Source organism: Vanellus vanellus, assembly GCF_965231255.1.
Source record: "Vanellus vanellus genome assembly, chromosome: 7".
NCBI classification, from domain to species: domain Eukaryota; kingdom Metazoa; phylum Chordata; class Aves; order Charadriiformes; family Charadriidae; genus Vanellus; species Vanellus vanellus.
The window spans coordinates 22711036-22840813 of record NC_138912.1 but is presented as its reverse complement, the minus strand read 5'-3'; the positions used below and the strand labels follow the sequence as shown (position 1 = coordinate 22840813).

Sequence of the window (129778 nt, the reverse complement as noted above, 5' to 3'; positions counted from 1 at the left end):
TGTGTGTAAGAACTAGTGCATTATCTTGAGAATAAAGGGATGCAGGATTGTCCTGTGTCCTGGTCCTACACCTGGATCCTTCAGTGCAGAGTGCTCCAACCTGCCCACATGTGATCTGCACACAGCTGTGCACCGCTCTGGCAAAGTGCTGCTGGATCAGGCAGTCCAAGCAAACCAGGTTTCCCTGCTGCTGCTGAGCTGGGGGCGTTGGTGCCGCACTGTCATATCAGCAGGATTTTCTGTGCAGCCAGGGCGGTGCTGGGCTGTCTGAGGGCTGACTAACGCAGTGCCGTAGTGTGTGCGAGTGAACTCTCTTTCTCCCCAGGCAGCACGGGGCCGTACTGTATTGTTTTTCTCTCCAGACAATGCAGTGCTGGATTGTAAGTAAAAATGCAAAGCACATTGCAATGTTTGCTCTTTATTAATGCACTAAGATGCATTCGGGTGAAGCAGAAGGCTCCTGGCTGGCTCGGTTTGAAGCTCCGTGACAGGCTTCCATAAATAACACCTTAGCAGGGTCCAATTCACCAAATCGGACTGGGTGGGAGCCTGAGCTGCGCAGCCAACACTGGAGAGGACAGGAAGGCAGGGAGAGGGCTCCAGCCCCTTCCCTGAGAGGGCAGGCAAGCTTGGCTGACCTGAATGGAGCTGTGCTGTGCGCAATGGCCAAGCCAGCACCCAAAACCCCCTTTCCTGAGCAGGGAGTGGATGGACAGAGTAGCAATGACAAACTCCTGTGAATTTCCAAATGGCTGGCAGATACTACAGGGGCTTTAGCAGCTGCTGGAGCGGGGCAGAAGGGAAGGAGAAAGCGCTGGCAACTAACCTGCTCGTTCTGCAAACCTTCACTCATTGCTTAGGTGGTTTTTGCAACCTCTCCGTGCCAGGTGAGTATTTGACTGCCTGTTTTATAGCTGAGGAACTCAAGCTAAAAACTGCATGTACCATGGCGGCAGCAGAGGCTGGGGTGATATGTTTTAGCTTCCAAGTCCCATGGATAGGCCTCTGGAACATGCTCTTTCTTGTTCCACTTTTGGGGAATAAATGTGGCTGCTTATTAAATTTCCAACGTTGAAGACTTCCTACATGTTATCAGGTAAAGCTCATCTGAAGCCCGTCCCCTGGCCACCAGCTGTCAGAGGTGGGAGATAATGGCAGTTTCAGTCTAAGATACATTGATTCTTGATCAGGCAATATTTGGGCAGCAATTCCTGTAGAGAAAGGATATGGTGACCACCATTTCCAGAGTGTCCCATCCCATAACACCCTCCCTGGAGGCTGTGCCCTCAAGACAGGGACATGATGATATCTGGCCATCTTTTAGGGTGGCATTGGAGTCAGCCTCAGATTTAGGTTTGGCTGGCCAGGGAAGAATCCAGTTGCACGTTCCCTTGGGCCTTTGTCTGAGAACTTCCCTTCTTCAGCCACGCTGCAACAGGTGAAGTTGTGGTTAGGACAGTGAATTAATACTTTTTGACTCTTTCACCTTTCTGTCACCTCCAGTTTGATTTGTGTTTCCCCTACAGAGTGTAAGATTTTGGGGTAGCTGCTGCTTTGACCACTCTAACACCTGCCACTACAAATCCCCAGGCTGACCTGGCTGCAGATGCTAGTGCTGTAAAACTGTTGGGTAACTGCAAGGACCTTTCTGCCCTCTGCCCCAAGTTCAATGGGCAGAGGCTTAAACAAGCTGAGCAACCCTTGAAAACTACTGCCATTAAAAGTACACTGCATTGACACTGGGGCATAAAAAAGCGACTGAGAAAGTTGGAGCAGCACCAAGAATTCATTGTGCTAGGTGCTGTATGGTTACAAAGCTGTGATTGCTCTTGCTGCAAAGAGTTGGCCAGTAAACTGGCTTCAAAGAACAGTTTAACTGAACTGTGGTCTCTGGCTGACAGGCTAGCTGGGTTGGATGAACTGAGGCTGTAGCAGATGGCTCGCAGCCCAACTTTAGCAAAGCACCAGTTGTGTTCAGGTTTGAGGAAAAGTTACCAGGCGAGCAGGACTGTGGAGGACAGAAAAGCTGAAAGCTGCGTGTGCCCCCCTGGGTGCTGTTGTGTGTACTCTCGTAACAGCTGTGTGCCAGCAGCGCCATCCATAAACAGCTGTGTTCCGTCTATTTGAATTTTCGGGCCTGCCCACTCAGTGCCTGCTTTGGGGGAGTTGTGCCAGCAATGGGAACATCAAAACTGTGACCCAGGGGGGCGGCCAGGAGGAAACAAGCTGCCTACTGGGCACCAGCTCCCAACTAGCCCCAGAGAAGAGGCTGGGAGAGGCTGCAGGAGCAAGCTGGGAGCCACTTGCAAAGCACGGAGGAGAGGCACTGCCACAGCCGCTGCTTCCCCTGGCCAACAAGAGGTGGCCGGTCCATGCCCTGCTTCACAGGCCCCACGTCTCTTGCAGCCCTTGGCTCGCTGTCCTTCTCCTCCAGGAAGGCGCAGGCACTCGACTGAAGAGCCCTCGTGCGGTCACCTACCCTGCCCAGGTGTCCGGGCTGGCTGGCTCGGAGCCGCACCCCCCAGACAGCATCCACCCCCCCGCCAGGCCGAGCGACCAGGCCCCGGGGGCGGCGGCCGAGCGGGCCCAACACACCCTGGGGCGCGGCGAAGACTGGCTGCCCGACCCGGCCCACAATGCCTTGCGAGGGCAGCCCTTCCTCTGCTTTCCGCTCAACCACCCTTGCTGCGCCCTCTCAGGCGAGGCCACGCCCCGCCACCGCAGGACTCCTTTGCGATTGGCCAGCCGTTCTGCTAGTTCTACCCTCTCTCCTCTCATTGGCTTACTTCCACCTGTCACTGGAGATTCCGCCTCCTCCGGTTTCAGACCGCGATCCCATTGGGCATCTTAGGCAGCTGCTTGCCGCATCGTGCGCGGGTTGGCTCTGCGGGCTGTCCGTCGGTGCAGTAACCAGGCAGCGGGTTGCGGTGCGCCTGTTTCCACGTCAGTGAGAGCGGTGCGGAGCCGGTTTCGCTTGCCCGTGCCCGGCAGGACCCCGCGCTCGGCGGCCTCGCCGGGACTGCCACCGCCGGCACCGGGAGGGAGGGAGGGAGGGTTGGGCGGACAGAGGGAGGGCCGACCCCTCCCGCTCGCGGCGCCGCCCGCCTGACCGATATGTGAAGCGGCCGCCGCAGCCGCGGGGAGCAGGCGCCGCCATTTTGGATGCGGGGGTCAGTGCCGGGCGGCGAGTACCTGTCGCGATACTGTCGCGACGCGGGGGCGGGCGGGTGGGAGGCTGCAGTGGGGGAACCGTGCGGTGCCGGCGGGGGGCGTGGACGGAGCGGAGGCAGCCCCGGGGGCGGGCAGGGGGGTCAGGCCGCGGGGGAGGGGGCCAGCGGGCCGCTGCGGGGGGTGTGGGGGTGTGTGTGGGGGTGTGTGTGTGTGTAGTCGCCCTCTCCGCCCCCGGGGGGGTGATGTGACACGCGTGACGTCCCGCCCGGAGCGCCCCGGGGGGCAGGGGGCGGCCGGGCCGGACAGGGGTGCGGGGGTGCCCGGCTCTGGGCAACGACCGGTTGCGGGCTGGAGGCGTAACTGGGCCCGAGGGGGACCGGGGCGGGGAGGCGCCCGGTGCGCACCGCACCTGCACCGGCATCCGCGTACCGGGCGTGAAGTTGGCTTGCTTCAAAATGGGTGGAACCAGAGAGTTTTCCCAGCGCGTAGCCGGTTCCCTGGCTGTTGCAGGAGGAAGGCTCCGTGCTGTCTTGGGGTGTAGGTTATGGGTTCAGCTAGTACCATGTTTCTTCGTTTCCACAGTATGAAGTAATTGGAAGAAAATCCCTTCTCTCCATATTTACTCTGTAGTTTTGACAGATAAATGCGAGTTGCCTTCTCTTCCCGATTGCCAGGCGCTATCTCGCTGTCGCAACTAAGTGTGGAGACTTGCGGAGAAGCCTCTCCCACCTTCCCTTCTGATGTGCCACCACTGTCATGTTTACCGCTCCTTGTCTTTTAAAGGGCGTTCTTAACTGCCCAGAATTTTGGCATCACTGGGCTGCACAGTTCCTTGCCATAATTATAAATGAGAACTTTTCTATTACTTTTGTCGAGGCATTAGGAGCTAGCCTTTGGAGAAACATCCCGAGTTCTCTGAACTTTTACTGCCTGTGATGTTTATTGCAGAGTAGTTGTCACATGAAAGACCCAAGCAAGTTAAATTTCCTGCTAGAGATTCACATACCTTCTGTGTGTGGTTTAGAAGGAAGGAAAGGAGCTTTTCATTGTCAGCTGGGCATCTGGGTTACCTGGCTAGCTCTGAATTAGGCAGGAATTTTTTGTAATCCATGAACTGAACGGTGTTGTGTGTGGTTTTTCTGGTGGCAGTGTATTGTGTCAGGACTCAAGTGGCCAAATCTAGGTCAGAGACTATATAGATTATTCATGCGTTATCATAAACAGTGCAAAGTTTGGTCAATGGAAGCTTACTTTGAAATACTACCTTGCATGTGTAGTGATTATGTTGTTTTTTATTATCGCTATTTTTTGGAGTGGTTTCACTGGGTTTGAGTCATTTACCATAGCTGAAGGGTAAAATTAGTGATAGGAAGAAGTTACTTGTTGGAATTCTGCCAGACTTTGTCACTTCTGAGGCTAACTCTTGCTTGTTTCCAGAAGAGTTGCACGTATTTCCCTGCTGAGGAGGGAGTGTTTCCTAAAATTGTACCTGAGACTGTTATGGTAATACCCAGGAAAAATTTGGGTTCCTATGCACTGGAATGGTTTGGGGAAGTGTTTCAAGGTTGAGCAGTGGAGTGTTCAGTGCACATGTGAGACAACATCTGCAGATGTAAGTCTTGTCAGTGTTTTTATATGAAAATTTCACATCTCATACTATTTCAGGAGTCTCAGAATAGTGATAATTACTGTCCATAGGACATTGCTGAAGGCTTTGAGAAGCATATGAGTGTTAGATTGTTGTTCTTTTATGACATGCTCAGGCAACTACTTTTTTTCCACTCATAGTGTTCCTAACCTTGCTAGCAGTGAGTCTGTGAATGCTAACAGCTTCCCTGTTTCTCCTGGTGGGCTGGGGAGCTGTGTTGCCTTGGTTTGGAGCTGTCATTTTCACTGCTGCCTGTCAAAGTTCTGCACAAGAGTGAAATCTGAGGACTCGTCTGCAGATTTAAGCAAATGTATGAATCCGTCATGAGAAAGAAACAGGATTTTATGTAGGACTAACTGAAGAGCGAAGGAGCTAAAAAGCATTTGAAATTTAATAGGTACCTTCCCTGTTTTTTCTGCATAACTCAAGACCACAGAACTTAATCCATTTGCTTCTGTAATGAGTCTACTATCTTGTGTTTGATGAAAGATTGCTTTCAGGAAAGGCATCCAGTCTTGATCTGAAGACATCAAGATGTGTCAGAACCATGGCTTTACTAGGGAGGTTGTTTCAACTTTTTTAATGATTCTTCAGTATTAGGAATTCTGTTAACCTGTTCAGCTAACAGTTATGCAATATCCCACTCTTCAGACCAGACTCTGCCTTTGTAACATTAAGCCTGAATTCATGTTAACAATTTTCTTGTATATTGAACAAACATTTAGTGGTTTTGCTTGACTTAACCTACATGGTCTCTTAAACCCAACTGATGGTTCAGTGCTGGTCTGGTAAATCTTGTAACTTTCTCTCTGCAGCTTCAGAGCATTAATTTAAATCTTAAAACTACTTTCGACATAGTATATCTATACTGAGCTCTCAAGTGTGAGCAGTTGTTGCTTGTGAGGAAGATATAGTTGAAGGAATGCGTACTGAAATTATCCGATAGTTTAAAAGGGGTAGGCTTTGGGAAGTGCGGAGTTTAGAGAAGCTATTTCCATTGCTTGAAGTAAACTTTTAAATTTTTACAGGGATGGATGGTGGGTTTAGCATACAAGGTGCATATCTCTGAAAATAGTTGTCTAGCTTTCTCCCCCACCCCCCCAACCCGTAATTATTTTCTATTTGCTTCCCCAGCACACAGTCACAAAGGTCCTTCACGTGAATGAATATAGTTGGCTATGGTTTATTTTGGCATGTGTGTGTGCTATTGCTTGGTTAACTGTAACCTTAAATATAAAGCAGGATTTTTCCCTATCTTTACCCCGTGTTTGTGGTGAAATGGGCTGTATGTGTGATGTTCAGAGATCTGAGAGTAAATTTGTGTCTCCAGCATGTTTCAATTGCATTGGACCAGTAAGATTTTTGGCATCTGTAAGTTGAATTTTTGTACTTTTGAATAAAGCTACATTTAATGGAATCTGCAGTGAGGAAAGGAGTGTGTCATCAAGTCTTCCCAAATAGTTAGCAATGAAAGGATATAATTGCAAAAAAATCCCTTAAGTTTTGCAGAATTTTAATATGTCAGGAGAGCCCTGCCAAGCAACATGGATTTTTTGCACCCTTGCTTGAAAGGATCAGCACATTCAGTTTCCCAGCAGGTTAAAAGGAGGTGTGTGTTGGAGGTTTGTACCTGTCTTCATATTTTGCTCCTTGGAGATAGCACCAGGTTTGGGAACAGTTGAGCACTGTAAGTCTGCTACATTCAGGAAGCTTTTCAACAAGCTTTTCTGTCTTGATTCTTTTAGGTTAAAATTAGAAGAGAAGAAATAGGAGTGGTACAAGCAGATTCAGTAGTATGCAGAATAGCATTAAGCTTTGGCATCGCTCAATAGTTCTGCCAGTACTTAAGTATCTGTGTATGTGCAAAGCATGCGATACTTAAGTCTGGTATTTCTTTACATGCTTTTCCAAATCAGGTTGGGGACCCCTTTGTTTCCATGTCAGTTTGCTAAACACCTGGAATGGCACTACTAAGTTTATGTGGTCAATATTGGTTTGTTAAAAGTGAAGACAGGGAAAACTCAAGGTTTGACAAATTTGAATGTACAAAGTATTTCCCCAAAAGTACTTCTGTGGACCAGACTTTTGATCCCTGAAGCTGCTGGTGTGGAAATATGGAAAATGTTTGAATTACTGAGAGAAGAAATAAATAAGTCAGGAATTCTACATGGTGGAGAAAATCTCCCATTAATACCTTGTACTAAAACAAAGCATATAAAAGTAGAAATAATTGTGATCAAGGGTATTTTTGTGCAATATTTTAATGCAGCCATATAAATAATATATGGAATAAGTTACTATTGAGGATGGGAACATTTCAAGCATTAGACACATGAGTAGGAAGAAGATCTGTGGTTCTGTTATATAGCTGTGGAGGGAGGATATAAACCTTTGTTCTTCAGGGCACAAGCAAACTAATTGCTAAAACTATTTGTTTATTTTTCTGAATCGTCCAGTAGTGAATGAGATAAACTATTGATCTGGTCTGTTATGGCAGTTCCTGTATTTTAAAATACTTTTGTCTTTGCCCCTAATTTATTGTGTAACACTTAGGAATACCATTATTTATCATTAATCTAATGAAGTAAGAAACAGTTTTGCCATAAGATTATTCATCCTGTTGCACACACATAAAAACCAGAAACAATAAATCTGATGCTCTCCCTTGATAAGGTATCTTTTTATAATATTTTGCTTTCTTTCCATTATTTACAGAGTCCTGGAGCAAATTAGTGTCTTTCACTCAGAGGATATTTGTATATTTGAAGTGTTGTTGATAATTCAAGCATGTTAATTAATGTGACACCTGACAGATCCAGAATGTATGTTCTGAAATTTCTGTGGTGGTGTTTCTCAGGTCTGGAGTAATACACCAAAACTGTTTCCTTCCAGCTTTGGCTTTGCTACATGGGCAAAATTCCTTCTCATATTCTCCGTGTTTCTTTATCCCCCCGCCCTCCCTCCCCAGTTGATCCTTTAAATGAGCTGGTCTGATTTGAAGTGTAATAATCAATGTTTCATCTGTTTTCAGTATTTTGCTTCCCTATGGATGGCCTGTTGTGATTTCAAGCTGGATTCCTCATTTTCCATTCATATCTTCTGAAAAAAGTCTCATTACTTGGCTACCATTTCACTACATCCTTCGCATTTGTAGACATGGTATCATCTGACTCTGGCCTCTTTATAAGTCCTGTTTATTCTTCATGAACAGTCATGTCTGTTCATTCTCCTTCATTCTTATTTCTTTATGCTTGACTATATCTGGACTACAGCTAGTGTAGAGAGAGCAAGCCTAGAGTAATCTACTCTTTGTTTCTTTTTCTCAGACCATTACAAATATTTCTTGCTTGTAAAAAATTTTTTCCTCTCTTCTGGCTCTCTCTCTGGGTGCGTCAGTTTAAGTTTTTCCCTGTAAGATCCCAGGCTACATGAGAGTAAATGTCTGCCTTTAGCGTTCTCACTTTTTCTCCCCATGTTCCATCCAGTTTTGTCTCTAGTTTTGCTCATTTCTTTGTGAGGTCTTACCCATTGACTTTTTTACTTGCCCACTTTCTTGAAAGCTTTTTTCATGAAGCAACTGTGAAATCAACATCTGTTACAAATTACTTTATTTTGTCAAAGTTTAAATTCCCAAAGAGTTTTGCTCTGGCCAGCTTATTCAAGCCACTGATGCTTATTTAAGAGAGTACAAGATTGGCTTTGTGTTCTGTGTAGAGCTATGGGACTTTGCATAAGTGCTGGAGATACGTGTGTTATTGCATTGTCATGGATGTCTGTCCTGGTACCCTAACACTTTATCTTTCTGTGAACTTACATAGACTGGAAAAAAACGAGGAATGTGCCTTGGCAAAGTTGTCTCTTGCTTCACAGATGCCCTGTTGTAACTAACGGTCTGCTCTCATGGTCTTGAAAATACACTTCCACTCTGTGGAAAAACGTCTTCTTTTTGTCTTCCTTTTGACAAAATGACTGTAGTTGTCTGCATGCACAAACCAAAGATCTGAAAGAGTTTCTTGCATCTCTGCAGGCCTCCTGCATAACTAAGGCCAACTAGATCTTTTATCTGAGGAAGAGAATGATCCTGAGGGGCTGGAGATTAATTTGAATTACCTTTATTTTTCAGGATTGTCAGGATGGTGGATAAGAACATTTACATTGTACAAGGTGAAATCAATGCGGTGGTGGGAGCCATAAAGCGTAATGCCCGATGGAGCACTCACACACATCTGGTAAGTTACCTTGAATTGTTGCTACCTGTTCATGCTATGGCAGAAACCATCTGATTTTAGAAAAGTACCTCTTTTTTTTTTTTTTTTTTTTTTTTTTTCACTCATTATAGTACTTTTGTGAGTAAAGTTGGAGTAACTTTCTACATTGTTTCATGCTGAGCAGTTTTGGCTTCTTGTGCATCAGCAACTGCAAGAGGTACAAAGCTGGAAATCTTTTACCTGTGTACCCTGTAAACAAACAACACCACCCCCCCCCCCATTGTATTCCGTATGGGAATCATCTCATTTAGACTTTTATTGCCTGGCATGTCAGGGATTTTGAATATATGGTGATATTTTATTTAGCACAATGTTTTTATATATCTTTTGTGCCTTCTTAGAGAATACAGTCTTCATTGTGAAAGCCATGAAATAAAAATTGGTGAAGTCATTATATATAGGGTATTTTTTAATTTTTCCTATGGCATAGTATCTTTTTTGAGCTTTGTTTTCTGACTGCTAGCTATATTCCTGACTGAAACCTGTTCATAGTTTCAAACCTGTTTTGTTAAAAGCAATTAATACAGTGTCTCCAAGTCTAACGATGGATTGGTCAGTTTATGGCTTCCGCAGTGTAAATGTATGCATGTGGCGTACTGTATCTGTGGTGCACTTCAGAATGTCACACGAATAGCAGATGGCTGTCATCCAGCACAACCGATTTCAGTTTGTCAAAGGGCAGGGCCCTTTTTCTTTCTAACGGGCATTTCTTCATTAGTGCTCACTGCTACCCAGTAGGAGGTGTGGCTGCGGGTGTACACCGCTTGGAGAAACTGCTGCTCCTCCTTATTTTAATATCCTAAAGATAGACTAAGGCTAAAGGATGCAGCTAGTCATATAAATTTCGCGCTGTGATTCTTTCTTCAAGTTATTTTAATGGCACCAAATGTCATTGTATTTCTGTTCCCATTACAATCTGCATAGATTAACATTATAGCAAATCCAGATGAGCCATTTCAATATGGTATGAGGTAGATTTGCTCTGAAATTTATTGAACAGCAGAAGGCTAATCAGAAATACTTCTAAGGACAATAAAACCAAACCAGAATGCTCAGTCTTGAACCTATGCTTTGACATTTGAGCTGTAGGACATTGGGGAGCACCAGCAGGAAAATAGAAATGCTTATCTTGATTTTCATGGAGTAAACACACTGACAGCGATAAACTCAACCCACAGTACTTCTGTGAATATGAAGGTGAGGTCTTTACAGACCCATTATTAAGATTTGCCTTGGGGAATATGTTTTGCCTCATTAATGACTTCCTTCCTATACATAACCTATAGGATGAAGAAAGGGATCCCCTGCTGCATAGCTTTAGCCTCTTAAAAGAAGTGCTGAATAATATAACAGGTAAGCTTATACGGAAATCAGCAGGTACGTGTACCTACTAGGCTATATGCAAATAAATGTACAGGTGTACTTGTTTGTCTCATTTACTATCCGGAGGTCATATATTGAATAACAAGAAAAGAGCAAATATGTATATACTTCTAGACAAATAATGCCAACATAAACTAGTACACAAATAGCACTGCTTGCCACTATCTGGAGAGAGGTATATATATGTGTGTGTGTGTGTGTATATATATTTGTGTGTATACACACATTTTTTTTTAATATAAATATGCATGTTTCTTCAATGTACTGAAGCTTGTAGTAATATATGAAATCTGGTGTATTAGTATGCATAGTCTTTCTGTGCTCTGTTTATGCTTTCTGATCTGTGAATGATGGGAAAAATCTGCTTAGAAAGTAGCCTCCCATTATCTGTTTTCTCCTTACATTCTTTGGTTTGTTGGTTTTCATCTTTTGTTATCAGTAATAAGTGAAGCACAGACTTCACTTTCCATTTTGAATCTTGAAGTGAAAGGCTTACTTTGTGACCAGTTGCACTGAAAGGAACTAGAAATGTATATTGATCACAGACGTAGAACACAAGGCTGTGATGTGTATTCTGACTAGGATTTTTCTCCCAACCTGTCTGTCTCCCTTTCCCGCCACGTTTTCTCTATTTATAGTTTCAGGAGTGATTGTTTAAGTGTAACCTAAGTCTGGAAGTGAGGTTAATACTGAGCTGCATGTGGCATTCTACTGGTTCTTCCCAGGATTTGTCTTACTGATTGTAACATTTGAAAGTGAGCTTTATTTCTGGTCCCTTTATTATAGTGAGTGGTCAGAACTGCACTCAACTTAAGTTTGAGATGGACTTCCTGCATTTCTAATTTCAAAGTGTGCCCATTCTTGTGTTAGCGCTGAGCCTGGAAACCCATAGAAAGTATTTTCCCTAGAAGTACAGTAGTGCTGCTTCCACGAAACGTGCTGAGGACACGTGCCAGTTCTAAGCCCTTATTCCTTCGTCTTTTGTGGCTGCAAGTGTAATGCTTTACTTTCATTTGCCAGTTGAACTTCCCTTGGTTGTGAGCAGGACTCTTCTGTCAGTTCATGACATCTTGGGGAACTCCTGCACAGCTTGCGTTTCTGGATAGTATCTTTGTTCTAGATGTTATGCTTGTACCCAGACTACATGACAGTCTGGATTTGTGTTTTTTTTTTGTTTGGGTTTTTTTTTTTTTTGTAAGCTCACTCGCCTTCTGTAGGATATGCATACAGTCACCAAAAGTGTTTTGGGAGGAAATTCTCCTTCTCTCCCTTCTATGAGATAAAATTTTCTTTAAAATGAGACTCCTGAAGTTCTTTGCCATTATTGCAAATACCTCTTTTCATCAACAAGATCGGGGAATGTCAGGATGCTCAAATAAATGAATAAATGTCAGGGACTGGCCATTGATCTAGAGTAGCTAGATACAACATGCTGTTGACTTGTTGGGGAAAAAATGCAAGCCTACTGTCTGCTTGTGTTAGAGAAAGCAAAGTTTAATGTACTGAGAGATTCAGAGACTCCCTGTGAGTATTAGTCATCATGTAACAGTTGCTCAAATATGGTGATGGTAGCCTGTTGGTTTGACTACATGGGGTTCTTTTAAACAGGTAATATCAGCTTCAATGACTGCTATTTACAAACTAGTATCTTGAGATGGGACATCATTGCTATGATCCATTTCTTTTCAGTTCTAGACAACGACTGGTTTCCAAGCAATACTTTGAATGATACAGAGTCTCCTGCCTCATCTTCCAGGCAAGAAGAAGTCCAAGCTTAGGTTTTTTTGTGGGTGTTTTTTTTTTTTTCTGCCTAGACCTTCCTTTCATGTCTCTTTCATTAGCTCATGGAAACGCATTGCTTTTATATTTAAATTTATTCAAGCTGTAATCTTTGACATTTGAGTTAGCTTTTAGTACAATTTTGCATTTATAGTAATATATATTATGTATTTTCTCAATCCCCCAAGAACCCATTTTAATCTGTTCCGGATGCAAATTTCAGGCTGCCTTGTCCCATCTCCCCTCTTGCTCTCGCCCTCCCTTCCCCTCCCCCATGGAGCATGTTTGATCAGGTGTGGCAGGAATATCCACTGTCAAGCTGCGCCCTTTATATTAGTCAATATTATCCTTCCTTCCCTCCCACTCCCTTCATTCTCCTCTGGGCTTTACCAGTTGATTTATAATTTTGGAATTCTCATCGGAGTCTGTAATACAGTTTGTTCATTATTTAACCAAAACCTGTTTAATGAGCAAAGAGAGGCAATGTAAATGTTAGGCATGTTGCAGTGGAGTACCTTTTGTTCTCCTCTGAGCGAGTGGGTATTAACTCTGTCATGACTGTGATGCTGAAATACCCTGGTCGAGGGTATAAAGATGCACCGTATGCCTCCAGCAGCTAAAGATTCCTATTTCAAAGTATAGTTCCTCAAGAGTAACTAAATTACATAATGTGGTTTATTTGGTTACCAAAGTAGTAAATGCTTGCTTGCAACTAAGTAGTGGTGTCCCATCCCATTGTAATATCTAAATGTGCTCTTGAACGAAGCATCTAGAGAAGGTGCTGTCGCTCAGCACAAACAATCCCATGATTATGGTAAGAGTAACTTCACTTTTACAGTTCAGCATACCCAGCTAAGGGCCTTGGACCTGAATTATGTGGAATGATGTTGCTCTTTAAAATTCAGACAGAGAAACTTAATTTCTGTGGCAATTTTATGTAGATTTATAAAAGCAGTTTAATAATTTGAAAATGAACAGCATGTCTGTTCTGATCCACTATTATTTGGTTTGTTTTATGCCATTTTTATACTTTTATGGGCTGCAGATATTTTAATTATTATTGATAGTAGTTGCCTGAAAACCAGAAAGGAAAAATAGAGGTTCTGTTGTCTTGGGTGATGCATAAGTTACTCCAAGATAAATTTAATAGCTGAACGCTTGTTATACTAAGATAAGCACCGTAAGCTTAAGTTTGATGTGGTGTATCATATTTCCAATGCTCAGAAAAAGCAAAAATCTGTGTCCTGAGTTACGACCATATAGAAGGCGTGACTATCAAGCTTTGTCCACACATGCAAAATTGAAATACAGCTACATCTTCAAAGGTTATTTTAAAACTGATGGAAGTCTTAGTATTGATACAAGTTTGGATCTAGCGTCACTGTTACAACTTCCATTTGACTGCTTTTTAAAGTAAGCTGAGTATCTAGAAAATGTGTCTGGATGTTGAAATATTTGTTCATTTTGTCAGTTTTGTTATGGATTTAGGTCAACAAAAGGAAGTTTCTTTTTGACATCCAGTGATAACTGAGCATCTTCTTTTTCGTGAGTGTTTCCAACTTAGGATGCTCTTCATCTCACTAGGGAGAGGTTGTATAACCACAAAGGGTTGGAAATACGAATTAATTATAAGCCTGCTTTTCCATGATCTGATGAGGCTTGGGTTTCCTTACATCTTGCTGTGGCTGTTAAACTTCAAACCATTTCAGCATGATGTAGAGGTAAGAGCAAGTACTTCTGTAGTCATTCTCCTCATTGTAGAATTTGTGCTTTGCTCTGACTAGGGGGATGAGTCAGTAACCAGGATTTTCATGACTGAAGTACTGCGTACTGGTGTGTAGGATGGCTTTAGGACAGAAAATTACTGAATACAACTGCCTTGTACAAGTCAACACTGCAGTGGGAGAAGCAGGTGTTTGTGGAAAGTGTGTGCATCCAGAGTCTATTTAAATAAGGTTTAAACTAGGTAAACACACCTGTGAAGAGGTGCTTGTGTGCATTTTAGGTCCATGAGTGCCAGACTGGAAGGTTTGAGTCCTTTTATCCTCTGGTGGTTCAGAGTTAGTGCATTTAAACAGAAGCTGCAAAGTAAGCTGTTAGAAGCACTCTGATTTCATGCACATTCATGACATTTTAAATGAATGCTTGTACAGTGGGTTCAGAAGAATCTTTTCATGGCTTATTTCAGACAAGAAGCTGCTGCAAATCTCCATCTTTAGAGGGTTGGCTGGGGCATTAAGAGCTGGCTAAAGGTCAAATGACTGTAACCGTAAGAGAACCTTTGCCCAGTGTACTGACTTAATATACTTGTTACTGTAGCCATCAGTTTTCTGGTATGTAGATTTGATTGCACACTCATTTTCTCATGTCTGAGCTCTGGAAACTCAGTTTTTAGGGAAGGCCTGACATTTGCAGAAAACAATACAGGAATTTTATCCTGGTTTGGGATTAATGTCTGAACTTTTTCTGAAAGATCTAGTTTTAAGAAGTGGTAAATCAGTAGTAAATATAAATGCGTGGCCTGTTCTCAATGCTATTGCAGTGCTGTTGAATAGAATCTGAGATATTCGTTGTGATCTACTCAAGTTAAGAAATTGGAAAAAATATTTTTTTTTTAAACAAGTGTAGGAATTAGGTTATATGGATGTGTGATACGTATAGTGCTACAACTCTTGTTATTTTGCACTTTGCAGATAAGAGCAATGCCATATTTTATTGATTATTTATATCTTCGATTTCCGCAGGAAGTGCTTGGACTTACTAGTAAATAACAAATACTGATAAATTATAAGCTGTGGTGCTTCTCCCTTTGTTTGCATTGAAGAATTGCGATGTTATCTAGAGCAGACATTTAAAAATATCACCTAAGCTTTCTTCTGTTGCATAGCAGCTTTATGTAAAAGATCTAGAAGACTCACTGGTCTCCTAGATTATGTCTGTTCCTGTGATAACTTTTATAATAATTAACTTTTTTGTGTTAAATAGCAGGTATCCATACATGTTAACTTGGTATTTTGGAAAACCAAGCAACTCAGACTAACATTTTATAAAACTTTTAAGAATAATGGAAGGCGTGTAAGAAAGGTTAGGGAATTGATAGAGTAAGGTTTCTTCCATAACTTTAACTCAGCCTCGCTCTTAATTAGTGGGTGGCAATACAATTTGAGTCCACACCGAATGACCTGACACAGTGTACAGAAGTTGTAGTTAATTTCTCTTAATATTTTCTGTCACCTTACTGTAAGAAATACGACGATTAAGGTGACAACCTTAGTTTGATGCTTGCTTTGCAGGCTGAATCCAGACTTGATTTTTGTGAATTGTGTTCAGACAGTGTAGTAAAAGTTGTCATTTTAAAAGCAAGTTCCTAGTCTTCATGAATGCAGGCATCCTTCCAAGTGCACAGAAAATGTAAACCAATGCAGTATTTTTGCTTTGAAGCTGCAGGTAGTTCTAAATACTCTCTTTGAGAGAGGTTAATCATCTTTTTAATCTTATTGTAGTAACAAATGACTGTCTTATGGCTGAGGGCTTTGAACTTCCCTCGGATAATAGGTTTCTACTGATATTTTTTGCATAGATTATTTTGATGTTATTGGAGAAATAATAAACTGGACTTTTCCCAGGTGGTTGCTAATTTTGTGCTTTCTAAGTGATTTTTCCAGACCTGGGATGTGAATTTCTCAAGCCCAAAACTAACAGCAAAATTGTCATAATTTCACTTAATATTTAGTTTATTTTTTGTGTAAAGCAAGAAAGAGGAGGAATGTGGTTGATGAAGAATAACTGTTAGTATTTGTGAAGCTTATAGATGCACCATAACCTTTTCCAAGGCTTTCCTGTTGTGTGGGGGACAGTGTGAGAGGAGTCAGGTATGGATGGGGTCACTCTGAACTATAATGATTCTGTGGAATTGTTCACTGAGCCCTTCAACGTAGCGTACTGAAAGAAATTGGCACTCCTGAGAAGTGGAAGCTTGTAATTGAGAGTTTATATATCTAAGACTGAACAAGCAGAAAAGGCTAAACTGTGGTTCTGTGGCATCCTTAATTTGATAACTTTTTAGCTCTTGTGTTCATCTTCTATTTTGCGTTTCTGAGTAGTAAGAAACTTAGTAAATTCAAAAGAAGTGGAGTGACTCTGGGAATATCTCAAGCAAAAAAAACAGTAAGATGGTCTTCACACAAGGTATTTCTGTATTTCTCTTCAAGTCGGGACGTTTGAACTGTCCCTTCTGCAGTGTACCACCACCCTTGCAATACCAGCTAAGCATCCTTTTAATACAACTCTTTAGCTGCAATTTAAGACTAGAGCTTGGAGCTTAACAGTCTTCCATCTGTGTATGGCTGATGACTGGCAGGTACAGGCAGGAGGTGGTGCTGTTGGAAGGAATTGTTTCCTGACCCCTAATCCTTAAGGACCCAAGGATTTAGATGGACAAGCGCTCCTGGCTGTTGCTTGGCAGAGTTCCCACAGTGGACTTGTTCTGTAACACCAGCCTTCTGTTACCACTGCAGGGCTGGGCTCTGAAGAGCTGCCACATGTGCACGGTGTGCAACTGACTCTCTCTTGTTCCACGCTTGTTGAGCAATTACTTTCCCACTTGTTGGGCACTCCATTATTTCCTTCAGTTACTGCTTCTGTGTGAAGTGGAGCCACAAAGGAAATGGCCTAATGTACATACATTAGAGGGCAATAAATTGCAGTTTGATTTGGTAGAAAGGCAGTACCAGATGCTCTACTGAAGTTAAGGTTCCTCTTAAGTAATTCATGGATGCTTTATTCCAGGTTTTTTTTTATGATGATGTCTTTGTTTTGGTCAAGATTTGTTAAAAGGAATTGTGGCCAATTAAGTGACATTAAGGTTATTTGCCATTATAGTAAAAGCCCTCTGGAAGTGGGAGTGTACGTGAAATTGCTGAATTCAAGTAGAAGTTTATTAAATATATAGCTCTTCTATCACCTTTCCTTCTTTTAACTGTCTTCTTGCTAAATTGCTGCCATCTAACCTGTTGAAAACAGTCTCTCAAAGGTGATTTATGTCAAAGAAGCAATAACTTGTCTCAGAAAGTGCAGGTGCATATTTATACAGTTGCGTAATATGTAACAGGACTGCCAAGAGGCATTGGTCATACGTACACGACAAGCATACTGAAGCATTCCTCACCTCAAAGAGTTTGTAGCTTAAGAGGGTGGAAGCAGAGAGAAGTCATTAAGTACACAAAGTTGTTGAACACTTGAGGGTTTTTCTTAATGACTGCCTCCATTTGTCCATCAAACATGCTGTCATTGGCTGGTTCCTAATATGGTTTATAGCAAGACGCAAGTTTGAAGGAGAGGTTTGAAAGAAGATTCAATTGGGCAAAATGTCCATTTTTCAGGAATAGCGCAGGAATATGTGTGATAAAGTGCTGCTTCTCTTGATAAAACTAGTGAGGAAGAAAAAAGCCAGCAAGAAGAGAGGTAGAATGGAAAGGATTTAAAGGTAAGCATAAAAGTAGCAGAGTAATGGAGAACGTTGTTATTAAAATAACAAGTTGATTGGTTAGGGAACAGTAATAGTGAGGGATGTGCAGTTGGTGGCTTGCCTGTTTGGGGTAAACTTGCAAGAGCTTTTTCTTTTTAGGGTAACTGTACGTATCTGTTCTGCTGTATGAGTGTTGTGGAATAGATTATTGCTGAAGAGGTTTGGGTTTTTTTTGCAAATAGGCAAAAAAAATTCTTCCAATGTTTTACAAAACTCCTCATTGTAAGTTCCTAAAATGTTTCAGATGGATAGTCAAGATCTTGCTTCTGTAATTTGCCTTTAGAAAATTATACAAGAGAGCAAATCTGTCCAGGAAGGAGCTATAAAACTTACAGATGCATGCAGTCCTATGAAAACTCCTGTCATCTTTTAGATGAAATGATTTTAACTTGCTTTGCAGCACCTCTAAAAGCTACAAAGAAAAGAAAGTTTGGTATATATTGCCTATAATACAGTGGCTTAAAGGTAGGATCTGAGGTCTTGTGATATGATCAATTCCGAGGTGAAAGAGATGGAAATGGCATGTCATGGATGAGTTTAAAGTGCGTTCATTCCAGTGTTAGTGGTCTCAACAGATACTTTCTGTGAATTCTTTAATTGAGTGAGGAAGGCTAAATTGTGAGTTATACATATGTAAGTCTTCTAGGGACAGTGAATCAGTACATGTCATCACAAAACTGCAGGAAATAAAACCCGTCTTGAGAAGGAATGTTTATCAACTAGTCCTAGTTATTGCAGAAAATTGATAGGTGTACATTAGTATTGTATGCTGTACTGTATTTATGTGACTTGGAAATGCTCTTGAAAGCGTTAAAGCAACCTGCTCTTGCTTAGAGCTCCTAATTATATTTGGACATTTCTCCTTTAGTTTAAGGGCATGGATAGACATACATCCCTCATCACTTGAACGTCATGAAAGTAATGTCTCGATGCTCTTTGCATGGTGTAATTGTGAAGTTAAAACTTGTCAGTTCAAACTACTTTTGTAATCAAGTACGTTGTGAAAGAAAGAGAAGGTGTATAGTTACGGACAGTTGAGGAACAGGACAAGATGTTATGACAAAAAAAAAACCAAAACAACAAAACAATGTGAGATGGGTAGAAATGTAAAAGTAAAACATGTTAGGTGAGAGCTTGCACATGTCTGCAACAGAACTGAAGTTTGGGGTGATACTGGCTTTAGCTATCCTGTTAAAATGAATAGAAACTGTTTCCATGACAGCTTATGCTAATGTCTTTTGCACTGTAATCACAACTATAGGGGTAATACTTAAGGGGTGCACTTGATTAATGCTTGTTAACTGAATATGTTAAATTCTTTAGTTATGGTGGTACTTTGTTTGTTTGATCCTCTAGCTATACCCTAATATAAGCACTTCCGAAGTTCTGATTTCGAGTTCTGTCCTTGTAGCGGTAAGCTGCAACTTATTCCCTGCCGTATTGAAGCAGTAAGTTCTAAACAGAGCAATCTTTCAGAAAGCGTATGCTGCCATGGCTTGGGGCAGGAGTCTGAATGCTTGCACGACTAAATAATTCTCGACGTGTGCACCACTTAAATGAGATGAGAGACTTCAAAACAATGCTGTTCACTTTTGGTCATGATTAACTTAATTCTGGGAGGAAGTTTTTTATTAAAATGTGTCTTTGTGCCCCATTACTTTTCAGGAAATTGTCATTTTTCTTGATGCAATGACGAAGTCTGCCAAGTGGCTGTTAATTAGATTCCATTAACCTCTTCATTAACTGCTTAAATAATTTAGGTGGCAAATTATAAATATAAGGTATTGTTGACATAAATCAAGATGCGGTTATCTTGATCGTGGCATGTTGAAGGAGGACGGTCTATTAGATCTGGGTATAGCCTAGGGGAGGGGCTTTCTTCTAGAAATAAAACAAGTGGCACTGGTAAAACATGGTTGCTCATGTAAGCATCTTTAGTAACTGCACTTAGGAACTTGGATGTTCTTCAAAGCTGGATTAGACAGTTTATAGTGTCCCATAATAGTTCTGTAATAACGAAGATGGCTGTCATGGCAGCATGGGAGGAGACATCATTAGCTGGTTTTCACTTCAGTCTGAGGTTTTCACATTTGTTGTTCAGCAATATTATGGTTTTCTATACATACTCAGCTCTTAGTTAAAACATATGGGTTTTCGGTGTCTGAAGTGCAAATATATTCAGTCAGACTTAAGATCTAACAAGCACTGTCAAGTTTTACTTCTGTGTTTCCCCTCTCGTAAATGCATTCTGGCTCAGTATGAAATTAGCACTTGAGATATGAAGTGATGAGGCTGGTACAGGGAGTGGGGAGAACACAGTCCTGGGAATATTTGCTTTGGTGGCATTGTTGATGATGAACGCTAAGGTGTAGGAAATACGTTTGCTCAAATATTTACCAGTCTGTTAAAATATGGTAAACAGGAAGAGACTTTTCCAGTTGAAACAGGAGTTCTGTGATACTGTAGGAAAACTAGATTTTTCGGTTTGGCAAAGAGGTAAGTTCTAAACAAACTTTTCTGAAAGTGCGTGTCGTCTTTGCATGATGCAGGAGTCTCAACACTTTCATCATGAAGGCTTCTGCTTCATTAAGAATGTAAGGAAAGAAATATCCATGTTTGGTAAATAAAAAAGTAACATTTTCTTGTGGAAAAGGCTTTGCTGAGAATGTTGGAAACATAGGAGAAGAAATGCAAAGATTCAGACATTGTAGAAAGCAATAGAGCAGCTCTAACAGAGTAGCTGAATGATAGTTCAATAATTGAAAAAAATTAAAATGTTTTCTTCAGAGAAAAAGAAATTGCTGAAGAAATATATTATTAAATAATGGGAGGGGGGAGACCCATCATAGGCATACTGGAATGCTTAATTTAATGGTTTGGTAATTGACTATTAAAGCTTTGTGTCAGAGGCAACATCAACTTAAATTTTGCAAACCGTTTTCTCCCTTTCACTTTTACTAACAATCCGTTAACAATCTGAAAGTAAAGTTCTTCTCATTCAGCTGCCTTTAAGTTGTACAGTTTCTTTTTGGATGGCAGTTCTTAATGCTATTGAGTTTCGCAATCCGTACTGGTACTTCTTCACATGCGCAAGACCCATGTGCTGCAGCGGAAGGTCACACACTCCCTTTCACTCTGCAGGAACAGCAGGTGATGGTACCAGCTGTTCACATCCCCGTATTAGATGCCTGAATTTGAGCAGCTGTATGAGGCTGCTAATAAACTCTAACATGTAATGCAGTTCATATTTTGCCCACATTTCACTTGATCCTACTCAGCACTGGCCAGTATTTTTTTAACGTCTTTCAATGCCACCCATAAGGTGCTCTTTTCCTTTCTTGTGCTGGTCTCCACTCCTCTCCTATGATGTGCCAGCCGAATGCTTGAAAAGTGTTCCAGTGTTACAGATTTGGAAAGGAAAGAGTACCAGAAAACGTGCAAATGTTCAGGATTTAAGGAAGCAGGAATAATCTCTCTAGCAAAAATGTTTTAAAATTTTAAAGCTTTAATGCTTTAGCAAAAATAATCTATACTGATCTAAAAGTTGTACTTGTCCTTAAGCAATACTAGTTTTGGAAACAAACCTAGGTGTTTTTTCATTTGTTTGTTTTAGCAGAATGGGTCAGAAGTGCTTTCGTTCTGAGGAACCTCTACTTGCATTCAGCTAGCTGAAGAGGCCTTGTTATGTGGATCTGCTATTAAAAGAAGGCTGCAGTGGTTTTTAATTCCACCTCGAGTAATAAAAATGGCCTGGCCATGAGTTTTGATATATCCACAGTTGATTTCAACTTGTGCTTTTTATTTAAAAAGCTTATTTGTGACCTGTTAGGACCCTCTGTTAAGCCAGTTAAATAAACGGTGGAAAGGTTGAAACTGCCTGTCTGCGCTTCCCAGAAAAGGGGAGGAGGGAGCCAAAGGAAGGATATTTACAGTTTTAAACCCTTTCAGCTCCCCTGTTCACCTCTTCCTCTTGCATCGCTGATGTAGCTCCCATCTCCTTCTCTGGAAGACTCATAGTACCTAGAACTGAGAAATACCTTGGTCCCACTGACTGGCCACCAATATGATGCCACAGTGTTCTTGCTAACAAGACCCTGAGAGGTGACTTTGACATTTTGTGTTTTGTTGTTTGTTCCCCCCCCATTGCTGTAGTCTTGAAAAATGCACTTTGGAATCGAAGCCATATTGAGTAGGGGCTGTGAAGAGCATAAGAACATCTTTTAAAAATGTGGAGATGGAGGTGGGGAAGAGAGTTTATTTGGTCCTTTGCTCAAAGGATCTCAGGGAACTTAAAACTTCAGCAAGAGCCAAGATAATTATCAGCAGTCAGGGGTTAAGTATTTTATAAAATTATGAAAATAAAAGAACCTAGCTGTGCAGTTAGCATTGGAGGAGACAGCATGAGATCAGAAGTATGTGGTAGAATATAGGAAGAATATAACTGTTAAAATAGTAAAGTGGCTTAGCTCAGAAGAAATAAAGCTAGCTTTTCATTAGATCCTATTCTTATTGCTCGACGACTCAACTCATTTTAACTGGTCAGCGTTTTTAAATTGAACTATCAGAAATCTAGAACTGATTTTCCTTGCTTGATCTGTGTTGGTTTTCTACAGCAAAGATGGCACTTTTTTTTTTTTTTTCCTGGATGAGGAATTTGCTCTCCTGTGGCAGATTAGAGCTGTAAGCTTCTAGTTTAGCATCTAGCCTTTTTTCAGACAGCCTTGCAATTTCTTTCTAGACACCCAGTATTAATTGGTTGAAACAGCCAGTTATTTTTAACTGCATGCTTCAGATTTTTATTTTTTTTTTACTGTTCAGGTGTCTCTGTCAGCCGTAATGAAAGCAGTTGAAGTAAATAGCTGTATCAAATTAAGTACCTCTTGTCCCCACAACTGCTTCCAAAATAAACCGAGAATAATGCTTTACAGATTTTGTCTCCTTTAACTCTAAAGGCAAGCAAGAGAGGAAGCATGGATTAACATGTAGTGATTTCTAGGAGCTGTTCTCTACTCAGATTCCTCTGTGCTTGGGCTGACTGACAGGGACATGTGGCTCAAGTGCATCTGGAAATATATCACTGGCAAAATTTGGTCGGGTAAATATAGCAGGAATGGGTTGTCAGGGCAGGAGACAGATTGTTCTGGGAAAGGAAGTGTAGTCTGTCTGTCGTCTGAATAACAATTTCCTATATTTCTGAGACTTACCTTTTTCTTGCAGTGCAGCTATGGTACCAGCAGGATTTGACATATTTGCTATGTGTGTTGTCATATGTTCTTACGGTGGGAATATTACCAGAAATGGTAAAATTGAGAGGAGTAGGTATAGAGAATTGATATCGAGCTATCCTATGGTGTTTAAATAGTAGTGGCACACACTTTGTTCTAGTTTAAGCTCTTTTTGAAAATAGGCAGGGACATCAAACGTGAAAAGTAACTCCTAGAGTTTCAAGACATGGTAATACAGAAGAACCCTGACTTTTGCTTTGGTGCAAAATTTTTTCTAGACCACATGGTTCCAGGGAAAAAAAAAAGACCAAAAAAACTCAAACAAAAAAAACCCTTGAAAACAGGCTGAATACCCATATTCTAAAATTCTTTTCTTTTGCTGGTAGCTGATATGTAGAAGATGAGCAGGGGTAGAAAAAGCCAATTACAAGGCTTTCCTCCAGCAAAAGCTGATTGCCACAGGGCTTCTTGAACCATTGTGATATTGATTCAAGTCTCAACAAAAATTGTATCATTTGTGGAGAAAACTGAAATAACAGTGTTAGAGTGGCCTACAGAAGTCTATGTAAGCATAGGAGAGTGTAGGCTGTATTTTATACAGAAAGGCACAGTCATGAGCAAGGACAATTAAAATCTTAACAGATGCAAGCAGTAGAAAATGGGTTAGTAAATTACAGACTTTCTGAAGTTTATCAAGGGAAGTTGGAGGTGACTATGCATTGGATGGGGGGAAAAAAAACCCAAACCCTAGTTAAACATCAGTAATAGCTGGCTACGCTTTATCCTTCTCCGTAAAGCATTGAATAGCTTCATCTATACCATTTGCAGCATATACTTAGTGGGCTGTTTTTTTCAACTGCTTGCTCAAGAATATATGGAAGATGGAACCCCTGACAATTTCATGCCCAGTAGCTGCCTGCGGTTAGTTACTGACTCTGCAGCTTATCCTGAGCAGTTACGCGCTGGTTTGCACCGTAGAGAGCTCTTGGTCTGCTGCCCTGTGCTGTGGCCGTGGCTGTGGCGGGGTTAGGGACCAACAGGTGCACAGCATACCGCACGAATGTGGAGGCACAGAATTTGTGGCCAAGGGCATTGGGGGTAAATAACTGTAGTTGTAAAAAGTGTCAGGTGAATGCTAACATTTTCACTGAGCAATGAGTCTGTTCTATCTGCCCCAGAAACTTCCATAAAATAAGCTTCAATTTTTATCCTCAGACGTCTAAAGAGCTAAACTGATGTTGGAATTTTCTTTGTTGTATAGGAAAAAATCAGTAGTTTGCTGGAGGATGCAACTGATTCAGACTAGAAGCTGTCCAAAAACTTTCCGTGGTTAGAGCAGTAGAATAAGATACGGTATTCTGTGTCTTTTGAGTAAAACCTGCACGACTAAGTAGAGAAAACTGGTTTGTCAATGTACAGTGTTTTTCAAAAATATTTGTAAGCCCTCAGGTTTACTTCATTGTTTCTTCTCATTGCACCAGGTCCAAGTACTGTGTTGCTTATCATGACTTATGTGGCAATAAAATGTCACTGTTTCTCATTCACAGAGCCAACTCAAGACTTGTTACTCCATTTACTAGCTGTGTTACATAGCACCCTGACTTGCCTAGGCCTTCTGCAATGTAAACCTCAGCAGAAGGAACAGTTGTTAAAAAAAAAAAAAAAAAAAAAGTCCGTGCTCATCTTTTTGTTGTACTATTGCATGCATGCATGCCTCTCATCCCAGGTGTTCCAGCTTCCAGCAATTGAGATTTGAATTCTGCCCCTTAGAAGTCTCTGTTTCTCTTCAGTCTTCCCAGACACTGTTCTTCCAAGCCCTTTTAATCTAGTTCTTTATTCCATTTTATTTTTTCTTTGCTTTGCTCACCCTGGAATAAAACTGAAAGGACTGAACTTCATGTTGCAGGTGAAATTTTGTGTCATAGGCAACCTGTGTTGTCTGATCATCTGGTACTGGTAAACTGTTGTTTGTTTTTCTGTGCATCAACTGTCAGTATGTATGGCAACAAACGACTCTTTAGTCAGGTATATAGCAACAGAAATTAAATCAAGCATAAAATATATTCAGAATATATTATCTTTGCTTACGTGTCTACCAGCATTTAACAAAAGGATGTTGTTCCTTTCCCCGCCATTTGTATTTTGTTTTAAAATGGCAGAGTTCTGCTATGAACTAAAGGCAAGAAGCTGAGATTGTCCGCAGTGCATTAAAAGTGTATTAAAAGAATCAGAATGATATTAAAAAGAATTGCAGTTACTTACATTTGAAAGAAATCTAGAAGGACCAAAGCACAAGAAGATTATTTGTAAAGGGCTTTGAAATTGTAAAGTATTATGTGCAGTGGAATATGGAGTAGTATTGGGAGGCATACAAGAGGGTGTTAGTTTGAATAAGCATAAGAAATGGAGTATCAGTGTATTAGCAGAGTTTAAATTTCACACAAACACTTAATGTTTCTGAACCTGAAGAGGTGTGCGCAGAAAGCCCAAGTATTTGTAGTCTATGAAAAGTAATCCATTTTCCTCAACTTGTTAATGAGCGAGATGTCTGAATGTCTTTAAAGCAGAAGAAATTGTACAGATTTCTATTACTTATTTTTAGTCATTACATACTGCTTGCATGGAGTGCTTTGCAACATTGTAAGGGAACCAAATGTGGATTAGAAATTGAAGCAGGAAGAATAATAGTAATTTGTGCAAGATGAAATTGGAAGGAAGGTAGAGAGAAAACAATGTGGTAATAAGTGAAAACCAGAAAAATGCTTAGAGACTGCAATACTGGAACAATTATAGAGTTTTTGGAGCTGCTGCTGCGAGGAAAGTGACTAGAATCGTTAAAACTCTTCTACAGGAGCTTTTTCTGCAGGGATTTCTTCTGGGACTGCTGTTCCACAGTAAGAATGGCTTTGCTGTGAATGTTGTCTGCAGGATGATTTATTCAGGATGGCTGTAGAATTATGTGTAACTCTGATCTAGCTGTGTTGATGGGTGTTGTCATGTAAATAGGAAGCATTTAATCTCTGTAAGTATAACTATTTTGCATTCTACAAGTCAGTTGTAACTGTCTAGGTAATACTGAAAGCTTATGGTATTTAAGCCTTATTTACTGGCAGTAAATGCTGAATTGTTAACCTGTTCTTCTAATCTCAGCTGTTTAATCGTATGAAGAAGATAGTTGTTTCATTTGAAACCTTTAAACTGTTTTAGCTACTAATTCTGGGGTAAGAACACATATAGTAAGATGATGAAAGGAGCAAACAAGGGCATGTAGGTATATAGAATCTAAGTGGGAGCATAGTTACTTTGTTCTTGACCTCCTCTTGAACACTTTTGAGGTGGTAGGCTGTATGGGAATGGAGATCATCATTGCATTTGTGAGATACCTTATTGTCTGGTATTTTCTGAGCTGAAATTCCACTTAATGAAAATTATCTGACGTATTAGCTTCATTTAATCTTTCAGTCTGAGCCCAAAAACTTGAACTGCACAGAACTTCATTAGCTACAGCAGGTTATTGTAAAATATTTATGCTGCAACCTTATTTTTGTATTTGAGAGAAGAAACACTTATGCTTAGAGATAGAAACAGCAATGAAAGCAAGGCAAAACTTGGGACCATGACATAGAGCTTTCAAGTGTACCCTATGCATGCATAACTGAAGTTTTTATCTGCAGAAGCTGCCTGAGTTTCTTGTAGTCCACAAACAGCACTTAGGGCAAATGTAAATGCCACAGAAACTGCTTTGCGAAAAGAGCATGCTTTTCCAATTTTTTTTTTAGCTTTGTCTTCCATGACTCATGTTCCCTTTTTCTCTTTTGCTGTTGCTTTGTTTATGCTTTTTTTTTTTCCCTCCTGTCTTTTCCCATGTAAGCCCATTAAGACTCTAATCTTTCTGTGTCAAACTTACAAATAATGTAACTTTTCAATAGGAAAACCCCTGTTTTTTTCAATAGGAGAACCCTGTCTGACATAGTTTTTCTCGCTTCCTGTTCTTTATGTCCCTTTGCACAGTCAGCACTGAATTTTTGTTGGGCTTAATATAAAGGGGCTTACAAAGGCAGGTGCTTCTGGATTTGAATTTATGAGTCTTCCAGACATGGAGTGTCATACGTGCTCCTCCCCCCCCCCCCCCCCCCCCCCCCCCCCCCCCGAGTACTTCTGCAATGCTCTGTAGTCTGTAATAGGTTGAGTTGTAACATTCATTAAACCATTCCTCGCATTCCCTGCTTTGAAAGCTTATCAGGACTGCTTTGATTTAGTTATCTGGAACAAAAAAAGCCGTTTGTGAAGGTTGGAATGGAGCTCTGGAGCAATAATATATCAGAGATCAGATTCAGGTCCCAGTTGTATTATTCCTAGGGATTTATTTGCCTGTGTACACACAGGAGCAGAGTGGTGTGTATGGAAGGCTTGCAGGAATGCAAATTGGACACATTTTGTTGGGACCTGTAGGGGATTTTCACTGCTTCATAATTTTTCAAAGGTTTGTTATACATCAGGCAGCCACTGCCTCTTCTTTAAACCTTTAAATCCCCCCCTCTTTTTCCTGTTCTAAAGGTCAGATTTTTTGACAACTGTGTGCAGGAACAAGATTTGTTAAATCCCTTCATTTTTATTCATACAAATATCGGTGTTTAGTGAGCAAGTGTCACCCCAGGATTCAGAGACACATAAAGCTCAGTACAAGCCTTCTGAACCTTAAATTCACTTCAGAGATGCATCTCTTCGGGGCTGAACCTGCCATCTGAATATTAACCCTTGGCACTGCACAGGGAATGCATGGTAGAACTTGCATCTCTTTGTGTCATTGAGTGGGCTGGCTTCACACGGTGGCTAGTGTCCTCATAGCGGCTGAGCTGCTGGAGAGCTGTCTTATCTGGAGATACCACATTTACTCGTCTAGCACTAGTCCTTTCTGGTGACACAGCAAAGTACTTCATTTTGAGCCTTTCCTGTTCTGATCCAGTCAATGAAGTAAAGGAGTCCCCAGTGTTAAATCCTCTTGAAGCTATTTTTAGTTTGGTTTTATACAGTTATATGCAACTCAGCTTTGAAAAAGCTACGTGATGTGCTGCTGATCTTTGGGATGTGAATGAAGACTAGGTATCCCCTTTTTTTAGGGATGACTGGCAGTGATTTGCTCCCTGGAGAGCTAGTCATAGGCATCATTCACTACTGAGCCTAGCTGTGAAGTCCTCATCCTTGTCTGCCTTCAATGTGGGTGAAGGGAAAAGGTTTAGGAGAGGGAAGTTCCTTTTCTTACCCAGAATAGCTTCTGTTGGCTAAGGCAGTTGACAGATGAGATCTGGCAAGTCATGCTGTGGTCTTTTATACAACGTTGTAAACCATTCCTTTGAGCAAAATGTTATGCTGGCAGGGTGGAGTTTTTGTTGGGTAATTATCCATAGCAAAGATTTGTGTCAACATAGGGATAATGGTCAGGGGTTGTGCCTTTTGTCATCTGCTGGACTTCATACTGAGGTGGCTGTGGAGTGGCCATATGTTTCCTTTGTTTAAGTCTGCTCTAGGGGTTGATAATTTTGGAGGGAGGTGGAGCAGACAGCTGCAAAGGCTGGGCTGGGCAGAATCTTGGCTGCTTATTTCATCACAGCAGGATTCTCCAGAGCTAATCTATCTGCTCCTCAAGCTTACCTGTGCTGTTTATGTCTGTCAGTACATCTGTGTTAGTTATGAATAAGAACCTGTTCTCTAACCATTGTCACTGTGTTTATATAAATATATGATATGGATTGTTAGATGTGCAGAAGTCATTCTACTTACGTTGCATGTTTTGTGTAGATTTATGTATAAAGCAGTTTTGTTAACTTTTGTCATGCTAAATTTTGCCAGTATAATATACATCCTCAGACAGTGCAGCTATGCGGTTTATTCAGAACCTGGATCTTACAGTTCCTTTCTGTCACAGCTGGCAACACTGTGTGCATAACTTCAAGGATGCTTCTGTGGGCTTTTTGTGTATTGATGCAAAAGTGTGGGGTGGGGAAGAGGGTTGTCAGAGCCGGTTTCATGGCTTTGCACATTTACTGGATTTAACACAGCTGAGATACCATAAATGGTTAGACTGTGGTTTGGTGTTCGGGAAAATAAAGGAAAATGTTAAATGTTTTAGCACAGATCACTGTCAGCTTGCTTTAATATTAATGTCTTTAATTTTATTTTTTTAGCTATTCCAAAGACATTCCTCTGGAGATGCTCTGCAGCTAGCCAAGAGTTTATGCACTGCCTTAGATGTAAATTGGCTAAATAGGTACAGACTTAGCTGGTTGCTTCTTGCAAAGTTCTCAGCCTCATGATGAGAGCGGTGAACAGTAGTTTTAGAGCCCAAGGGACTGACCTCTGAGGCTGTGCCTGCTCGCTCCTGTTTAGAAAAAGGTCTTGATTCTGGCTGGCCTCAATGCTAAAATACTATTTTGTTCTTGAGCTTGGTATTCTGAAGCAGAAAGGTGATGGTCCAAAGTATTTTAGTATGCTGTCTGCTAGCCAAGTAAGGTCCGCTTAAAGGCTGGCTAATGAAGAACTATTTTGGCAACCACTTACAATAACGTGTTAACTCATCGCCTCTCCTGTGCAAATGGCTTTTGGCTACTAAATGAAAAAATGCTGTGAGCAAGGATGACTTGAGCTTGACACCGGCAAAAGGAAGCCTGCTTTTCACTGTGCTTAGTGACTGTGCCGCTGTGTTTATTCCCCTGCTTCTTAGAGTGGGTAAAGCCTGTGTTGGGCTCCATATTGTCCAGGATGAGAAGGGTTGGGTATGGGGGCTGAAGAAAAGGACATAGTCTGCTTTCTCAAAATAACAAGACAGCTAACACCACCTTGGAAAAAGACCTGCCTTGTGGAGGAAGTGTGTTCAACAGCATTGCTAGAATAGCTGAGTGAACTGTAATGGAATCTGTTGAAGATTAACCTTGGTGCTTTATAGACGAGCCAGACCTTCAGAAGGGTTTGACCCGAGTAGCAATTTTAAACATAAGGTCGTGGTTAATCAGTCAGAAAAAGAGGGAAGGGAAGAGTAAAGTGCATAAAACTTGTCCTTCTTGGTGACTGCGTTAAGAGACTTTGGTATCTCTTTTTTTCATTTTTTCTTTTCAATGATCAATTTAAATATGTTCCACCCAACTTTCTGGAGCCTCGGAAAACTGGTAGGGAAAGGCATTTGGCGAGCATTAAGGTAACAGCTTAATGCTCATACCTTAAAAAGGCATGAATAAAATTAAAACAAAACAAGAGATATTTGTCTTTTGTGTAGATAACCTGGCCAGCAGTGTCTTGATTGTGCTGATAATACAGGCCAGATGTGACTTGAAATATGCCATGAGAGAGAGATTTCTCCATGGATAGTGAGCTGTCTGGAGGCATAAAGAATTAATCTGTTAATTTGTTAGGAAGTGGGATGCAATTTATTTCCATAACTATTTAATTTATCTCTCTTGAGTAACTTTTGCCTGTTGTCTTTGTTGGAAAATATTTGGGATGACAACCCCACCCACAGGCCCTTAAAAGACCAATGGGAGGGTTTCCTTGGTGTTTGAGTAGCGATGGAGGCCGATGACAGCTGCTTGACCCGACTCATCTCCAGCTTCATCCTGGTCACTTCTCTTACCTGTTTGGAGGTGATTTACATCTATTGAAGGTGTTTGAAGGACATCTTGTCATTTTCTCTTCCTTTGGGAAATTTCAATCACATTGATGGATCCCGTCTATTGTTAGTAATACATGTCTGTAAAGAAGAATGTAGTGTGCAGTCACTGTATAAATTGCTGCTTAAAGGATGTTCTAGGATACACAGACTGGTAAATGACCAGGTGTAGAAAGGGTAGTAGTCAATTTTCTTTTAAGCCACCCATGTAACACTGAAGGTCACATTTTTAAAGGTTTGGGGCTTGGTGTGGGTGGTTTTTGCATTTTGGTTGTTTGGTTGGTTTTGTTTGGTTTTTTGTTTGATTGTTTTTTAGTATCTGAAAACTTGATTTCTATACATAAATCAAATTATTGGATTGATAGCGTAATTCCTGCTGCTGCTCCTCAAGTTACCAGAAACAGAGACAAACGTGCGGTTCTTGTGCCTGTGTGGGATTTGAAGTGACTTGTGGCTGAGAGTGGAGCGGTAGTCTTTTGGGATGAAACGTTGTTATCTGTGTAACCTGGACTGGAAGGAGCAAAAGATTGCAAGTTTCCCTGTGACTCGGGGCAAATTGTAGTGATTAATAGAAGTCATTACAATGACCTGCCTTGAAAAGGCTGGTTAGGAGCTGTAAATCTGGCCAGTTAATGGCACTTTTAACAGGGAATGACAAGTTTGGCTTATGCCTGGTGTGAAAGAGGGTGCAACTGTTGTCCTCCTTCAACAGCTTTCAACAATATGCAGTGTGGATGGAGGGTCCCAGACAAATGTAATTAATCAGGTTTGGGGTCTCTGAAGTGTTGACAGAACTATTGTGTAGGATACAAAACCAGCTTCTGAACTGCAGCCGCTGTATTGCTGGGTTAACTTTAACCAGTAGGGTTTGCAAGAGGCTGAATGGCAATTGCTTGGCAATTGCTCTGCTGCATGGGTTTTTGGTGGTACTATACGTCAGAATGGTAGTAATTCTGATTGGGGCTGATGAAGCAGTGGTGAAACAGGATCTCTGTTCTTCTGTAGCACATTTTAACCTTAGCATGTATACTGTTGGCTGCTTCCCTGTATTAGAAAGGAGATGTGGCTGTTTGCTCTGTTGTATTAACAGAGCAGTACATCCCCTGCTTCTTGATGGCACTTGTATTTCATCTGTTGTTGGTTATGGCAAAAATTTCTTGGGTAACCAAATCTGGCTGAATCATTCTTTGTCCTTGGTCATGTTGAGAGTCATCTCTCAATTTTTAGTTTAATCCCTTGGTTTTAGAATGGTTGGTGGTATCTGTTTGAGCAGTCAGTATTTGGGATAGCAAGCATGGACTTTATGAGGCAGATTACTTGGTGACAGTTTTTTTTTTTTTTTTTTACTTGGATATGATGAAGTTAGACTTGGTGGTAAGGAGAAGCATTCAACTGGCTACCTGGAGAATTGCCTTTTTTACAGAAGAGGGGCAGTTTCGTCTTTAAAATTTGGCATTTAAATTTTTGAAGCTTGTGTACGAGCCACCTTGGAGAGAGGGCTCATGCACAAAGAGAAATTTTAAACAGAAGGCTAGGATTTAGTGGGTTTCTTCTGTGACAAGAAATTGAGTACGTCCTCTGTGAATGTGAGGGTATCGATTATAGAATGGGTTTCTGAGAATTTGTCAGTAAGCTTTACACTGAAATTGATTAAAAATGGAGATGTAAGGATTTTGTCTTGAGCTGACCTGAGTTTTAATAGAAGATTACTTTTTCAGACTTAGGAATAGGGAATCTAGCTAGCATAGGCACAAATGGCAAAAGTAGCTTTTAATAAAGAAGTTGTCCGTTAGTGACCTGAAACTTCTTCAGCCCAAGGTGTGGGCAGTTACAGCAGTGGAGGTAACCATCGCTCTTCCTGTGCAGCTGACTTCTGTGCAGAAATTTCAAGTTGCTGTAAAAGACTTTGGATATACCCACCACCAAGACATTTAGGTGAATTGATATTTGGATGAATGGGAACTGGAAGTCTGTCTCTTAAATTTCACATTTGAGAAAATTAGGCTGAAGACACCAACGTGTAATGCATTGAGAGAGACAAAGTTGAAAAATACAGTAATATTGTATACCTGGTTGTAACTCAGATTTAGTTCTGAGATTTTTGTGAACAGTAAAAATTTCATAATATTGCAATATAGCAAATTGTCCTGCTCTTAACTCTGCCTCTAATTAACCTTTTCTAACCCAGGAAATTATCATAGTATACAAAAGTTGATTAAACTAACCTTCAGGAATTGCCAATAATGCAGTCATGTGATGTGGTGAATGGAATGTGGCAAATAGCTGATGGGTTGCTGTGAGGGGCATTGGATATGGGCCCTGTGCCTCCAAAAATTAGACAGCCCTATTAAAACAGTCATGCGTTAAATAACACATCACCAGGTCCCTTTGTGTTTCTTTATTCTCATCAGGTGTCGGAAACCATTAGGATCAAAGTTTTCCTTTTCAGTTAGATAATAGGCATTATGAAGTGGAGGAGAGAGAGGAGAGGCTGAGGCCAGCAGTCCTGGTACTGATTAAGGGTACCTTCCTAATTTAATTTTTTTTTGCTAGGCAGAATCAGTGGTTTGCCTATGTGCAGCCAGTGGGCAATAAAATTAAGTTTTCATTCTAGTCTTGTGGTGTTGATAAGTTGTTTTCTAGCACTGAACGTGTATTGGTAGGCAGACTAAATAAATGAAGGGCAAAGTGCGAGATGAAGGACAATATGTAAAAGTAAAGATGAGTGTGTACTTTTGCCCCTAAATTAGAATTCTACAGGTGTTGTTTTTTCCACTCTTCCTTGAGTTTTTAAAGATTATTGGTAAATTAGATGTTCAAATGCAAGTCATGCAGAGGTTACAGCAATAATGTGTTTATTTATGCATGAAAATACCCAGTTTTCTGTTATCTTTGCACTATTGTTGTATTGTGTGCAAGTAATTCCCCCCACCCCGAACCCCTTCTGTAAGCAATCACTTTAGTTCCTGGTAAAAATTTATCTATACTTTAAATGTTAATTTGTTTTAAGGGAGAAGGTGAATTTAAAGCACAGCAGCTTTTCTGCATAATACCATGTATAGATTACCTTTCTCCTGTTTATCGTAGTCCGTTTTGAATGTTAGTATTGAATAATAATGTGTAAACAAAATCCTAATGAATGTCTCATTCTTATTCATTAGGTTGTATCCCTTCCTCTCCCTTAGAGAAGAGATGATGGAGTAGGTATTGGTGGGTCATCAAATTGTACACTAAAGCTTTCCTCCGATATCCACTGTGTTTGTGAAGAGGACTGAATGCTTCCTCTTCTTGAATATGTAGGGGGATTTAACTAGTACTGGGAAATGGATATTCTTCTACTTCTTCCCCATACATCCAAGCAGTTCTGCTTCTGAATCCCAAAGTATTATTGCTCTGACATTTAGGACTAGTTATTGCTCATACAATGGTTCAGCTGCAGATTTTCCTAGGCTAATGGGAGCAGAGAAATCATGGAGCAATTTGATAGTCCCTATTTTTTATTATTGGAGGATGTACTTGGATAAAAGTAATGTACATGGAGTGGATAGGGGATTATTTTTTTTTTTTTGCTAGCTTTTTTGTTTGAAGTAATTACTTAAACTGTGAGGCAGTTGTTTTCCTTATGAAAACAGTTATTCCTCCAGGAATAGAACTCCTCTGTGAGTTGACCAAGTCTTTGCCAGGGCACTGTGAAATATCATGGATATTCTTGGAGGGAGGGACTATACAGTAAAAGAGTTCATCTGCTGGGAAAAAGTATTAATGTGCTACTCAAGTTATGGAGTCACGATCAGTCTCCAATATAGTGGTGTCCATTTGTTCTCAAAGTGTTGATCGACACTGTATATACATCGACAGTCTGCAAAGCCCCAGTTCCTGGTTCGCAATGGATGCAGAACAGTATTCAACAGTGATTGCAATGAAAATAGTTCACAGGCATCTGGTGGCTAATTGAACTCCATTCATTAAATTGAAGTGTGAGCTGCTGCTTTAATGTATTTATTTTAATAATATTATTTGTACTTTGGTAGTTCTCAGAAGCTCCAAGTTCAGTTAGGCCAGTTGTTGTTAAGCATTGAGCATGCATAAATGTTTCAGTTAAAAGTGGCACAGAGCAGGAGAGAGGAAGCATTCCTGCCACTTTACAGATGGGGGATTGAAGCACAGAATTAACCCTCCCGGGTTCCTTAGGAACTCTGTTGTACGCAGCCTGAGGAGTTATATCTGTGTTCCTTGTGGATCTAATGTGGTGTCAGACTGCAAAGCTAGTTTTTTATACGTGGCATGTTGAAGTAAATTGAAATGAGAAGGGTTTTCCTTACTGGCAATTTTTGCTTTTCACTTTCGTTATATATTTTAACTTAGCCAAATAGAGTGCTAAGAATAGGAGATTAAAATGAAATTCAGACATACGTGCTTCTCCACTCTCCTCTTTCCCTGAGATTGTAATTTGCTTCTTGTAGAGAAACGAATTGGGAGACAGTCGTGGGCAGTGGAATTTAGTAACTTTTTTGGAATATTGCTAGAAAGTCTTTAATAATCTTCTTACTCCCAGTGGCATCAACTCTTCATGGCAGTGTGGGTTTGCAGTCAGTCACTTCTATCCTAAAATATTTGTGTTGTAAAGGACAGTTATTATTCTGTATTGTGTTGTGGTGGACTGTACCAAATTTTTCTGAACCTTGTGGACTGTTGAGCATGACTTGTTGGTACAGCTCTGTGAATGCACAGTGCTAGAGAAGCGTGTCTCTAAGGACTAGAGCTCCTAAGCAGATAGGTAGAGAAGTGACAGTTCTTTCATAGACTTTCTCTACCTTTGAAGCGGAGATGTGAATGGTGGAAATCTCTTTATTATTAGCAGGTTTGGGGCACCATTTTTTTTTAGTCATTGGGCATGTTGATCGAAGAAGCAAATGAAGTAGTTCTCATGGCTGGAAGATGAAGACTGGACTTTGCAACAGCTGTGGCTTCTGAAGTCATTTCCTGCTGTCAGGCTAGTGCTCTGTATTAGAAGATGACAGCAGTGGGCAAACTTGACTCATGAGCTAAAAAAATCTAAGGTCATCCTGGCATAGGCTTTTTGCACTTGTGGTGGGAAGAGAAGTTTTGTGGAGCTTTGACATTATTACCGATAAACTTAGTACTGGAATGGCTGGACCTGTTTTACTGGGGGCATGTTACTGGTTTTGAAGTGATTGGTGTGAACTAGAAATAGCATGGTATAATACTTCTTCATCTGCGTTTGCTCAGTTCTGCCTTGGGGCTGTGGACTCACTGAGGGAACAGTGTCTTGACAAGATGGCTGAGTCTTCTTCCCACTAGATGAGCACGTGAGATGACTTGTATGGAGCCCTACCTGGCAAAGACAAAACCAACACACAGCACAAGATGCTGGAAGCGTCTACAATTCTAAATGACTTTTCATTCATTGATTCATATGCAGCCAAAGTCAGGGAAGAGGTGGCTAAAAAAACCCAAACAGATGGACATGCAAGATGTCCATTTCAGAACCTCCGAAAACACAGGTATAAATGGTAATTCTCTCTCAGATACTCAGTAGCCTCTATAAAGTGATTAATACCATTTTGCTTCTGCTATCATTTTTCAGTTGATGTATTGCACTTGGTGTAAAAATTAAAGCGTGTTTGGCAAGAGACTAGTCTTATTTCAAGAATGACTCCTGGCTTAATCTCTGGATAAATCCCGAGACTTTGTAGTGGGAATTCAGGCTCAAGGTAGTCATTTTTCCCCTTGGTTTTTTACTTCCTCTGTGAGTCTGCAGAGGACTCTTGATCCTTGGACTGGTTCTTCAGCATTTTCGACCTTAATCACTTACAGAAGTGGAGGTCGGAGGTGTTTTTTGCAGTTATTGCTGTTCTCACTGGCCTGTTCTTACCAAGTGTTTGCAGAGATGATAGCAGCTTTGTCATAAACAGTAAACTTGTCTTCCACTAGCGCAGGCGTGCATTTGTTAAGCTTCGGAGACTGATGCGTAGCTTGGACTCTAATCATATCTGGTTGTCAAGAGAAGGCTCTATCTGATTTCTGCGCCTGATCAGTCACTGACTGATATGACAGCCCATGTGTCTGAAGTGTTGGGCAGCAGGTAAGTGCTGACACTTTGATTGGACAGGCCGCAGTTTGGGGATTGACAGCAATGTCTGCAATGACGTTGGAAGAGCAGCCAAGAATTTACTTTCAGTGGACAAATGGGATTAGTTACTATGTTTAGCTGACATTAAGCTATAAATTATCTGAAAGGTGGAAAGAGATTCCGCTCAGAGTTCATGTACAATTTCCATTTACTAATCTGGTTGCACTGGGTCTGAATGTTTACAAGGGTCTTCTGTACCGTGTTGTGTATGTTTTTGATGGATGTTCTTAGTACTTAATTTGTTACACCATCCAAAGAACCCAGTTAGAATTAGGGCCTGGTCATCCCAGGTGCTGTGAAAAGCCATAAATTCTTGCCCTGACGACCTTGCATTGTATTACCCTTATTTTGAAAGTATTCAGGTATTTGCTTAAAGTTAGGCTGATGGGTATTTGTGTTGATGGAATTTCTGTTTAATGCTAATTTAATGTTTACTGGGTGTTTCATCTAATTCTTCTGTCTCTGGGGTATTTGCACCCACACGTTTATTACAGTAATTCTTAGGGGTTTTTTTTTTCAGAAGTGGAAAGCAGTCTGCCTTGTTCAACTCTCTGTTGAGAAGACGGGTGGCCATTGGCACCGTGTAAGCCTCTGAGGTGTTAGATACCTGCTTGTAAGAAGTTCTCAGCACCGAGTCACTCTTTATATGTTTTTGCAATACTAGCCTCAAAAGTCATCAGCTTGAGTTTTAGGGTTTTTTTATTCGTAATATTCAGCCTCCTTCCTTAGCAGAAGTCGTCGACTATTCTTTTAAGATAAAAGTATGTAAAACAAGTATAGCAGAGCTAACATCTTCTAGGTGTTACAAGAGTTGGCCTTCAGGGAGATGTTGATCACAACCCCTAAATGACAACTTTCTTTTTCAAGTCATAAATAGACTTTTAATTCACCTTTATGCAATTCACAATTGTAGGTTTTGTGTTTTTCTTGTCTAATAGGTTATATTTAATTCATTTAAGTGACCTCAGTCAGTAAAGTTTGCTGGTATTGCTTTTAAAATTTTGTTTATTTGTCCATAACTAGTTCTGACAGAAAGTAGAGGGAAGATATTCCAGTCTGTGAAAAATGGGCAGTAAATATAAAATAACTGTTAGCTTTACTAAAAAAGGTGTTTCATTAATTCATTTCTACTTTATTGCTGTTTGTAGCAGGAAGCTGTCTAGTGGTTTGGTGCATTAAAATGTCATACAAATTTTGCTCTAAGCTGTTGTGTATGGGTAATTTGTCAATTGTCTAGTAATTGTGCAGCCACGATTCCTGTTTGAAGTGAACCTTAGGAGAAGGAATTCAATGTACTGCTCTACAAACTTTGCTGGCTGGCCTTTTTAGTTGCAAAGGTTTTGCAGTTGAAAAGGGAAGAGTTTCGATGATCGCTGTCTTACAGCTGCCAACTACTTTGCACACACGATGTTTTTGGAGTGGCTGGACAGCTGATTTTCTCTTACAGTGTTTTCTTTTGTCGCAACTTTTTCTCTATTGCACTTTTTCTTATTATTTGTCATCTAGATTTAATTTTGTGTGTGCATTATGAAGAATGCCCCTTGGTTTGAGTGAGGATCCTTGAGATGTCTCATGGAGCAGCTGAGTAGGAAAGGAAGGAAAAGAGGTTGGTTGTGCTTACAGTGCACAGGTGGCAATTTCTCACTGTATGATTTTTGATGTATCTGTATTTATAATGCTGGTGAAAATTTATTTTGGGAAAAGTCCATTATTGAGCTAACTTAAAAATTGGCATGTTTCAGGGTGCAACAATTATAATTCTGGTGTTGGCGTAGCAAATTTTATAGCGATTTTTTTGATACATTGTCTGACTAGTGTGGTATTCAAAGTACTACGAATTGTTGAGAAAGACTGGAATTTTTCATTCAGTTCTTTTCAGTTACTGGTTTCCTAAACCTTTAGTTATTTAGACAGACTTGAAATTAGAAATGACTAGCATGTGTATTCCCTTTATATTTTTTCCTGTGCAGAACCTAGTGATTCCATCTACAGAGAGGTAAAATCTCAGATCCCAGAGCCTGGGTTTACACATCTCCATGGGTTTAAAGAAGTGTTTACTTTCAAGCCTCAAGTGAAGGTTGCCCTAAATAGAAGAGTGGAAGGCTAGACTAATTGTTCACACTCCAGAGTTACTTGTATGCATTTATTAGCTGTATTAAGGGTTTTCAACACTTTGACTTGGTGACTTTCTGATTTCTTGAAGCTGACTTCCTTTTCCATGTGAAATCCTTTGAACTGCAGTTATTTTTCTTAGTTCCACATGTAACTTCCCATCTGTCATAACGGGTGCTAACAATATACTGCAGTCCATTAGTTGTTTGAGTTTTGTGTGTATGTTCCTTTCCAAGGAAAGCGGACATTACCAGTTGGTAATGTCTTCTGTTTCTTTTGAGAGAAATTGATATTGCTAAATTGATTTTGCAAAAACAGGAGTGAGAACCCTTCTCTGTGAGGTAGTGTTTCAGCAGGGAGGTTAACCAGACTTCATTATTTTATGTCTTTTTTTTTTTTTTTTTTTTTGAGCTCTAGCACTTGAGCATAAGAGTAATCATTTATGCAAATGCAGTCATTTCATGTATGACCACTTAAAAGGACTCTGAAATTTAGACAATTGCAGGTATGAGGCAAGTATTTTTTCACTGAGTCAGCTTTTCTTTGCAAACCTTTTTCACTTAAACTAACAGCCTTGTGGATATTAGCTCAAAGCAGTAGATGAGACTTACTGTGTAAGTGATAAATCAATGTTTCCTGTTTTCACTCTACTTAGGGATCACTTGGTTATTAAAAGAAAAAAAGTGGGTGAGGGCTTCTTCGTGCACTTCCAGTTTCACCCACTACCTCGTGCTGGCAGTAAATAGCCTGCAAAAAAATGTCATTTGCTGGGGGATTGTTTTTCTGTTTATTGGAGGTGACATGAGCAGTGGGGCAGCGGCAAAGAGGCCGTGTTGCCATTGCTAAATATACATCCCTGACAGTCTGATAATAGGTTCCAGGAAGTTCAGTGGAAAATTAAAACAAAGCAACATTTATAGCTGATTGAACTTGAAAAGCAGTTTTCATGTTGAATGGCAAATATGTGGACTTCAGCATTCCAGGAGACTGATGCAGCTCCACTGGATGGGCCTGACCTTGTGTGCAGAATGGACTGTGGACACAGCAGCAGGCAGAATGGCTTCATCTATAGAGGACTTCATGGGGAGGAAAAATTTGCTATCGTGCACAGAAATAGTTCTCACATACGCCTATATTTATACAGTGTCCACAGGTCTGAATAGCATCTTTCGTATGAGGGTTTTGCAGCCTGTTAGCACTACAAGAATGTCTGGTACTGGGACTGTCTTTATCCCTGCCAAAGTGCTAAAAATACCCTGCCATCTACCCCTCTTCTGAAGCTGTAAGCAGAGTTTGCTTTTATTGGTTTTGTAAAATAACGTGAAAGTTGCAGATTGTGTTGTGGGCAGTTGTAGGGGAGTTTGAGTGCAGTGGGCTCTGCTTTCAATGTCTTGCTTTCTGCATTTGAAAGAAATCCCCCTCAAACCATAAAAACCTAGAAAACAAACAATTTAGAAGGTGTTTATTGTGTAATAGTATTTTGTTATTTTTTGTTTATGAAGACCAAACACTTCTAGAAACTTAGTAGGTAGAAGAAAACTAGTTTCTTGCTCACAGCATTGCGTCAGCTGAGTTACCAAAGTTACAGCTTTCGCAGCTCAAAAAGCAAACTGCAATCTGGATGGCTGTATTTCACCGAAGCAGATCTTCTAAAAGTAGGTTTGATGAAGACTGCCTTGTTTGAGAGAACCCAGAAATAGAATTTTTAAGTGAGCTACTACAGCCTTTGAGTATGTATTTTAGATTGGACTAGAGTAAATGTGAAAAGACAACTAATGACTCCCATTTGGTCACAAGAGTATAAGGTTTACTACTTTGTTTCTTTTGGCTGGTTCTCTGCCTTAGAGTCTGCACATTCAGTATTAAGGGCGTGCATAGATGAAAACATGTTGAGTGCTCTGGCTTCTTGCAGCCTTGAAGTTTGGCAGATGTTACTTTTCTATCAGACTAACCATAATACTGTTTGAGGATAGCTTAATATGAACTTAAAACCTTCAAACCTGGGGGTAGGTATTTCATATTTCTCAGACTTTTTAGTTTTGTTTTGTTTTAATAATAATTTTGAATCATGAGATTGAGAGGTCAGTTTTGCGAGCTTTTAAGTATCCAACTCAATATACATCAGCTTTTAAATCAACCATTCTAGAGTTAAAAAAGGTTGAACATTTATGTGGCTGTATTGGGTATCTGGTTACTTGTCCTGAAAAATATATTCAAGAATCTGCCCGTGTCTGAATGCATTTGGTATGTAAAATGTTCCATCCATTCCAAAATAGCATGGCCCACTACACAAAGGCCTTCCTCAAGTGTCTGAAATGGTTTTAGCCACATGGCCCATAGCATACTTTTACCTTTTAGAAGGTGCATTGAGACTGGAGTTCTTTGATCGCTGAGGGCTAATGGAGTATAAAACCTGTGCACATTGCATCTTGTTGAATCTTGACTTTTCATCCTTTGTCCTTTCCTTAAAAACAAACAAAAAACTCCTGAAACCAAACAAGACAAATACGTGTAAGAGTGTGAGCTGTGCAGTTCCTTGCTGCCAGATATTTCTCATGTGGAAGAACAGCACATTTTTTACAAATAGAAAAAATGTGGACTCCATCTCTGTTCCATGCTGTTTCTGGAGGGGTTGGACAGTGCGCTTAATGGATCCCTTCCCATCTGCTCAGCCGCATGTGATGCAGTTCCACTTTAAGTCCGTTTGCTGGCATTTAGTTTATAAACTTGGATAAACTGACACCATTCCTGCACATCACTTACATGTTAGTGTAACACAAGTTCAAGACTTTTTACGCTGTCGTATTTAATTCAGTGGTCCTTTCCTGTTCTGTTTCTTGTGAGCCACTTGCTTCCAAGAAGGTGTACCATATTCAGCTCTGCACCATATCCACACTGAGTTTTTGAGGCTGATGCTGTGCCTGGAGCACCTGCTGAGCTGTTAATAGCTTGTGGCAGGCCTACACTCCAGTTTAACCTGATCTCTGATGTTTTTTTGAGGGTCTAGAGTTTTTCAGTGAAAGCAGGGAATATTGCTGACTCAACTCCCCCTTTTCCATCTACTGTTTTTTTCCAGCTAGTCTCCAGGATGCAGCTGTTTGACTGACTTGTGTGGTTTCTGTGGCACTCTGAATTAACTGTGAGTGGTAAAAAGCTACTCCCCTTCCAGCACTCAACCACATCTAAATCTGCAGTAGACCAAGACCGACTTCTGGAATTTTTGTGCTAATCATTATTGTGCATCAATGAAAGTGAGGCCAAGACCCTTACTTTTGGGATCTTTGTCGGTGCTATGATGAAATGCAGCATTCTGTCAGAAAATCAGTTTGTTTAGTTGTATCAGTCCATTTTGATGTTTTAGTTGAACATGAGCACTGTAGAAGGGGCTTTCTCTCCATTTTTAAGAACTCCTCCTGCTTGTAATGATCGTTCTTGCCAAGAATAAGGCAGGTCAAATCTGTTGGCGTCTGACATCCTTTTCAACCTCTGCAGTGAGTTACCCTTTCAGATTCCCCTGCTGCTCTCATCCTCTCTGAACACAGCTCATTTTAGCTGCTAGTTCCACAAACGCATTTAAAATGAGTAATTTATTATGAGTAATGAGGTGTGTGCTTTTATGTGAAAGAAAACAAATCGGCCGCTGTGCAAGCCTTTCAAATTCCTGAGTGTGCTTGGAGGTGTGGGTTACAGGAGAAGCAGATAGCGAGTGAAAACAACTCTATGCCGAGCTCAGCTGCTCAAAGTATTTGCGGTGTTGTGTGTTTATTTATGAGCCTGTCTTTGCTGGGGATTCGCTGCCTTGTATCCTGGTAAAGAAGACGCACAGGCAGAATGAGGAAGCCCTCATTAATCTTCGTGCTCTTGTTTAGAATTTCTTGCACTGCCTGCTGCGGCTCCTGTTGGAGCGGGGACTGGCCTCTCGCAGTGAATTGAAATGGCTAAGATTAATATTAATCCCTTTAATACTGCAGCTCATGATATAGTCATTAGGTGACTTGGAACTAATCCTGCCCACCTAACTAGTGTGATTTATTAAATACACATGGAGGATTTAGTGTGAATACAGCTTGGTGGAATAGGCATCAAATAAATACCGCTGTGTATCTGTGTTAATGCTGGCAGATTGGGACACAATTGCAGGACAGGCTCGGAAGAACCAGGAGTGCAAGGGATACTTACGGTACGGTTCAATGGAGTTTACCTTTTTTAGATTAGTAGTAATGATTTTTCTAGCTAGACACAGCATGTGCCAAGAGGTAACTGCAACCTAAATGAGGCTTAAAAAATAGAATTAAGAGATTGGGCAGAGCACGGATAGGTCTATACGCTGCACTCGACAGCCGAAATTGCTCGGCTTCCTTGCTGTACTGTGAGGAGACAGCAGATCCTCTTAGTTGTCTGCTCTGATCCTCCCAATGCGGTGTACCAATTAACATCCCATCTGCAAACATTCAAGCTACAGAATAGGAAGACAGTTAATTGGTACTAAGCTAATGAGCATTAACCTGCTATTTTAAAATAACAATGGCTCCTATTACAACAGTTTGGGAAAATAGCTGGCTTTTTTCCTTATGTGCACGATAGAGGTCTCTGCGGAATTGTTTTTGGTGGGTTATTTATTGCTTTTGATTAAGAAATGGTTGTTTAAAGAAACTGAGCAGAAAACAGTGGTCTGGGCAAGGGTTGTCCTTGTATGGAGCTCTGAAGTGGTAACTTCCTGACCTCAGCCCTGGTGACGTGCCCATTTTGACATGGTAGGGAAGAGAGGTCAAAGGTAAAGATGATCAATTTCTAGATGCAGAAGGTAGAGGATTGTGAGAGTTTAGGAAATGATCTAAGTTCAAGCTGATAGGTGCCTGTTAAAGCTGACAGTCCGCAAGATGCTGCATTGGGAGCAGTACAGGTTTCCTAGAAGAAACCTTAGCGTGAGCTGAAGAGGCCATGCAAAAGCTGGCAAGGAAAGATTAAGATCAGTATGCATCGCCTTTAAAAGGTCTTTATGCCTATTGTTTGCTTTTTGCATTTTAAATGTTTTTAACTAAAAACATGAAACGTGAAGCTTTTCTCGAGACTGCTTCTTTTGAGATGCTTTCAGTAGCTCACTCACGAAGAAAGGATGGAAATACAGACCCAACACGGCTGGACCAGTAGCATTTAACAGGGCGGGCAGTAAACTGGGTTGTGGCCAGACTAATCCTTCCTGTAATGTGGTGCAAAGGGGCAGATTTATTAAACCAGAGCTGTAGGCTGTCAAGGCAGAGCCAGGTGTGAGGGACAGAGCTTGCTGAGCTATACCTGACACAAATTCAGAAATTATTTATTAGTAGATTTTATTTTTCACTTAAATTTTCATAAGGAGAAGCAGAGTCCTGTATCTAAAGAGTACTTGAACTGAAGAGGGATTCTCTCTGTGGAAGGTGGGCTTGCAGTTTGTCCTACTGACGTCTTTAATATTAATAAGAACAGAAAGTTGCATTTCAAGCTGAAATGCTTACCTGTGCAGAGGTTTGGAAGATGGCTGTTTAGTATCACACTAATGTTTAACAGACTAGTTTTTCTGTGCAATGGGAAAGATATTATTAACCACTTGCTAACTCTGGGCTAGTCTGTTGCTCAAAGTATCAGTTTGATACTTTGGTCACGTTAACCATAAGTTCTTTCAACAAGATTTTTTTTTTTTCCCTTCTTGCTGCTCCGAAGACTTATTAACCATACTTTTTCTAACCAGCTATTCTGCTTCCACAACTTGTTTTAATTTCTGTGCCTGACATTTCTTCCCAAGGTCACAGACTTCTGGGTTTGGACTGAATCTTCTTTGAGACTTAATCTAATTCTCGCTGTACTAAGATCTGTGTTGTCAGGACGTTAGCCTTTAAAAGGGATGTATGAGACCTCATGGTATTTTTCTTACCTTTTGTCACTTGGGGTCAGAGCATGAAGTTGTCTGGCACTTTAAGTGGGATCTGTTTTGTTTTGAACCGTGTTATAGAAAGCCAGAAATGCTTAATTATGATGGCAGAAAATCATTTTTCAGTGGGATGAGTTAAAATGTCTGGCTTGTTTCAAAGAGGGGATAGGACTCTGCTTGCCTGTTCAGTTGTCTTTATCAGTCAATGTGGGAATACAGCTGTGACTTCTCATAAGAGATGCAAGGTCATGCACTAGTTCTTCAGAGACCATATACAATTTCTGATAGAATAAATCTGGTTGTAGCTAAGGAAATTCAAAGTATGCTAAATATGAACGTTGCTGAAATGAATGTACATTTATTTACATTATGTACATGTATTTCTTGTACATTTGGGGTTTGTTGTTGTATATTGTCAATGGTTCTGAAATAAGATTGCCTGATACAAAATTAGAAGATTGTCAAAATAATTGCTGTTCTGTTAATGATTTATCAAATCAATTTATGTTGTTTTATTTTATCTAGATTTTGGATTTTACTCAGTAATAGTAATAGATCCCTGACATTCCTGTGTTTTGCTCTCCGACTTTGAGGTACCTTGTCCCCAGCCTCACTCCAAGCCCTGTCCCTAGCACAGCTACAGCTCTTAAGTGGCTAACAGGACAGTGCAAAAGATTTGTTTGGAAGACAGTGAAATTCCAGGATGTATAGGAAGATCCACATATCCTCTGAAGTCTTGTGTCTTCTGGATTGCTGAGTTGATTGTTACTCTGAAAACATACTAAAAAGTTAAGAAACTGCTAGGACTTATTCCAGGAAATTAAAATGTTAATGTAGAGCAGAGCAAGATATATAATTGTTGCTTCTAAAAAGGCTAATAATAAGGAGGCAGGGATGTTTTTTAAGGATTTTTTGTTAGCTTACCTGGTGGCTGTTCATACGTTAATCAGATTATTTCTGAGATGCTTGCTTAACTCAGGAAAAAGATATTTTAAATAGGCTGCTGTTGTGATTTTTGTTAGTCTGTGAAAAGTGCTTTGGTTTGTCCTAGTTGCTTGCCATCCAAATAGTGCACATTTGTATATGCTGATGTTTGTTCAGGGGTTGTAGGAGCTATTTAGAATACAGTGAAACAAGTATTTTTTTGTGAAATGCAGCATTGCCTGTGCAGTGGGTGACAGCATGGCTTAGGAACTGATGATCGCCTATTAGTACAGTTAGGGCATCCAGCTCTGGAGCCCCCAACATAAGAAGGACATGGACCTGTTGGAGCACGTCCAGAGGAGGGCCACGAAGATGATCAGAGGGCTGGAGCACCTCTCCTATGAAGGCAGGCTGAGAGAGTTGGGGTTGTTCAGCCTGGGGAAGAGAAGACTACAGGGAGACCTTATAGTGGCCTTCTGTATCTGAAGGGGGCCTACAAGAAGGCTGGAGAGGGACTTTTTACAAGGGCATATAGTGACAGGATGAGGGGTAATGGCTTCAAACTGGAAGAGGGTAGATTTAGACGAGATATTAAGGAGAAATTTATCACTATGAGGGTGGTGAGGCACTGGAACAAATTGCCCAGGGAAGCTGTGGAAGCTCCATCCCTGGAAGTGTTCAAGACCGCGTTGGATGGGGCTTTGAGCAACCTGGTCTAGTGGGAGGTGTCCCTGCCCGTGGCAGGGGGGTTGGAACTAGATGATCTTTAAGGTCCCTTCCAACTCTAACTATTCTATGATTCTGTGTAACTCTCAACTGAATTCTGTTAAGAGTGACATCGTACATTAAGTTGTATAGTAACAAGTAAAATGTGATATTTCTTAAATGCTCCATACCAATTACTTTCTAAAGTAAGTAAATGCCTTTAAATTCAGCTAGTAAACAATGTATAGCATTTCAAATAAAAGGATTTAGAATTGAGCAAAGTCTAAAAATACAGTTTTTATTTTGTTTTAATAGTCTGCAAAACTTGGCTTCTTTATAAGCAAGGCAGTTGCTCACATTTTCAAGAACTGGAAAATATAAGGGACTGCTGCTCACAGAATCACGGAATTTTCAGAGTTGGAAGGGACCTCTAGAGATCATCTAGTCCAACTCCCCTGCTAAAGCAGGATTGCCCAGAGCACATTACTCAGGACTGCATCCAGGCGGGTCTGAAAATCTCCAGGGAAGGGGACTCCACAACCTCCCTGGGCAGCCTGTGCCAGTGCTCTGTCACCCTCACCGTAAAGAAGTGTTTCCGTGTATTTGAACGGAACTTCCTGTGTTCTAACTTGTGCCCATTGCCCCTCATCCTGTCACTTGGAACCATTGAAAAGTGCCTGGCTCCATCCTCCTTCAACCCACCCTTTAGATACTTGTATGTCATAATAAGGTCTCCCCTCAGCCTTCTCCTCTCCAGGCTAAAGAGTCCCAGCTCTCTCAGCCTTTCCTCATTAGGGAGATGCTCCAATCCCTTAATCATCTTAGTTGCCCTTCGTGGGACTCGCTCCAGCAGCTCCCTGTCCCTCTTGAACTGGGGAGCCCAAAACTGACACAGTATTCCAGTTGTGGCCTCACCAGTGCAGAGTAGAGGGGGAGAATGACCTCCCTCGACCTACTGGCCACACTCTTCCCTATGCAGCCCAGGATTCCATTGGCCTTTTTAGCAACAAGGCCACATTGCTGGGCCATGGATAATTTACTGTCTACCAGGACCCCCAGATCCTTTTCCTCCGAGCTACTTCCCAGCAGGTCCGCCCCTAACCTATACTGGTGCCTAGCATTCTTCCTCCCCAGGTGCAGGACCTTGCACTTGCTTTTGTTGAACCTCATTAGGTTCTTCTCTGCCCAGCTCTCCAGCCTGTCCAGACCTGGCTTCTCTGCCCAGCTCTCCAGCCTGTCCAGGTCAATCATAATAACTCATATAAATCATAATAAATCATAAATAACTCACAAGGTTATGGTTATTGAAGGAGGAAAATGTTAAAGGTAGTACAAAAGCTAATTTCAAAGTTAAGATAACTTCCATCTTCTCTTTTCTAAGAGTTACCTTTAGTACCTGAAACTCCTGAAATTAAAAAAAAAACACAGCCCAAACCAAGCACACTTTAGGAGCTTTCCCAGATGGTATAGTTAATAAACACTGACCTCTTGAATTATAGGTCAGTTTCTAATCTCTTCTCAAGTCTGTCATGTTAGGCAGCCACACCAATCATCATTCATGCATATAAGTGCAAGAATAAAGACTGCGGAGTCTGATACACTATTAAGTAATTTGCCCCCTCCCCCTCGCATATCACATGCGATACCTCAAAAAGAACAGCTGAATAAGCTCTCCAGTCTGTTTCTGATTTTAATGGCCTCAAGCACTGGAAGCCTTGAGTAAAACCTTTAAGTCATGAGATCTTTGATAATTAATTTTAGAGTTATTTAAAATAGTTTGAGCTTTGCATCATTGAGGTTTCATTTTTTCGAGTGGGCCTCTGTAAATCTAAGGGATAGAAATACATAGCAGAAAATTAAGCCCCTGGTAATCACAGGATTCTCTTTGGAGCTGAGCCCGTATGAAACATTTTCAGTAGCATGGCTGTCAAGGTAGAATCGTAAGAATTGCAGAATGGCTGAGGTTGGAAGGGACCTCTGGAGGTCACCTGATCCAACTCCCCTGCTTAAGCAGGACCACTCAGAGTTGGACGCTCAGGACCACGTCCAGGCAGCTTTTTAATATCTCCAGGGATGGGGACTGCACAACAGTGTACTTTGAATTACTGGAAGTTACCCATCCACACTCTGGAATCTAAACTTCTTCCACTGTGTCCTGTTTATGATCAAGTTTGTGATTGGCACTTAGTGGTCTTTTAAGGGTTTTGTTTTTCATGGCGTGTGGAAACAATTTTTAGGTTTGTTTTTAAGAAATCTTTTTATCAGTTTCTTAACCAATATCTAACAACATCCAATACAGAACAATGCCAGATTTTAGGTGGCCCTTTGCTCTGAGACAAAGAGGAATGTCTCATTAGGGTCTGTAGCTAACTACAGTTCTGTAATCTTTGAAATTCAAAGATTAAGTGCAAGTATATATTGCTTGTGTGAGCACTGTGGTAGATAGTTGGGACAGGAAGTACAAGTCACTGTCAGTATATTAAAAGAATATAAATTAACAGCTGATTGCAATTCAGCTTAAAAAAAAATAAACTCACAAAGTACTTTTACTTTCATGTGACATGACTTAGGGATGAATCATGTTTGTTTTACTTGGAGTCTTGGTTAGTTTCATTGGAAGAGGACACTGGGGAAAGAGGGCTGTTGGTTTTGGTTTTTTGTTTGTTTCAGGTAGGGTTGTTTGTTTTTTTTAAAGTTGGTGTGTCCATTAATGAAGAGAATTTGGAGTGTGAAAGTAGGTTCTTAAGGTCAGCTGGAAAGTCTGTTATGTAGCCATGATGAGAGCAAGCAATTAATACCTTGCTTCAAGGGTCCTTTATAACCTTTTAAGTTAGTTTATGTAGTGAAATAGATAGTGAAAACTGAAGCAGTGATTTACTCTAATCTGTTTACCCTGCATTTCCTGGTTCCTGTCAAGGAGGTGTGGCTAGAAAATGGTCCTTATGTACTTAAAAAGAACTTTGTAGGTATCTGGGAACTACAGGCAATAAAACAGGTAAAGACTGGTATAGTTAATCAAGGTCGTCTCGCCTGCCTTCTTTTTAAACATGGACACATAATAATCCCCTTTTGAAAAGGGCAAAGCAGAAGTTCTCTGTCCCTACCTGGCACAGTTTTGAGCATCCTGGAGACTACAGTAATCATATGTCTACTTCTACTTTAGATATTTTGTCTGCCAGCTTTCTGCTTCTCTCGGTGTAGTTTGGTGAAAAATGCTTTAGGAGGAGGAAGTGTTATTGCATATTTTTTTCTACTGTTATTTACTGATTATCTAGGGAAGGTAAGTATAAATGCTAGCCTCTCTGTGCCTGTCTTTTGGCATTGATAACCCCTCTTGAGAGCTCTCCTTTCAGTGGAGACAAATATTGCTGCTTTTTTTTTTTTTTTCCTTTGTTAAAAGCTTTCCTGCCATTCTGTTACAGAACAGTCTTTGGTTAGAGTAAAAACCCCGATTACAGGTACAAATATTGTTGGTTTTGTCCGTGCAGTCTGCCAGACTTTCTCCAGAAATGGAAGTGTTCCCTACAATGCTGATCTGGCTCTCCAATAGAATACTTCTCAATTTCCTAGTCTCCATACCAATGTGGATGAAAACAGTATGCCATTTCCCCCCTGTCTTTCTTCATGAAAAAGCGGAACAGATCATAGCCTATCATTTCTGAAGCTTAAGAAGTGATTTTCTAACTGTAGTGTGCTTAACCAATTAAAAGTTTTGTGAGAATCACCCACATAATGAAACACATTCTTTCCCCTGTTGACTCCAGAGGATCACAGTCTGCTTTGCTTGTTCCTTTTGCAGCCCACTGCTTTCCAACACTTTTTGTTGCACAGCCCCACAGCTGCAGTCTTCTAAAAATATGTAGGTTTATTTAGTCTGAAAAAGGCTGAGGGGACCCAATTGTAGTCTTCCACTGCCTAAAGGAAGATCACAGAAAAGACAGAGCCACTTCTTTGCGGAGGGGCCAAGAGACCCATAGTCACGAATCAGGAGAAATTCCAGTTGAGCACAGGGGGAAATTCTTTATAGAGAGATTTAAATACTGGGATGTGGGAAGAGAAAGTGGAATCTCCATCTGTGGAGACTTTTAAAGTTTGACTGAGCAAGGTCTTGAGCAACCTGATGCAACTCCAGAGCAGTCCTTTGCATGAGCAGGAGGTTGGAGTAGTGGAGTACAGGTTCTCTGCTGGTTGATCTTGGTAATTCTTAATCTCCACTGTGTAGTTATCTCTGACCAGCTAAGTGCTGCCTGTTTGTTTAAAACATAATTGGTTGATCTGTAGAATCCATGTGCATGTGCACACGCACAAACTCTTCCCTGTCCACTCTGTACAATTCTTCTTTTCATGTACTTGGATGGGACAGATGGCTTCAGTGTCAGCTCAGGTGACTTCTGTGCTGACACCTCCAGTCTGAAACAGCAGAATCAACTCTGCCAGATCACGGGCTTGGCTTTCCAATATGTTCCAAAAAATGTGGGAACAGGGAAGCGAAGGACTACTTCCTTCCATTTTTTTTTTTTATTCCCTGACCTCCCCCCCGCCCCCCGGCACCTCATCTCTGCTTGAAATGTGAAGTGAATCTGAAGGATTCTGCTGTTCCCTAGAGCATGTCACTATCCAGTTGAAGGAACCAAGCAGGTGAAGCTAATATATAAGGAGCATTTCTTTTTCTCCAACTCTCTTAAATGCACACAGTTGTGGATGTTTGTACTCAACAGAACCAGTGTGAAATTTAGTCACAGCCACAGCATGTGTTCCAATTTTCCAGGGAAACTTTCTCCCAGCTGTGGGTTAACCCTTTCTCCACTCCTCTTTCTGCCTCTCCAGCGTTTGGGGAGATTTCAGTGAACAGTTTCTGTGACCAAGGAAGCCTGGAGAGCTGGAAGAAGAATTAGATCTCAGTGGTCTGTTGGGGAAGGGAATAAGATTAAGTAAGGTTGGGTGTTGTTGGGATGCAGGTAGGAGATGTTTTTTTAGTTTCTTTAAAACAACTGGGACACTTGTATAACAAGTTTGCAAAAATACAATCCCTGTACCCCTCCATTTTTCCCCTATGCTAGTGACAAATGTAAACTGAAGTTAAACTGCTTCCAGTAGTCTGTAGGTGCAGCTTACCTTTTGTGAGTCCTGCCATACTGTTGCAAAGGTTCTTACCCCAGTAAAGTTGCATTCATCTTAGGAGTTTTGCCATTCTAACTCTTAGGCTTAAATTTCATTCTTAAGGGAGATGGTACAGATGCTTTTTTTGTTTGGGTGTGGGGTTTTTTTTTGGAAGCGTATTGTAGTGCTAAGAGTGAGGGGTTTCTTTCCTGTTTGTGGAAGGAATCTGCTTGTAGGTGTATTCTTGTTTAAGTTTTGCAATCATTTGTTGTTAAGAAACCTGTCATAATAAGGAATAAATGTGCTTGGCTATTTCTCTGCATGAGAAAAGCATGTCTTGAATTATATTTTTGAGTTATCAGTGTGTCTTTGTGTAAAAGAAGGAAGCTTCCCATCAGTGTGATGGTATAAAATGAACCTGCTGCCTTTCCTCTCAAGAGGGAATGTATTTTATATTACTAGATTTAAAATTGTAATTTTAAAATCCTAATGTGGTAAACAACCCTAGTCTATAATGTCTAGTAACAAAGTTCTTCCGAATGACACAACAGTGTTGAGTCATATTTTACACCATTCTTTGAAAGAGCGTTGTCACAAACGTGGAAGATAATGCATACTCAGCACTGCCCATAGTAATCGCCATGAGGCAGAGGGTGAATAAGATACTCAGTGGTGGAGGGGACACGGTACTTTGTAGCACACTGTCTTCAGCTGCTCTTTCCCTTTGGCTATATTAAGTTATGTTGTGGCTTCCTTTGCCTGCTGCAGCTCTTTTCACTCATTTCTCTATTTGGATTCTTTTTGTACTGTGATTCAGTCCTTCACAGAGCAGGAAAATGACATCTTCAGACTGCCTGCTGCCAGATCGCAGCGGTTTCAATTGGAAACTTAAAAGCTGAAGCAGGTGCTGGAAACTCTATTCTCCCTTTGGTCTGATTCATTGAATGCCAGCCTTCAGCTGAGGAATGGGGAGGGGAGGAGAATTGATTTTGTGACTAAAATCTTGGACTGATTAACATTTGCAGTGCTTCAAACAGTAGTGTGAAGGCTCCATAAATTAATTCTGAACTTAGTGGAGCTTGAGGTGGCTGCAGTGTGACTGGGGAAATTGTTCTAGATGTGAAGTTGGGACTCAGGAGCAAGGTGCTGTTTGTTTGATGACCTTAACGTCTGCAGCAGATGCTGTATCTTTTTAAGAGAAGATAGGAGCAACATGCTCTATTTCTGCTAGTTTTCTGGAAGTCCCCAAATTTGGTAAACTGGGTGGTTTTGTTTTGGTGGGTGGGTTTTTTTGGGTTGGTTTTTTTTTTTTTTGGTTTTTCAGTTCAGTCACAGCACAAGTCAGAATTGGAATAATTTAGGTAGAAAGAGACCTCTGGAGGTCATCTGCTCCAATCCCCTGCTGAAAGCAGGATGAGCTTGGAAGTGAGGTTGCATTTAGGATTACAGCCAGCTAAATTCTGTATGGGGATGGCGCTCCAACAACTTCTCTGGGCAAACTGTTCTGGTGCTTGATGACGCTTCTTCAGAAAATGTTTTTCACAATATCTAATTGGCATTTCCCTTGTTGCAGCTTGTGTCCACTGCATCTCATACTCTTCTGCATTCTTCCACTGCTTTATTCCTATAAGAAGAGACTCTTTTCCTAAAAGTGTAAGGTAATATGAGAATGAAGAGACATTGTGGCATGTTTAGACTAGATTAGAGACTTTTTCATGTGCTATTTGGGAGAAAAGGCACAATGAGTGGTGCTGCTGTGGGCTTTTTCAAGGGCTAGCGTTGATTCAAATATGGCCTTGTAAGCTCTGCGCTTTCTTGACCTGTAGCGTGTAACAAGAGGAACAGTTGTGGTATATCAGCAAACACTGAGTCTTGAGTAAGATTATCAGTTGAATTTGGATTTTTGGTTCCAAACCATGATCTAGAAATTGCAGTAGTCTTTGAGTGCAGGGCGTTTACTTCTCTGGTTTATCCCTCAGCATTGGCAGGTGGAAGCAGAGCTAGGAGGAGAAAACCCCACAGCTGATTAAGGGGTGTCTGAGGAATGATTTTTGTAATGATGAATGGGCATGAGAGATTAAAGTATTTTGAAAGGTTTATCTTCAGACAGTGCTTAGTTGTTAGCCTTAGCTTTTTGGAAACCTAATGAGACATTACAAACGAAAACCTTTTTGTAGAAGCCTTATATTCTCATGTCTCAATAGTCTGGACTATATTACGTGTAGGTGTTTTCAGAGTAGATACTAGCTCATGCCTCATTACCACTTGTTATAGGAGAGCAGTGAAAGAGTTAAAAGTGAGACATCAGTTGGATTTTTTTTTTTAGCCACCCTTAACAGGAATAACTTTTGCTTCTGGTCATCACTGATCCTCTTGTCTGTTGCTTTTTTTTTTCTTTTTTTTTTTTTGTTAAAAACATTCTTTTTAATTCAGTGTGATAAAACATCCGTTATTTGTAAGTTGATTGAGCATAAAGTATTTCATTATAAAATGGTCATCCATCACTGGAGGCTGGGGGCTGCAAAAAACATTAACTGTGCACTTTTGGCTGGAATGCAGCTTCTCCAGAATAATGCAGCTTCTGTGTAAAGTATGTAGCATAAAAAAATTGACTGTTGAGGAAAACAGGTGCTCGCCTTGCTCTCCCAGAGCTTTGGGATTTCATCCCAAGATTTTGGAAGGGCCCTCGAAATCCTGCTACCTAGAGTCACTTTCTGGTTTTAAGCACTGGCCTCAAAGCTGAACAAACTGTGTCAAGTGGTTTCATTCTGACAAGGCTGTGAGAATTTACTAGCTGTTTAACTGCTGCTTTTTAGGAAGTGATGTATGTTTTCTTCCCCTCGTTCATTAGCTCCTCTGAAAGTTAGGTTGTCTTTTTTTTATAAAGTTCTTTAACACTGACACCCCAAAAATGAGTGCCAAGTTGTTTCTAGATGTGACTCCAGTATGTCCCTGTGAATTTCCTTGATACTTCACAAACTGAAGTACTGTGTAATAGATTATAAATATAATTTTGGTCTTAACTTGTGTTATACAGTGCTTGTCATATTTCCCTAACTTAAATATGAACTTGAAAAATAGTTTCCTTCACCAAGAGTCTTAGTTAATGCTTGGTTTTGAGGAAACATGGGATGATGGGGCAGGAAGCCTTTATTGGATTGCTATTACTGTAAGATGCTTTTTTAAGATTATTTCCAGGTAATCTAATGGCACAACACTTAAAAAGGCCAAATGTATCTCCTTTTCATATGAGGAATTGAAGCAGAGATGAAGTGACTTGCCCAAGAGCATGAAGGGGAGACGAGTGGCAGAGGCTGAGAGTAGCCTGATTTACTTACCTGTGATCAAGGACCTTGCTACTGTCTGATAAACTGCTCAGTTTATTTGCATTTGCGCTTATATCCTGTCAGAGCAAATTCTGTAGGTCTAGGCTTGAAAATCTAAAGGAAATTCTTCTGTCTCTGCCTTTTTACCAAGTCTTGGGAACAAACAGTGTTGAAGTATAATGGTTCCGCCCCAGAGGTCATGGTAGCAGAAATGCTGGGGGTGAGAGGTTAAAGCAGAGTTGTGTCCACTGACCTGTTCAGTGTGCGTTGTGTGTTTCAGTTGGAGAGCCGGGCTGCATTGTGCCCTAAGGGAAGGAGAGGGATTGAAGAAGCCTACATAAGTGTGTGAACCGGGGTCTGGCTTGAACAAACAGCCCTGTTTATCTGTGTGAGTTGAAGTTTTGTGCTGTGCTGTCGCTTTCAGATCGCTCTTGCTGGACAGCATGCAGTCTGTGATGGCCTTTATAAAGTTAGGACAGGATCACTCAGTTGAGCTTCAGAAGCACTCTAGTGGTTTATTCTGTTGTGGGCATGTACTAGATCAAAACATTAGCAACAGACTAAAATAGGTCTATTTGGCACTTTCTTAGAGACTCGAACCAGTATTCTCTTTCTAAGACATAGTACTAGTGGCCTGTGTACCAAGGAGTTACTCGTACCCCTTATACCAGAGTGCTGCTCAGGATACTGGTTATGTGTCATCAGTTAAATGAACGCTTCGGAGAAGCTGATGCAACAGGGAGCAGGACCGTGGGGTTGCTAATGTCAAGCCATACTGTACCTGAATATTTATTTGGTGTTTGCAGTCTTCCAAGGAGAGAGATGAGCTGTCAGTGTACACATGGTCTCTTTTTGCCCTGACAAACTTTGTCCAAATTGGGAATGTTAAGGATGTGAGCAGAAAAAATTTGTCCGGGATTGCCACTGATCATTGGCCAAAGGTGTTGCAGAGGGAGCTTTGACTCAGTCTGGTGCTTCAGAGTATCTTGTTGCCTCATGGAAATACACACCTGTACTTGTGTATGTTCTGACATAGTAGAGTAAGTAGGATTTATAGCATTGTTTAGACCCCTGGATGTAAATCAAGTCAAAATCTTGGAAAAGTTTATAGAACTGGGTACAGCACAATATGAAATCCAAAAATCTTAAAATTCTTTAATTTCTGTCACATCAGCTTCTTCAGACAGTGCCAGTGGAACAAAATCAATAGTATTTAACTGTATAAGCTGTAAGAAAGTGTTCTTGGCAAGTCTTCTTGATCAAAACAATCCTAGCTTTGGTTTAAGAATGCCAATTGTGGACCTCACCAACAAAGATCATCACTTGCCAGGCAAAAAGCTAGTTCAGGTGGAACCCCAAATGACACCGAAGTCTTGCTGCTTGGAAGAGGAATCATTCCGAACTACCTGTACATTTTTTTCTGCTGAAGGCATATATTTTCTGTTTAACTGAGTATATAGATCCTCTGAGTCAGGAGGAGCAGGCAGAATAGGAATAAAAAAAAAAAAAACCAAAACAAACCACTTTTGCACCTCTCACCTATTGATAAACTTTGTTCTTTGGAATGGTGCTTTGACCCTAGTAATTAATGGAGTTTGTTAATGGAGGCTGAATTACTATCTTCGTACTCAGACATAGTGAAGTATAAAGCTTAGGCTCCCAAATGGTCGGGAAAGTGACTGCTTATATATTCCTCTGTCCAGGCAGTGATGAGGGCAACTAACTTTTTATGAGTGTGTGGAATCCCTTCATTTCTTCACATAGATTTTTAGGTCATTTTGATTCTTCATAGACATTTGATTGTTTTATGGCTGGTGCATGATTCCAGGCCATGGAAAAAAAAAAAAAAAAAGTATTTAATGGGGTTGGGGACTGATGTAAGATGGTTTCCATGATGCCCATCTTAACATATATTCTATTTGGTGGTCACTGAAGTTGAATTGCATTCACAGATCTCTTCAGTTGCAAAAACTGGAAATGAGCGTTAACTCTCAGGCTTCTGCTTCCCTTCATGTACCATCAGCACCTTGTTATCAGTAGATCACTCTAGCACATAGCAATATACAGAAATTAATTTCTTTCCCTTGTCCGTTCTCGAGAACATAATATTGTCTTGTTTTCATCATTCTAGGAATCAAGCTGCCTTTTAATAGAGGCAGTCTGAATTTCTGTTTGTGTGTATGTACACAGATTACTGATTGCTTCAATTATTGCGGGGAGGGGGGGGGAGTTGCTTAATGTTTTTACTGTTGCAGTGTCTTAAGGCAACAATTGGATTGACTGCCATCAGGCCAGTACTTTCTCCCTTTTACTTCTATTCTCTTTCTACTCCTGTAGGTTTGAAAGTAATATTCCCATGTTGTTTCGCACCCTGTTCACACTGAGGCTTCCATTTTGCATCTGTGGTAACTTGGTGTGTTGGTTCTTGAGCTCTGGGCAATTGTGTTTTGCCATTAGCACTTGGGAATTTTACTTTCTGGTAACAGCATGGCGAAGCACAATGTCTCCTACATTCGTTCATGTTGGATAGAAGAATTTGTGTAGATCATAACAGCAAGGTACATTAATCCTTTCAAAGATTTTTGTCATTAAAAGATTCTCTTTCCTCTTGGGCCATCAGGCTTTTCTTCATTTCATTCTTGGGATTTTGTTGTCTCACTGATGCTTTTTAGAGTCTCTGGCAACACAAGAAATGTCTTGGCTTATTTGGGATTTGTTGTTCTTCAATTTCCTTTTAATTTTTCCCCTTGGCACTCATGGGCTTCCCTTGAGGAAGGGGTAAACAGAACGGGGTAACATCCAGACAGCTAATTGATGATAAAACTGTAATCTTTTTCTCTAGCCTCTTAGAAATAGTGAAGCTTTCCTTTTCACAACATGGTGAATTTGCAATGAGAGCGCTATTCATAGCGTGGTAGACACACAAAGCTGTGGAGAATTACTGTGCTTTAAAATACCAGGGAAGAAGTTTTAATTTCTCCTGGGCTTTCAAATTGCCTGCTTAGTTTGGGCCTGGTACCGTGCAAGACGTATAAAATACTATAGTGAAGCAAGTCCAGTGACTGAATAGAGTGCTGTAGAGTGTCACAACCTAATTGCTCTTCCTTCGACATGTGCCAATTTCTTTTAGAGAGGAAAAAGAGTGCTTAAACTTGACATACATCAAACTTGTGCTGTCAGGAAGATGGACGGATCAGTCCATCCTCTGGACTTGGCAGTGTGCAATGCAATTCCCTATAGGTTTCATTTAGCCTAGTCGGCCTTGTTAGAGTGGCCATGCTCTCTTTCTCGTATTAGGAGGGAACCTTGGGAAACCTGGCCCTAATTCACAACAGCAGCAAGATCAATAACTATCAGCGTTTGGTCAAGGGCAGATGAATTTGTCATGGGATGACTGCTTTTTGCTTCGGTTTAGTTTGGTTTAGTAATTTCATTTAGAGTTGAATGTCATTGGATCAGAGGGGTGCCCTGGGTTCTGAAGTTCAGAGCTGGTGCAGGTTCATCACAAGAACTGGCTGTTGTCACGTGTGTGGTGATTTTCTGTAAGAAATCTTTTGAAACAATTTCACCTGGTTCTAAACAGAGACAAAAGGTGAAGTTTACTTGCATTTCACTCACAGTGTTGTTATGGGATGTTTTGGTGGGGGGTTTTTTGTTTGCTTTTCAGAGAATAGATGTTAAACTTCCAGTTACCTGTGAAACTCACTGCGATTTAGCTTACTGAAGGACTTTTTCCTCGTAGATGTATGGGAAGGTTGATTTCCCTGGAAATTTTTCAGAGCTTCGTGTGAAGTAACTTCCACCCATGGGGAAAAAAATCCTTTCAGGAAGGGACAGGATCTCAAATCAGTTTTTGTAGAGCTACTGAGCAGATCAGTTTTCTGGAGTGGGATTAAGTGCCATTACAATTGGCACTAACAGTCTAGAGTTTTCATCTGTCTGAAAAAGCCACAAAAGTAGTTGTATATTCCAGAACCTATCAGAAGCTCAGGTCAGCTGTATTCCCCCATCTCCTTTCCCTGAGAGTAATCAGCCTCTGTGTAACGGAGATCAACATTTATTTAAGTAATTCTGAATTTGCATATGTGGCTTTACAAACCATGGGTCTTGATCTAATCTTTCTCTGGAGTGTGCTAGTGTAATCAGGTGTTTGCTCTAGTGCTCATCCTCCAGTATGACATAGGAGGAAGGGTTTCTAGAAAACAAGGATGGATTAGCATAGAAATTACACTTAAAGGTAGATGGCTATTACTGTTCACACTGGCAATAAACACACTGATGGGAGACCAATTTGGAAACAGTAGGCTTTTACTATGTAGAGTAAATTTATTTTGTAAATTTTTCTTTCATTTTGTAATTGTAAATTGTCTTTCATCAGAATAGTCATGGTTCTTTTCGGAGGTATTCAGGGCACAGGGTAGGAAGAAATACTCTAGGATTCATAGCAAGGTCTTCTCCTGGTGACCTCCGACCTTGCTATGCCAAATTACCCCTCAGTTCACTTCAAGAGTTATTCTTGTTTTGAAGCAGCGCCTTTTGAATATAACGTCTGACTAATATGTGTCAACCATAACTCAGAAAAAAGTTTGTCAAGATGTAATTATTCCCATCTCTGCTGTCTCCTCAGTGCTAAAAATTAAGGGCAGAATTAAACAATTTTAACTTTTGAAATAAGCTGCTATCCCAACAACTTAATTTGTTTCTACATTCAGCAATCCGTATGACTGGCGTTAAAAATGCAAGAAGTGAGTAGTTGTGTCTGTACTTTAAGTCCATCTGGATAGAAACCATGAAAGCTTGCACTTTGTGTAGCTTCATACTGCCTGTTGATGGCATTTGTTTTCCTCGTGAATGAAGTGAGTATCTTCTACTTCTCATAATACCACTCCCTCTGGAAGAGAATACTACAGCTGGGTGAAAAGCACTTGGAATAACAGTGGAGACCCAGCTGGAGTTTTCAGTGTAATTTTGTCTGAAGATACTCTAGCAGGTACCTGCTTATGAAAAAATGCTGAGGGATTTTTAATGGGCAGTCAGAACAGCTGAATTCGAAGCATGGCATCAGATGAAACCACTGATGGCTAATACTGGGGGGACTGTCAGTGCTTATGCTTTGCTGGTAGATGTAAATAATTCCTATAGGAGACAGTATTTCAGTTGAGTATACACCATCCTGACCAGAGGATATCAGGAGTCAAATGCTCAGTATGCATTTTGTCATCCTTCCCAAAAATAAAAATCTCAGTTCTGAGGGGCGTTTGAGATCTTGGCGCTATAGAACAATCATTTGTTAAAGTCATGTTTAATGAAAGGGAGATAAACACATGAAGCTGGAGTGTGACAAATGAAAGCATTTGTGCTATTGTAATGAAATTAGGCAAACAGAACAGGCTTGACAGCTCTGGGTTCCCCCTGTCAAACTGCATTTGTAATTCTAGCCTTGCATTCATGTGTGGCTGTGAATGGCACTGGTTCCCTCTTGATATGGTGGGCCTGGGCCCCTGAATGACCACTTTAATTCACAGGGAATTAGCTTTGAAGAGTTTATTTCACAGGCATACTGAAAAGGGTAGCAGTCAGTTCTCGCTTCTCCTTCATTGGCTTGAATACCCCTAATTTGGGGCCTCTGATTACTTCCATCCTATGTAAAGCTTTTGGTAACAGTACAGTGAAGTGTTGATTTCAGAGGTACACGAAGCTTGCTGCCACACATCCCCACAGTGAGCTTGTATGCTGTGTTGTGCAATCCCAGCAGCCTTTTAAAATAGCTTGCAGTATTTATGCGTTCTGGAAGCTAGGATGTAGGCTCCTGGCTCCTCAGCTTCTCCCTGGCTGTCAGAATCCAGTTCTCTGTATCTATTAAGAGCTTAGATTGGGATAAGACAATGATATTTTGAGGAACCTGTAGGGAATGTCGGGTGGCTACTCTTTCTGGTGACCTTTTATTTATCAAGTGTAGTGGACATTGCCATCATTATTTTCAGGAAGTAGGACTAGAGATTTCTCTGATCACATTAGCTGCCAAGTCAGACTCCATAAGTAGCAATCTGTTCTCATTTCAGGTAAAAAAATCTCTAGAAATGTGCTACGCATTGCACTGTGTGGCAAGGGCTGGCCTAGACCTTGCAAGAAAAACAAGACCAAAACAACAAAAAACCCTTTAGGGGAGAGATGGCAGAGATTCTTTTCACTTGAAACCAGGACTCTGCAGAGGGGAACATACATTCAGGAGTGAATGAATGCGGATCATCTAGCTTAGCTTTTGTACACTTGTTACCCTACATTAATTGGCTATGAGTGAACCGGAGTTAAATGTTGGACTAAACTTCAGACCTACAAGAAGTCAGGGCATGTCTTTCATTGCAGGTGCAGGGAGGTATGTGTTCCAGTCAGTCTGGAGAATTTGTTTTTGGAGTGGTGAAACGCGCCTCCTCCGCTCATCAGCTGTAGAGCTGCTGAAATTGTAGTTTTGCCAAGGGACCTAGAACCGCTATGCATATACTGTTCTGTGGCTGTTAGCTAACTGACTCTACGTAAAACTAATTCAATTTCCGCAGATTTTTAGAGGAATAAATTTGCTGTATTTCTCTTTGCTGGATTTGCTAATCTCTAAATTAACTAACAGATAATCACAGGACTAACTCAAAGGGATTTCTCCTTTCTCAGCGATCCTGCATTTTGAGCTGGGTGAGATTAAGCCAGTGCTTATTCCAGCAGTTAAGACTTCAGAAATGTTTTTGAAAATCTGAAGAGTACGGCTGCTCAGTATTTTTAGATGGTTTTAAAAAGTAAGTACAATTTCGTCCTTTTTCCTTGGAACTTTTCTTCTCTCTAACTTGCTGAGAGAGACTGTAGGGACTTCTAACCCTTGGGTGAGAAGACAAAATGGTTTGGTGAGTGAACTGAGAATAAAGAGCATATAATGTCATGTCGGCTGGAAAGGCAGTGTCTGCAGAAAGTGTTTTTGAGGGTGAGCAAGGAAGCACTTACTGGTACCTCAATTTTCTGTGGCATAAACTCATTGAGCTCCCCAGCAGGAGTACTGAAAAGTTGGATTTCCGTTCTGTTACGGTGTTATCTTTGTCTTTTTCTCGCCTTAAGAAGAAAAGAGAATGCCTGTTCATTGTACAGTTCAGTACGTAAGCAGGGAACGTAATGGCACATGCTTGAAGCATTGCTCTTGTCTGAGCTCGTCTGCATTGGAGAGGTGCGTGGGATACAATTGAGACAGCTTCTGAAGGCTGGGCGTCAAAGGCCAACAGCTGCTGCATAAGAGGAGTCCAGGTCATGTGGTTTGGGTTGCAGTTGCCTGTCCTGGGGACAAATGATGTTGAAATAACTTGTCATAAACAATTTTTTCTTGTTCATTTACTCTGATTCGGAACGCATAGCCGATCCTGATAAGAGTCATTCAGGAGTGAAGAGTTGAACTGCCAGAGAAAGCAGCTTATGTGAGCGTTTTAGATCAGGAATGTGCCAACAGTGTGCTAACAATAAGAAACCTCTTCCGAGGGGAACCTGCTTCTCTACTTCAGGAGAAAGGGGGTGCTGGAGGTCTGATGCAGCTTGTTTGCTAAAGTGCCAGAATGGCTGGATGGGATTGCTGAATTGGGAGTTAGGTGCTTAAACATGAATTAGTTGTTTAAATATCTTTATAGAGATGCGTGTCTAAGCGCAAGTAATCCATAGGATGAATGAAGGAAAGCACTGTGGTCTCAAAGGAATTCCCTCCTCATATTAAAATTGCCAGCCTTGAAGAGTTGGCTTTCTGATAGGCTGCTTAAGATATTATTTCCCTTTGTAATACCCTATGCTGAGGTAATGCTTGCAGAGTTGGTGGGTTTTTTTGTTTGTTTGTTTGTTTGTTTTTTTCCCCTCAGAGTTTAAAGTAGTTACCTAAGCAGAGAACTGTCCTATGTTTTCTAGTTCAGACATTGAGAAATGTCTCTTGCTAGGAAATATACTTGGAGAAGCATCTCTGTCAGCCGTTCTCTGGTCTCTCACTGGTTATGGATTCCTTACTTGTAGTGCCTGAACTTGAATCTGGCAGAGGAACAACCAGAGAGTTGAAAAACCAGAGCTGCGTTTTTTGGAAAGCTTTTATAAAAGTTCAAGTATGTACTTCCAAACATTCAGTATTTACTTTATATAGCCTTTGTTTTGGCAAAGGAATTATTAAAATTATAATTGATTTTGCTGCCCTTTCTGAGGTTTTTAGATATTTTCAGGAGACCATTGCTTTTACAGTTAGGTGCCAAGAAAGATCCAGACTGTACGTAGTATCTCTTTCATGAACTTACTGGGCAGAACAATTCCCTTTAAAGACTATGGTCCTACCTCTACCAAAGTATTGCGAAAAGAGCATTATTCAGTTCCTACTCTTCTGTGCTCTAGATCAAGCTTGAGTTCTAGCAGTAAAAGGTAGCACGGAGTGCACCTTGCAGTTGTAGTAATTGATCTGGAAGGCCTGGCAGGATGTTTCTGGACACTGCCACGTTTGGTATATAAGGCTATGAAAGCCTTTCAGGGAGAGAGCTACTGAACTAACTTCACTGAGCTCAACAGGATTGAGTTAAATGAGAAGGATTGATCTTTGACTTACTGACTTGTTTGCAAAATTTTTACTTGGTTAAAAACTTCCAAGTAGCTTTAGTGCCACTCTCAGGTACTGAACTGATATTCTAGCTGAGTATTCTGCTTCAAGACAGGATATAGCAAGAATAGCTATAATATGAGTGTTTTTCTGTGCTCCAAATCTTCCTATTGAAGCAAGCGCTGCTGCTGAGATTGAGTTCTGCTTTGAAAAGGGAGCTGGAGACCCCTGTAAGTCCTCAATGCCTGCAAATGCCGCTGGTAAGAAGAGCTCATTGTAGTAATCAAGTGGATACTCCTCAAATGCAAACAATTAACAATGTGATTGGTGTTTCACTGAAATTTAGATCTTTCAGACAGTATTCCTTTAGTGGGTGAGGCTTGCACTAAAAATATGCTGCTCTTGTTAGTGTATTTTAAAAGTTTTTTTTCAATAACACAGCACCAACTATCCAGTCTGAAATATTTTTACAATGTACAGGGTCAGTTTCAGAGAGCTTAATGTAAAATGCTGTGTTACCATAAAAGCTAGAGTCTCTGAATATCAGGGAAGCTGGCCAGAGTTGCTGTGTAATCAACAGTATGTGCCGAAGTTAAATCCTAATTATGACAAGCCATTTTGGGATCTTCATGTAAGTTGGGAATTTCGGTTAGACTGCAGGGGAGTCTAATCTTTAACAACATCAAGATTCACAACTTTTATTGAAAGAAAAAAAATGAAACTTCCCCCCACCTTTCTAAAGATAACATCTGTTTGTTGTCCTGAAAATAGATTAATGGAGAGTGCGACATCCTGTGTATCCTCTGCCGGCAAGTTTGTCTTCATCATCTCATTCTACTGGTGCAGCTATGTATGTCTGCTTAAGTCCCATTTTTCTTGCTGATCAAGGTGCAGCTTTTCCATCCTGGGGCTCGCTGGATTGAAGGAGGCTGGAGGAGATGACAGGATTATGATGGATTGATTAGGTGCTGACTGTTCTATAGAAAGGATCAGTTTTGGGGAAGAAGGGTTTGAGTGTTGATCCTTAGTAGTCTTACTATATTTAATGTTGTCCAAGTGCTTGTAACCAGACAAGTGCTCTCTAAAGCATACTTAAATAAACATTGATGAAAGCATGTCTTATGATCCTCTGCATTTCCATGAGCTATTGAGAGGTGACACAATTGTAATGTCACACCAGGATATTATCTGACAAGTTGGGGGAGTTGTTCTTAAGCCAAAAAGATTGAATCATCACGTTCCTTTTAACCTCTCACAAGTTAGTGGTGTTGGCCTGATTTGAACTGGTGGCTGAAAGGTAAGAGGCTGCATAATGATTCCCAAAGTTCCTTTTTTAATTGCAGTTTTGCTTTGGTTAACAGCAAAACAGCACTTTGATGTTGTTCTCCGTGGTCTTAAGTATTTAAAACAAAACCCCCTGCATTGTTCTTCCTCCTTTGCTACCTCACCATAATTTGTCACACTTGCATTTACACACTTTCTGATAGACTTTTTATTTTGGTACTTAAGGCTTTTCAGTAGGAACTATGATAGAAAGGAATTTCACTTATCTTAGATTCAGGAGGGTTTGGATTTTTCTTTTTTTTTTTTTTTTAAAAAAAAGTGAAATAATTGAGTTATATTGGTAGATAGAAAAACAGCAGCTTGTCTAAGGATTCAGGAATTACAGGGTTTTTTTTCTCCCCCGCCTCAAAGAAGCTCATATAACAGATAAGTGCAATATCGGATCATCAAGAATATAAATGCCAGTGTTCCTGTGAGACTATTAGCTATTAGACTGGTTAATTTTTATTAGGAATAAAATATAGGTTTCAGCAAGTTGAGGCAAGTGTTTGTACTTAAATATTTCTGGTCTCAGAATTAGCTAAGTCACTTTTAATACACTCTTCTTTGCCTGTGTACTGGCTGTATTGTGGTTGTCTTCACCTGCTTTTTAATGCTTTTTCTCCTAAATCATCCTCAGGGTTCCTCTTACTTTGATTCCTTGTGGTATTTTTTTGGTTTTGTTTTGGGTTTTTTTGGTGGTTCTTGGGCAGCGGGGGGAGAGTCACTTTCCTTAGTTTTGGCTATTCTTTTCTGTATTTCTTTTTGATTCCTAAGGCTTCCATTGATCATCTTGAAAAGTTTAGGGAGCTCGTTAGTTGTTCTTTCTCCAGTTCAACAGCTCAGTGCATCTGCCTTCTCGTATTGCAGCTTTAGAGAGGATACTTGCTGTCCAAAGCAGCAAGTACAGAAGAGTGCCCTTTTTTCTCCTTTGCTCGAGAGGCTTATACAGCTATTCCGAGAACAAGACAGAAGAGTTTTTAAATTTGTTTATCTTCTGGGTTTTTCTTGTCTTTGCCAAGCAAACTTCTAGTGTTGCAGAAATGCAATTTGTATTCAGGCAAAGAGCTTCAAGAGATCCAGCTAACCTGCTTGTGTATTTGTACTATGCACGTGATCAGTATGAGGCTGTACCTGTAGAAGGATGTTGCAGAAGTGGCGAAAGGAGGGGCAGGCTCTATATAGTTCATGTGGTCACACAGTTCCAGGAGTACTAGGAAAATGCAGCCGTATCTGCTAATTAGGTAAAGCATGAATTTAGGCAGTAGTGGCTCTGTGGTGTTTATGGTGTTCTTGTAATAGGAGTTGGTTTAGAAGGCTCCAGAAGGTTGTATTGAAGATCATAAGAAAGTGAACTTCACAAACTATTGCTTTTAAAAATATGTACATAAAAGTGTGTATACACACACACACACACACACACACACACACACACACACACACATATATTTAAAAGTAACCCTGACTTTCCCACCACCCTTCTGAAACTAAGCCATTGCGGGCCTCTTTCCTCTGAGAATAAGCTGGCTGTAGATCCTTAAAGAGAAAGTGAATCCTAATGAATCAAGTCTAATTTAATGTCTCTTTTAAATTATTTTTATTTTAACAGAGCTATCTGAAATTGAACCCAACGTCTTTCTTCGGCCTTTCCTGGAAGTAATCCGTTCTGAAGACACTACAGGCCCCATAACTGGATTGGCCCTCACCTCTGTGAATAAGTTCCTCTCGTATGCACTAATAGGTATGTTATATGGCTTCCTGGGATTTACCAAAACGCCAGCCAAATGCATCTCCTTGAGACGTGTCATTGGCCAGGATACTTGCTTGCAGTCTTAATGAGGAGATTGGGGAAATAAGAAAATTGCCATTAACGCTGGGGAAATAGGCATCTGTGGTTTCTTAGTATCATACCTGCTGGTCTTTCACGGCACTACAGCAATGGCTGGAAACGGAGCAAAGCTTCTAGTCTGCCCTGACTGTGGCATGTGCTTACAGCCTGCTGCTGGACTGGGGTGGTCACCAACTGCTTTTTAATGCAATCAGAGCAAAAGGGCCAGGGAGGGGAGACTACCAGCCTGGATTACAGTGTTGTAATATACATGAACACAGCAGAGTTTATTTAGGTTTGTGGACTAATATTTCTGCTCTAGGGTGAGGATGTTTTTTTGCCTGGTCCCAGACCCTGTCCAGTGGTGTGCCAGTACTCTTCACTTGTCACAATTGTCATGGCAGAGACAGTTTTGCTGCTGCCCAGACTTTCAAATGTGCGCATTCTCCTTTCTATTTGTGAAAGACTAATAATGCGCGTGTGGTCAGTTCCCATGGCTCAGCTGGCTCGGAGTAACTCATTAGCTGGCGTTCTGTCTGCCTTCAGTGTGTCATCCTGTTGTTAGTGGTGCTTGATTTTTCTGTGTAAATTCTGTTAGTACTTTCTGATCATACCTGTGTGAATTACAAAACTTATCTGTGTTTGTTTATACATAGTCTGACTTGGAGAAAATTATTTTACCTATTTTCCTCCCCCCAAGTTCAGATTTCTCAGCTCTTTTCCTCCTTTACATTGTAAGTGAACACTGTTGAATTTTTGGCGCTGTCGTTTTCAATATTTTGTTCTTTGGAGTTAGCATGAGGGAAGATAGAGAAAGAAGGGACTTGAAGATCTATGTAGATGCAGACCACTTTTGTGGGAAAGACCCAACATTAAAATGAACAAAAATGGGGACTTGCAGGAAATTTGTTTTAAGAGTTTGGTGGAAATTTAGTGTGTTAAGACGTCAATTAGTGGGCAGTGTTGTGTGTAGTTAAGTGGCAAAAATAACTAAAATTATACAATATTAATGTCACTTCATAGGACAATAAAGAAATCTTAATAAATAAGCCTGTAAAACACGTCCCTCTGAAGGACTAAGCAATAACGCGAAATACGTTAGTTTCAACATAGAAGAAGAGTCCATTCTTCATTCTGTGCTTTTAAGGCCTGGGTGGGATCAGAACATCAGGCTGGTATCACATATCCAGACAAATCTCTGCATGCGCAACTGGCTACAAATACTTGATGTGAGGCAGGAACAGGAAAAAAAGCGGTTAAGAATTTGTAGCCTTTCTCTGGCTGCTTGTTGTGTAGAATATTAATTAGGTCACTCCAGCAAGGACGCATCCCTGTAACTATTGGTGAGTGTGTTTCTTTGTAGTAGACAGTGGAAAAGACCCTCTGCCTCACACTTGTTGTGGAGCAGAACCTGTAATCTAAGGCCTCTGTTGCTGCTTCAGGTGACATTCACAGCGGCCTTGTCCTTTGTGCTGCTCCAGATACCAGGGATGCTGGGATTAGTGGTGCGGACTGAACATCTGGCTAGGGTTGTGATGTTAAGCTAAAGCTTTTTGGTCTTATATTTCTCTTTGTAATATAAGACTAAAGGTAGTCTAAAGTCTGCCTAAAAATGGGAAAAGCTTAAAACTGTCCTTAATATATGAACCTGTTTCAAACTGTATGAAACAAGAAGGAAGGGCTCCGGCATAACCACAGTGGGGAAATTTCAGCGCAGCTGATACTTGTGGTGCATTTTGGGGCTGCATAATTGACAGGGGGATCCAGCAGTTTTTTCGGAAGCGTCGTTAGCTGCATCTGTTTTGTGAGTGGATGGCTTTTGCTGTACACACTGGGTCAAAAACCAGTGGGCAGTGAAAGGGCCAAACTCTTCTGACAATTACCGTTGTTAAAAACTGGTTGCTAATCCTTGTGCTGTCACACTGTTTTTCTTAACCACCTGCTGACCTGTGATAGAAGATCTGTCTGCTTTTCAGGCCAGTATTGCTGAGGGGTATATTTTAAAACCAGTTAGAAAATAGTAATTCTTGAGTAGCCTTTGACACTTCTGTTCTCTAGTAGTCTGAATTGTAAAAATCTGTTCTGAGATTGTTGGATGCAACAGTTCACTAATGGTACAGCGTGCAACCACAGCTCGGGTAGATAAAACAACTTGATATCCACCATGTGTGTTTTGGTAGGAACAGTTAACCTTACAGGGTTTATCCTCTGCTCTGAAATATGTACTACTGTTTCAAGAGTCATAGTCAAGAAATTACGCAGTAGTATTTAAAGTACAAGAAAACTGAGCAACAATTCTAAACTCTTAATAATTTTTATCCCTCAGATTAGTTATTGCCTTACTCAGCAGTTTTGCGCTAGTTAGCTGCAGCCTTTTCGATGAGCTCAAACCTTAGCTATAGGAAGACTAGTGGCTGAATTTCAGAATTGTATTTGTTGTATTTTCCTGAGAAAAGGTATGTGCTCTTTTTATTATCACAGTTTGTCCGCAGCAGCTTCTGGCTTCATTTCTAAAGTTAACTTTCCCTGGTATTCCTGAAAACTACATATCTGTAAGTGAATAGCTGTTGCTCAGCTTCCAGTGAGAGGACTTGCTGTTCAGGGATTTTAAAGGTTGTTCTTCCTTCTACTTTCTCTGTTTCCTTGGTGATTTATTTTAGTTCCACTAAAGGTGTTACTGAGCAGGCTTCTGGCTTTCCTGGATTTCCCTGCTGGTTGAGAACCTGGGTTTTTCTGCTTTCTGCTTGTTCTTTTGCCCACTTGTGAGAGTACACCCCACATGAAATGTGTAAGTCTAGATGGGGTCTCCGGATCTTTGCATTGTAGGTGGCAATTTTCAAACTGATATTTTTCTTCACACTAACTTATTTTTGTTAGCGATTCTGAGCAGGCATTGACGTATCTTTCTGTACTATTTTCTCACAAGGGAACAAAGAAGCGGGTTGATCTTTTCTGTATCTTGTTTCTGCAAAGTAGAAGTATATGTGCTTTTAATTGAACTCAAGAGGCTTTATAAATTGACCTGAATTTGTAGAGCTGTTCCAGGGAGGCAGGACTGAAGTAGTCAGGCGTGATGTGTGTTGGGAGAGAGGTGTGTTTATTAGTGTTGAAGGTAGGGGCTAGAACAGCAAAGCAGTAGTTGTAGGTCTGTTAAAGAAGCATATGCACAACTTGCTTGTATTTCCTTTTCACACAGACTATTTATCCATAACTATGACTAAATATATCCCTAAGCCTACAGCAACTCGCATCTACTGGTGTGTTCTGCCTGTGGGAGCCTTTTCTGCAGCAAGCAGCTTTTTCCTCTTGATGCCCACTTAGCTGCTTTCCACTGTAGTTGTTAAAGCTGGTTAACAGTAATGCTAACATAGGTGCTGGCAGTGTAACACCACTGGTCTTTACCTGATTTAGTCGAGACAATTTAGAATGCTCCTGTATCACCATTGGTGGTTTAAGCTATTCTTTTGAATAAGAATACACAGGGTACTGACATATGGCTGATTTTATTGCTTCTGGTAGAAGAGCGGTAGCTTCTATCTGGATTATAAGCCATTATCGGAGGTACACAGAGAACAGCCTTTGACAGCCAGGGCTCTTCCCTAATGCTTCCTAGTTATCAGGGTTTGGTATCCTGTTGAGTGCTGCTGCTGAAGCAGTTAAAAAAAAAAAATGGCTAACTGGTCTTAGAAAAGTCTCCTTGATAGCTCAGTGAGGTTTGACTAGCAAACCAGGAGAGGAACTAACTCTTGATTATGCAAGATTGGAGGGTGGGGGGGTGTGTGAGAGACAACTACATCAAAAGTAGGCAAGCTCTGCTCTTAATAGGGCTGTGTAAGAGGTGGCAGAGAAGTGCTGTTCCTATGCAGATTTATAGGATTCTGAAGTACATTGATGCCATTTCAGTTTTGTGCAGCTGCAAGAAGTTTCTTACTCTGCTGACCCTCAGCATCGCCGCAGTGTGGTGGAGGCTGCTCTCTTTGGGCCACAATAAGGGCAGCTTACTCTAATGCCTAGGGCTTAGCCCCTCCTAGGTGTGAACACAACTGGAGTCAAAGAGAGAGTCTGCAAAGCTCCTCTGGAAAGTACACAAGGTCTTCCTTGGTTCTTCTGTCAGCTTCATTCTTGCTGGAGTTCAAGAGGCCCCATTGCCAATTAATGAGGTATTAACTAGTGTTTAGGTTGTCTCCTTTCTTTCCTAATGACTGTTTAGGTAGGAAGGTAACAAGATTCTTGCCCAGTGCCGTATTGTTTAAGTGAGAATGAAATCAAAGCCAGAGGCAGCTTTTCTGAAGCCAGTGTAATGTGGCACGAGATACGGTTACTAGCAACAATCCCGTCCTAAACATTCTCTCAACTGCACCATTGTTTGTAGCTACAGAAGACTGAAACAGAGAGAAGGAGCCTTGATGAATGATTGAAGTGGGAGGCCTGCAAGTCCAATGTCTAAACTGTGGTCGTGGCTGTCTGCTGTTGTCTCTGGGGAAAGCCACTGGTCCATTCCTTCCCCGGCTCCTACTCCTTGGGAGGGATGTAGAACAAGAGACAATTTTTCCTTCTCAATCTAGTGGAACCTGTTTGGCATTTTCTCCTCGTGGGAGTAAATTTGAGGTTCCCTATGTTTAAGAGCTGTTTTCTCTTCATTCCCAGGGGGGAGCTGGATGCATTTAACAGCTGATGGTGCTGTATTGTAGGGAACAGGACATAGCCTTACAAATTAACGTCTAAAAAAATATGAAGTCGGTAACAACGGAATTGTAATTCTTTTATTTGCTAGGTTACATCTTTTCACAACTGTAAATAGACTCTTGATAAAGTCTTTCTGAAAGCTCCGAGTTTTAAACTCTTTCTGTTCCTGGGAGGTGAGTTTCACTCTTGTAGGGTCAACACACTCCGAGTCACACAAATTAAGGAAGCAGATGGCAACAAAGTATCTCTGTGTAGATGTCTCCCCACAGAGGTGGTAAGCTGTAGGTGGCCTTTCCCTGTCATATATTTTTATTCTGTTACTCAGATCCCAGCCATGAGGGCACAGCAGAGGGGATGGAGAACATGGCAGATGCTGTCACTCATGCCCGATTTGTGGGCACGGATCATGCGAGCGATGAAGTTGTCTTGATGAAAATCCTGCAGGTAAGTGGAGAGAAATGGTAACTACCATAATGGTTGCTGCCCATTGTGGAACATATCCTGTTACATGGAGATGAAGAGGAGGGAGCAATGTTTTGACTCTGTAGGAGCTTAGTGACAGACTTTATTTTTAAACAGATGGCTCATATACCTGTGGTAAAAGCTTTTCCAAATGAAAATAATTAAAAGCTTAAATGAAATGATTTTTAAATTGAGGGCCTGATAATGTGGTAGTGTTGATAATCCTACCTTGTGCATGGTCTGTGTTAGTGAGGGGTAAATTAAGCGTATGGAGCTCTCCAACTTGTTTTTGAGAAAAATTATTTGTAGAGACAAACCTATGAACTATACACCTCTTTGGTCTCTGTACTCTTAAGCAGATAGCCAGTTACTGAATTTAAATATTGGGTAGCATGCAGCATATCAGGCCTCTTTTAGAAGTGGGTTGGGGGATCATTCTTGTCTCCTAATCTGTCTGTTTCTTGAGCACAGCATTCAGTTTGAAATGACTCCTGGAAGACAGTTAGGTTTTCTGCTCCTGGCAGTCCTTCTTGAGGAAGCCAGCCTTCTCTCGGAGATGCATGCAAGTGTCATTGTACTGTGGGACATACACGTGCTGTTCTTTGCAGGTTTTGAGGACCTTGCTGCTCACTCCAGTGGGAGCCCACCTCACCAATGAATCAGTGTGTGAGATCATGCAGTCCTGTTTCCGCATATGCTTTGAAATGAGACTCAGCGGTAGGTTTGTTCATACTTCTGCAGTTAAGAAATGATCGGGTTTCCTCAGCATTAACTAGTTCTATTGTAGAACATGCAGCCGTGGAAAGCTCCTGAGCTTGATATTATTGTGTCTTTCTACAACTTCATGTTAAATTTGTTAGGAGTTCACTGTACAACTTTTGACTGCTCTTTTTCCCCAGCTTTGTGGCGCCACCTTGTGATTATATGCCCATTTGCAGTAATGCGGTGTTGGAGCTGGTTTTAATAAATTTGCCGTAATCTCTGTAAACAAGGCTCGGAGGGGAGTCTGCTTGAAGAAGCCTCTTGATAATATCACACTGAGTAATGACACCTGTGTTATTTGTTTTTGTCTTCACAGAGTTATTGAGAAAATCTGCAGAGCACACTCTGGTCGACATGGTGCAGCTGCTCTTCACAAGGTAAACCTGCTTGTGTTTGCCTCAGCATTGCCAAGATGGCCCTCTAAGGACAGAAAGATTCCACACTTCCACTTAAGGGCCCTCAGAAAAATCATCCAAAATGGTCATTATTTAGAGGTGGAAGGGGATGGAGGATTTGGCACTTTTCTCTTGGGCTGACCCGTCAGACTGCATGGAGACAGAGACAGCGATGGTTGCTTGGTTTAAGGTGTCCTTTGAGGAGAGATGGACAGCCAAGTAATGAAGAGCTTTAGGATAGGGAAAGAGTTTGAGGACAAAGAATGCAAACTTGACTCAAAAAAAAAAAAAAAAAGAAAAAAGGGCTCTAAAAATATAGCTCTCTTCAGGAGAGAGAATAGAAATGGTATTGAATAGTCATATGTTGATTTCAAGCTGAGTGCTTTGACCTCACATATGAAAGAGAATTTTAAACTCTTGAGATCATACATCTTGGACAAATGTTCTCCCCTTTTCAGCACCCTTCAGGTAATTAAGATTACTTCTTTTAAACTCAGGTTGGTTATTTAACTTCAAAACTGTTTCTCCAGATAGTGAAGTAATCGTAGACTTTCTCTGGGTATTGTAAAAAGGAAATGTGCAGACATATAAATACTTTTAGTAGGAAAGGATTGGAGTAATACTGGCAGCTTGTCACACTCAGTTCTAGTGGGTTCTCAGGGTTGTTTTTTTTTTCCTCTGCATCCTGTGTCATGGAGTGCACTGGATGAATGTGGGGAAGGTCAGAATCAATCTCTCCAAAGAGAAGAGACCGCATTACTTTTTCTCCGAATGCGTATGTGAATCTTACTTAGTGCTTATTCATTACTTACTGTGCATCCTCCCCTCTGTTCCTCTTGATAAGGCTTAGAGACAGTGCCACCATCTGTGCCTGTGGACATTGGGATAGAGAAGCAAGGCAGAGACAGCAACTGCAGGGGTGGTTTGGCCATCTTTCTTTCCAGAAAAAGAAACGGCCAAAGCTGTCCTGCAAAGCTTTTATCCCTTCAGCAAGCAAAGATAGAACTGTCGTGAAGGAACAGAAGGGAGAGCAGGGTGTGTGGAGTTGTAGAGCTGTGTGCATTTGTGATTTGGTTGCACAGGTGAGAGCAGTCTATCTCCTTTACATCTGCGGCAGGGACTGCTTAGCTCAGAGCATTCCGCTTAAACTTAGATCCGCTGTGCACCATAATTGTGTTTATATGATGCAGAATAGAGGATAACTCCCGGGGTTTCTACAGAGTTAATGAAAAGAGTTGCCATGACTAGTAATAACATGTACGCTGCAAGAGTCCTGGTGTGGATGACACTCTGGCTCAACAGCTGTTTTTAGCAGCATCGGATAAACCTGTTTTGAACCAATCTAATTAGTTCACTGCTGAAAACATACACTGAAGGAAAAGAAACTGTACTTGCATGACCATTAACAATGAAAATCAATATAGCAAAACTGCCATTAGCATTAATCGCATGCAGAGCACCTCGTATCTATACTTGGGTTTTTTTTTCTCCAACAGATTTTGGCAGCAAAAGAAACTAAAAGCAGCTCTTTTTGTGAAGAAAACCTAATTTGGGTTTTCTAGTATCTGCAGCATGACTGAAAAGACCAGTCTATTTTTCCCCCTTTTTGTTAACCCAAGAAAGCTTGTATATTTTGGCTTGTTCTTTGTCTTTCAGGTTGCCTCAGTTTAAAGAAGAGCCTAAAAGCTACATGGGAACGAACATGAAGAAAGTAAGACTCAGCACTGTGGTGGCTGTTCTGCTCTTGTCTCAGGCTTGCGCTCATCTCTATATTGTTTGTTTTCACATTGTGTTTCTTCATCCCTGCAAGTCTCTAGTTCACTGAAAGAGCACGTTTAACCACATAAATGGACATAGCTTCATTAATTCTGTGGGATTAAGCCCACGTAGTCCAGTAGTGAATCTTGTTAATGATAGTGCTGCCTAAGTGATTCAGTCTAGATTCTGGGAACAGCCATCAGCTGCTGTAGGCTAGAAAACCCCAGCAAGTTACAGGACCTGATGGTGGTGTCATCTGAACATTTGCTGTCTTCTGCTCTCTTACCAGCTTTTTTCTCATCTTTCTTCATTCACTGCGGGTCTAATACTGAGCTCTCAGGATGCATTTGTCCAGTTCTCCCTATGTACAAAGGAAACTTTTTGAGGCTGGTGAAACAGCATGAAAGGATTATGAAATTGGGCTATTGTAGAAAAAGCTTTGATGGCTTCTAGAAGGGGCAGCATTCTGTAGCAAAAAGCTTAGTTCACATGGGCAATGCCATCTCTATTAGCAGCCAAATCAAAGTAGACTTCTTTTTCTCCCTTTCCTGAAATACATGATTTTTTGAGGGTGGAGAGTCCAGGTTTGTTCAACACCACCATCTCCCTCTTTACAGTGAGGTTATTAGCAGCTGGATTTGGTATGGCAAATGCTGTAAATGTGACCTTACATGATTATTTATGTAATGATTTCTTAGGTGGAAGGAGGTTCACTTGAGGAACTCCATGTATACTTCTATACATATATATTCTTTATACTCCATATGAAGAATATCAGTAAAGGTACAGGATTCTATTGTTGAGAGCAACAGGATGGGAAGAACTTCCACTCTGTTTTTATTTTTAATTAGTTGAGAAAAGTGGCAACATTGGGTAAACGTACATTTCGGAGCCAGTATAGCAGTGTTTTGAGAAACTGAATGTTTACTTGTAGGAATCTGAAACTAGCTTGGGGCTTTACTTCTTTTGTAGTAACCTAATGACTGCTTGTTTCCCTTGCTGTGGGAGAAAAGTGGCAAGATTTGTGATGATGTTAGCTTGGCCTAAGGAAAGCTAAAGGAGTTCAGGCTAATGTACTGCAGGTATCAGAAATTGTCATGATCTGTGTACAGAAGGTGTAAAGTGAAGGTGAATTTGAATTTAGGAAGGCTACCCTTATCATGTGATGGCTGCTCCCAGCTGGTTAAGTGATGCTCTGTCTTGTGTCTGATCTGCGCAGTTACCTTGTACTGTCTCTTTGCTGTGCATGCCAGAAATCTGCCCTGCAGCCTTGCACCCTGCCAGGTTATTCTTCTCTTTGGGTTTATTTTGCTTTGTTTAAACCATGCATTTGCCTATCTTTCACAGATCTCTTCATGTCTCCTCAACAAACTGGAGCTAAGTAGTGGGGAACAGCCCAAAGCCCTGAACCAATTAGAGAGGGTATTGCTCTTTAAGAACCTGAAGGTCTCTCTCCCCTTCTCACTTCTTACCTTACTCCCCTCTTCCTTCTCTTGTAAACACCACATGAGAGATAGTTGTGTGCAGCAAATCTCCCTCCACTCATTTACCACAGCATGGCTTTTGGGGACAATGCATGCAGCGATTGCTTTGTAGTGTTGTGGCTGCAGCTGGGCCAGGCTTGAGAGGGAGAGACCCTTGTTTTACTGCAGCATTCGGTGTCTTGGTGAGTGCCACCTAAGGCACCATCACGGCATCCTCTGAAGAAAGGGAGTGGGAGGGCATGGGCAAGATTTGAGTCCTGTATGGCGGTGAAAAACTGAAGAAAAGAAACATAAAAAGTGTAGATTGCTCTCTGAAGGCTCAAGCGTTGTGTGTCCTAGCTGTTGATCTTGGTTATAGATGTAGCAGCATACCTGAGGAGTCTCTTGATCCAGCATGCCTTAAACAGTTTTGCTCAAGGTGAATCTCTGAGCTTTGTTGCTTGGTACAGGGCCACAGAGTTCAGTGCGCTCTCAGGCTTTTTTGAAGGAGACTGCTGTACATTTTCAAGATCTTTGGCCATGTTTCTACTGAAATTAGATATGGTTCCCAGCACAGTATTTGCTAATGGGGGATGAGTGGGGCTGAACTGCATTACGAAATGTGTTAGTCCCTGCTAGTTCCCCCAGAAAATGCTTCTAAAGAAATTGTAGGCTTGCAGATTGTCAGTTTTGGACCAGTCATAGAAACCCTGAGAAACTAGCTTAAATGGGACCCTTCTCAGTTTTCCATGTTGGTTCATACACTTAATGTAGCTTTAGTTCTTCTCTGCCATTAATGCTATTTGGTCCAAAAGAAGCTGAACAGAACATTTGGAGATGCATTTACCATTCTTTTATCCTTTGTCTATCTATGGTCGGGATAGTTTGGAAATACAGTAGCTGGAGACTCACAGACTTACGCAGAGTTACACAGAAGATGACTAAGAAATGTTTCCCTTCGCAGTAGAAAGTTTTGTAGCTAAATATTGGGTTCAGTGGTGGGAGTCAGGAGGAACCTAAATCTGAGTTTTCATATATTTTGGGGGTGGATTATGTTTGTAGTTGCCTAAGATGCATAAATACGTTTCACCAGATAAACTTCATTTGTTGTTGCAGTACAGGCAGGTAGGTAAGTGAGATGACTGGACTGCATTGGTGTCTCCAAGACTTGGATCGTGGACTGCGTTCTCTCTGCATGCTTTTGTGTCTTGAACGCTACTTGGTGTGCTGACCAGTTCCATGCTGCATCTAGAATGAGCTCATGTTATAGTATAATCACTTTAGTTACTAATCATTGGCCCCTGCCCTTTTCTCTTGAGGCTTACAGTATCTTATGGAAAAACAAACGAGTGCAGGTAAGGTGGCTTGTAGAAAAATGAGATCTCATGGACCCTTTAAAAATAATCTTGTAGTATTACATTTTCCTTCACCTTCCTAGACCTTAGCTGGAGTTCTATTGTTAAAACCTCATCTATCAAAGGAAGCGTTTGGAGTCTTGTACATTTTTTTTTTCTGTAATTTTGTGTCCACATTTCTTTATGCAGAGGTAACTCAGATAAATGTAGTGGAATCTGTACTGAATTCCAAGATGAACAAACAGTAACGCTGAGCTCCCTCTCTACTCTGATTTCTAAAGAATGATTTTTTAAATACTTACTTCAGGTGGTTTTATTGTGGAATACAAGCTTAATCTAATCTGAAGGACACTGATAAATAGAAAACTAATGCAACTGTAATATCACTGAACACTGGAGAGGGAAGGAGAGTTTTAGATGATATTTAAAATTCAGGATATTTTAATGATCTATTTAACACCATCTACCTGCAGTATTTAGTCAAGAAAGCAACCTTAGGTTTAAAATCCCAGCCTGTTAACATGCAACCAAGCTTTCTAAAAAAATCAGAAATTGCCTTGGTATTGAAGGTAAAATCAAGCACTAGAAATAGTTGTTTTAGCCAAAGATAAACTGTACACATTTTTTTTTTTACGTTTTTATACTAGTATAAAAAGCAAGAAGTCATGGCATTGTTACCTTTTAATTCAATGCAAAATACAGAATGAAAAAATGTGTGCTGTCCTTTGATACATGTATTGTTTTAGAATTCTTAAACTCAGAGTTTCTTAAAACAACATATAGCCCCTTCACACTGGTGAAACTTTTCTATTGAGTATTTCTGTTCACTTCTGCAATTTTATTTTTAAGCTATGCAATTGTCATTGTAGTTTGCTATTTCTTATTTATAGGAGAAAGCAAAAGAGAAAAAAAAAAGGGGGGGGAGGGATGATATGGGAGATAGTCCTAGGTAATCCTAGTAGGTAATTGTAATAAAAGAATACCTGTTGGTGGAATACTGGATGATGTGAGATGGAAGAGACCTACTGGGTAATCTCACCTGTCTGTTAAATTGTCGATAAAACCCCTCAACCTGCCCCCACCCCCTCCCACCCCTCAAAAAAATTTTAAAAAAAGAAATAAACTTTTATTCGTGTCCAAATGCTTTAAACTTTGATTAAATGTTTGGAATTCTTTAAAAATCAACTGAGTCTTTTTGCTTGCCTGACTAAATGATGTCCCATCCATGTGAAAGCTGTTGTGACTCAGTCTCTGAAAGATGGCACAGATTCATCAAAATGATGAGAGATGGGCATATGTCTTATGAACCTCAAGAGGAGGAATCTTAGATTTGATATGAAGCACGGGACAATCACCAAAAATGGATATTATATCTGAGGAAAAGTGCTTTTTTGAAAGGGTTCGTGTTGAACCGAGATGGCGTTTGGTGTTGTGTGAAACGGGACATCGGAAGTAGTAATTAAATTGTCGGCTTGAATCTTCTGATAGGATGGTTCCAAAGTTACCTGTTTCTCAGAAGTATGACTGAGGGTAAAAGGAGTTGGACCAATATGGTTAGCTCATAGCAATATCTTGGCTTCATCTTGCTGACTCACTTCCGTACTTGCTCCCCTCCCCCTCTCCCAATTTTTATTAGCAAGTAACTTTTTACCTGGCAAATCGTTGCAACAGGATAGAGTAACTAGAAGCAAAGTCTTAATTAAAAATTATGTGAATCAGGGTTTCTTGGGTTTAACACGTAATGCTTCCAGGTTTCCTTCCTACTTGAAGTAGTTTGGTACAATGAACCATAAGTCTTCAGATGTTATTTTAAAAGTTACTGAAAAGGGAGGAAAAAAATAAACGTGCCTATTTCTGGAATGGCTGGTAGGTAAAGTAAAACTACCTGGTCTAATTAGCAGATTAAGCCTTTAATGAATAAAACTATTGGTAATGTTTGACACTCAGAGAGATGAAACATTAGGAATTGGCATGAAGGAAAGACAACACGTATTTTATATAGCCCTATGAATTAGTGAATAGGAAAGATAAGAGAGCTGACAATTTTTACATGAAAGAATTGTGATCCATAAGCATTTTAAAACATTTTGAAATCTACCAAATTTTATTTTTAACTCTGTACTTGTCACGTAAGTGTTTGTCAGAAGCTGTGATTTAGAAGGAGATACTTGCTGCAAAATTTGGAGGAAATAACAAGAAGCAAAGTAATTCTGAATCTTCTGTTAATTAACAAGCTCAAGGAAACTGTAGCATAGCTAAAACTTGAGGATTAGTTGTCAAACAAATAGAATTTGTGGTGCAAAGAAAAGTTACACAAATGGTTTACTGCACTGGGACATAACATTTTCACAAGCTTTGTTTAAATGAGGAAAAATTACAGCCTGTGTACAGCGAGTTAGAATTCTAGCTGGAAAAGGGAAAGAGATGGAAGAAGCAGTAGCAGAACTTAGAAGGTTTATTGGCATTTAAGAAGAGTAGTAGCTGGAAGGAGGCAAGTTGCAGAAAAAGGAAGAGACTAAAGAATATAGCTGTCTTCTAGAGAATTTAAATCTGATGGTAGAAATATAGGAAATAAGGAATATTATAGCCTAAAGTAGAACTTAACTGTGATGAAGTTACAAAGAAGAATACCAAGGAGGAACTAGTACTGAGACTTGCTGAATGGTTTCCACTACATTCACTGTGTACCTGTTCACTGGTTAAATTTTCACCCCAAATTGAAGAGATCTGACAGCATCAGAAAACCTGACTGCAGGTACCAAACCGAAGAGTAAGTGCAATCCTGCACTTAGAGGAACTTACTTTAGAAGGAAGCTGTTTTCAGGCCTGCTGTTGCCATTGTCCATGTGGACTAAATACCGTATTGTTTTTAGGAAGTTCCGGGGCATCTCTGCGTGCCTGCAATAACAGCACCCTGCAGCAAGTACCACAGTCTGCATTGCTCTGGCTGTGGTTCCTGTTGGCCCAATCAAAGATCTGTATAAGAAATAGAAGTAGGATCCTGGTCAAGTAGGATGTCAAGGGTTAGGTTAGATTCAGATCAGAAGAGGAGTAATGACAGAAGGCAGGTGAAAGCAGAGCATGTTTTGTTTCTAAACCACTAAGGTGGTATTTGCAATGTGTTGTGCACCAGGAGTGAGTGAAGTGTTAGAGAAACACTTGTTAAGAGTGAAAGAAACCTGGAGGAAAGTGAACATGGCATTGCTATGAAGATGAAGAGTGAATTGAGGCAAGAGATAAGTGACAGAGCTGCAGACTGCAGTATGGAACTGGGTGCTCAGGCTTCATTCTCAGCCTTCGTGTATAGATGGTGAAATTTTAATTGAGTGCCAAGTCTAACTAGTACTTGCTTATATACTTTAATTGATGCCCTTTAGAAGTCTGGAAACTTTGGCAAAAGTGAAGAGATGCAAGATGTGCCTGTAGATCTAAGAGAATTCTTTATCCTAGTGCAAAGCTAGGAAGTATTGATAGGGAAGAGGAAGCGCTGTGATAATTGAACTGTTAAATGTATATTATAGCAAAGTAACTGCAGTAAATTGTCCCTTGATTCAGGCATGGAGTGTTGGCTGATATATGGGTAGTGGGGAGTCAGGGGCTGGTTTGCATGATTTTGAGGTGCTCATTAATTTGTGTGATATATTTAAGTGCTGTTGCCTGACTTTGAGGGTTTTGAGACAGCCTTTGTGGGTTGGCTTGTGTAATCCATTGTGCTATGTGGTTTTGCTATACCAATACTTTTAATGATGATTGGTTTTCAGTTGAAAATGAGAGCCGGAGGAATGAGCGAGTCATCAAAATGGAAAAAGCAGAAGAGATCACCAAGGCCTCCTCGCCACGTAACTAAGGTCTCTCCTGGGACAGAACAACCAGCAGCCAATGCTGGTAACACCACAGGCAAGTTGAAATCTGTTTCCAGAAACCAGACAGCTCAAAGTTCTAGAGCTTTTTTTTGGAATCTGTCTTTATTTCGTTTCTCTTAACATGTTGTTTTGCATTAGATTTTTTTTTTTTTATACTAGTTCTCAGTGACTATAGTAAACATATCATAGCTTTTCAGGTCCAGGAGAAAGAGTTTGAAGGAGATGGAATACATATTAATGGAGGAAAGCACGGTCCGATGGCTAACTTGAGAGCGTTCCTCTGCCTTCAGTGTGCCCTACAGGGGTAGTTTGTGCAAAAGGGAATGGGGACCTGGAGAGGTGGCTGAAGTTATGGGCAGTGATGTGGTGTGGAGAAGCTGGAGGGTGCAGCAGGTACATGAAAGAGATTGGGAACAAGAACACTGGCAAGAGGAGAGGAAAAAAACAGAGGGAATAGCAAAGGTACCTGAAAGGGGATTGTGCGCAGGAAACAAATGGGTTTATGCCTGTATCCTTTTTCATGTCCAGCCTGCAGAAGTGTTACAGTATGTGACTAGTGCTGCAAGCTCAAGAATATAGTGTTTGGGGGCTTTCATATCCTCTTGTTTTATAGGAGTAGACTAAATAGTTATAACTGTTTTTAACCTTTCCTCTGGATAAATGAGTCCTCCTGGCTGCTAAGTACTCTGTCTCATGTGCGCTCTACATTTTGACGGCTCAGACATAAACATTAACAGTGAAAGGAAGCAGGCAGGAAAGTAGAAACAATAGCTGTGTAAAATACCTGGTTCTGACACTTATTCTGTCACAGGGAACTATTCGGTGTAGTGTGAACGATCCCAAGTGTGTTTCTACCCGACAGCATGATTGGAAAAAACTAAGGAAGTAATAAATATGATCAAATTGCATGTAACTCAGAACATCCATCCAGATGAGAACTTATCTCTACATAAATCATCATTATATTTAAGTTTACAAATAGGTACTAAATTCTGTTAAACAGCATTATAACTCCTGTAACATTTTAGAGGGAAAGTTGAATTGTGTTACGAAGTGTGTCATTAACTCTGACCTTGTAGTGCTAGGTAATGTATTAATGGTGCTTTTTAGGCCAGAATCCTGGCTTAGCAGGTGAAGAAGAAAATACTGCAAAATTGATTGTGTATTCTGTTACATTTCTTAAAAATCAAGTAATGTCCTGCTACTTATTTAAGACATTTCCAAAAATCAAGTCGGCAATAAAACACCACTGTGCAAAACTGTACACATTTCACATGTAAATTCATAACGTAAGTCTTGTTTGTACGTTTATTACTGTGCCCTGCAGTATATATTCTCTTTTTTAAATATTTGTTTTACGTTTTTTAAATTCTCCTCAGAACCATGAGAGCTGCAAATATGTGGGTTTCTTCTGAAGGATAACTTAGATTCTTGGAGCATTGCCTCATATTTAGAAATAGTAAAAATCCTTCACTGCTCCATTTCAGGACCATTTGAATTCTATTGCAATTCCATTTGTTTAGGGAGAATTAAAGAAACAGGTCTTGCCTTCCAATCAAGTTAAAATTCTCACTTTGAAGGAATGACTAATTCTTGATGCAAGTCTTTAAAGTGGTTGTGCCATCATATCAAAGAATAAAGTAGACCATCTGGACTATTTTCAGATTCCTCCTTAGTTATAGAAAACCTCTGCACCCTTTATCTAACTATGTGAATTACCTTATTTGCTGAGTTTGTTAGATTCCAACTATTGTGTTTTAATTTGATGAACTGCTAGTATCCCACCTGTTCATCTATTTAATTTGTTAATACCTAAGAAAAGAGAGCTTAGATTATCTATGTTCTCTATATTAATGCATAACCATCTGAGATCATTTGTAGTGATCCAAGTACAGAATATACTGATCTCTTTGCTTCTGTTTCTCATCAGCAAGCGGAGTTACTTTCATAGATGCTCCTCCCAGCTCCTCTGGGAGCTCAGAAAATGTTTCATCTGCGGTCAGCCCTGCAACAGACAGTGGTTTGGAGTTGTCCTCACAGACTACCTCCAAGGAAGATCTGACAGACTTAGACCAAGTCGCTTCTTTGGGACTTAATGTGGGAATGCCTTCAAATGAGGCCAAAGTCACTGAAAATCAAAATCAGCCTGAACTCCAGGTACATGGATATAAATTATAAAGAAAAGTTCCAACTCCCAGCATAATCAGTTGTGGGTTTAGCACACTTACTCTCTGTCTCTCTTTTTGGTCATAGGGTATATAGTCTATTTCAGCTTAGGGTCAGAATAAAACATTCTTAATATAGTGATTTGTAAATTCACAAACATTGATTCTTTGTTTTCTCTTGAGACCATCCCCATTGGCAGAGAAATGATAACTGCAGCCCAACAATGCACCTGGTAGCTAGTTGTACTCCTGCCAATGCCATTAACTTTAATTAAAGGAGAAGCTGTTAGAGGGAAACACAGAGGAAATCTGCAGAATTCATGTTGTTATTTTTAGTGAACAATTTTACTTGAGTTTGTAGAAATTCAGCTGTTGGTGTTTGTGTATGTGCATTGCTGTTGCTGTGAAATATAACAAACCTGAACCCAAGGCCTTTGTCAGTAAGTTTTCCTTTGTGTTGTCTCCACTTCCCCTGCAATAGTAATACTGTTGAGAGGATGGATTAGACCTGCAGGGAACCTTTCAGAGCTGCAGATATTTTGAATGGTAAAAATGCTAAGAGGGCATAGATAGAAATAGTGTGCTGAAATTATGTAGCACTTAAAACCAAAAAATGAGGTAAATCCTAACCTCAGGGCAGTAAGAACTGATAGGCTATAGGAGTATCTTCAAAGTAAAGTCCTTAGTCTGACAACCTAGAGTTATGTAAAATAGATAACAACTAGGTAGAAGTGAAAGGGCAGAGAGGCTTTCAGATTATCTAGAGGTGCTCTTTTCTCTTAAGTTTTGTTTTCCTGCTCGTCTTCCATTAGTGACCTCTGTAGTTTTAACAGTTCTGAATGAACCATGAACAAATAAGCCTTTATTTTAGCTTGTCTAGTGCTTGTTAATGTTTGTTTTGCTTCTTTCGTTCTCAAATGACTGATATCAATGAAGAATGAAAGTCTGAGGGAGGAGAAGATCCAGTCAGCTTCTGTCGAGTCTATCCCTGAGGTCTTAGAGGAATGCACATCTGTAGCAGAACATTCTGACTCTGCCTCAGTTCATGACATGGACTATGTAAATCCCCGAGGAGTACGTTTTACTCAATCTTCCCAAAAAGAAGGTGAGAGGTGGGCAGTGTTGCTAAAGTCCTTTCTCCTTTCCACTGTTCTGTTTCACTTTTCTGCTAAGGTGGCTGTAAGCTCCTGTTCCTCAGCGGGTCTGTAACAATTTCATTTGTAACACTTGTTAGGCACCTGCAAAAAGCAAAAGTGAAGTAACGAGTGCTAATCTCTTTTTCTTTTAGGAGCAGCACTGGTCCCATATGGGCTACCATGTATTAGAGAACTGTTACGCTTTCTTATCTCACTCACCAACCCTCATGACCGCCACAACTCTGAGGTGATGATCCACATGGGGCTGCAGCTGCTAACTGTTGCCCTGGAGTCAGCACCCATTGCAAACTGCCAGTCCCTCTTGGGACTTGTGAAGGAGGAGTTGTGCCGGCACCTATTTCAAGTGAGTCTGGCTTATACTAGCATGACATGGGGCACTGGGGAGTCAGATACTGATTTGCATCAAAGAGTCTATTGGAATTTAGTATTCTGAGGTTTGGCAGGTCTCAGTCTTCAAATAACTCCCATTGCAATGAATCAGAGAGCTTCTGAATTGCACCAGTGAAACAGTGCTGTTGCAAAGCGAGAGAGGTTGTCATGTGCTGTTTTCTTGAGACCAGGGCCGAGAAGAATCAAGGTCATTTGAATGAGCTGTTACTGTGGGATAACACTGTGTTTTGACAAAATTGGTTTTGACATACTTGTAGATGCAAGTTACCAGCTTAGTAGTAGGCAGAACCTTTGGAGTACCAAGCTATTAATTCCAAAAGGGCCATCTCAGAAGGAGGTCTTCTCCCATGTTCCTTCTCCAGTAGCAGGATCTGTGGACTTGGCAAAAGAACAAATCTGTTGTAGGAATTGTTACCACAAGCAGAAGGGAATTAAGTATATTCATCCGAGCAAAAAGTGAAACTTTGAGGTTGAATAAGGAATTGCTTTTTGAAATGCCATTGCCAATGTGTGGTTCTCAAGGATGTTGCAGGTGTTACCTGCAGTGCCACAGTACTGCTACTGCACATAATGACTAGCGTTTGTAATTCTTAAAGGTTTTTTTTGTTTCCTGTTCAGCTACTGAGTGTTGAACGGCTCAATCTGTATGCAACCTCCCTCAGGGTGTGCTTTCTTCTCTTTGAGAGCATGAGAGAGCATCTGAAATTCCAGCTGGAGGTGAGTTTTTGAGTATCACTGGGTGCCTAGTAATAGTTTAATGGGCTTCAGTTAAATGCGTAGAGCTAGGCAGTAACATATAGTCTAAATATCAGTTTACCTTTGTATAAGTGACTCTGTGGGTTATGGGTAGGCTGTGTAGGCCTTTTCTTGTTGGATAATAAAATGTCTTTGAGACTGGTGTACTACGCTATCCGCCTTCATACTGTTTTTTTTAGAACAGTAAATCCAGGTGCACTGAATGGTAGAACTATTTGAAACCTTCTTACAGCCTGCTTCAGAATGAGCCATCATTAAAGATGGAATGCTGAGTGGGAAGATGAAGCTTAAATCTATTTCTGTAGTCCTCAAAGCTATTCACTGTCCTGCTTTCTTTTTTCTTTCCTTAAACTGAGCTGCCCTGTGTTTCTGCCAGATGTACATCAAGAAGCTGATGGAAATAATCACTGTGGAAAACCCAAAGATGCCCTATGAAATGAAGGAGATGGCTTTGGAGGCCATTGTCCAGCTGTGGAGGATTCCAAGTTTCGTGACGGAGCTCTACATTAACTACGACTGTGACTACTACTGCGCCAACCTCTTCGAGGAGCTCACCAAGCTGCTCTCCAAGGTGCTGAACCGCGGGCTGGGGGCTGCTGGCCCCAGCGAGCAGGAGGGAGGGAGGGGGCAGAGGGGTGCCCAAGGGGAAGCCAGTAACTCTGAACGAGGGTAAGCCCAGATGCAGAGCTTGAGAATAGGAGTGGTTGAAAGATTTGGGGTGAGTAGTCTGTAGAGATGAAGATAGTCATTTATCTTTTGGAAGCAGAAGAGAAAAGAATAGCCATGATGCTTTAATAACGTCAGAGCAGGTAAACCATTAAGTATGTGCTAGAAAGCTTTGTGTGAAAAGTTTAGGGTGTTCCGTTGTATGCTTTACGCTTCCCCAAGCTGTGAGGGAAACTTCCTTCCCCCATTATGGTGAGAGAGGCATGAAAATTAACTAATACTTACATTTTATTTCCCAGAATGCCTTCCCAGTTTCTGGACAGCTGTATACTGTTCATCTGCTGTCTCTGGAAGCATTGCTGACAGTGATAGATAGCACTGAGGCACATTGCCAGGCCAAAGTGCTGAGTAGCATACATCAACAAGAGAAGGAAGCTGTCAAATCCAGCCCAGAAACCATGAACAGCACCAAAGAAACAAGCAATAGTAAGACCCCTTTCTTTGATATTTCGATATTAAGCTTAGTCTTGTGCTAAACTTGCAGATCTCATTTTGGTAGCTGATATAGTAGACTCCTTAAATACATGTTTTCAGTCTTCCTCTTGCATGTTTTATAACTACACACTGATGTTAATAACCATGCTATTTGTAAAATTTACAGATATTAAAATATGCCCCTCATCTGAAGCTTTATATAAAGGCCATGTCAAGACTGGCAGTCACAACAGAAGGAGGGTATGCCATGGAATTCACGTAGACAAAATAAAGATGATACTGAGGAATCACAGTTACTGGGGGGAACTCCTTTGAATAAGCACATGTTCAGTTTAGAGTGATCAGTTCATTATTGCTCTGCTGCTAGCTTTTTCCTTGGCTTATGGTTTTGTTTATGTGTGGGATTATTCTTTTTTTTTTTTTCAACTTCTACAGATAATGAGAGAGTACTCAGTGAGGGAAAATCTTCCACTGCAGTCTCAGAAACAGCTGGGGCATGTCCTCCCACCAGCGGGTGCCTTATGGCTGACCAGATGAAGGAAGGCTGCATGGAACTGGAAGGAGGAAGTGAGGCAGGTAATAGTCTCTGCAGTACCCTGACACTCTGTGTGTGTATATGCTGAGCAGTCCTGACGTTTGCTGACTGTTCCTTCTATACTACAGACCACTGTAGCTATTGTGTGTTCAAAATTGAAAGGAGGTATGTGGTGAATATTTGTTTATTGTATGTGTGCTATATATAACTGCTAACTGTCGCGTTTCTTCTGGGAGGGGGTTAGATCTGGTGGGTCACTTTGGGACAAAAGTGTGTGAAATTCATACCAATGCTTAGTATTTTAAGGTAGTCAAGGGTTCTCCAGGGGATCGGTAATGTAGGTAGTCAAAATAGCCAGAAAATGAAGTCTTGTGGATGTGTGAAATTGTCCAGGAAAGAAGCTACTATGCAATTATGTTGAACCAAATGTGGGTGGGAGTAGCATAGTAATTGAATAGTAGGAGTGTGACTGCCATTTGCAGGGCAGCACATTGCAGCAAGACTCCATGACTGAAAGTTATGATGAGACACTGTAGTGGGCTGAGTGCTACTCTGGGGGTAGGTTTGACTGTAACGCTGCTTTGTTCTTCTAGCTGAGAAGAGTATCCCCAGGAAGCCTACTCGATTTTCTTGTATCCTTCCAAGCCCTCAAGAACTTATGCAGATTAAGAACAAAAAGAAGGTATGATTTGGAATATACTACAAATAGATCTTTGAGTGTTCCCCTTGTTTCCTATCACATGTGGGCTTTGCATGACTGGTGATATCTCAGAAATTTTGAGTTCTGGTCTCTGCTGGTAAGAATTAAATGGTTACTGAAAATCCTGCTATACTGCAGAGTGCTGTGATTATTATCTGTTCTGGTTTAGTTGCGCTAAGAGTTGCAAGAGGTGTTGAGGAAACTTTGTGGCACTATTTGTAAACTAGGTCCATCTGATTTCTGGGTGGGAAAGTTGCTGGATCTAGTTTGCATTATATGGAGATAATCAGGTAGTGTCATTGAAAAGGGCAGGTTCCCTACTCTTATCAAACCTGTAAATGGGGAGTGTACCAAGAGGCCCGTAGTAGAAATTAATAGTCTAGCCTGCTATCCTGATTTGTTTATTCCCATGTTTGCTTTGTCATAAAGATGACAGACAAGATTATCTTGCTTGTGGCAAAGCCATTCTTTGTCTAGATGTCTGTTTCTTTGAAGCTCATGAATCCAAGTTATAGTCTAAACTTTGTACAGCTTTTCCATTCCCTCAGTGGTTCCAGTCTAGATCTAGTGTTGACAAAAGTGCTCTATGCTGATGGTTTTGTATTTACCTGCTGTCTCGTATTGAGCATCAAATACTGGCCTGCCTCTTCACATCCAGATACAGCGGATGAATATAATATCTAAAGTCCCTATGGGTTATGTGAGGCTGCTTTTTTTTGGTTGGGTTTGTTTTTGTTTTTTTTTTTTTTAATTCACAGGTATTCTTTGTACGGATTTTGTTCTCTTTGCACAATGTATACATGAGGTAGGTAGGTTATTTAGGAAGTGAGAGATTACTAAATTTCAATATGAGAATGACACCTATTCTGGATGAAACATGAGTGCCCATAGTAGTTGTGGGGTAAGAAGCCAGATGATATAGTGGAAAAAAGAAATTAATGTCTTTGAAGAATTCATAGGTGGTAAAGAGAAAGATTTTTGATTTTTACCTGACTAAAAGGTTTCTGATGTCTCTCTCCAGCATAGGTGGTTTTATTTTACATTATTGTAAGAGAGTGGTGGTCATATTTGTTTAAACTTACTTAAACAAAAATACTGAGTTAAGTACAACAGATCTCTTCCTACTGCGATACTAATCTGTGCCTTGTGATCTGCTTTGGCAGTCTGTGGATCTGAATATGATTTAAGGCACTGGTTTCTCTGTAGGAAGTCTGCTGCAGTACTTAAGAACTTGGTTCTTTTCCTACAACACAGTGCTGCAGTGGGATAATGCTAACTGGCTTCCCAAGCCGCAAGGACAGTACGGGCAAGTGATTGTCAGCACAGTCATCAAAGCAACCACCAAGTTTTGGCATTAGCTAATTTTTAACAAATTAATATTGATTTAGTTAGTTTCATTTGTAACCCTTTGCTTTGCCTTGAATATAGCTTTCATGGCAGCTTTGCTGATGGACTTTGTGTGAAAGTCCATTGTTGAGAAGGGAGCTCACATAGTGCTTCCACTGTTCTAACTGAAAACCTCTATTAATACTCCAGCTTTACTGTGCTGGAAAATGAGGTTAGAAGAAATCAATAGCATTGCCAGTACTTGAGAGTTCCTTAAAGAAAGTTTCAGGTGATCGTAGAAAAAGGGCAGTGCCTTACACTACAGCAGAGGGCAGAAAGATGTTCGTAAAACTATTAGTTTGCCCAGGGAGAATCCTTTCCTGATCCTAAATCTGTTAATGATTTCATCCTGAGCATGTAAACAGCGCACACAAAATGTTCAGCTTAAGCTATGTTGACGCTGACATGGCACCAGCATGTTCTGCTTCCTGTAACCTCTGAAGTACTAAACATTACCGCAGCTGGAAGGAGGAAAAAAGCTAAATAAAAGCAGAAAACAAATTATGCATCAAATGGAAAGTTTTCTTTGATGTTTCCAAAGGCAATGACCAGAAGCTCAGAAGTGTAGGGCTGACGTGATTATAAGTGCAGTACAAACTGCCAGCAGTCTGGTCTCCTTTCAGGCGGTCTTAAGAAGGAAAACCAGTCCACAGAATACCCTAGGGCTTGGGTTACGGGATTTACAGCTGAACAGAAATGCTGCTAGCGTCATACAGTCCCTTCAGGCCTGCTATACCAGGGCAGCACATGGTTATTATTTTGTTATGCCCTCACTGGGTCCTTTTGCACTCCATGCTTTTTCAGGCTCTGTGTTTCATTGCGATTTGAAGATGTTACACAGGCGGGGGAAGCAGAGAACAGAGGGCTGGTGGCTTCTGAGGTACTGAGAAACCCAGGGGAGCTAGTAATCATGATGGTCACGAATTTAGTTCACTAGGTCATCGCTAGCAGTTTGATCGTGATAGGAGCTAACAGGGAACTGACATTTATTCTGGTGCTTTAGTAAAGTTCATACAGTTGTTTGTGCTTTTGGTTTTTCTGAACACCACCAAGAACATTCAGTTAACCCTTTCTTAGCCAGATGTTTTATGACACTGACTGTGGTGCAGTCTAGTTTCCTAAAATAAGAATCAAGCAGGACAGAGTAGTTGACTTCCCTTCAAAACCAAAAATGCACTTGCTCTTCCCAGCCTACAGATAGCCTTCTCACGCTGGAATACCAGATGTTCCTGGGACTGTGTCTCACTAGCAGAATGTTTTCTGGTTCTTAGTTCAAGCTTTTGCAGCACTTCTTCCTTGCACCTGCTGAATAAGTGCCAAGGATTCTTGCTGCATGTCTCCTGGCAGTGAGGTAGAGTACAAGAGCCTGGAGCCAAAGTGGACAGAAGAGGGCATGGAACCGTGCTGCTGTTGTAACTGGGCAGAGTTGATCTTGTCACGTATCTGGGGTTCGTCAGAGACTTTCCTCTGCTCAGTTTACATACTAGATCAGGTGAGGCATTTGAGGTAGCAGAGCTAATTACTTGGTGAAATGTCAAAGCTTTTCAAAGACAGCAGCTCATGCTTGCTCTGTCCAGTATTATTTGATAGTGAATCTTTGTGATGAATGGAGGTTTTCTGGCCTTGGTTAACCTTCTTGCTGGATTACACAGTACAATAAACTTGATCGTGCTGAGGTTGATTTATTTTCTACTTTGCTTTTGGTTCAAATGCCAAGAACGATCTAAAGAAAGAAGTGCACTTCAAGCTTGTAATTATCCAAATGTCTCCTTCAGCTCCTGATAACCGGCACAGAGCAGTTCAACCAAAAGCCAAAGAAAGGGATACAGTTTCTGCAGGAGAAGAACCTTCTTGCCACCCCCATCGACAACAATGAGGTGGCCAGGTGGCTACGGGAAAATCCTCGCCTGGACAAGAAGATGATTGGGGAATTTGTGAGTGACCGTAAGAACATAGACTTGCTGGAAAGCTTTGTTGGGTGAGTATCTTTCTGTATCTCTTTAATCAGAAAGGGGTGAAAGTTAAGAGTTCAGTGATCAAAAAAAAAACCCAGTAGAATAGTAGTTCCTGGAGGCACTGGATTTGTATTGCTTGGTTGTGTATCACCATGTGTTAATTCTATGCATCTCTTGCATATGGTAACACCTTAGATACATATAATAGTATGATACTCGAGTATCGATACTGGCCCCTCAGTAGGGGGGTATCAAGTATGATACTGGCCCCTCAGTAGGGCCAGTCTCTGTGAAGACTTTAGAAGACATCTCTTGCATATGGTAACACCTTAGATACATATAATAGTATGATACTCGAGTATTGATACTGGCCCCTCAGTAGGGGGGTATCGAGTATGATACTGGCCCCTCAGTAGGGCCAGTCTCTGTGAAGACTTTAGAGATTATTACATACATAATCACCTGTAGGATTGTTGACTCTCTTGTTTTTTGCCTGTTTGTGGTGTATTTCCTCTTTGCTTGCCCACCCATCTTTACTGTCTGTTCTCTGTGAAATCTGGTATTCTGATGCTGAAAGAAAGATTCTAGTCAGTAAGTTTATCCTACCTTTCCCATCCTGTTTCAGTTTCTCATTGCATTTCATTCTTCTTGCAGGACTTTCAGCTTCCAAGGTTTAAGGCTGGATGAAGCTTTACGACTTTATCTAGAGGCCTTTAGATTACCGGGAGAGGCACCTGTAATCCAGAGACTGTTGGAAGCCTTCACAGAACATTGGAGGGTATGTACTTGGTGGGCAGAAAGATCCAAACTGCGGTCTTTCTTGTGCCTCTGCTTGCCATGATGCACATGTCAGTTCAAACTACCTATATAAGCTCACTGTGCCCTGCAGGCAGCAGCTGTTGTTTTGTAGGACGTGACGGTGGCGCACAGTTTTCCAGGGTGCCTTTTGGAAGCTGAAGCCAGAGCCTGGGATTTTTGTTTGTCCCAGAGATGATTCAGTACCGTGGGCAGGAAAATGGCTGTCTTGGGTCATTGATATCACTGTTCCTGTAGGACTAATTTGTGCATACATTTGCCTTTCAGAAATCAAATGGGTCCCCGTTTGCTAATAGTGATGCCTGCTTTGCCCTGGCCTATGCAGTTATTATGCTGAACACTGACCAGCACAACCATAATGTCCGCAAGCAAAATGTCCCAATGACTCTGGAGGTGGGTGTTATGGGTGTTATTGGTGTAGGCACCTGTCTTCTCTGGTTTTGATAGCAATGTAGTACCTGGTTTTATGTCAATGGCACTTTTTTTTCCCCCCTGGCATTCATCACTCGTGTACAATAAGCTGTTCTGCAGCACTGAAGTTGATTACAGTTGGAGACGGGAGCTGTGGGCAAGGGGCAGTCTGAAGAAATACGAGCTTAGCAGACAACTTGCCAAATTCGTCAAGAGGCTTGTGTGTGTGTGAAAAAAACCCTCTCCTAAGATATAATAAGAATCTTCTCATTCTTGAACCGCTATGGGCTCCTAGAGAGTTCAAGTTCTGTGAGTGCCAGTGCAGTGGTACAGACCTGTCATTCTGATGTCCAGCCTCAGCTAAACATGTGTTATGTTGCGTCTCTGTTCTTTCCGTGGGAGCAGAGACAAGGGTTGCTGCACACTATTGCCACTAATAATAGCATTTAGTCTTTGAACTTTGAGTCTGCATTTTGAAGAACACAGGAAAATCTTCTGGTCCTGTGAAAAACAAGTGGAGCGCTGATCCTAGCCAAGCAGTTAAAGCTGGAGATACTAGGAATTATGTAACTTTTTTTCAGGAGTTTCGGAAGAACCTGAAAGGTGTGAATGGAGGCAAAGACTTTGAACAGGACATATTGGAAGACATGTACCATGCCATCAAGTAAGAATCAACCTGTCATCTCCTTGTATGCAGAGAGCAAACTAGAGTTGTTTGGTCTGAGACCTCTGGAGAGTACGTAAAGAGACTCACTGATCATGTGCCTGTTTGCCTCAGACCAACTTCCAGCTCCATGTGGGGCTGTGGTAACAACCCTGTCACAGTGATTGCACTGGATTTGTATCTTTGGATTCTTGCCATGGTATTTTAATCCACAGAGCTTAAGCTAAAGTTAAAAAATACATTACTTCTGTCAACATGCAAAAGAATGGCTGAGCAAGACCAGCACGTGTGAAATGCTGTATCTAAGAAGGCTCTGTTCTCCAGACCAAGCCTTTAGACTTCTTTAGAACGTTTTATGTAGTGCTAGAGATAGTATCTCATCCCCAGGACAGCACTGGTGCCCTGACATAACGTGTCCAGGTCTCAGATTCGTATGTTCTGCCTTTGAGCTTTTCATATGAGGCTGCTGTCTGCACCAATCTCTTCTGCCACCCCTGAAGTTCTTGGTACACTGACCAGTATTTGAGGGGAATTCCCGGTGGCTGAGGCCCTTTTGTGCACAGACTAGCTCTGGGCGAGGAGCTTTAATAATAGTTCAGAAATCTAGCCTATCAGTAAATCCAGGCCCAGCCAATTTGAAGCTGAGGATTACATCTCTGAGGAGACAGGATGCGACTCTGACTCTCAGCTGGTTTCAATCTGCGATGGCAGGCAGTGGCTTGGGCTGGAAGCAGGGCAGTGTGATTATGATCACCCTCCTGTTAGAACCTTCTCTGGGAAGGTGGGGATGCTGCCTGTACTAAATAACTAGAAATTCTTCAAGACTTAGATCTTGCTTTCAAATAGACCTCTAGTTTTGATTGCCCTCTCTCCCCTGAGGGTGTTCTTAATGTTTTGAGTAGTACCCTGAGAATATCCTCATATCTTTCAGTTATTTAGTACCTCTGTCCCAGTCTATTCCCCTTTATCCTTCCTTCACCAGATACTTCAGCTTTTTCAGTATGTTCTGTGCCTAAAAGAATTGGTGTATCATTTCAGTATTGCTCCATCTCAGATAGGTTGCCCCATTGTCATAGCTGAGATTGAGGAACTGTTTGTTCTCTTTTTATTATTAGGGGGGGGGAGAAATCAGACTGTAATCTCTACAGAGTAGTGCATGATCTCTTCAGGATCTCAGCATTTCGCTTTTGAACACAATTTCATTTCCTGAGACTTTCAAGTAAACCCATTCACTTGCTTCTGTTAATATTAATCAAATACAGGTTCTTAGGAAAAAAAAAATACTGTTGACCGCAAGCATATTTTCCTATATAATCACAGTAATGATTGCTCTTGTGAAAATATGCAGGCACCTGAAACTGAGAGGAGCTTATTTCTTATGCATAAATCAAGAGAGTTTTTTATAGTTGTTGTTAGCTTCTTTGGCAACTGAAACACGTAATTTTTTGATCGTTGCAGAAAGATCTCTACTTTTCAGATTGGCTGCGATCTACTATTCTTAGTAGACTTGAGACTCTTGTTCAGTTAGCTGGTCATTTGCAGAGGGTCACCTCTTGTGCAATGTTACCCAAGTCTAAGGAGTATATAGGCTTGATATATTTTAACCTGGGATTGCAAGTCCTACTTGGCATTAATCATAATTGTTTTATTATTGTAAAGCTTTAATCCAGTAAGAGTAAGGAGCTGTAGTACCCTGGTTACGAATCACCCATCATACATTTGATTTCTTGTTTTGTCTTTAATGGCTTTCTGATACTTGATTTTGGCATAATATGAATATTTGCATTATTCTTATACAAAGGTACTCATGCCTACCATTGACTGCAGTGGTATAACAGTACTTTTTTTTTATCTGGGAGTAGTGAAATACACAGAGCACTCTAACGGAGTGAGAGCTGGGATGGGGGCATGAAGCTGTGCTGGTGTGCTGTCCAAAATTTCCCATTATTTAACTGCAGTGTGTGTTGCTTTTTGCACTTACAGTGTCAGGTAGCTGCTTCTTCAATACTGTCCTTACACAGTTGCTGCTGGGTGCTGCTGACAGCTACCAGACTTTATATCCAGGCTATCAAAGAGGGGCAGGGGAAGCAGGCAAGCCTAAGAAAATAGATTGTTTCGGAAGCTGGCAAAATCATGCCAGAGTAGGTATCCCTTAGCTTTGGGACCATGTAATGAAAGGCACTGTGTAAATGTTAGGTTTGGCTCAGAATGAAAAATTCAACCTTTCTGCCTTCCTCCCTTGTAGAAATGATGAGATAGTGATGCCAGAAGAACAGACAGGCCTGGTGAAGGAAAACTATATCTGGAATGTCCTGCTACATCGTGGTGCCACTGATGAGGGAATATTTCTCCATGTGCCTCCTGGAAGCTATGACCACGATCTCTTCACCATGACGTGGGGGCCAACCATTGCAGCACTTTCTTATGTTTTTGACAAGAGCTTAGAAGAAACAATCATCCAGAAGGCTATCTCTGGTTTCAGGTAACTCTTGCATTCATGAAGATCCCAAAGGGTTAAAGTGTGGCCATAGTCTCCTCTTTACTTGCTGGAGACATCACAGTGAATATCAACTGTTACTTTTCCTAGCAATTCAAGAGCATTTCATTGTGACCTATGGTCCTCTAGTTTTGTTCTGTCACTTGTATTAATTCATCCCATCTTGGCCTTTCTGGGTTGCTGCTCACTGTTTGGCTGGACTGCTGTGTTGTAATAAATCAAAGTGCCTGGGGTATATATTTTTAAACTCCAACCTGGTTACATTTTAAAGACATGCTGACATAGCTCTGCTGCATAGAAGTGAGTTCAAAAAGTCACTCTTAACTTGCACAGTGATGCTGGCAAAATCCCTGTATATGAACAAAACCTCTCACGTGTATGAGGCCGTATCTGCGGCTGAACGGGATGGAGGATGGGTTTTTTCTTTTTTTTTTTTTTCTTTCCCAGATGACCAGTACTCAAAAAAACCTTATATGTGAGAAATTGTATAGGAATGGTCTTTGGGCATGCTTAGATCCAGACCAAATGATGCCTTAAGCATAGTTTTAAAGCTCTGTTAATATACTGCTGTAGCCATGATCTCTTCGAAACTAGACCTTCAACACTACTGCCAATCTTGGCAACTCCCTCTTATGTCAGGACGGGAGATTAGGTATGCTGGCTCAGGTGCAAGTGATCTGTCTGTTTAGACTCACTTCTTGGAAGTGATCCTTGCATCAGCACAAATATCAGCATCTATGGGTGAGGATTATTTGAGGGATGATAGTACAATTTTATACATCAGCATTCATTATGAGTGGCTGGAGAGGAAGGTCTAAAATGTTAACAGAGAGGCTGTCTGATTTGCTGTCCCGTAGACAGACTTGTCTGTGCTGACTTATTACATTATTTTCTGTTTTCTTCTTTCCCCAGGAAATGTGCAATGATTTCTGCTCACTATGGCCTTAGTGATGTGTTTGACAATCTCATAATTTCTCTCTGCAAGTTTACAGCACTCAGCAGCGAGGTAAGTTTGCAAGGAGGGAAAAGAAGTATGGTTTTTAGTATAATGGAGCTCTCTTCCCCTGTTAAGCAGTAATATTTGCTTATTTTAGTTATCACAGTATCTGTAGGTACCCGTCAGCCTCTGCCCAGAGTTTTCTGGAGAAGGCAATGAAAAGTGTGTAGTGAAGTAGGACTTCCATAGGACAGGTTGAAATGTATAAATTTCCTTCTACTCACTCACAAGTGGCAGTTTGTGCAGAGCAGAACGCCATGATGTAGAAGGGTTTATTCCACCTGCTACATCTGAGGAGATCTCGCTGTGATCAAGACAGTGATCATCCATGATCCCAAGCAAATTTATGCATTTCAGCTATTGAATATTTAGTTACAAGGCTTATGCGGTGCCAAGAGAAACTGTTTTGTAAGCTGTTCTTCCAGAGCGTAGGGGCTGTTCGTCCACCCAGCATAAAGGGGTTAGAAAAACAAATGCTTCGAGTTGTCAGTTGGTGTGTGGAGTCTGGTAATAAGATCAACTGTTAGGCCCACTTTTGGCAAGCCCTAGAGATGATTTCTGTGGGTTGTACTGTGAGCATAAATTCAAGGTACAGTGGTTGGTATAAGCTTTTTTTGCCCAAGTCTGTTTGCATGTTACAGCATCAGCCTGGTTTTGCCCCAAGGTGTTTGATAGACAGCGTGTAGTAGACCATGTTTTGTGTTAAGGAGAAGATGACAGCGATTCCTTTAAGGGACAGCACTCACAAAGAATCTCACAGCATTGCTCTGAGAACCAGTGCAAGACCCACAAGGAGCAAAATAGAATTGTCACACATACAAAAAAGGGGAAACAAGATCATTCAAGACTGAAAGCGTGGGAGTAAAAAGGCCAAGATGGTTGATTTTTTTATTTTTTTTTTAAATCCCTTGAAGGGATAGCAGAGGGGGAACAAGTCCTGCAAATTAATTCAGTGAATGGAATTAGGCTGCAGGGAAACAGTATTGTTTGGACTGGTTGTTTTGTGTCACTTGGATTCTGGCATTGGTAGCAGTGACAAAGTACCAGGTTGACTATTAAAAGACAAAGAAATCCCAAGCGGTGGGGTTGCTTTAGATTCCCTCTTCCTCCACAGCTCACAACAGTAAAGATGAAACACTTGATCCTCTCCAGGCATACCAGACCTCGAGACTACCAATAGATAACACAAGCAGAGGAATGTCTGCCATGAAACAACTGTTTGACACAGATTTACACAGTAGAAGCAACTAGACTAAGCCCTCAGAGGCACCAGCTATTGCCAGCTGCATCCCATCTAGTTGTGAGACTGGAATCTGGAGCAGTCTGAGGTCTGTGTAAATTAAGCAAGCATGTCTTTTGGTGATGACGTAGAATCAGGGACTTCTGGATTTGAAGAAGGCTGTGAGTTCTTATCTTTGGCCAGATTCCAAGTACATCAATTACTTTCTGCTGTCCTAAATTCCTGTAAGGCTTGGAGACAGTAGTGGAATATGACAACTGAACAAATATTTGAGAGACAGTCTGGTGGAAAGGGAGAAGGAGGGGCTGTCTTCAGGGGCTGAGGAGACAAAACAAAGAGCAACTGTTAGAAAGGAAGGGAAGAACTTCAAAGTGTCACTTAGCTGCTAGTCACTTCCCAGGTCAGATCATCCTGGTGATCAGGCATCCTCTCCAAGCACTACAATTGCTACGCATGGCTACTTTGGTTGAAAGAAGAGGAATGGGAAGGAACATGGAGGGAGATCAAGTGATTGAAGAAGACCAAGTGCCCCACTTCTTGATCCACAGTTAAGACTCATACTGACTCAGTGTATAAGTAGTAGCAAAACCCCTGTGTGTTTTAGTTCGGTGCTTGTGGCTTGGTTACCACAGTGCAAAACCAGGCGTATTGCTGTTTGCACTCTGAGACTTGAGTGACGTATGTATTCATGTGGTTTCCCCATAGCAAGAATGAAAAAACAAATTGGTGTCACGCTTCTGCCAGACTTCCAGATTGGCATTTCTGATGGAATTCACCTCTAGATCAAAGACCCATTTTGATAATAGTTTTGCCAGCAGTCTGGCTGAAGCAAGAGCTAGTTTTTCTGAACTTCAGGTCTGAGAGTGGAAGAGCCGCATTTTCAATCCATCCTATCTCCTTTCTTCTCTCTCCTGTCTTGATGAAGGAGTAAGTATGTGTTTTTTCCACAGAAGCAAGAGAATGGCGAAGCCCATCTCTTGTCAAAGGAATATTGCAATGAGGTTAAGGAACTGCAGAAACATGGAGCATGGTACAGTGTCTGGTTACTAGCTTGCATGGTTGCTGGGCTTTTTCTTGTTCTGGCAGAATATACTTGGTTGATTTAAATGACTTATCACCCTTTTCATATTTTGAGAAGCTGTGAGTGTGTTGAACAGATTATGAGGAATTTTGGTCCAGCAATTATTGGCAGAGACTGTATATTGGGATTCATCACACTTACTTTGAATCTTGCTATTAAATAGTGGTAGGAGTAGCTTTGCAAGTCAGTAATGCTTTTGACCATAGTTTCCTTCTCTAACAGTAGAGCGGAGTGACTGCTGCTTCCAGAGGAGATGTGGTACTTTTTGTAGAAGGCTTTGATCCTGGAATGAGTTCCCATAGCAGAATAAATTAGTGTTAGTGGGTTTTCAGCAAGCACTTTCAAAATGTTCTGTATTGTTGTTGGTTTTGGAGAGCTTATGTCGAGGTGGTTTAGTGATTCAGCTTGTATCAGGTGAGCTGTCTTGTCCTTGTTTTTGCGCAAAGTGAATATGAGCTGTGGAGTTATCCAAGCATCGTACACAGAATTGTTGTCTTTACCGTAACCAGTTCTGAACAGTCTGCCCTAATTTGTGTTGAAAAGAAAACATCTCTTGCTGACTGATTGCCACCCCCTCTTCTTTCCTGCAGTCTATTGAGAACCTGCCCACTGTTTTTGGAAGTAATCCCAAGGCCCATATTGCAGCAAAGACTGTGTTTCACTTGGCCCATCGCCATGGTGACATTCTGCGGGAGGGCTGGAAAAACATCATGGAGGCCATGCTACAGCTTTTCCGAGCAGAGCTGCTGCCCAAGGCCATGGTGGAGGTAATAATAGCTGGCCCGTAGGTAACTGAAGAGTTAGGGGAGTGGGAAGCTGGCTTTTCACAGAACCAGTTCAAAGAGGAGGAGAGCTTTCTTGCAAAGGCCTGGCTTTGGTGAAGTGTGTACAGAGCTAGAAAGCCTGCAAAGGGTGTAGTGTTCAAGTAATGTGGAGGCTCCAGCTTCTGTCATAGGGCTTCATTTTTTTCTCATTTTACTTTTTGTTGGATTTGAGAAATTCCAGCATTCGCTTTACTTGAACAGATTTTGAATATTGTGCAGAAGAGGGACATGCCTATAGGCATGAAGAATTAGAGCACAGCATTGGTATTTCCAGATGGGGGTGACAGTTTACTGAAGAGGTGAGGGAGTGGAGAGCTGGGGTACACATGGGCAGTCGGGTGTAGTGTTTAGTCACTAGATGAAACGTTGTGGAGCTGGGGGACGAAGGCTACAAAGTAGAATTGATCATATACACCTTCTGGTCTGTTTTCCAGGTTGAAGACTTTGTGGATCCTAATGGCAAAATCTATCTGCAACGTGAGGAGACACCATCTAACCGGTGAGTGGTGTAGATGGCCCAGGCAGTCCTTTTTGTACCAAAGCTGAAGGATAATACGATTTCTTGTTTTCTCACTGATTCTGTTACCCTCTGATTTGCAGTGGTGAGTCTACAGTGCTGAGTTTTGTTAGTTGGCTCACCCTCAGTGGGACGGAGCAATCTGGTATGAGAGGGCCATCTACGGAGACACAAGAGGCAAAGCGAACGGCTCTGGAATGCATAAAGGTAACATACAGGCTGTAAAAGAACCTGCTTTTGTTCGTGGTGACACTACTATGTGTATAACAGGCAACAGAAGCATAAATATGCATGCTTCTAGGCAGTATTACAGGTTCCAGAGGACTTTGGAATTGTAACTACAGAGGAGCATATCTGCATTTACAGCTAAAGGGTCTTATCACAGAATCACAGAATCACAGAATTATCAGAGTTGGAAGGGACCTCTAGAGATCATCTAGTCCAACTCTCCTGCTAAAGCAGGATTGCCCAGAGCACATTACTCAGGACTGCATCCAGGCGGGTCTTGAAAATCTCCAGGGAAGGGGACTCCACAACCTCCCTGGGCAGCCTGTTCCAGTGCTCTGTCACCCTCACCGTAAAGAACTGTTTCCGTGTATTTGAACGGAACTTCCTGTGTTCTAACTTGTGCCCATATGTTATGCACAAATGTAGTAATACATGAAAACAGGAACGATTTCCCATAAGAGGCTGGGATCTGCCCCTAGCATCACTGTTCTGTAATTGAAGACAAATTAATAAATTCTCAAATGACTAATCTTTTCCAAGACAGTGTTAAGGCCTATAGTGCCAACAAAAGATGAACCTGAGGTTTCAGCAGTGTGTGGACAGAGGAGTTATGTATTAAAATCTGTCTAGCACAGATGAGGACTGTGAAAGGTAATTGATGTTAAAGGAATGAATTAGTTGGCAGGAGTTTTCCTCCAGGTAAAGCCACTGTCTGTATCTTTCCTGGGAACAAGCTGTGTTTCTGGAGGATCTGTTTGTATGCCTACCCCGTACCTGAGATGCACAGTGCTCTTTTCTGTCTTTTGCAGCAATGTGATCCTGAGAAACTGATCACAGAAAGCAAATTCCTCCAACTTGAATCCCTCCAGGAGCTCATGAAGGTGAGAGCAAGGAGCAAGGGATTGGACTGGTGATGGAACAAGTATGCTGTGCATGATCATGGATATGTGCTGTGTACTCGCCTAGCTCCTCTGTCCCCAAAGAGGAGGTCTTAGACCTATCTGGGATATGAGACCAGTCATTATTTCAGCTGTTACATGTAACTTCTGTGCTGGCAGCCTCAATTGCTTTAGTAGTAGAGGAAGACATTAAATTGTGGAATGCATTCTAAAAGCCTTGAGGAGGTCATGGTAAGTGTTTGAAAATACATGTAGCTCTGCGTAGGACCTTAAGGTTATGCTTTTTCGTCTTTTTTGGTGTGCTGTGTGCCTAACAAGAACATTCTAAAAGGCCGCTTTAGAGGCAAGACCTGTACAGAAATATTTGCCCCTAGGTAGTGTGGTACCTGGCTACTGTGGAAGACGTAATAAGGCTGGACTCGCTATCCTACAGAAGCTCATCTCCCAGGGTGAGGGTACTTAACCTGGTTCTGGTAGTGGCTTCTTAGGCTAGTGTGGAGTTTGAGACCACTGCAGGGTGTGGAATGAATCTAACTGCTGCTCACCATTTCCAAAAGCAAATAGTGCAACCCTTGCAGGGATGCAGTGTTCGCTGGCAGTGTGTGTTGCCTAATTCCATGGTTCCTTAAAGTGCAAGTGCCTTTCCCTTCAGGCTGCGGTAATTGCAATTCACTGGCTTCATCAATAGGGCACATACTGAGACATGCTAAAACAAAGGAAGAGTTTATTTATCAAGGCTTGCTGCAGAGGTTCAGAAGAATAGGTATTAAGTTTCAAAGTGAAGATGATGAGTGAGTAAACCCCAAAGAACAATACTAAAAGTTCTGCTAAAGCAGAACTTGCTGTTTGGATCACACAAAGACCGCTATGTTGCTGGCCCACGTGGAGAAGTGGTGACACAGTTTTTGTGCCATCTCAGTTCTTGGGGAACATTTTGCTCTTACTGCTATGTCAGGAATTCTCCCTTCATATGCAAGCTGATGGCTTGAGAGGAATAGTTCCAGTATTTGTAGTTATTCCTAAGTATGGCTACCTTTTCTGTGCTTCACGTATTCTTAGCAAGAAGCTACTGGCTTTCAGAATTCCTCTCTGAGAGACTTCATCAGAGCTTAACATCTTTTAAGTTCATATTGCATTTTACATAATAAAAAAAATAAAAAAAAACCAAACTTCCATATACTTAGCTTGACCTTTATCCAGTGCATTTTTGACAGGCTATGCATGACCTCACCAGACAGTGGAGTGCAGTTTTGCGCAGACTCAAAGCATTCTGTTGGTCCTCACACTTGTTGATCTTCCAATTCTGGGGGCTTGTGATTCACAAACATTTCCTCACTTTTCTAGGCTCTAATTTCTGTGACTCCTGATGAGGAGACATATGATGAAGAAGATGCTGCCTTCTGCTTGGAGATGCTTCTGAGGATTGTGTTAGAGAATAGGTATGCCCTTGAGATACATGCAGATTCATTGTAAATGTCCCTGCTTTACTGCAGCTGCTGCCTGGGTCCAGGGAATGAGTTCCTTATGTGCTTGATTTGCCATCTGAAGCAGAATGTGACTGTAATTTCAGGGCTTAGCAATTCCACTCGAGCATGTGCAAACAGAGGGGCTATTCACCCATGAATTATTGCTTGATATCCTGAGATTTGGATAACATAAACTAAACTCTGGAGGGAGAATTCTCCTACCTGATTGCTTTACAAGTAATGAAGTAAATAAGAAAATTGATGGCTTTGTTGTTTTCATGTGTCTGTTCTTATATCTCCCGGCTGGAGTTTTTCATTGAAATTAAGAAATACTGGGTTGTCTAGAGTTCTGGGAGAAGTAGCTGGATCCCACATGTCTCATCTCCTTTCATCCTACCCTTTCCCTCCTCCTTGTTGTGGCTAGGGACCGTGTGACCTGTGTCTGGCAAACTGTCCGAGACCACCTCTATCATCTCTGTGTCCATGCGGTGGAGTTCTGCTTCTTGGTGGAGAGGGCAGTGGTGGGGCTGCTGAGACTAGCAATTCGACTCCTTCGTCGGGAAGAAATCAGCGCGCAGGTAAGGGATTTTTGAAAGTAAGTACCTGGGGTTTTGTGGCTACACCTGGCAACACAGGAAACCAATTGCTGTTGGATGAACTCACTTTTAACATGTCTGTGCTGCAGGTAACAACAAACAGTAGTTGTAAGTAGGTCTAAATAAATGATGATTTTGCTGGAGCATGGAGTGTAAATTATAGGGTCTTATATTCTTGTCTCCTTCTCTGGCCAGGTTCTCCTCTCATTACGTATCCTGCTCATGATGAAGCCAAATGTGCTCTCCAGGGTTAGCCATGAGGTTGCCTATGGCCTCCATGAACTCCTGAAGACGAATGCTGCCAACATTCACTCCGGGGATGACTGGTACACGCTCTTCACCCTCCTGGAGTGTATTGGGTCTGGGGTGAAGCCGCCTGCAGCCCTGCAGGTTACAGCAAGGGCAGATAACGACACAGGTAAGACAGGCCAGCTTTTGCTAGGAAATCTGATGCCTGCCTGCCAGATAAGCAGCTGCTTCCTCAAGCTTTTCAATTAGCAAAGGGGACTGCAAGAAAACAAAGCTGATATTAAACTACATTAGCAAGATTAAAGACCAGCACCTGCTGTTCACTCCTACCCCATGGTCTGTCCCTGTCTCTATTCTGCCATCTCTTCCTACTCAGTGAGCAGCAGTCCAGGTGCTAGTCCCTGGGGCAGCAGTGGGAGGAAAACTGATATCAGTTGTGGCAGCTGTAGAAGGTCTTTGCTCTACCCATGGAGCGTTTTCTGCTGGTTGTGGTCTGGTGCCTTGGGTAATATAGCCTTAATCTCTCATCTGGGTGTGTAATGTAAACTCAGCTGTTGTTCCTGTCATACTTGCTTCTTTGTGGGACTGATGCCTTTCTGTCCCCATTTTAAGGATCCCGTAAAGGGAGTTGTTCTTTAAAAATCTATTTCCAATCCATTTGTGTTCAGAGTGCCTGAACCATTCCCACAAGACCAACCCACCATTTCCCACTTCTCTTTACTGTTAGAAAGACAGTCTTTTCAGCAACCGTTCCTCTTTCGCTTTAGCCAGCTGGCAATGTGTTTAAAGCTGACAGCTTCAGACTTTTAAAGCAAACAGCAAGAAAAGACTTTTCCAGAAGCCTTCATTTTCCTCTTTGCTTTTCTAGAACTTCCTTGCTAGGTCCTGATGCTTTGTGCTGGACAGATGGGAGAAACCTGATTTTGAAAAACCCCTATAGCCTTTGCCTTCTGGGCTAATGCTGGGCTGTCTTCTCCCAACTCTTCTTTTTTTTATTTTTCTTTTTTTTTTTTTTTAAACTGCATCTGTCTTTGCTGATTGAGCAAACTACTTGACTGTGGCACCTTGCACATCAGAACATTGGTTCTCTTTACCTCCTGAAAACGTTTGGTGCACTGTGTTCACAGCAAGTCTGTCTCTCTGCTGGTGAGTTTCTAGATAATGTTGAATGATGGAGAGAATTAATTTTGGCTTCTAAATAACATTATATCAGTAGCTTAAATTTGTGTCTTGCAAAAATTTCTATGCTTGGGACATGTGAAATAAAGGTTATCTTACAGGTCAGGGAAGGTAGATCTGACAGGTGTTGAACATGCTAATGTAGATTGCTGTTAACGAGAGAGACTTTACCAGTATTAGTGTGGAGCTGAGTGACCCCAGAGGCCCTACATGAGTCATGTCATTCCGTGTTGTGCTTTTGGAATTGTCTTGGCTGAACCTGGTGCCTCCATTTGTTCCTAAAGTGTGTGATACGTCTGATTCTTCCCCCAGAGTCAAAGCATTGGACTGCCTGCCTGCCCTTTTAAATCCACAGTCAGGCTGACAAGTGATATAACAGAAGATGGAAAGCCCCTTCCCTCTGAAGGGGAAAGCCAAACATAACTGCAGGGGACAAACAGTATCAAAGATCTGTGTTTCCTGCTGTCTCCTGTGCATGCTCCTGTCATAGTTGTTCTTCCTCTCACAGGAGGAGAAGCCTGGCCCAGTTTCTTCCAGGGCCCACTGGTGGTTCCTAGCTGATGCTGATCGGACTAATCTGTTTGCTTCTCCCTTAGCCACCACTACTCTTCCAAATTCTTGATTTGGCTTTGATCTAAGACCCATGCCTTTTGTCTTGCAGGTGCTCAGTCAGACAGCGAGGTGTCCTCCTCCTATCATCCAAGTGACATGAGCCTGGACCGTGGCTACACCTCTGATTCAGAGGTGTACACAGACCACGGGAAGCCAGGCAAGATGCACCGCTCAGTGACAGATGTGGATGTCATGAACAGTGGCTGGCTAGTGGTGAGTAGCCAATGGGTTTCTGGTGCCCAAAGAGGACTGCTCCTAGCGTGCTTGTGGGCAGAGGGTGTGGTAGGGCGAGAAAGAATAAGACAGTAGTAAAGAGAGCTAAGAGGAGCTGACCAGTGTAAAGGGAGGATGGGGAGGAGATGCAGATGGAGAGGAGAAAGCTTGGAGGTAAGTGAGGAAGAAAGGGAAGCGGATACTACAGAAACGTTACCTGTTGGCTTCAGAAGAAATGCCTTTTCAGCACGTGTATGAGGTGCTGCCCTCTCCTGCTACCCTCTTGCTGTGCCCTGCAGGTGGGGAAAGATGACATCGACACCTCCAGATCTACTGCTGGGCTCAGCAGGCTGGGGCCATCTCCTCTTGTCAACCAGTACAGCCTGACTGTGGGGCTGGATTTGGGCCCACATGACACAAAGTCCCTCATGAAGTGCGTAGAGTCCCTGTCCTTCATCGTGCGAGATGCTGCCCATGTTACACCTGAGAACTTTGAGCTCTGTGTCAAAACCATCCGCATCTTTGTGGAGGCGAGCTTGAATGGGGGTAAGATGGCCCTTGGTTTGACAATCAAGATTGGCCTGGGGTGGCCAGTCAGCAAGAAGTGTGAAGCATACCATCAGGGATCAAGTACCCAACCCCCAGAAAATGGTCTGCTGTGAGAAAAGTATCCTGGCTCCTGCTGGCAGCAGGGACCTTATTCTTATCCCGCTCTTTGGGATGGAGGGGAGGTCTGGATCTGAAGTGGGGGTAGCAGTATCAGCTGTTGCTGAAAGCTGTTCCTGAGGAGTGCTGGGTACCTCTTCAAGCGGGTACTTGTCATTTCACAGGACAGGGCCCTCCACTGGGGATATCAAAAGGTGGTTGCTGTGTGTGTTAAAAGGCAGAAAATTTTGTGGTGGAGTGTGTATATGGTATGTCACTGCCTTTCTAGGTTACAAGTCCCAGGAGAAGAGGGGGAAGAGCCACAGGTATGACAGTAAATCCAGTCGGTTAAAAAAAAAGCCAAAGGAGAGCTCCACACGGCGATCACGGGTCTTGAGCCAGCACCAGGCGCACACACACAGTGATGAGGACGAGGATGAGAGCATCCCTGCCAGCTACCACACTGTGTCTTTACAGGTTAGTCAGGACGTAAGTATAGCAAGGATTTCCTCCTCTCCTTTCCCATACTCAGGGCCTTTGCTAGGGAGTCACTGGGATTCTTCATGGGGCAAGGGGGGGCTTCATCCTGGGTTAGTGGGCGCTGGGTGGCAGAGGGTGGCGCTGGGTGGCAGAGGGTGGCTCTGGTGGCAGCGTATGGTTCTGTAGTGAAAGAGGAAGACTGCAATTTGGATAGGCAAAAGTAGAATAGCAGTGGAGAGGGAAGCCCTCTGACAAGCAAGGACGGTGGGGTGTGGAGCTGTGAGCCACTGTAGTAGGTAAGGTGGATGTGGATCAAGGGCATTTGGAGGCATGAGGTTCAGGTAGGATTAGTGGGGAGTCTGACAGGGCATCTGAGTTTGTGGGGAGGGGAGAGGCCCGTGGGCTGAGGCACTGTGATTTCAAGTACAGGACTGGGATGAGGGAGTCATTTCTGTATCCAGCTGATACTTCAAAGGTGTGAAGGCACAGGCCTGCTGACTGCCAGGCTGTTGGGCCTCAGTTCAGTAGTAAAGTGACTAGAATGCTGTCATTTGCCCATACAGAGCTGTTCTGAGGGAGTTTTGCTTGTGCTTACTGCTCTTTTTTTTTTTTTTTTGGTGGTCTTTTTAAAAAAGAAAAAAAAAAAGTTGCAGAGAATTGTCTCTGGACAGCATAGCTGAATCACTGAGTTTCTCCATCTGCCTGGGAGAGTCAGTACTCTGTGCCAGGAAAGGCTCCATTCTTTCACCTGGCAGGGTTGGGATGCTGTTCCTCAAAGATGGGATTGACATGGCTACTGAACTGACACAGATCTTGCCAAAGATGCCTGGCACTTGCACAGACAGCAGGGCCTGACACCATCTCTGTAGCTATACATGGTTATGTACCTACAGGAAGCAGGCTTGAGTAGCTGTGAGTCTTTTAGCATTGGTTTGGGGAAGAGCAGAGACCAGGGTTGCTTCAAAAATTTAAGTCCTTGTGTGTTGCTTACTGTGGTGCTTGACTTGCAGCTCCTGGATCTCATGCACACCTTGCACACGCGAGCGGCCACCATTTACAGCTCCTGGGCAGAGGAGCAACGCCATCTAGAGACAGCAGGGAGGAAAATCGAAGCAGATTCCCGAACACTGTGGTCCAACTGCTGGTGTCCTTTGCTACAGGGTAAGGCCATCCCCTTGCAATGAAACTGAGCAGAGACACTTCCAAAATAATGGCAGCATTCAGGAAAGTTGAGGAGCCAAGAACTAACTGCAGAGAACAGGCGGAGGTTTTTTTTTAGGGTCTTCTGTAATTGAAAAAGAACTTGGCTCAGATTCTGAAAGGTATCTTTAGCAAGAGTTAGCTGCCAGCTTGCTTCTGGACCTGACAGTAGATTCCCAGTCTGTGGTCTGGAACAAGTATAATCTGTGGGGTTTTTTTTCCTGTTTTTTTTCCCCAGAGAGTGTTTGACCTCCATTAGACTTTTCACCCTAGACTGGTGAAGCAGGGATGTGACACTTTACCGGCGGGCTTTGCACTGAATCCCTCTCTTGCAGGTATTGCTTGGCTGTGCTGTGATGCCCGACGCCAGGTACGGATGCAGGCACTCACTTACTTGCAGCGGGCCCTCCTGGTACATGACCTGCAGGCCCTGGATGCCCTGGAATGGGAGTCCTGCTTCAATAAGGTAACCTCCTGGCTGGGCTGGGCATGTAGGCAGAACAGCATTGTCGTGAATACCAAAGCTGTGTGCAGGAGTGGCAGAATGATGTCCTACTTCAGCACTGTCCTCTTGAGCAGCTTGTTCACCACAACAGACAAGGCATTCCCTGCTCTGATCCTGTGAAAAGTTCCTCTCTGTTTAGGCTTCTGACAGAGCCTCTTGGCATATTGAAATGAATCCACTCATTGCACTTCCCATTGCTTCTCCTATGTTCTCTGCCTAGAAGCCACCAGTCGCAAAAAACAGCTCCTTTCTGTAAGGCTTTCTACACAGATCTCATCAGTCATTTTTCAGCTCTGAAATATCAATGTGTCTGATCCAACAGGTGCTGTTCCCTCTGCTAACCAAGCTACTTGAGAACATCAGCCCAGCTGACGTTGGTGGGATGGAAGAAACTAGGATGAGAGCCTCAACACTACTCTCCAAGGTGAGCATGCTTCTGCTGTCTGAAAGCTCAGGGGAAACCGTGTACCTCAAGAAAACCAAACTGTTTGCTGTATTAGCTTCTCAGCATCTCTGAACTGGATAGGTGTCAGCTTGCTAGTTTGACTGTCTTCAGTGCTGGGCTTCTCCACCACCTTCTGCTGTTGGGACATGCCTTCTTTCCAGAACTATCTCCATGATCCTGGCCTTCGGAAGAGTTGTCAGGAAAGAGCTTGTGACTTTATGAAGGATGGAGAGAGAAGTATTTCACCTAATATTAGTTGAAGACAGTCTGTTCTAGTGTTGAAATTATGCACGTCACAAACTGATCGTACTGACCTAGAGAGTCTGGAAGGGTTGGAAGACATGGTGATGCAGACTGCAGTAGCCTCATCCAAAGGAGACAAGATTCACTCCTCTACATATGCAGCTCAGAAGAGCGGAGGCCTCTGGTGTCTTTAGGCTGGGCCTGTGCATGCTCCTAGTTTGCCACAAGGAGGGGGAATTCCAGGTTTGCAAGACTGGCTTGTCCAGCTATGAGGAGCAGCCCTAGTACTACTTGTTGACAGTAGTTGTGTTTTTTTTTCTTCTAGGTGTTCCTACAGCATCTCTCCCCACTGCTCTCACTGACCACCTTTGCTGCCCTGTGGCTGACAATCCTGGACTTTATGGACAAATACATGCATGCTGGCTCCAGTGACTTACTGGTAAGGTGCTGAAAGTCATGCTACTGCAGTGTTTTGAACAACCATTCATTGGTTTTAACCTCCTAAACTTGAAAGGTGTTTTGGTTTGGGGTTGTTTTGTTTTGGTTTTGGGTTTTTTTTTTTAATTCTTTTAATACTTCCAAAACCATTTTGTTCCATGGTCTCTCCCCTTGGCCTCTGTTTCCAAGGCAGCCCATTGAGCTTTTATTCATTGCTATATGTTCATTCTCTGTGTCCTGAGGAGTGTCTCTGGTTACAGCTGGAGGCCATCCCAGAGTCTCTGAAGAATATGCTGCTTGTAATGGACACGGCTGGGATATTCCACAGTGCTGACTCGCGGACGGGATACTCGGATCTCTGGGAGATCACCTGGGAACGGATTGACTGCTTCTTACCTAGGCTGCGGGATGAGCTCTTCAAACAGACAGTCATCCAAGGTAGGAGGGGCTAAGAAACCTTAAGAAAACAGGTCTTGGACCCAGTGCTTGCACCTTGTGTAGTCCCCAGCTGCTGTAGTGCCTGGATGCTGATGAAATGATAGTTGCAGGAGGCTATGGGAGCTTGGCACAAGGAGGGCAAACTGAGAGTGGGCAAAAGGAGTGAGCAAACTGGTGTGCAGACTCACTGCTTGTTTTGTTTTCCTAGATCCTGTCCCCAGCGTACCAGTGGAGCAGCAGCATCAGAAATCAATAGTGTCTCCCCTGCCCCCTTCTCCTGTGGGGGATGTGAGACCAACCACCCACCTGGCTCCTTTGGAGAAGCCCTGTGAACTGGGTGCCAGTGGTGAGTCCCGTTTCTTCTTTCTGGAATCATCTTCCCAGTATGGTGGTTTGGATCTGCTTTTCCTTGCTTTAGTGTGATCTACAGTGACCAGGCCTCTGGTGTTGTGGAACTGTTGTGCTTCCAAATGGATAGGTTGTGGCTTTCTTGCTGAGGTTGTGGGGGTGGGCAGAGGTTGGGGCAGAATGCCTGTGATCGGCACCTGCTCCTCAGGGCCTCATATGAAGGTATGTGGAAAGGGCAAATGTGAAAAGGCCGCTGAGTTGATTCTCAACCCCGCTTAGTTTTAAGCTGAAAGGTGACTTTGTCAAGGCCTGTGTAAGGATGTATTTTGTCTTTTCCTTTTTCCAGAGTCTGAGAGAGCCACTGCACCTGCCTCACCCACCATCAGCACCTCTGCCTCTCCTTCTTTCCCAGCATCAGCTCCAACAAAGACAAGCCCCGTTACAGACATACCTCCTACGACAGCACAGCCACCGCTCATCCTGCAGCCTCTTGCCTCTCCCCTGCAGGTTGGAGTGCCACCTATGACTCTGCCAATCATTCTCAACCCAGCCCTAATTGAAGCCACCTCTCCTGTTCCCCTCTTAGCTACTCCACGGCCCACTGACCCCATGACAACCTCTGAAGTCAATTAGTTCGAGGGTGTCCGAGAACTGTCTGCTGAGGAAGCTCTGTGGGTGGAGGATGCTGGCCAAATGTTCTCTGGTAGCGGGCATGTTTTAGAAGATGATGCTAACCTGAGCAGAAGGGCTGCTGCCACAATCCCCCTGGAGCACATCACGTTCTGCTCCATTCCTGTGGCAACCACCTAGAAATCCATCTAGAAATCCCTGTCTTCTTGGAGGGGTACCCAGTTCCACTGACCAGTCTCCTTCCTGCCTTCACAATCTCAGGGGCCAGGCAATGATCGCACCCAGCAGCCTGGGACCAAGCTGCCACCAGTTCATCTGGTGAAGAGGGAAAATTCTTTGATGTGACACCAGAGAGGGGCTGCAGTACAGGACTGTCTCTTGGATTATTCAGTCCAGTCCCTGGACAATTCCCCAGCCATTTCCTAGCTTTCCTGCCCATGCTTCTGGTTGCACTGCTTTGTTTGGGCTCTGGGCGTGCCTGGGTTCAGCAGGTTGAGAATTTTGTGTAGAAATGTGGATTGCTTACAGCACAGCTCCTGGCTTGCTACATAGGGCTTCTTGTCTCCTGTAGCCACGTGCTTTCCTTATGCAACATGGATCGCAGCAATCCCCATGCCAGATAGGGAGTAGGCAGCAGGGGAGTCTGGTAGGGGCAGCACTGCTTTCCTCCCTCCTCCTGTAAATGTAATCAGGCTTTCTGGTTGGAGAGAGCAAATTCAGAAGGCTCTGCCTAGTTGAGCAGATGAGAAGGAAACGCAGAGTCCTGTGAGCTGAGCGCAGAGGGAGGCACTCCCCTGGGATGCACAGCAGTGCCGTGTTGTCCACCACTCGCTACATTGGTCTCTTGGTGTTCAGCCCCATTCCTTAGGAGAACATCCTCTTCAACTAGAGAAGATGTGGGGATCTGTGGCACCTGCTGACAGATGCCCAGCAAGTCTGCTGTGCTTTCCCTTGGAAGCTCTGCAGTGATTGCACCCTTCTGCATCTTCTAGTTGTTGGGAACTCACCTTTTCCACCTAGAATGGCCCTGCAGCTGAGGCCCTGGTAGTCGTTCTTGTGCTTCTGCCTTGCAGCAAGGGTGTTCCGCTCTTCCACCCCCTCATGCCCAGAGCAGAGCTGGCTGGCTGGCAAGCGCTGCATCTTTGTTCTTCCTCCTCTCTCGATTAGTTGGCTAAATTCTCAATAATACCAATCTTGGAAATCCCACTGGTGACTGGGAGGGGCATGGGCGTGACTCCAACCCAGTGTATACTGTACCAAGAGGAACCTACAGTTGGGGTGGGAGTACAACCAGTGTACATATAGAGTAAATGGCTACAAATCCAATGGACTTTTTACAGTGTAATAAATACATCCTGTAAATGAATGCTCCAGTGTTGCACTCCTTTTCTGTCGTGGTTCTGCGGCTCAGAGCTTTGGGAAGAGAGGAGTTTAGTTGTCAAGGTGCTGTGCCCGGCTGCCAGCCCCCCGGCTCCATATACCTCCAACAGAGTGCTCTTGTCTGCAGGGAGCACAGAGGGACTTCCCCTAACTCATTGGAGGGGCTGCAGTGGAGGTTGGCCGTCAAAGGGCTAAGCAGAAATGGTTCCCATCATGGGCAAAGCAGAGGTGTAACAGCTAGATTGCTCTTGCTCCTGGCAAGAAGTGTCAGCTGTAAAATTTCTGGTGTTATGTTGGTGTGTGCTCATGCACTGCCAGGGCTGAGGGCAGAGACTAGGGCTGAGGAGCAGGTGCCCTGCGGCATCTCGGCACGCAGCCAGAACACAGACCTTGGTGGCAACCTGGCTGACTTGGGAGGAAGGAGCATTTTCTGTCTGATGAGGAAGAAGTACTCATTTCCACTGACAGGACTTGGACTTGGAGAGGGCATGAGAGAGCCTGGGCTCTTCCAGGGCTAATGCTTGCCATGGATGTGGACAACCACACATACTTCCCTCCTGATATTGTCTACTTTGTCTTGTGGCAAGATCCACGTGGTGCCACGGTGTCCTTAGAGCTGTGTGAGACACCAATGCCTTCCCTATCACAAGGATTCCAAGAGACTCCTGTGGGCTTGATAAGGGGTTTAAAAATTTGGAGTTTGTTTGAATTGCATGAGCCAAGATCTAAATATTGCGTAATGGAGGAGAAACAGTAGGAAAGTCCCGTTAATAAATCCTGGTTCCCTTACCCCACTTCCACCATTCCTGGAATATTTTCACTGCTGCAGCCTTCTCTTCCTCACCGTCCACTGCTACCAGATTGTGTCCTTCCAGCCCTTAGATGTTTCCAGTCATGTATTTGAATCCTGGTGCTGCCCATGGCCCTTTTATACCCAGCCCACCTCTCTGTCTTGTGTTTCCAAGCCTTCACTGCTATTTACAGCTCTGTTTTTCTGAGCTGTCTCCAAAATGCTCGCTGAAACCTTTAGATGATTAACTCTTTGTAAACCATTGCTCAATTGTCAAGTGCCTTGATGTCAGCACTACTGCCCTCTGATCCCCAGACTGTCCTTTGATTTCTTGGAGTGGTATGAGCTAATGGCAAAGCCCAGTTTTCCCCTACTGCCTTCAGATAGTTGTGTGGGGGGATGTTGTGTTTCAAACTGTGTTTGCAAACCTGGTTTCTACTGAGCGCATTACATCTCAATTCAGACAATTGCGGTGCAAAGCAAAAGCCACACGAGGAAACTGCAGGAAGCGGGACTGGAATGGAAAGAATGTCGACTGGAAAGACAGACAGAATTGCACTTTAAACAGTTTTCACTAGACTGTAAATTGGAATGGACTGGAAAACCAGAAAAAATTTCTTGGAATGTTTGGATTTTGCCATAATGAGGTTTCATGTGTTACAGAGAAAAAATAACAGGGAAAGTGTTTGAACCAAAAACAGATCAGAATCAACTGACAAGTAGCATGTGCCGTGATACATATTTTTATTAATAAGTCTCTTGAACTCTGTTTGTAACTTAAGTTACATAAAAGACAGTCACGCTGCAGCGGCTGTTGGTGTGGAGTGGTGTTCACAACACCAGCTTTCAGGCTTGTCCCAGCATATACTTTGTCTAGTCTTGGACTTCTTTCTCATTTTCACAAGTCTGACTCACTGTTTCGCAGAGGCTGGACAGACATCACCATAGTTTGGTTTTACGGACCTCTTCTGTTCCTATTTACATCAAGAACTTCCACCGCTGAAACAGAATATAAATAAATATTGGGATTTAGTGTGTATCAGTTGGACAAGGTTACTGTGGAGCTGGTGTTTCCTCATTGGTGTGAAGCTTCCTAGTGGGAGAAAGTCCTATAGAAAGATAGAAAGATAAGCCCTGGCTGTAAAACATAAATTTGGCACTGAAATTTGTGAAACTGCAGCAATGCTGCCTTTAGATTCAATTTTTAAATTGAATCTGAGCATACTGAGGAGACCTGATCTGTAGGAAAAGATTTCCATGAAGAATCTTCCACCAGTGAGCTGGCTTTTTTAGAAGTTACCCTCATTCCTAGAAATGCCAACTGTTGAACTCCTCTAGAAAAATCTGCATCCCTTATGGAGCCTAAAGTATCCTGTGCCCCTCTCCGTCGCCCCACCTGCGCAGAAGGCAGCCCAGTGGGGTTTGTACCGCTCGCCCCATGGCCCGGGAGCAATCAGACCTCGCCGAGGTGGCTGCAGCTGAGACGCTGGCCTGATGCCTGCCGTGATAGCCAGTGTTGTTCCCATCGCTGTCTGTCTGTGCGGCCGGCCATGAGGGCTGCCGGGAGAGGGAGGGCCAGACCCGCTGCCCGCCAGTGGACAGAAAATGCTGGGGGCAGCATTGGGAGCGCAACCGTCTCGGGAGCAAAGTTCTGGAGTGCAGCTCCTGCAGTGAAAGGTCGGGGAACTGATGTGCTGAACAGCGAGGAGAGACCCTGGGCCTGCGAGGAGGCTGCCTGGAGCGCGATTCAACACATAGGAAGAGGAGATCCCCCGAGACTACAAGTCCCAGTATGCAATACTGCTCCTCCAGTTGCATAACCTGCACCCCAGCCCAGGCGAGGTGGTGGGTGGCCGGAGCTCTTCTCCCGCACTCACCAGGGCTGCTCCTGCTCCGGGGCAGCTCCTCTGCGCAGAAGGCAGCGGGAAGGTGCAGGTTTTGGGAGCAGCAGCCGCTCGGGGGCCTGAGAAGCGCATGCACCCTTCAGCGGCACCGCACATTTTGGGATTTGCAAACACATGCCTGCAAGCAGCCGCGGGGTGGGAGGGTGGGTTATTGCTGAGTTACCGACAGGGAAATGGGGCTGCTGTGGCCGTGCCGCAGCCCGGCTGCTCTCTGCCAGGGGAAGTTGTGCTTCCTCTTCTCTTACCACGTTTTCCACGTAAGGAAAATGGCAATGGCTCTGGGCAGCAGGGTTGGTGGGTGGCCGCTAAATTTAATCCCTCGTTGAGGCATTTGTAGAAAGTGTCTGGGAAAAGAGAGGTCAGGCTAACCAGGTCAGGACGTGGCGGGTGGGCGGGCGGGCAGTGGCTCGCGGTGTGGGAGGCAGCCGAGGTGTCACCAGCTGCTTCATGAGAGCACAGGATCAGTCCACACAGGGGCTCAACCTGAGCCTTGTCCTCAGGAGGGGAGTCTGAGCCCATGTTAAGCCCCTTCCCACGAGGAAGAAGAGGGGACTGAGCGAGGTCTTCCGTGCCCAACTGTTACCTGGCCCTATACCTCCTGGGGGGACAGTGCCCTTTGGGCCACGTTTGCTGGAGGAGCCCACAGCCTGGTGGACACAGGGACGGTGTTGGGGGCAGAGAGAGCATCATTTGGGGCTGGGGGGTGGGGGGTGGGGGAACGTGTGTGTCCGGGGAGTCCCCAGCGCCCTGCAGCCAGCGGCCGCTGTCCCATTCAGCCATGGCAAAGGCCGCTCCGGGCTGCAGCTCCAGAGGAGAGCGGGTGTTTGCTGCCGGGCGGTGCCCGCCGTTCCCCCCCCCGCCATCGCCGCGCTGTTTTTGCCGAGCAGGAGCCCGTCCCTCCACCCCGGCCGCGTCCTGCAGGGGGCCGCGGGGGTGGGCCGGGCAGCGCACCCCGGTGTTACCGGCTCCCTGCCCGCCGGCTGCCCTTCCCCGGCCCGCCCGGGGGTGCCGGCGCACCAACCCTCCCCCCCCACCCCCCCCCCCCGGGACCGGCAGTGCCGCCGCCACGTGGCGCCCGGGGCCGGGCCGGGCCGTCGCCGCTGCCCGTTCGCCGCCGGACGGGGCGGGCCCTGCCCCCGCCGAGCGGGACCCGCGCTGCCCGCGGGGCGGAGCCGGCCTGGGCTGTCCCGGCTCGGCTCGGCTCGGCTCCCGCACAGCCGGACCTCGCTCCGCCCGTCCGGCCCCGGCCCCGGCCCCGGCCCCGGCCGCCCATGGGGAGCGCGGCCCGGCGGCGGTCCGGCAGCAGGAGGCAGCGGGGAGGCTCCCCCGGCGGCCCCGCTCGCCTCTAGCCCGGCGGGGCATGCCCGGTCCCAGGATGCCGGCCTGGGGGATCCTGCCCGTCACGCTGCCTGCCTTCACCATCACCGGCATGTGGATCGTGTGAGTGCCGCGGGACGGCCCGGAGCCGCCGCCGGTCCCCCCACGCCCCCGGCGGCGGGGCCGGGGTCGCCCGGGCTGTGGGGAGGGATATTGCGGGATGCTGCGGGGCGGGGGGCTGGAGGATGCTGCGGGGTGGGATGCTGCGGGGCACGGCCGGGCCTACGTCATGTTGGGGCACTTCTGCACTCTCAGTCGCTCCCACACCTCCCCGTCCCCCCACGGCCACCCTGTGTGGTCGCTGCGTCCCCTGCAGCAGCGCTGGCATGTGCCACCCCGGCCTCGTGCCCCTGACACCCCGTGGGATCGTGTGCCCCTGTCCAAGTGTGAGCTCAGCTGATGCTTAAGCGGCACGGGAATGGCCTTGGGAGTGATGCCACCAGCCCGGGTCGTGCAGCACCAGGGCTGTAACCAGCACGCGGGCTCCCATCCCACATGGTGGATGGGTTGGGAGGGCCAGGGGACATTTGTCCTTTGTGCTGGGGGCAGAGGCTGTGTCACCTGGGTGAGTGGCACTAGCCCACCCTGCCACTTGCTTCCCTGGGCCCTGGCCCTGGGATCTGAGCTGGTCGCGTAAGGCTGTCCTGCCCTGGTCCATCAGCACCCCCGTGCCAACTACCGCAGGAATGGTGAGCACTGGGTGAGGGGCTTTTCCCAAAGGCACGGCAAGCCCTAGGGCAGGTGATGGGACTTTCTGGGGTGTGGGGTAGAGCAAACGCACCCCATACCATGCAGGTCCCTCCAAGAGCTTCTCCCTGTGGTCCTCCCGCACACCAAAGCCAAATGCTGACCCTGGTGCAGGGAACTCATGCTCCAAGTTTTTCCCCTGGATGCATCGCAAAGCCCTGGCTGCCTCCTGTGGGTGACCCTGGGGGGCACGTGCCCCTCCAGCCCGGAGCAGCACTGGTGGGAGGTGCTGCTCGTGGTCCTTACAGCCAGGGCTGCCCTGGGAGGGGGGTTTCGGGTGCTTTTTCTGTCCTCAAACACGTCCTGCATCTGCCTGGGGGACGCTGTATCCCTTGCCTGCGCAGCGGCAGGGTGAGGCCGGGCAGTTGCATGTGGGAGCGCGTGGTCCATGCGGGGCCCTGCCGGCTGTGCCTGGCATGCAGAGCTCTGAGGGGGGACCGGGTGGGTGGGGGCACATCCCACTGGGGGAGGACAGTGCTGTTTGTGCCTCTCTTGGCTTATTGCCCACTCCCAGGAGGGCACGGAGAGCTGGGATGGGGACTGGGTGCTTGGGGGTGACCTGTGCTGGGAAGTGGTTGGGTGAGAAGTTGGGGAGGGGGGGGTGGGGGGGGTGTGATGCTCTTGGTGGGCAACCCTTGAGGTGGGCAGTGCTGCCCCGTGGCTCCCCCCCAGGTGTCCCGCTCTTTGCCCCAGCGCCTCTCTGCTGGGATCATCATTTTCGCAGCCTGGCTGTTACGTGGCCAGCTTGGGCGGGAGAGGGATTTTCTTACCGGTGTCGGGGCCTATTTTTAACCTGAGCTGTTTACGGCCACTGGCGGCAGCGATTTGAACAGCGCAGTGCCGCCCGCTGCTGTGGCTGCCAGGCGGGAGGGCTCCTCACCGGCTGGGGGGGGCTGAGACCCCCCTGGAGCTGAGCGGGATGAATGTCATGAACCCCTTGTTACGCTGACTGAGGTGCAGGGGTGACCCCACCGTGAAATGCTTGATGGAGCCGATCTGCCCAAAATGCCCTGCCAACACATCGGTGACTTTTCCAGACTTCTTTTAGCTCCAGGCGGTGGCCAGCCAGGGGCCGGGGGAAGCCCAGCAGAGCCCAGCTGCCATCGGGTGACGCCCGGCACAGCCATAGGCTGGTGCAGAGCCCGGGGAGCACAGCAGTGCGATGGGGAAGAGGTCCCGCAGGAGCAGCCACAGCCGCACTGGACTGGAGCAGGAGGTGGCTCTCGGCGGGGATGGGGGTACCGGGCAGGGGGACCTGGCCCTGGCAGCGGGAGCCCCCCCAGAGTGTGGACTGGGCTCATGCGCTTGCTTGTCTTTTTCCTGCCTTGTAAAGCCAGGAGGTGCCGCAGGGTGAGCGCTGGCTCCTGGCGGGCAGGGAGGGCCGGTACCCCGGCTGGTCCCTGGGGCTGGCCCCCGGTGCTGGCCAGGAGCGGGGATGCAGGGAGGTGGGTGGCTGCGGTAATCCCTGTTGTTGTCTCTCCCCCAGGTACGCCATGGCACTTTCCAACAATCACATCTGCCCCGTCCACAACTGGTAAGGCTTGTGGGGGGGTTAGGGGGGTGGCAGGGGCCCTTCACCACGGACCGTCTCTGTTAAAGACCCTGTAATGCCGGGCCCCTCTCCAGACCTGTCCTGCTTGAACCGTGCCGTGCTGTGCCAGACCGGCAGGTAGCCAAAACACCGCCTGCACTGCGGACTCCCCCTCCCCAGGCTGGGGACGACAGGAGAGGTGGGAGCATTAAAGGGGGCACAGAGCCACCTTCTCCCCCGGCAGACATGGTGGTGACAATGACGGAGCGCAGTCGGCCCGGGGCACGTGTCTCCTGTCCACCCCGTGAGTGGCTTTTTGGGAGCAGAGAGGCTCGGGGAGTGAGCTGCTGGCAGGGCTGGACCCCGCATTAGCGAAGCGGTGAGGATGCCAGGGCCGAGCGGGGCTATCAAAAGCCGCCCTCCCTTCCCGGCCCGGGCTCGCCTGCGGTTGCGGCTGCTCCGGTGACCAGTCCAGCCCTGCCTCAAAGCAGGCGGGGAGAAGGAGGCCATTGAAAAAAACACAGCATGGGGGAAGTATGAAAATAAGCGGTCAGGGAATTACAGAGAGCCGTGTGTCTCCATGGAAAAGGTTGAAGCTTGCTCGCTTGCTTGCTCGCTCGAGGCTAAATCTGGCAGCGCCAGGGGGATGGGATGGCCCCGCGGCGCCCGGCCACCCCACGGGCAGAGCTGCCTGCAGCGCCCCGGGATGGGGGACGAGGCGCGGGAGAGGCAAGGGCTGGGGAAAAAAAAAATCCATTTGTTCTCTTGGCAACTTCTTCTGCAGGGTTTTTGGCTTGTTGTGTCTACTTAAAAATCTGCCTAGAAAAAAAAAAAAATCCATGTTAGTTTAATTCTTGCTGGAGTGTTTGAAGAAGGGGGGGGGGGGGCAACCCACTGCCATTTCCTGCCTGATGGCTGATTCTGCCCTGGGAAGAATGTGTGTGTCGGGTTGTCTGCGCCGCACAGGCAGCCCTTAATGATGAATAATGCTTCCCGGCCGCGGGCTGCTCGCTTTAAACAAAATAATAATAATAATAAAAAAAAGCCTCCCAAACCAAACATGGCCCCAAGAGCAACCCTTGAGGAGGCCATGGGGCTCCACGCCTCGCTGGGGTTCCTGGTCGGAAAACAAAGCCACCAGTAAAGGAGGAGACTGAAAAAACACCAGAGCCCAACCCCGGCCTTTTCCAAAAAGACTGTTTTAACCGTGCGCTTGCTGGGCGGTTGGAGGCGGCTGATGGTCAGCCTGGGCCAGGGCCAGGACGGTGCTGGCCCCCCCACAGCTCCCCTCCCCACCATGGGGCTGGGGGTGTCGGGGGGGGGATCCCTTGGGGGCACAGGGCTCCCTGCCTGCGGGGTGGGGAGGGGTCCCCGCTCAGCCACACCAGGCAGAGGTGCTGGGTGCCCGGGTGATGCTGCAGCAAAGGGGTGCCCAAAAACCCACTGCAAGTGTGTGCCAGCTCCCAGGAGGGCAAGGGGGCACGTACCCCTCGGGCGGGGAATTTGGTTATGGCTGCGGGCAGCAGCTGTGGTACTGGAAGGTGCCTCGGGCTGATAAGAGCTCTGGGGTCCCCAGAGCTTGCAGGGTCTGTGGCCGCAGGAGGCACTTGCAGGGCTCTGCGGTGGCTTCGGCAGCAGAGCCCTGCCCCAGCCCGGCAGTGCTGGGGGCTGCTCACGAGCCCCCAGGGGGACGCCCAGCCAGGTTGCGGGGCTCCCCAGGGGAGCCTGGGGGCTTGCTCCTGCTGTGTCCCCCCTTCAGGCAGCTCCTGCCCTTCCTCCCAGGTGGGGTGGCACTGCCCCGGGGCTGCTCATGGCCATGGGGGCCGTTTCCCGCTCAGCTCGGCGTCCCGTGCAAGCCCGGAGCTGTCGGTGGCTGTGTGCCCGGCTCCACCTGCGGTCCCACCCCGGGGACGTGTGTGATGGGGCCGGGGCACGGGGGCTCCCGCTCTTGCCTGGGGCGCAGGGCTGCAAGAACCCCCTGAGCCCAGCACCCCGGTCCATTGCAGCCCCCCCACCCTGCCATGGCCTCTCTCACTTGCGGGCAGGGGCTCCGGGCGGGCAGCAGAGCCAGCAGGCAGGGGACGGGCTGTGGAAACGCAGGCGTGATGCTCCTGGAGGACCCGGTTGGGCCACGGGTCGCTCCCGGGAGGGGTTTGCCCCCAGTGTGCGGGCACATCCCTGGGGTCGGGCTGAGCTCTCTGGGGAGCAGCTCTGCCGCCCTTGCAGGGCTTTTGGGCAGGAGGCAGGAGGGTCCCGGGCAGCCGCTGGGCTCTCCTAGCCTGTCCCTTTACTCCCGGCAGGAATTACAACCAGTCGTGCGGCGTGGACAGCCTCGGCTCCTGCTGCACGCTGGACCACATCCCCCTCGTCAGGTGAGCAGCCGCGGGGTGGGAGCGCGGGGCCGGCCAGGGGTCGGAGCTGCTCCGAGAGCACCCCTGGGGTAACCCAGGAGTGTGTCCTGGGGAGGGGGCGAGCGCCGCACCCCGGTGCCCCCCGGCTAAGGGCTCCCCGGGCCTTGCCTTGTCCCCACAGCAAGTGTGGCACCCTGCCTCCCGAGAGCTGCTTCTTCAGCCTCATCTGCAGCCTGGGCTCCTTCATGGGTAAGTGCCGGCTGCCGGGGGAGCGGGGCCGGGAGCGGGGAGCCCCCGCGGCACTCACCCCCCGGCGGGGGGCAGGGGCGGGTGGTGGGGGCACCGCGTGCAGCGGTGTGCGACGGGGCTGTGTCTCCCTCCTGCAGTCATCCTGGTGGGGCTGCTGCGCTACGCCCACCTCCTGGAGCGCCTCGGGCCGTCCCTCCTCAACACCCTGGGGCTGGCCACCGGCTGGGTCTGCGCCGCTGGCCTCACCATGGTCGGCAACTTCCAGGTAAGGCATCTCCTCAGGGGGTCCTGGGGGGTGCCGGGGGGCAGGGAGGGTGGGAGGGGGCCTTGGCTGGAGCGGAGCAGTGGCAGCACTCGGTGGTGTAGGATTTGGGGTGGTTGTTTTGGTCCCCTTCCCCCATCCATGCACTCCATCACCTCCACCGAGCGGTGTTCTTCCTCAGGCGCTGGGACCCCTCTTTGCTTGTGTGCTCATAGTTTCAGGTCCAGATTAAGGTGCTTGATTTGGTTTAACCCTTACCTGAGCCCCTCTGCACGGTCTGTCCTCTCCATGGATGCATGACCCTGCGCGGGCAGAGGAGACCCAGCCGAGCTGCCGGTGCTGCCGCTGCCCGGCCATCCCGCTGGGGATGTTTGTGGCTTGGGAGGGGGGGCGATGCCAGGAAACGTGTCTGGGCAGAGCCTGCGCTCAAAGGGTCCGGAGCGGTCCAGGGCTTGGCAGCAGCCAGGAACGCTCCCCCCAACGCCTGCACTGCCAGGCACCGGCCTCCCGGCAGCTGCCTGTTTGCTGCCTGCAGCAGCCCAGTCCCTTCCGCTTGGCAGGAGGCTGCTGCCGGCGCCACCCCCCCGGGAGAAGCTTCGCTGGCCCCAATTCCCCTTGTGCCCCAGCCGTGGCTCAGCGGCTCTGCTGAAGGCCGGGCTGTGACCCCCAGGAGGGGGTGCCGGCAGCCCCAGATGCTGCTCAGGGCAGAGGGCAGCCCCTGCCCCATGCCCCTGGACACGGCAGGGCTGTTGGCCCAAGGGGCTTGGGAGCTGCCACCCCACAGATGCTCAAAGAAGTGCTTTGAGATCCCAGCAGCAGGTCCAGATCTGCTCTTCAGCCCCGAGTCGGGCACTCCACGCTGGAGCAACGCCATGCCGGGGGTGCGTGCCGGAGTGTGGACACCAATGGTCTCTCCCCTGCAGGTGGATCACGCCAAGGTGCTGCACTACATTGGGGCGGGGGTGGCCTTTCCCACCAGCATGCTGTTTCTGCTCCTGCAGTCCATCCTCACCTACCGCATGGCCAAAACCCGCGGGCAGTACTGGACCGGCCACTTACGTAGCATCCTCACCTCTGTGGCCTTCCTCACCCTCGTCTTCAGTATCCTTCTGAAGGGGGTGTGGTGAGGAGATCCGGGATGGGCTGGTGAAAGGTGGTCCACACGGAGGGTACATGCCCCATATCCTCCATCCTTTGGTCTGGCAGCGAGGCACGGTGCCAGGAGGGGCTGGGCAGGGGGCCGAGGGTGGGCAGCTTACTGCGCCTGTAGGCGTGAGGAGCAGCATTACTGGGGCAGTGCAGGAGTGAAGAGAGGAAGGGATCCTGGTGAGCATCTCTCGAGGCGCTGGGGGGGCCCCAAACCAGCCCTTCCCTGGTTGCTGCAGCCCAGCCCAGCCACTGCTGCAGGCTCCAGCCCTGCACCTTGCAGAGTGGAAGGACCGGTTAATTGTTGGGGTTTTTTTTAATGAGACAAAGGTATGTTGAGCCCTCGGCAATGCAAAGTCCACGTGAGTTACCTGTATGACCGAAGCCGAGTACAAAAGCGCTCTGTGCGGGTGCCAGGCGGGTGCGTGGCGGCACCTCTGCCAGCCGGCACTCACCGGCACCCGCCGGCCGACCTGCCCGCAGCATGAGGGAGGGCTCGGAGAGCAGGCGCTGGGGTCTGCAAACACCGTGCCAGGGAGGGAGGGCACGGCAACAGGCAGAACGGGGATGGAAGAATGGTCCCGAGTGTGTGGCCGGGGAGCCAGGGGCTTATTTGGGTCTGAGGTTAGGGATAAATTGGGAAACAAAGTGGTGGTTATTGGGCAGGAAGGGGAAAAAGCATGTGGTGTCCACAGGTCCCAAAGAGGCTGGCTGGGGTCTGGCCAGGGTGAGCAGCGCAGGAGGAGCCCGGGGGGGGTTCGGCGGGCCTGGGATGTGCCGGAGGGTCCTGCTGTGTCACCACAGCAGGCGGGAGGACCGGGAAGCGGGCAGGGAGCTGGGACGGGCAGGAGTGCCATGGGGCTGTGCCAGCTGGGAGGGACAGGCAGGGCATGTAAGGACAAGGGAGACAGGGCTGGTGCCTGTCTGCTGTGGCCGTGCTGCTCGGTAAGCACTGCAGACTGGAAGTGGGAAAGCAGCGAGCTGTAGTGGTGATGGTGTGAGGAAAGGGCTGGGACCTGTCCTGGTAGGACGGGGGGAGTGAGCTCTCCCAGATCTTGGTATCGCTGGCAAAAGGCAAGATGCTGCCAGAGGCTTCACCTGGAGGGCTGGGGGATGTGCCTGCCTTCTCCCCTCACCCGTGGTGGCCCTGGCAGTAGGCTTCCCTAGAGAAGGAAGGGAGGGAAGCATAAAAAAGCTCTGGCAGCAGCAGAACCTGGAGGAGAGGGAGCAGGCCCCCTCTCTGGGCTCAGCCAGCCAGTGGCGCAGAGGGATGGGGGGTGCTGCGGGGCTGGGATGCAGCAGCCCGTACCCCCTTACCAAGGGGAGGGAGGGAGGGCTGATAAGTTTTATCGACTTTGCATCCCATGGGAAGATGGGGAGCGTCATCCTGGTTTGAGGAAGAGGCGAGGGGTGTGGGGAGGGTGAGGCAGCCGGGCACCCAGCTTGCCTGAGGGCTGCAGCCCAAGTTCCCCCTGCCCCAGCCTCTTCAGAAAATCCCTGCCTGGCATCGGTCCCGTGATTTACTGAGGCTGGTTTGGGCACGTGTGCCACCACCTCACCCATGCTGGGGCCCTCCCAGTGCTGGGGGAAGCATGTGGGGTTTCTTAGTTTTAGGGGTGGCGGTGTGTTCCCTGCAGAGGGGGGCCACCCCAGGATGCAGTGGCAGGGGGATGTGGTCCCCCATGGGGTGGCTGGGGTCCAGCTGTGCTTTCCTTGACAGGGATGCCCTCAGGTGGTGTGTTCTTCATCCAGGAGAGCTTTGTGCTGCAGCATGTGGCTGCCCTGTGCGAGTGGATGTTCATCATTGATGTCCTGGTCTTCTACGGCACCTTCACCTTTGAGTTTGGGGCCATCTCCACAGACACCTTCCTGGTCCTGCTGAAAGCCAGCCGGGCCCCCAAAAGTTACAAAGGCGAAAGCGATGCATCCAGCACGGCTCACATCCACAGCCATGCAGAGGGCCTGGCCATGGCCTGACCCCCACGGGGGCCAGCCTCGAGGCTGATGGTGGGGACCCCCAAATTGGGCTCTGCCAGTGACTCCCCTGTCCTGAATGTCTCTGAGACACCGGCTGACTCTGGGTGCATGTGTGCATGTGTGTGCACGTGTGGGCGTGCGGTGCCCTCCCTTCCTGGTGAGAGCTGCAGCCGGGGCTCCTCCGGCAGCGGGTGTCCCCTGCAAGAGCTGTCCCCTCCCTGGCCGCAGGGTGTGGGGTCACTGCTGGGGTGCGGGGGTGCCAGCCTGGTTCTGCCATCGACAGAGCCGGGATCTGCCCCTGAGCCTCCGGAGTCGCCCCCGCTGAGTTGAGGGCTGTCGCAGGCAATCACAGAGAGTCCTCCTCCTGTCAGGGATGCGGGGGAGCAGGGGGCTCACCCTCCCCTCACCACACAAGCCTGGTGGGCTGGGGAGGGGGATCGGTGTTCGTCCCCCCTCCAGGGCCACGGGGGCAGGTCTAGGCAGGGCAAGCCTTTCCACTGGCCACTGTGACTCTGTCCGAGGGTCCAAACCCCAGAGTGCCTTTTCCCATCCTCGGCGGGGAATGGCAGTGCCGGTCTCTGCAACCCCGGTGAGGATGGTGGCGGGGGGGTCTCTCCCTGCCCACCTGCCTGGGTGGGAGTAGTGGCTTGCACTGCTGCCGGATGGCACCAGCAGCCCCGGTGGGACCACCCTGGCCCTGCCAGCCAGGGCTGTCACTGCTCAGGGCCTTCCGTGCCTCCAGCTGATGACTTTCCTACATTTTTTCAGCCTGGAGGAGAATTGCTGAGGCAGGTTTCACCTCCTTGGCCATGGCATTCCCGTGCTTCCTGGTGGTCAGCTAGGTGAGGAAATGGGTGTCTGCATTTACCGTCACACCGGGGATGTCCTGCAAGCACAGTGCCTGCAAAGCAGCGGATTTCCCCTCCAACCGAAGCTGTCCCGCCGGGGAGCCTGCACGCCCCAAACCCGGTCTCCCAGCCCGGGGGTGCGCTGCTGCCAGCCCTCCCACCCGGGGAGCGCAGGCACGGACAGGGCAGGCGTTTCTCTAGGAACAGAGGAACCCCACGCCCCGTTCTGCTGGGACTCGCAAATCCGTCCTCTGGTGCCTTGCCCAGCGCTCAGCCCGGCCAGTACCTGCCTGGTGGGACCCTGTCCCACTCAGCCCCAGCCTCCGCAGGCTGGGCCCCGGCCTGGGGCGTCCTGGGCAGGGGCTGGCGCGGAGGGGTGGGATGTACAGGGCGATGAATACATGTGCAAGTGCGAGTGTGTGTGTATATATATATATATATATATACACATATATATATATAAAATATTTCCCTTGTCCCTGCAGAGGGGCATTTGCTGCTGCTGTGCGCATTGATCAGGTTGGGCATCCTGACTTGCCCACCTTTTCAAAACCAGCCTATAAATCCACCAGTATATGTAGTTCGAAGAGGAGCATTTCTGACTTTTATATCTAATATATGTTTAAATATATATATATAAAGAGAGAACAGCGGATTTACAATAATAAAAGTGAAAATCAGCCAAGGGCGAGGCAGACCCTCCTTCCCCACTGCGCAGGACTGGGCTAGTGACCGGCTTGGGGACCGGTGTCCAAAGAGAGGGGGGACGAAGTGTCCTGCGGCTTTCCAGGGATAGCCATGAGCCCGGCGCTCGGTTCCCCGTCCCGAGTGTCAGGCAGGTGGAAGACACGCAAGGGTTTTCCCCGGAATGCAGCAGCCTGGAGCTGCACCTCCCGTCCCGTCGGGGGGGTCCCCCGGCTCCCCCTGCCGCTGTCCCCCGCCGGGGCGGAGCCGGGCCCGGGAAGCCCCGGGAGGCGGAGCCGGGACGGGACTTTCCCGGAGCCGCGGTCGGGGCGAAGCGACCGTGCTGGGGCTGGGGCTGAAGGTAAGCGGCCGGGGCGGGCCGGGGGCTGGCTCCGCGGGTCCGGGGCAGGCGGGAGGGGGGCGACCCGGGGTGGGGGCCGCTGCCCCGGGGATGCCGGTGCCCCGGGGCCGGGATGAGCGCGGCTGAGCCGTGTGCGGGCCGGGCAGCCGGCAGGGCTGCTGGCGTCGGCGGGGAGAGCACCTCAGCCGAAAGCAGCCGTGTGCCCGGGGGGATGGATCCTCTCCGGGAGGATGGATGCTCCCCAGGGGATGCTGAGCCTGGCTGCCCGTCGTGGGCTCCAGCCTCCCGCGCTATGCCTGAGCTCAGCTCCTCAGCTCCCGCCATGTGCGCGCTGGGGTGATGGGTGCAGGTGTATCCTGATTCTCCGGGGAAAGGGGCCTGAACTGGTCGAGAGGTTTAAAGCTTCAGTGCCGGGGCTGCCCATCCCTGCTGAGGGCTGTGAAGCCGCCAGCCCTCGGCAGCTCCTCGCCTCCCACCCGCCACGGCAGCCACGCCGGTCCCTGGCTGCCTTTTGGCCGGCTGTGGGGTTGGCTGGGAGAGGAGATGGTGGGAGGATACAGGCTGGAGAGAGATCTGTTGTCTTGGTGTGGGGAGGAGAAAGCAAGTCCCAGTGCTGGTGTTGACACCCGTTTCCCTGCTAGTGGGGAAGTTGCTTATTTTCCTGCTTCCGTGTTGCCGGTGAATGCTGCCCCATCCTGCGGCTCTCCCTCCACGCGCTGATCCCTGCCGGCCTGGTGAGCAGGGCTGGCTTGCCCTGCCCCAAGGGGAAGAGATCCACGCCCGAAGGCTCAGCTAGCTCTACCCCAAAAGGAGCCGCGAACGCCAACGCAGTAGTGATACCGCAGGCAGAGTGGAAACCAGGGAGAGTGAGAGACAGCAGACGCCCGGCTGGCGCTGAGAGGGGTTTTCTGAGGGCGCAGAGATACACAACTGGAGCTGATGGTTCATAACACAAGAGCAAAGCAGCTGATTTACAGGCCCTAGAGGAGAAAACCAGATCAGTGGGTGGCTGGGGTTTGCCAAAACCAACTTGACAGCCACGATGGGAGTAAAGGCATTTTATGCAGAGCGATATGAATGGCTTCGGTACTCAAGGGCAGGCTGTCAGGGAGGGGAAGGCTTGGACAGCTTTCCGGCAGAGGGGATTTCTCTCTGCCACGCTTGCAGGTCAAGGACTCAATTTCCAGGAAGGGTCTCTGAACAAAGTCCCTGTGAACGCTGTGCAAGAGGGATTCAGCAGCCTCTTGCCAGGCCCTTGCCAGTAGCTGTTGGGAGTCCTGGGATGGAGCAGAGCACAGGATTTGCGCGGAAAGCAAGGTCAGGTATTTAGGGCCGTCATTTGCAGGCATTAGCAGGCCCTGGGGGAAAAAAAAAACATGCAAGGAATAGTATGTTAGAGGAGCAGCCAGCTGGGTGGCTGGAACATGTCAGGTGTACACAAGGGCGGCTAGGAGCAGAGCCGTGCTCATGCTGCCTCCTACGTTTCTGGAGTGCCCTTTCCCGTGGCTGCTAAACAATCCTATCACAGACAGACGGATGGACATTTCCCTCCCGCCCGCAGGGCATCGGCTCTGCAAGTCAGCCGGCTGTCACGGGAGGAAAGAAAATAGCACCTGCGTTACTAGGTCACGTTCAAGGCGCTGCAGGCATGGAAGAACAGCTTTAACTTGCGCCACTCGCCGATGGCTGGCCCTTAGTTGAAGCAGTCTGCCTGGCACGGGGATGCTGCACCATCCGGCAAGGGTGCTGTGGCAGTGCTGTGCTCCGGGGCAGGGAGCTGGTGCTGCTCTGGGTGGTGCATCGTAGTGGGGTTGCTGCTTTTTCCCCCCATTCCCAGCAATGCTCAGGGAATTGTTCCTGAGCTCTAGGAAGGTCTGAACATAGGGAGGAATTAGCCCAGCAAAGGGGGGCTGCAGTGTGTGTGCAAAGCCGGCATCCAGGCCAGATGTGCTGGGTACCATGGAGGAGGGATGCTGCTGGTGGCAGGAGGGGAGGTGAGTCCCCTTCTGGGATGCATGGGGGATAAAAGCCGAGTGTGCTACACTCCCAGGGGAAACCCAGAGTCCTGGAAGGCCTGAAGGGCACCGGCAGCTCGGCACAGGAGGCAGGGCTTACCTCCAGAGCAGGTCTGAGGTTGCCACGGGACCTTCCAGGAACAAGGTAGCAGGTGACAACTCTCCAGTCCTGTTCAACAAGCAAGGTGGGCTTCCTCTAACGTGCACTGTGCAAGTGCGCAAGCATACGGCCAGCAACCCCCCGAGTGAGGCAGAGCTGCGCAGGCTGGGGAGACGCAGGCGCAACCCCATGATGTTCCTTAGTCATGCTGTTTGCTGCAACAAGTGGAAGTGTCTGGGGCAGCGCTGAGCGAGCTGCGAAAACTCCTCGAGAGGGGATGAGGTTGACGGCACTGGAGAAGGGGAGGCGTTCTGTTCAAGGGGCACAGGCTGTTCTCCAGCATCCTCAGGCCTGGCCTCCCCCAGCCAGGCTCAGTGGGTAGGGTCTGAGGTGGCTGTTCCCAGCATGCTGGTGAAGGATGTTTGTCACCTCTCTGCGAAACAGGTGCCAGCAGATGAGGCAGCTGGCTGGTGGTGGCAGGCTGAGGATGCCCAGGCGGGATTCCAACAGCAGGCAGCACGTGCTGCTTCCTGTAGGCCAGCCTGGGGTTGCGTCCATGCTTCCAGGCTTTCAGAAGCCTCTGCAGAACAGCAGGAGGAACATCCCACCTTA

The 129778-nt window shown here is 44.4% G+C and overlaps 2 protein-coding genes across 3 annotated transcripts; both read left to right on the top strand.

Annotated features, from left to right (window-relative positions):
• Positions 1-8947: 8947 nt before the first annotated feature.
• Positions 8948-112791, top strand: GBF1 (golgi brefeldin A resistant guanine nucleotide exchange factor 1). 2 transcript variants are annotated; one of them, XM_082486076.1, is made up of 40 exons: positions 8948-9048; positions 10374-10440; positions 66416-66547; positions 71646-71764; positions 72391-72499; positions 72861-72921; positions 74596-74650; positions 76045-76143; positions 81277-81412; positions 83309-83535; positions 84480-84648; positions 84832-85043; positions 85709-85807; positions 86223-86417; positions 86812-86998; positions 87443-87583; positions 88136-88224; positions 91404-91606; positions 92238-92361; positions 92667-92792; positions 93392-93474; positions 95720-95956; positions 96884-96977; positions 99880-100056; positions 100548-100612; positions 100714-100837; positions 101668-101739; positions 103102-103196; positions 103648-103801; positions 104015-104237; positions 105909-106072; positions 106372-106618; positions 107007-107206; positions 108208-108358; positions 108733-108863; positions 109225-109326; positions 109916-110029; positions 110289-110466; positions 110675-110812; positions 111161-112791. In XM_082486076.1, the coding sequence occupies exons 1-40, from the start codon at positions 8953-8955 to the stop codon at positions 111445-111447; spliced, it is 5682 nt and encodes a 1893-aa protein (XP_082342202.1). In that variant the 5' UTR covers positions 8948-8952; the 3' UTR covers positions 111448-112791. The 2 variants fall into 2 exon arrangements, with proteins under 2 accessions (XP_082342202.1, XP_082342201.1); XM_082486075.1 differs by lacking the exons at positions 8948-9048; positions 10374-10440; positions 66416-66547; ... (3 more) ...; positions 74596-74650; positions 76045-76143 and having other exon boundaries at positions 80671-81412; positions 99880-99921; positions 100045-100056.
• A 4087-nt stretch (positions 112792-116878) lies between these two features.
• Positions 116879-125158, top strand: TMEM150A (transmembrane protein 150A; the record flags this gene model as incomplete). Its single annotated transcript, XM_082486104.1, has 7 exons — positions 116879-116958; positions 119129-119176; positions 121474-121545; positions 121706-121773; positions 121911-122038; positions 122959-123136; positions 124914-125158. The coding sequence occupies 7 exons, from the start codon at positions 116879-116881 to the stop codon at positions 125156-125158; spliced, it is 819 nt and encodes a 272-aa protein (XP_082342230.1).
• Positions 125159-129778: the final 4620 nt, after the last annotated feature.

Excerpts from the sequence above, each read along its gene's own strand:
- GBF1 (XM_082486076.1), top strand. The coding sequence starts at position 8,953 with ATGGTGGATAAGAACATTTACATTGTACAAGGTGAAATCAATGCGGTG. Across the intron at positions 66,548-71,645 it reads CCTCTCGTATGCACTAATAG|ATCCCAGCCATGAGGGCACA; the intron begins GTATGTTATATG and ends TCTGTTACTCAG. Across the intron at positions 106,619-107,006 it reads GGAGGCGAGCTTGAATGGGG|GTTACAAGTCCCAGGAGAAG; the intron begins GTAAGATGGCCC and ends CTGCCTTTCTAG.